The following is a 144,179-nucleotide window of genomic DNA, read 5'->3' as shown; positions in this document are numbered from 1 at the left end:
CTGTGTTGTGTAGTATTGTATGTTTTTTCTGTCCTCTATGTTTTCTATAAACTAGTACTTGAGTTGAAACACTTCAACAGACTCAATATAAAGTATATTGGCAAATTATATTATCAATGGTATAGTCTAATGGCATCAAAGGGCCTCCTTTTATGAATTGCTAGACGGTTTTGATGACTGTTTCTTGGCTCCATGTATTTAGTTCTTTGAAGTTACAAAATGGTGAATTTTTAAAAATATTTTCTACATTTCTTAATTATTGTCTCTCTAGGCATGCATGCATATGTATATTTGTATGCCACAGCACACATGTGGAGGTCAAGAGTCCATTCTTCCATCCTACCATGTGGGTCTTAGGGATGGAACTCAGGCCACTAGACCTGGTAGCAAGCACCTTTACCCCCTCCCACTGGGCCAGCTTGCCAGCCCCGCAAAAGTGATAGCCTAATGCTAGGAACCCACTTTCATCTGTCAGCTGGAATACTGTTAGGGAAAGCACATTCTAAAAAGGCTCCCTCTAGTGAGCTATTGGTACCCCAAGGCATTTAAGATAGCAAGATGAATGCTATTTTCCCTTAACAGTTTTCAGAATAATACATTGGTTCCTTACAATACTACAAGGGGAACCATTGTGGGCTCCAAATAGTATTTTTCATTAGACAAACTAAGGATACTGAATAATGTCTATGTCCTGGTCTATAACAGGAAATGTATAGGATGAGTCTTCGTTGTCATAACTGGAAACAAGGAAACTATAAGTATTGGGAGAATAGCATATGCAGTGTTCAAGAACCAACTTCCAAAGTTTGCACAGGCCAGATACAGGGTAATTCAAACATCAAGTAGAAAGAGGATGAGAACAAGGAATTGAGGCTAGAGAGAATGCTCAGGAGTTAAGAACACTTTTTGCTCTTCCAGAGGACCCATATTCAGTTCCCAGTACCCATGTTGGTTGATTCACAACCGCATGTAACTCCAGCTCCAGGAGATCCAGCACCCTCTTCTGGCCTCTGAAGGAACCTGCACTCATATGCACATGCCCACATAGAGAAACACATACAGATATAATTTTAAAAAGTAAATTAAAATATTTTTAAAAGAAGAATTAAGCTGAAATGCAGCTTACTCATTTGAATTTACAGATTCATGTTGACACCAAACAAAAGCTGATTTATAAATCTAAGTCTAATCATCTAGATGTCTTAGCCTCAATATAATCAGATTCATTAATATTTTCCCTTAAGTTTGTGCTTCATTATGTTTGGTTCAAGAAATCCCTCCTTACCCCTATATCATAAAAATAGTCTCCTAAATTTTTTAATTGCCTTTCATATTCAAATCTGACTTCACACTATTTTTCGATATCATGTAAGATATGGTTTGGTGTTTAATTGAAGTCTCAGAAGGAAAGATTAAAGAAAGTCAAAGAAGACATTTTATAAAAACTGTAGCTAGGATTTTTATGGAATTAAAGTATAAATAAAAAGGACTCTATGTTCAGATACATGCAAAACAGCTGACAAGAAACTTAAAATCAGTAAAAAGAAGAAATGAGGATGTTCACACAGATGAATAACCAAATGGCATTTTTTTTTAACTGTTGTTTATTTGGGAGCAGGGGGCATGCACATGCCATGGTGCATGTGTGGAGATGAGAAGACACTTGCAGAAGTTGGCTCTCTCCTTCGACACTGTGCATTCCAGGGACCAAATCCATGTTGTCTAAGCACCTCTTAGCAGCTTAGTTATCTCACTGGCCCTATGTTTTTCAATATCAAGAATAAAAGCCAGACAATTTTACTGCTCCCAAATACACAGAGAGAAAAAAGTCTCAATTAAAAACCTGTACCACTCTCTCCCTGGAACTCTGCTGTACCCTGATGGTCACTCTGGCCAGGGAATCAGATTAGTGTCTTCCTCAGCCATCATCAGAGAAGCTTCCTCCTGCAGTAGATGGGAACAAAAAGAGAGACCCACAACCGGACGATGTGCACAGAGCAAGAGAACTTGAAATACTCAGTCCTAAATGTGATGGCTCCATCAAATCCCTCCCCTCAGGGCTCAGAGAATCCTGCGGAAGAGGAGGCAGCAAGAATGTAAAAGCCACGACTGGAGAGATGGCTTGGAGGTTAATAGCACAGGCGGCCCTTCCAGAGGATCCGGGTTCAATTCCCAGTACCCACATGGCAGCTCACAACTGCCTGACTCCCGAGTAATGGAATCTGATGCCTTCTTCTGGACCCTTTGGGCACCAGGCATGAATGTGGTGCACAGACATACATGCAGGCAAGAATGTAAACGCCAGAAGAGGTGGAGGACACCAAGGAAACAAGGCATTTCAAAAACAGCCAGACTGAAATACGTATGTACTCATAAAGACTGTGGCAATATGTGCAGCAGCGCCTGCACAGGTCTGCGGCAGATGGGGTCCCAGCACTGAGAGGGGACATGGACACAAGTCCCAATTCCTAACCTAGAAGCTATCTCTAATCGACAACCACTCACAAATGAAAACTTAGTTTTCTCCAACAGAGTTGTGGTGGTTTGAAAGAAACCACCTTAGGCCTTAGGGAGTGGCACTATTAGGAGGTGTGGCCTTGCTGGAGTAGGTGTGGCCTTGTTGGAGGAAGTGTGTCACTGGAGGTGACTTTGAGGTTTCAGATGCTCAAGCCAGGTCCAGTGCCTCTCTCTTCCTGCTGCCTGCAGATCCAGATGCAGAACTCTCAGCTACGTCTCCAGCACCATGTCTGCCTACATGCTGCCATGCTTCCTGCCATGATGATAATGGGCTGAACCTCTGAACTGTAACAAACCTCAATTGAATGTTTTCCTTTATAAGAGTTGCTATGGTCATGGTGTCTCTTCACAGCCATAAAACCTAAGACAAGGGTTTCACTGGGTGTACAAACCACTCTTAATGATAGACCTCATGCCCATCAGTAAATAGCCAGCCCAAAACAAATTCAATGGCATTTTTTTCATGCCCAGCAGTAAATGGCCAGCCCAAAATGAATTCAATGGCATTTTGGGAGGTTCTTTGTTTCATAATGCTTTGTCTGAGCATTGCTTTTATTTTTATTTTATTTTATTCCTTTACAAGTCTGTTGCATATATATTATGGTTTCCCAGCACTGGATTATTATGGGACTTCTGTGTGTGTGAACGGTTGTGTCTGCATCCGTGTATGTTTCTTATACCCTCCCCTCCCCCACTTGGCTCTTTCTCTTCTGCTTGTTTGCTTCACTCTATTCTGGTTTGTTTCTTTTTATTTATTTTATCTTATTATTTCACTATTGTTTTTTAGGTGCCTATTTGCATTCTAATGAGAGAGAAAAATAAGGGTGTGGATTTGGGTGGGTAGGGAGCTGGGGCGGGGAAATCATAATCAGCATATATTGTATGAAAAAATCTATTTTCAATTAAAAAAACTGTGTACCCTTGAAGATTATATTTTATGAATGAGAATGCAGGGCTGGGAGTGTGGTTCACTGGCAGGGCACTTGCCTAGCATGCCCAGGGCCCTAGATTTGATTCCCAGCGCTGGAAAACAAATAGTGAGATACCTCACGAACAATAAAAATGATTCCAAAATGACTGAGATTCGAAAGAAATGGTGAGGAAATGAAGTGGAAACGGTGTCTGAAGTTGCCCTCTGCTTGGGCAGTAAGGACAGCAGCACCGGATGTCCGATGTTAGGAACAGAAAGGACAAGAACTAAGACATTTGACAACTGCAAGTAAGTCAGAGCAAAGAGGTAAGATCCAGCCTGAGGCATTCTTGCTTCATTCAAACAGGGAGTAAAATACTGTCACTTACAGTAACTTTTTTTGCTCAGTTAAATATGTATAATAAAAATCCTTTAATAACCAGTAGGAGCACATGATATAAATTCCAAACCAACAGAAGGGAAAAATGGTGGGCAAAGAGACATATACTGAAATATACATATATTGATAAAACATAATTAAATTGAGGGCCTAGCTATTAGTGATATGGCTATTTGAATTTCTTTGGAGACAGTTTCCCATGTATCCCAGGATAGCTGAAGATAGGCTTGATTTTCTGACCTTCCTGCCTCCACCTCTCCTGTGAGTACAGGTGTGTACCACCATGTCTTATGTGGTGCTGGGGATCCAACCCAAGGTCTTGGGTGTGGCAGGCAAGCACACTACTGCCTGAGTTATATGCCCAGCTCTGGTCACTTAGCTTTTTATAAGAGTGCCAAGATGATTCCATGGGAAGGAGCTGGTTTTTAACAAACAATGCCGAAACAACCAGATAACTGCATGTCAAAAAAAATGTTCCATTTCAGCCGGGTGGTGGTGGCACACGCCTTTAATCCCAGAACTCAGGAGGCAGAGCCAGGCGGATCTCTGTGAGTTCGAGGCCAGCCTGGGCTACCAAGTGAGTTCCAGGAAAAGGCGCAAAGCTACACAGAGAAACCCTGTCTCGAAAAACCAAACAAACAAAAAAATGTCCCATTTCTTCTGATGTGCACAAAAATTAACTTTAAACAAAAGCTGAAGCTACAAATTACCTAGAAGAAAATATAGAATTAAATCTTTGTGACTTTGGGCTATACACAAGCAAAAGTAACCATGAGAAATGCAGACAAACTAAACATGAGCATATAAAAAAACTAATGCTTGCAGGGCGATCATGAAAAAAGTGAATGTAGGAGCTGGAGAGATAGTCAGCAGCTGGAGCATGGGCTGCTCCTCCAGAGGCCTGGGTTCAATTCCCGGCACCCACATGGCAGCTCACAGCTGTATTTCCAGGGGATCTGACACTCTCACAAGGGCATGAATGCAGACAAAACACCAATGCACATAAAATAAAATTAAATTTTAAAAAGTGAATGTAACCTACAAAATGGGAAGGAAGATTTCTCAATCATATATCATAAGTGACATATCTAGACTCTGTTAAGTATTACTACAACTCAATAAAATAACAGAAAACTCAGTCTCCTATAAACCTAAAACTGTTCATTTATTTGAAAAAGACAAAACTAATTTTAAAAAGAACAAATGTCTGAATGGATACCTTTCCAAACAAGACATACATATGGCCAGTTAGCACCGAAAAGATGGTTAGTAGCATCACCCGTTAAAGATACACAAACCCAAACCACAATGAGGAGCCAGGCAGAAAGTGCCTCCTATAATCCCAGTTTGGGTGAAGCTGAGGCTAGTACAGGAGGCTAGCCTGGACTATACTGGGAGGCCCTGTCTAAAGACGAGAGAGAGGGGGGGGAGAGGGAGAGAGGGAGAGAAACACAGAATAAAACAGCCATACTCACTAGGACAGTTTTGTGGTTTTTTTTTTAAGTCTTTGTTGGAGAAACATAATTGGTGGAAACGTAAAATGGTGTATTCACTTTGGAGAAGTTGGACAGTTCCTCAAATGTAAACATTGGCTTGTTCTACATGATCCAGAAATTCCACTACAAGGTCTCTCCAAGCAATTCAAACATGTCTGTACAAATGTTCACAACAGTACACTCAGAATAGCTCAAACCAATAAAATTGTCCTTCCTGATATAAAATTTTAACTCATAACAAAAATGCAGTACTGATATATGGCACAAGGTAGAAGGATTTTGAAAACATTATGCCAAGCAAAAGAAACCAAGTCACAAAAGACTGGATGTAGCTGGGCATGAGGGAGCAAATGTCTTTAATTCCAGTCCTCAGGAAACAGAGGCAAGCAAATTTCTGTGAGTTCAAGGCCAGCCTTATCTATATAGCAAGTTCCAGGCCAGCCATGACTACAATGTGGTGATTTTGTGTCCCCCAATATATTGTGTACACTAATAAACTTACCTGAGGTCAGAGAACAGAACAACCACTAGATAGACATAGAGGCCAGAAAATGGTGGCACACACACCTTCAATCCTAGCATTCTGGAGGCAGAGATCCATCCAGATCTCTGTGAGTTCAAAGCCACACTGGAAATAGCCAGGCATGGTGACACACACCTTTAATCCGAGGAAGTGATGGCAGGAAGCAGAAAGGTATATAAGGCATAAGGACCAGGAACTAAAGTCTGGTTTTAGGCTTTTAGGCTTTCAGCAGCAGTTCAGCTGAGATCCATTCCAATGAGGACTCAGAGGCCTCCAGTTTGAGAAAACAAGATCAGCTGAGGAATTGGCAAAGCGAGGTTGGCTGTGGCTTGTTCTGTTTCTCTGGTCTTCCAGCGTTCACCCCAGTACCTGGATCCAGGTTTGTTTTTATTAATACGATCTTTTAAGATTCATCTTACACATAGTTAGACCTGTTTCAAAATAAAACAAGGACTGAATAGTATATGACCTTATTTATATTCAATGCCAGTTCAAAGACAGGCAAATCTATAGAGAGACAGAAAATAGATCCCCTAGAACTGTTGAAGTTAGGAAGGGATGAGACTGCTCATTGATAGGAATTTCCTCTAGGGTTGTAAAAATACTTTATTTATGTTGATGGCGACACTGAACTCAGCTCTAGCCTCCCTCCGCTCCTTGGCTGTTGTGATTGCGATTTTATGGCTGGGGGGTTATTAGCTGTGAAGGCAACCGGTCACCTTGCACCCACAACCAGGAACAAAGAGCAAAGAACACGTGCTGGTATTCACCTGGCTTTCTTCTTTTCCTTTCTGCTTTTCTCATCTTTAAACAGCCCATGACCTAGCCCAGGGAATGGTGCCACCCACAGTGGCCCAGTCTTCCCTCTCCAATGAAGGGAATCAAGACAACCTTCCGTAACATACCCAGAGGACCACCTCGCGGGTGATTCTAGATTCTGTCAAGGTGACAATTAACACTAACCTTGCTAGTTATGAAGGAGGGTGTCTATCCTCCATGACCTTCAAGCCATGTAATTAGCTACCGAGCATGGTTAACGTATTGGGAAATCCTTACTTGTGCTTGCTTCATAAGTGAATTGCATATCCAGCAAAGCTGCTAGAAATAAAGAAAACAAAAAGGAAGATGTTGTTTCTGCTTGTCTGCCATGCCCGCTGAGGCTCGTTTTCAGTGAGTGGAGATGCACTGCTAGCTGATTTACAGACTCTAACCAACATACCCTTACTAGGAACAGGGTCTTGTCTTCCCAGATCTAGTTTGAAACATCCCAGAAGAATGTCTCCAGCTAGCCCTACTGAAGACTTGCCTTCATCCTTCAAGCCAGTCACAGAGGCAAAAAGCATAAAGGATTATGATCTATCAAGTTTTGGGCAGGTGAGGTAGGCCAGGCTGTTACCAGAAGTCAAACAGAGAACAAAGGATTGAAGGAAGAAAAAGAGAAGGGAGAGAAGAAAGAGGAGAAAGAAAGAAAAGAAACTATCAAGCTGGGGTGTACAGTTTACCACAGTCCCACTTCAAATAACTTATTTATAAACCACAGTCAAGAACCTTAATCAGAAGCCAGGTGGTGGTGGTGGTGCACACTTAATCCCAGCACTCCAGGAGGCAGAGGCAGGCAGTGCTCTGAATTCAAGGCCAGCCTGGTCTACAGAGTGAGTTCCAGGACAGCCAGGGCTGCACAGAGAAACCCTGTCTCAGAAAAATAAAGAACAACAACAAAAAAAAAAAACCTTAAAAATGTTGTATCTGGTCAATGGAGACATCCAGTTCATGGATCAACCTGCAGACGGCCATCTTTACTTGAGTCTGGCTAGCTACCTATTGAAGGGCTCTTAACAGGCCCAAGCATTGCAGACAGGTTTTGTTGCCCTTTCCCTCTCTTCCCCACTTCCCCTCTCCCGAGAGCTAGCCCCAAAGTTTATTCCCTTATTTAGCCACTGACCCATTCCTGAGACAAAACACCAAGGTCCAGCAATCAAAATTCATTATTTGGCTAACATGTGCAATCAGGATTTACCAACTCACCGTAACACAGATGCCCCCTTTTTCTCCTTAAAAACTCACTCTTTGCAAACAAACAAACAAACAAACAAAGCAACAACAATAAAAAATAAAACCACCTGCTTGCTGCTGTTGCTGCTAGCTGTCTGCTTCTGCCCCATCAAGAGGTAGCCCCCACCCCAACCCCTGCTTGCCCCTCCAGGGTAAGTGGATCTCCTCTGTGCTGAGAATGTGGTGTCTGGGTATGTCCTGCACTGACTCCAGGGGGCTGCCCCTCCCTACACATATTATGCAAGCCTTTGTCTAAAGATCTATTCTAGTTGGATATTACACAGTACAAAAGGTTACATAATTGAATGATTTTTGTCTAACTTTATGATGACATTTATGTGATTGCTTTTTGGCAATGACCAAGGCCAGAGTCCCTCTGACAAATTAATTTCCTTTAATACCACCCTTAATCATTTTCCTCAGAGGCTCATGTGCTTTAGAATTTACTAGTATTAATTCCCCTCAATAAAAAAAAAAAAAATTCTTTTTTTTTCTTTCTTAGCTTCACATCTATTGTGCTTCCTTAAAGTCAATTTTATCAACAGAACTTCCGAAATTGCCAAAGTACAAGGATGAATGTCAGAATGCCAAGGGTTTTCAGATGAATTCTGACAAGACAGAAAAGGTCAAAGCAGATTTCTTCAACATGTTTAAATGTGGTCCTGATTATGAAGATTTTTACAAGGAGTATTTAGGTTATTTCTTAAAATGACTGTGGTAGTCCACTCTACTTGATGGATTAAATTCTGCTTGGAATGTTCTCTCTAGTGCTCCCGCCTCCTGCCTGGTTTCCGGTTAGCCCCTCCTCATGCTGGTTTAGGTCATCTCTTCAAGTCTTTCCATGCAGGACATTGCCCCTTCAGACATCTCTGGACTTAGAGTTTGCCTCTAGGGTAGTACACAGTGCAGTGTGCTGTACATACCCGCTATCCCATGTACCTCTTCCTCTGAATGATAAAACCAAGTGTCTGGGAGCAAAGTCTGAACGCCAGCTGGACCGCCCCGCCGAACAGTGACTGCTGACAATAAGTGGTAAGTGTTCGTTAGCAAACATGGCTTGAGGAACATCATTCAAAACAAATGTTTTACATTCCAAAAAAAGTTCCATGGTCATGGAAAGCCCAAGAAAGTGTACCAATAAATGGTTATAAAGGAGTTTGAGAAGGCATGCCACCCATCCAATGTAGAATCCTGGACCAAAACATGAAAAATAAATAAAAGCTCAATGGGACAATTTACTTGAGTCAACTAGGTCAAATAATAATATTGTACAAATGTTAATTTTTTTTGGCTGCATCAGATGTTAACATTTAGGGATTTGGGAGGACAGAAGAGAAATTTTTTATCTTCATAGTTTTTAATCAACCTAAACTTGTTCCAACATGGAAAGCTATTTTCTTTTAAACAGAATCTGTTGACTTAATATAAAAAGGAGGGAAGTGATGGAGAGAGACAGAGAAGACGGCAAGAAGGGATGAAAGCTAGAAGCTAGTTGGCTTTGGGAAGTTGAACTAGACTAATAGACTTGAGAACTTTTATAAACATGGTATCTGAAGGGCCATGATGTAACCTCATTCTCAGCACCTAATGGGAGAAGTCTGCTCGCCGCCACCACCTCAGGTAACCCTCTGCTGCTTACTCTTGAGTTCTGTTCCATGTGCTTTCAAATTGTTTGATTCTGTTTAGCAAGTACTTGCCAAGTGCTTACTGTGTGCCAGGAACTAGGGTGAACACTAGATGGATGCAAAGGTAGAAAGATTTGATCCTTGTCTGGGGTGAGGAGCAGGGCACGGTCCAAAGGGGAGACTGAAGGAAAAGAAATCAAAAAGTGTCCACACAGTGAGAAGCATGAGCTCTAGACTCTAGATCCAAGTAAAGAAACAACGTGGAAAAGTGGGTGCTTTTCTTGGGTGACAGATGCCTCGCAAAAGGGATGACGTGCAAGCTGAATTTTGAAGATCAGTAAAAAAAAATTTTAGGTAGAGAAGTTGGAAAGAAACTTCCAGGCACAGCGAGTATAAAACCTCAGTCATGGGAAACAGTAGAGTTTATTCAGCAGAACTAAAAAGAGAAGTAGACATAAGAAAAATAACCCTTCTTTTTCAGTAGCTTTATTGGGATATACTACACCCATCATAGAGTCGACCTACTCAAAGTCTATCCTCCAGTGGTTTCTTGGATATTCATGGGGTTGTGCAAGCATCATTACTACCTATTTCAAAACATGTTCCTGGGGCTGCAGAGATGGCTGAGAGGTCAAGAACACGTGTTGCTCTTCTTTCTAGAGAACCCCGGTTCAGTTCCCAGCACCCACATGGGAGTTAACAATCATCTATAACTCCAGTTCCAGAGCATCTGATGCCCTCTTCTGGCCTCCATGCACACCAAGCATGCAAGTGGTGCACAGACATACATGCAGGCAAAGCACCCACACATATAAAACAAAACAAATAAACCTTTTTAAAAAAAATAATTTTCTGAGGCTGGAGAAATGGCTCAGCAGTTTGGAGCAGGTAATACTCATCCAGAGGACCTATGTTCAGTTCCCAGCACCCATGTAATCTGCTCATAACCATCTGTAACTCCAGCTCCAGTCATATTAAATTATGGCCCATCTTAATCTAGTATGACCTTATTTTGACTTGATTATGTCTGCAAAAATCCCTATTTCCAAATAAGGTCATTGTCATGAACACAGAGGACTTCAACATATATACTAGAGAGACACAAATGAACTCATAACAAGAAGTAATTTTCACTTTTCTATAGTAACATTTAGAACATTTTTTTTTTTGATGAAATATAACATCTAGTTTCTGCTACCTATATTTTGATTGCTGTTTTGTGTTTATAATTTAAATTAATTTTGAGCTGATACATAGTATCCTGGTTTTTATTCTCAACCTGAAGCAACCCAGAATCACCTGCTTCAACTGGCCTTTGGAATTATCCAGAATAGATTGTCTTGATTGATGGCTGATGTGGGAGGGCCCAGCCCACTGTGGGCAGCACCATCCCTAGATAGATGGGCCCAAGCTGTATAAGAAAGCTAACTGATGGAGATACCACAAGCTTGAGGCATAGAACATGGAGAACTCAAGCTGGTATCAGCCTAAGATCTTCATCCCTCTGGCTAACTGCAGTAGTGCTAAACGGGTCTATGCATGCTTCCAGGGGAGAAAAATAATTATCAGTCTTACCCAGCTGTGAACCCTGAGAGCTACAATAATAACTGCTCTAATAAGACATGCCCACTGGTAGGATAGAGGCACAAATGTTATGGGAGTAACCAACCACCTTCTTCTTGGATTTAAGACCATTCCACAAAACAGAACTCATGCTTGACCCCATTAATAGGGACAAGACCCTTCCTTTCCTGTATGTGTTAAATCATCTGCAGATGAATTGTAGTATCTAACACAGGATGAGTGCTATGTAAATAATTCTTACACTGTATTGTTTGGGGGAAACAAGGACAAAGGGTCTGTACATGTTCAGCAGAGGTGAATTTGGTTTCTAATGAGTTTTCATCCACGGTGAATCCTCTGTGTAGACTCTACAGATACAGACAGCCAACTAAGATTAACAACTGTTCCAAGGGAACGCTTCTCTAACTTAGAGTGGGATGGAAATAGTCTGTGAACTGCATGCTACCCCAACTGGCAAGTCCATGACAAGAGAACCCGGAGTACAGCACTCTCCAGTCCTTTCCTAAGCATGGAACTCCTGCACGATGGTCCCCAACTTTTCAGTACGTTGTCTTCCAAGCTCTTCGCCCATTTCCAAACCACGTGTTCTGCTTTGGAGTCGTAGTTTATGAAAGAGATTACATAATACTGCTTGAATCCATAGGCTGGTCTCCCAAATCCCATTTTAGTAGAGCCACAAATCCAAACTTGAGATAAAAAGGAATGAAAAAAATTAAGATACATCATTTTTACTAATAAAAATCTAATTACTTAAGGTTTATTTTTAAATTAACTACAAACCTTGCTCTTCACAAAAAGTATTTATACATACAAGTTGGGGAGATGGTCAGTGGAGACATCTGTGGAAATTCTAAAGGAAACGTCCAGTCACTTTCAAGGGATTCAGAGGCTAACAAAGACTCTTGGCTGATTCTCTCTATATCCTTTCTAAATCCATTTTTAAATATAATTGTTCTCAAGCAGCCAAGAGAGGGTACTTTTAAAAAATGATTTTAAGTTATAATTTATTTTTTGGCTTTATGCAGGCATTCCAGCAAGGGCACTCTTTCTAGGATCTGGAGTGTATAGTGTGTTAGACCTCCAGTCCTCCTAATCCCACCTAACCAGGTCTAAATCCACCCATTGCTAAGGAAACGGTCTGTCTCCTGGCTTTCCCATTCTCCCGACTCCTGCAGCAATGTCGTTCCAGCACTATCTGTCCACTTTTTAAAAATTATTTCCTTTTCAAATCTTATAATTCAACGCTTTCTTTCTTTTAAACAGTGGGGTGTGTTTATTGTATGCTTTGCTTTTGTTTATTTATTTTAGTATGTGCAAAGGGCCAGGCATGGTTGGAGCAGACCTTTAATCTCAGCACTCAGAAGGCAGAAGCAAATGGATCTCTGTGAATCTGAGCCCAGCCTGGTCTACAGAGTGAGTTCCAGCATAGCCTAGGCTACACAGTGAGAGAGTCTCAAGAAAAAAAATATTAAGATGCACTAAGAATTTTTAAGCCTAAAAACTGAATGTTTTGATGTCAAAATAGACCAAAGATCTCATATGCCAATGTTGATGATGAGATAGATAAAATAATATGTATCCTTTGATTTAGAATCAATGTAATTGATTTATAATAGAACTGGAATTCTGTAGCAGAAATCTGACCCTGTGTCTTAACTGTATTTTAAAAGTAAACTTAGCCGGAGAGTGGTGGTGCAAGCCTTTAATCTCAGCACTTAGGAGGCAGAGCCAGGTGGATCTCTGTGAGTTCGAGGCCAGCCTGGTCTACAGAGCGAGACCCAAGACAGGCACCAAAACTACACAAAGAAACCCTGTCTTGAGAAAAAAAAAAAAAAAGCAAACTCAGACTTCCAGGTTCCAGTCTAGAATTCAAGGGGCTTAAGTGTTGCACATCTGTAGCAATGAATATGAATGTGCTGAGTGATATTGCATTTTTTTTGGATAAGCAAATGAGAAGAAATTCCATATCATATGTTCTCAGTAAAATGTAAGTTAAAACAACGAGGTAACCATTACACACCTGACCCAAATCCAGACCACAGCAAATGCCAAATCCTAGTGAGGTTACAGGCCACACTAGTGAGGTTGTGGGCAACACACTCTCCCCGTTGCTGGCAGGGTTGTGAAAAGCCACCACCATTTAGAATGACAGTTTTACAAAACTAAACCACCCAGCAACTGTGTCCCTTGGTATTCACCCAAAACAGATAGAAAATCGTGTCCATGCAAATCCCGGTATAGGCATGTTGAGCACCTTCATTCATTATTGCTAAGGCTTGGAACAACCAAGTCATTTAAGAGATGAATGAATATATAAGCCGTAATGCATTCTGATACAACCAAATAACCAAATGGCAGAATATTATTTATCACTAAAAAGAAATGTCAAGCCATGAAAAGATGTAGAAGAGGATGGGTGGTGGTGGCACACGCCTTTAGTCCCAACACTCAGGAGGCAGAAGCAGGTGGATCTCTTTGAGTTCGAGGCCAGCCTGGTCTACAGAACAAGTTCCAGGGCAGCCAAGGCTACACAGAGAAACCCTGTCTTGGGCAGGGTAGGGGCGGGGGAGGGCAGGGAGCAGGGAAGACAGGGAAGAAATGAAATGTGTGCTAACAAATGAAAGCCACCCCAAAATCTACCTGCTACGACCCAATCATACAGCACTGTGGGAAAGGCACAGTCCTGGAGACAGTAGGCTCCTGGTTGCAGGAGATTAGAAAGGAGAACTGACTGGATGAAGCAAGAGAGGATCTGTGAAACTATTCTGCATGAGACAGTCAGGGTGAATATATGTTACTATACATTTGTCTAAACTCATAGGGCCGTGACAGCAGACGTATAGAATGTAAACTGTGGGCTTTGGATGGTAAGGATTTGTCAGTGTAGGGCCATCAATTGTGACAAATGTGCCACAGCACTGGGGAACGCTCACAGCACTCATGGGGGTGAGGGCATGTATGAGAAAACGCTGCACCTTCTCTTGGTACAGAGAACCTAGAGCTGACCTAAACATTTAAATCTATTCAAAACATATAAACCAATTTTGCATAAGAGCACAAACTAGAGAAGGTTTTCAGGTACTGATCATAAACGAGCAGGGGAGAAAAATCTAGAACAGAACCAGAGTCAAAACCTAAGTTTTTTTTAAAAAAAAAAAAAAAAGACAAAACAAAGAGCTAACAGCATCTTCAAAGGAGAAATGCGGCCGCTCAAGCCTCAGCTTTCCAGCATTACATGTGTGCAGGCCTTGAGAGTGCCTTCCAGCTCGCTGAAGAGGGAGTGCTTCTCCACAGGCCAAATTATGGCGCTGAGGCAGTTTGGGGGAGAGATATAATCAACCATTTGTTGATTATTTATTCTTTAATCATGTCCTCAAGCACCTACAGATGTAAGGAGGCATGTGGCCTCGGACTGGAGCTGTTTGCAAACAGCAGGATTGCCTGGCCCAAGAACTGGCACTCGCTGTGTGATGGAAGCCGTGCCTTCCAAACCGTGTTTGGTTAGCACCTATGCCCTGCTGAAGCTGGCAGAGCACGTCCTCTGTGGGCATGCTGCCAGCCTAACAGATGGGCCTGAATGCAACCCTGCCAGAGAATCAGTGTGTGCCATGAGTTCACAACTGCGGTTAGATTCGTTTCCAAGGATGTTGCATCCACTTAGGCTGCCTAGCAAAAAATGGGCAACTTCCGTGTCTTCAAATGGCATTAATAAATATGAAAATCATTCTTCATGGTGGTGGTTCTTAGAATGTGGCTGCCTGGAACAGCAGCAGCAGCAGCATCAAGGAAATTGGTAGAAATGTGAATTCTTGGGCTCTACCCTAACTTAATTAACCAGATACTCTGGAAGAGACCCAGCCATGTGTGGTATATGGAGCCCACCAGGTAACTCTGATGCAGCTGGAATGTGAGCCACTGCTCCAAGCACTAAGGTTCCCAGTGCACAAAATACTAATGTGTGGCTGGAAAGATGGCTCAGTAGTTAAGAACACTTGCTGCTCTTGCAGAAGACTGGAGTTTGGTTCCCAGTGCCCACATTATGCAGCTCACAACTGCTTATAACTCCAGTTCCAAGGGAGCTGAAGCCTCCTTCTAGATGCCATGGGCACTCACATACATGCGTACACACACATACATAAAATAAAATACAGTTTTATAAAGAAAAGAAAAGAAAAGCATTTACCTAATGTTGCCAAATGTCCTGAAATACACAAGATGGCTTTCATCAAAGTGACGGTCCCACCATAGTGAGAGCTGGTATCTCTCTCTAATGATGGAAAGTTGCATCTTTTCAGGTTACTGCACACCAGTGTGTGTGTGTGTGTGTGTGTGTGTGTGTGTGTGTGTGTGTGTGTGTGTTGTGTGTTGTATGTGCACATGTGTGATCATATGTGTGTGTGCATATGCACATGTGTACATGTAGAGGCCAGAGGACAGCCTCAAATGTCATTCCTCGGAAGCCATCTACATTATTTTTTGAGACAGAGTCTCTCATTGGCCTGGAGCTCACCAAGTAGACAGTCTGATTGGCCAGCAAGCCCTTGTCTCCAGTCCCTTGAGTTAGGATTATAAGCACATGCCCCTGGATCCAGCTTTTTATGTGTGTCCTGGGGAATTAAACTCAGGTCTTGGAATCGAACTGAGCTATCTCCCCAGCTCCCCACCCCCACCCCAGCTATATTTACTTAGTTAGAATGGTCTGAAAAGTGGAATTGCTCAGTGATGCCATGGAACTTCCCCCCAAACCAACAGCTAGACACTGCCTCACTGCCTGTTCCTCCCACCCCATCCACGCAGCTGGTGTCCTACCCAAGCATGGCTATGCTTCAGGTACTGCCTCTCTGTCCTTTGATTAGCCATGTCTGGGACAAACACTGGCTTCTGCCTTAGCAATTTAGCCAGTGCAGCCTTTTTATAACAGTTCCAGCTTATTCAATAGTCCATGCTGGCTGAATGTAAGGATGTTTCCCTCAAACTCTGTTAAGCCATCTAGTCCTGGCCCGGCTATTTTCTCAGAATCTGGACTATGTTGATTCCACCACGTGCTATCTGGGATCCTGCTTTGACCTAAACCAAACTTATCACTCCCTGGGCATCACCAACATAGCCACTGCTCAGAAAAACTAACAGCAGCATTTTCAGCTCATCCTAATTTGAGTTTTGTGATTTGGTTCAGAGCCTTTGGCCACTGGTTAGGTCAATCCCCTGGATTTTTGTCCCATAAAGCTTCAGTTTACTGTCATATCTTTTGTCTTAGTTAGGGTTTCTATTGCTGTGATAAAACAGCATGATCAAGCACACTGTGAGGAGGAAAGGGCTTATTTCACCTCACAGCCAGGGCAGGAACTCAGGGAAGGAATCTGCAGGCAGGAACGAGAGCAGGAGCCATGGAGGTGTGCTGGAGGTCAGAGGACGGCTTCGTGGAGTCAGTTCTCTATATCCGTCTTTTCATGGATCCTGGAGAGTGAACTCGGGTTGCCAGGTTTGCAGCAAGTGTCTATCCACGGGGTCCATCCCACTGGCCCTGGTGTCGCATCCTCACACATCTGCTACCGAAGGCCCCGGAGAACCTCTGTCAAGTCATAAGTCGTCTGTGACATGTCAAAGGCCGCTATATCACTCTCTTAGCAAATTACTTTGCTCATAAGAAGAAAGATACTGGCCGGGCGGTGGTGGCACACACCTTTAATCTCAGCACTCAGGAGGCAGAGGCAGGTGGATCTCTGAGTTCGAGGCCAGCCTGGTCTACAAAGTGAGTTCCAGGACAGCAAGGACTAAACAGAGAAACCCTGTCTTTAAAAAAAAAAAAAAAAAAAAAAAAAAAAAAAAAAAAAAAACACCACCACCCCCAAAAAAGAGAAAAGATATTCACTGTAGTTTCTCCAAGTCATTTCTTTCTAGGACTTGGGGTGAAAACTGGGGTCTCAGGGTAGTCAGAGAGTAGGGTCCAGAGCAAAACCAGAAACGGACCCTGAGGGGTGAGAGCTGGATCTTCTGCAAAGTGCTCATCTGGAACCCAGCTCAGCCTCTTCCACGGCCCCTCTTCACCCGTCCTGTTGGCATCCCCCTAAAACTAGATCCCTCTTTCTCATCTGCTCTCTTCTCACCGCTGTCTTAATTAGCATCTTACTTTCTTCAAAATGTGGCTTCCTCATAACCTGGCTTTGCTCTTGGCGTCTCGCCAATATACAGCCTGTTTATATGTCCTTCCATATTAATCCCTACTACTACTCACCACGGATTCTATTTCCCAAACCATAGTCTCATGAATGAGCAGATCATTGGTCCAACTTGTTCCTCTTTTAATAGTCCTTTGAGTCATGCTACCTCATCAGCTGCACTCTGGTCTATATGTTGGTGGCCCCTACTCCAGTTAGTCATATGAAAGGCAGATTTACATGGCACCAAAAATGGTTATCATCAAATGCCTCTTCAGTCGGGGCAGTGTGCAACGACATTCATTCTACATACCTTCTCACTTTATGCTCTAGAATAAGAGCCCCTTCCTAGGCATAGTCACAGAAACTACATCTGAGCTGGGAGCATCTTAGGTATCAGTTCATCCCAGCAGAACTTCAACTATTGGTGGAGCTGAACACCGAATGACTGACCAGCAGATGACAGCTGCAGCCATAGCTCCAAGAAGCCTCCCTTGCTCTGGTGCCCAGCCGTCTACAGCCTTAGTGGAGAACCAATACGGTGAGATTTCAATGCTGAAGCAACTTAAAACACCTAGCTTGGAGGCTGGCGCTACAGTAGTCAGGACAGTGCTTTCCCAGCCGAGCTCAATCACTCTCTCTCCATTCTCCTCATAAGGCTCTCAGTGCCATCCCTGGAACCACAGAGACTGTGCGTGGTGGTGTAAGCTGTTATCCCAGCATGCACTCATCTGAGATTACATGGCTAGATTGAGGCCAACCTGGGCTACATAAAACCTTATCTCAAAAAAAAAATGTTAGTAACATTATATAACATATATAAGCCATATGATATTATATAATGGCATATATATATTTAGCTTGACATTTCTTATTCTTGCTGGTAAATTATTATGTTCTTAATTTTGGCATAACATAAATTTTAAAAATATTGCACAAATATATCTTTTTATCGGCAAATTATTTTTAGTCTTTGGTCTTAAAGCCTAACATTATATATAGCACATTTGGCCTGTAACAAATGCACTAATTATTAATGTTTTAAGCAGCACATAATAGTTTATGTGTGGGTAACAAAGTATAATACTCCCTGGACTTGAAGAGAAAGGAAGTTGTTCTTAGAGACATCAGATCTGGCTATCTGAGTCTTCTAGAACAGACTGAGCTTGTCAGCTGGCTGCATTCCAGTTCTGCAGGGCTGGATGCTTCTAGGCAAGAGAACAGACAGAAAAGCTGCATTGTGGGTGCCCCCAAGTGGGTACTCTCTGAGGTGCACACTGCAGAATCTCTGGCCAGTTCCACTAGCATAAACTCATGTGTGTAAAGTGCTTTCTTAGACAAGGGAAAAGCTGAACATGTATGTGTTTTTTAGCATACATCTCTCACTGTCCTATAATAAAAACTGAACCAATATTTAATATAATATTCCAGGTTATCACAGATCATTTATTTCCTATAAAATATCTTAAAGGAAGGTTTACAAGTTATGTCTTATGAAAACATGGAATAGAATAATGATAGACTTTAGTACCAGATAAAACATGACTTTGAAAATAACTTACTATGTGAACTTGAGCAACCACTTAACTTCCATAATCCACAGTTGCCTCATTTTTAAAATGATATTAGGAGTGCCTGAAAATAAATTCACCTCATAAGATTATATGTGATATAAGACAACACATATAATAGGACAGAGCCCAGCACATTATAAGTGCTTAAGAAATACCATTAGTATTTTATTAATACTAATGTTATTAACAATATTATTATACTTAACATACACGGTAATAAAATATATGAATTGAGATGTATCTATATACTGATGTTATAGGAGCTCCTACATACCTTTTTAATAAACTCCTTTATTATTTTAATCATCCAAAGGCAATTTCTATTGTTTACAACAAAGAATTGAACAATTAATATGATGATCGTAGTGAAAAAGGGTGAAGTTGAATTATATTCTTCAAAATGGTAAATAGCATGAGAGATTATAAAAAGGAGGAAAAAAAAGTCAGTGGTAGTACACACCTTTAATCCCAGCACTAGGGAGGCAGAGGCAAGTGGATCTCTGTGAGTTCAAGGCCAACCTAATCTACAGAGTGAGTTCCAGGACAGCCAGGTCTACACATGAAATCCTGTCTCAGAAAAAAAAAATAAGAAAAGGTGAAGAAATGTTACAAATTACAATAGAATAAAGAGATACCACAGCTAAACATAATTTTGTACTAGACCTTGCATTAGAGGTGAATAATTCCATAAAGGGTTTGGCTAAGATAACTGAAATATGGATTGTAGAGTAGATAAAAGTAATGTAATATTTCTTGAATTTGACACAATACTCTGATTACATGAGAGAATCTTCTGGTTCTTAGGAAACATATGCAGAAATATCAATAGGCCCAATGCTTACTTTCATATGGATTTGAAAGTAAGCATTGATTTGAAAAATAATAAGAGACTCTTCTTATAGTTACAATAAAAAAGTCTATACATGCCAGTAAGTAGTCTAGAGGCAGAAGCAGAATAATCACCACAAGTTGAGACCAGCCTGATCTACAAGGTGTGTGTGTGTATGTTTGTGTGTGTGTGTGTGTGTGTGTGTGAGAGAGAGAGAGAGAGAGAGAGAGATACAGAGAGAGACAGAGAGAGAGAGAAAGACAGAGACAGAGACATGTTGTGGAATAATTTTTTGTACACTGTGAAGATGTGTCATTCAGATTGGTTTAATAAAAAGGTGAACAGCCAATAGCTAGGCAGGATTTTGGGGCAGAGAGGACACTGGGAAGAAAAAGGGTGGAGTTACAAGGAGACATGGAGGAAGCATGACATGTAGAAGATGAGGTAAAAAGCTACAAGACAGGGCCTGGAGAGATGGCTCAGAGGTTAAGAGCACCAACTGCTCTTCCAGAGGTCCTGAGTTCAATTCCCAGCACCCACATGGTGGCTTACAACCATCTGAAATGAGATCTGGCACCCTCTCCTATATACATAATAAATAAATAAATAAATCTTTAAAAAAAAAAAAAAGCTACAAGCCAAATGGCAGCAAGTAAATTCATAGAAAATAGGTTTTTTTTTTTTTAATTCTAAGAGCTAGTTAGAAACAAGCTTAAGCTATGGGCTGAGCTTTCATAATTAATAAGAAGTATCACCGGGTGGTGGTGGCGCATGCCTTTAGTCAGCACTCAGGAGGCAGAGGAAGGCGGGTCTCTGTGAGTTTGAGGCCAGCCTGGTCTACAAGTGAGTTCCAAGACAGCTAGGGCTGTTGTACAAAGAAACCCTGTCTCAAAAAACCAAAAGAGAAAAAAGAAGAAGAAGTCTCCATGTGGTTATTTGGGAGCTGACAGAAGGGACAAAGAAAGACTCACTACATATGGTGTCCAATAGCCAGGCATATATTTCCACATAAGACCTGAGAAAGCTTTAAAGAAAGGTTCCAATCACACAAAACGGAGCAAATGTGTCTCCCTAGGCCCACAGTCTCTCATGCAGGCCACAGTACAGAGACATCTCCCAGCCGCAGCTGAGCTTGAGGCCTGAACTGCCAGTTCACCATGAGCTAAGCTGCAAGGTGGCTTAAGATTTGGTCTTGAAAAAACAACAACAAAAAGATTTTGCTTATGCAGACAGAAAAGGTTACAGATACACAGTAAAGCAGGTTCAGACAGAAAAAAACTCCAAACAGGTTACAAGTGTGTTTAACAATGTACATAGGCTTAAGGGGGGAGAAAGGACAGACAGTCATAAAAAATAAATAAGTAAACAGTTTTAAAATAATAAAGTCTTTAAAGAAAGAGTAGAGCAATAACTAAAAAAAAAAAAAAAAAAGAAGCCACGCAGAGGTGGAAGTACACAGGGAGTTCGGATCCTGTATGTTATTGTGTTGCCTTTAAATTTTTTGATTGCTGATGAACAAACAATAGCTGCTGAGAGACACTGGATTATGAAAAATGCTAAATTAAACCAAACTATATATTTTTAAATGCTAATGAAAAGGGAACAATAGGCTGCTAAGAAACATTTGATTCTAAAAGCTGCTAGACTAAGCCAACCTATATATTTTGAAAATATCTTGACTTCAAAATGGAAGCCAAAAGGTATGTTGCTTTAGGGGAAAGGTTATGCTTTTATTTCCAAGGAAATGAGAGGCTGTAGATTCATTCCAGGTTGATATGCATCAGGCTTGATTAGGGAAGACCTCCTGAAAATCTTGGCTACAGACTTAAAAAATGAACCTAGAAAAACTACAAAACATGCTCAAACATAAAACAAAAAATCATCTTTGGCTAACTTGTGTACAACACACAGTCTATACTTGTATTAATACAGACTATAACCAAAGGCTGAGGGGCCCCCAACTGGATCAGGTCCTCTGAATAGGTGAGACAGTTGATTGGCTTGATCTTTTTGGGAGTCATTTAGGCAGTGGTACCAGGTCCTGGGCTCGTTGCATGAGTTAGCTGTTTGAAACCTGGGACTTATGCAGGGACGCTTGGCTCAATCTGGGAGGAGGGGACTGGACCTGCCTGGACTGAGTCTATCAGGTCGATCTCAGTCCTCCGGGAGGCTTGCTCTGGAGGAGGTGGAATGGGGAGTGGGCTGGGGGAAGGGGAGGGAGCAGAAGGGGGAAACAAGGGAATCTGTGGCTGTTATGTAGAACTGAATAGTATTGTAAAATAAAATAAAATAATAAAAAATAAAAATAAATACAGACATACATGTTACCTATAAAGTTTATGTATTTTCAGAGCAAGGGTATCAGACACGAAGAAAAATGATGGCCCAGGTGATCCAGCATCCAGAACAGCTTCAAGGCTGCTGGCTGAGATGGTCCAGCCTCACAAAATACTCCAGCCAAGACATAATTATCCTGATTTTTTTAAGGTTTCCCCCAAAGATGCCAATGCCCCAAGACAACAGGAAGCAGTCTAGAAAAAAATAACACCCACATTCCCAAAAGATAGGTTATGGATGTTTGATATCATTTAAGAGACATTGGTTACATTGGTAATGGTCAGAAGAAAAGCTGAACAGAGGAGATTAGATTCAGGGATCCCATTCTGAAAAGAAAAAGGGGGAACATAGAAACAATAGGATAAAAAGGTAGATTATTGAATCTTCTTTTAAACTAAAACAGCAACTACTAGTCTTAAAATTTTTACATTGGTATGGATTTTTGTATATTGATATAAATTTAAGGTTATTTTTATTATACTGCATATATGTTTCCACTCTTGTTTACGATATTTTTGAATATTGATACTAATTTAAGGGGGTTTTGTTATACTGTATATATGTTTCTACTCCTATTTAAGATATTTTATATGTTGATACAAATTTAAGGTTATTTTTGTTAGAACATACTGTACCTACATTTCTATTCTTGTTTAAGGTATTGTACATATGCAGCTTATTTAACAATGTAATGTAAAATTCTAGTCCTTGAAAGTTATTATTACAAACTATTTAGGATAATAAAGAAATGCAGGTTAGTAGTTAGTCACCTATTACAACCAAACTTGTAGTCATGTTAGATATGTTTTCAAGGTCAAACAGAGATATATTTTAGATAGACAGGTGGTCTTCAAAAATTTCAGAAATCTACATAATATGGCATTTAAGATGTTTTAATAACATAATGCTTTTCATGATAATGAGACACATCTGCTCCTGGCAGCACCAATCTACTTCAGAGAAGATGATGGTCATCAAAGAATTTCCATATGGAGTTTGTTTCCTTTAAGCAAAAGCCAGGCATTTGGGCAAAGAAACTGCCCTTGCCTCAATTGCTGACAGTATGTTGTCCAAACTGGACCAGCAGGATGCAAAAAAACTAAAAACAAAAACAAAAACAAAAACAAAAAAACCAGCTGCCCAACTTTGCCAAAACAAGGTAGGACAGTCCTTCAAAATTCAAAATTTCCTGCTTCTCAAAAATGTTTGTCAGCTGTTCTAGGCCTGTAGGCCAAAGTTGGATCCCCCAGAGTTACAGAAGAACTTTGGATGACTGTCCAGGCAGCCAGCTATTTCTGTCATCTCTTAATTTTGGAAGTCACTTGCTCTGCACTTTCTGTTTACTCAGGTAATATTATTTTCCTTCTCAGGTCTTTGATGGAGTTGAAGACTAGATAGTTACAGTTACAGTTCTCCCTAATCATGATAGGAAGTAAATTAGGTACAAAACTCTGGACTCTTCAGGAGAGGGCAGCTGGTAGAATATTTTCTCTATTTTGCCAAATATAAATGGACTGGATATTGTAACTGTAATTCTTATGTGATAACTGTTTTTGTTGTATTGTAGTTTTAGTATGTTAAAGTTAAAACCTTCCTTTTTAGACAAAAAGGAAGAAATTACATGGAATAAACCTTCTGTACACTGTGAAGTCATGTTGCTCTCGTTATTAATAAAAAGCTAATTGGCCAATGGCTAGGCAGGATTTTGGGGGCAGAGAGAATGCTGGAGAGAAAAAGGGTGGAGATGCCAGGAGATGCAGAGTGAGCAGGATGGGAAATACGTACATGAAGGAAATGAGCCTCAGGACAGCACATAGATTAATAAAAATGGGCTAATTTAAGTTGTAAGAGTTAGTAACAAGTCTAAGCTATCGATCGAGCATTTATTAATTAATATTAAGTCTCCTTGTGGCTATCTGGGGAGTGGCTGGCAGGACAGAACAGTCTGCCAACAGATCTGATGTCCAATTAGAGAGCTGTTATTACTGCCAAGATATGCCTATCACTACTGCAGCCTGAAGGTTAGTTTGCCATGCTGGTCATTGTTGTGGTTCATAGGTGCCATAGCTGGGTAGGACTGTTGGTTACTTCCCTTCTTTGGAAGCTGGCATGGTGCCTTCTGGTACCATGGAAGTTAGTCCTCAGGAAGGAGGCCTTCAGGTCACTTCCACGTCAGGGGCCTGCTGGGCCCTGTGTCTGAAGTGCATGGTATATTCAGCAGTAAGGACTAACCTTCCACCTCTGCAGGCACCCGAAGACAATGACAAAAGGCTGTAATGTTTTGGGAGTCTCTTGGACAACCCTGACCAACAACTCAAAAGAGGCCGTCTCAAGACAAATGTCCCATGTTCTCTCTATTCTGAGACTCCTGGCTCAAAATCTTTTTATGAGTATAGATCCCAGAGCAATTGCAGAAACCTGGAAAGTAAAAGGAGACCATTGCTGGGGTGGAGGGGGGTGGGGCAACAGAGACGGGAAGAGCAGGGTACAAGTGATCTGAATGGACAAACCAAGTTCTAATTAGGAAAACAGAGAGACAAATACAGAAGAAGAGAGGAGGGTAAAATAACAATAAAAATGTCTGAAAAGCCATAAGGAATCATACTATAACTAACTACCAAAAAATTAACACAGGTAAGTCTTGTGTGAATATATAGATGGATGGACGGACAGAATTTAAATGAATTTTTCCCATTTGGGCTGGCAATGCTACCACCAAGAGCCAAAGACAATCAACAGGAACCTCAACATCAGGCATGAGTTACATATAATTTTTAAAAGATTACTTTTTTTAAAAAAAAAAAAAAAGAAGTTGGTCAGATATCAAAGCATGTGCCAACGAGGCCGGGAGTCAGTCTTTTGGCAGGCTAAAGATCCAAATTAAATAAAAATGCTGAGGCAAGAGATCTCTAGAAGGAATTAGAAAATCTCAGGGGTAAGGCTGTTTGTCTAGATAACCTGGCAAGAGCAAAGAGAGACGTGAGGGCGTCTGGTCTGGTTTGAACCTTTCTCTGCGGTCACCCACACACACACCCGAGTTCTGGTGATTTGGGTTTTTACCCTCTCTCTGCATTTTGGCAGCGTGTGTTCAGATCGTATCCACACGAGGTAACTGAAGACACTGCGTTCTCTGGGAATTTAACCCAAGCAAAGCAGACACAGTTACAAGGTTCCTCTCAAAACCCAAAGTGCCCTGACTAAGCCTGGTCTCACCGCCCCCTTGGAGTTCACGTCATCACTTGTCTACCACGGTGGCTCATAGCTGGGGCACTGTACAAATGTAAGGCCCATAACGAATGGCCCATCTCACATGACGGCGGGTAACTCCACAGCCTGAACTCCAAATCAAGGCCCCACCCCCACCCCTTGATTTGTGCTTTCATAGTAATATTAATGGACCATACATGGGATCAGACAAGAGCTTAATATCTTTTTTCGTTTCAAAATGCTGCCGTAACAAATTGTCCCACTTGGTGACTTACAACAGCACACATTTGCTAGCTCGGTTTTGGAGTTCAGAGGTCTGACAGGGATCTCAGCACACTAAACTCCATGTGTTGGGAGCACTATGCTTCTAAAGACTGTACAGAAAATCTATCCTGAGCCCTTTCTAGATCCTGGAAACTACCCACAATTCTTGGCTAGTGGCCACTTCCTAATTTTCCTTGTAACGATTAGTGGAGTCTTCCTCATGCTGTGTCCCTCTAACTCTACGTCCATCCCCACATCCCAACTCCCCTCTGCATTGCTTATAAAGACTCTTGTGATTGCCGGGCGGTGGTGGCGCACGCCTTTAATCCCAGCACTCGGGAGGCAGAGCCAGGCGGATCTCTGTGAGTTCGAGGCCAGCCTGGGCTACCAAGTGAGTTCCAAGAAAGGCGCAAAGCTACACAGAAAAACCCTGTCTCGAAAAAACCAAAAAAAAAAAAAAAAAAAAGACTCTTGTGATTACACTGTGCTAATCCAGATACAAGAGCATTTCCTCATCTCAGTGTCTGTAACTTATTCTCCTCTGTGAGGACCCTTTAATCGTGTGAGTTAACACAGTCACAGGCTCTGAGGATTGGGACATAAACATATTATGGAGGAGGGAGAACTGAAGGGACATTCTACTTACCAAAAGGACCCTCCATGCCAGCTGTGGTGTCTCTTCCTGTAATCCCAGTGTAGGGGAGATGGAGGCAAGAGATTCGGGAGTTCAAAGTCAACCTTGACTACACAGTGAGTTCTAGGCCAGCATCAACAATATGAGATTATGTCTTTACAAAAGACCTTCCAAAAATTGATCTAAAGAAGTTGTAGAGGAAAAAAAAAAGCCAGGGGTGGTCGAACACGCCTTTAATCCCAGCAGGCAGGAGGCAGAGGCAGGTGGGTCTTTGTGAGTTTGTGACCAGCCTGGTCTACAGATCAAGTTCCAAGACAGCCAATGAGAGGACCAAGCAGATGCCATAACAGACTACTCAGTCTTCTCTCAGAGATCAGGCCTCAATTTCAGTTTCCTGAGACTGAGCAAGCAGTTTCTAAGAGGGCCATGAACAAAAGACAATTAATCACTGATGTCTCTGTCAGCAGGGAGAGGAAGATAGGATACATCAAGCCTGGGCCCTGAGCCAGCCCCCAAAGTCAGTTCATGCTAGGCCAACCAGCCTCTACATCAGCTCAAGGACAAAGCCTAGGACTTGTTCAGGCCTGCCCCAAAATTAATTAACTGTAGCCCTGACAAACCCCCAACTAACCCTAGCCAATTACAAGTTACGAACATGATCACCACTTGCATAAACCAATTTTGAGTCTGTTCCTATATACTCTGTAGACCCCAAGACCCTCCCCTTGCTTTATCCCCTATAAAACCCTTCCCATGGCTACTCAGGGTCTCCCCTGCTCTGCTGCTGCATCAGATGGATGGAGAGGCCCAAGATAACTCAAAATAAAAAAGACTCTGCTTTTGCATCTGATTTGGTCTCTTGGTGGTCTTTGGGGGTCAGGACTTTGGGTACAACAGCCAGGACTATTATATAGATAAACCTTGTCTCAGGGGAAAAAAAGGCAATAAATCCCTTTATCTACCCTAGGGCTACATCCTCATACTGTTGATGTTGGCAATGGTGGTGGAAAAGGTGAAGAAAGGTAAGGAAAGCATGGTATGCCTCTGCGTGAATAAAATGGGAAAGGACTTAAGTAATTTAATTGGTCATTTAATTTAGGGGTTGGAGAGATGGCTCACCAATTAAGAGCTGCTCTTGTAGAGGACTGACTTCTGTTCCCAGCACCACATAGCAGCTTACAACAATCTGTAACTCCAGGGGATATGGTGCCCTCTTCTGGCCTCCTCAAGCACCAGGCATATATGCGAGGAAAAACACTCATACATGTAAAATAAAAAACAAATAAATCTTAAAAAAAAACATTTAAATTAAATTAAAACAAGTCTAAAACAGCAGTTTTCAACCTGTGGGTCTCAACCCCTTTGGGATTCAAATGAACCTTTCATAGGGGTCACCCAAGACCATCCTGCATGTCAGCTATTTACATTATGAGTCATAACAGTAGTAAAATTACAGTTATAAAGTAGCAATGAGAATTTTATGGTTGAGGGTCACCACAACATGGGGAACTATATTAAAAGGTGAAAGCATTAGAAAAGTTGAGAACCACTGGTCTAAAATATAAACATTGTCAGATTTTTTTTTTAATGACTTGAAGAAATTTTGTTATTGGAGTTGTTTAGGGGGCAGGGTAGAGGGAGTTGTTTTGGTTTAGTTTGGTTCTTTTTTGGGGGGGCGGGGGAGACAGAGTTCCATTATGTTGCCTAGGATGGCTTCAAAATGATGTACTCAATTGAGGCTCCCGTCTCCATCTCTCAACAGCTGAGACTATAGATGCACAACACTGTACACTGTTCTGAAGTTTCACTGATCCTTTCAGGATACACTCCCACTGGGATATGTCTGTGTTCCTTTGCTGACATGAGTTCTGGTCGATGAAGTTGAAAAGACTCCCTTAAATGGGCAAGAAAGACAGAATCTGGCCAAAGAACAATGGGGAACAACTGATAGAATTTGCAATTATGTAACATGTGGTCACCATACCCACACACAGACACATGAACACCAGCCATTCTCTTGAAATGACTGATTTGCTATGTAAGCAAAAAGAGGACAAAAAGTGTTTTTCCCAAATTATAATGTCCTCACCCAGACCTTCTCAAATCAAAGTCTTTAGTTATGTAAACACTTGGCTTGCTGTATTTATTGATCGTAAGGGTTCATCTGACAGTTTTCTACTTCAAGCTTTTTTCTTTTTTTTCAAACATTTGAAATGTGCATGTGAGGTAGAGTCCTTGCCTAGGCTTGATCTCCAGTACTGGTAAAAGTTAAAAATCTTGATCTTGCCTATTTCAAATCAAGGAAGCAATTTAGGCAAAGCTCTAATGTAACATAATAAATGAATCCAATTTATTATGAATAATAATAAATAATAATTGAATAAGTGATGATTCCACTTACAGATCCTATTTTACAGAATATATTTTCTTAATGCTTTGTTTCTGAAAAATATACTTTGAAATTATATATGCATAACTACTTTGAGCTCAGTTACCTGACTTGAAGATGTGCCATAAGAAACAAAGGTAATTATCAAAGTGCTCAGATTAGAAAGTCTTAAAGAGATGAGATGGGCAGTGTAAAGTTTGATATTATCTATAGAATGGATAACTTTATTTAAATTAGTAATGGGAAAAGGGGCCAGGAAAAATATGGTTACTTGGGCACCCACATTCACATGCTGCGCACGCGCACACGCGCACACACACACACACACACACACACACACACACACACAATTAAAAAACATTTTAAACTAAAAAAAAAAAAGAACGCTCTCAGATATTTTGATTGTTATAAAAATTTTCATCTCATGGGGCTGGAGACATGGCCCAGTGGTTAGAGCACTGACTGTTCTTCCAGAGAAACCGGGTTCCATTCCTAACACCACATGGCAGCTCACAACTGTCTGTAACTCCAAGATTTGACACCCTCACACAGACATACATGCAGGCAAAGCACCAATGCAAATAAAACAAACAAATAAATTATTAAAAAGTTTTTCATCTCTGAAGCATATGTTAAATATTCAAGTCTTCTAAAAAAATAGATAGTTTTGATTTCTTGAGGGAGAATGGGGACTTACAATAACAGTTGATTTTTCAAAACAAAACAAACCCACTGAAATTCATGTAAAACCTCCCTGTATAGAAAATAATTCTAGCCAACACAGAGATAAGAAGCCATATGTACAGACACATGATATTTTCCAACAAGGGTAGCCTATCCCTACATATATTAAGAGTTTGAATGTAAGTTGAAGAATATTAAATAGGGCTACTGCCTAAAGTATATCCAAGTGCATCACCAAGACCTGAAATTTAGGATTCATTTAGTCATGTTAACCTTTTTTTCATTAATGCAAGCACAATAAAGTATTATGTTATTGATCACTGTGAATTATTAAAATATCCCTAATGTACTGGTTTTTACATTTTTAAGTAATCCATTTTTACTATAACATATCAAATAACAGATAGATGGAAACAAAAGATTAACAATTTCTGTATTCTTTCTCAACTTTATTGTTCAATACTCTACAGACTGCCCAAATTAATTAACTGATTAGTAAGCCAAGCATTTTCTAAACTGTGGATACAGCAATAAGCACAACAAAATCTCTGTCCTTGGGGACAAATATTCTGTGAGAACCAAAAGAGTAAGCAATAAATAAAAAATGAAGAAAGGGGGGTGCTGGAGAGATGACTCAGGCTTAGAGTACTTCCAGCTCTTCTAGAAGACCAGAATCTGGTTCCCAGCACATGTCAAGTGGCTCATATAACTCCAGCTCCAGGGGATCCAATACCCTCCTATGGCCTCCATGGGCACCCTCACACATATGGCATTACAAGCATACACACAGACACATTAATAAAAATAAAAAAAATAGGAAGCTGGAGTGATGGCTCAGTGGTTAAGCAAGTGCATTTCTTGTTCTTGCAGAAGACCCAAGTTTGGTTCCAGGTACCTACATGATGGCTCACTACCATCTGTAACTCCAATTCCAGGGAATCTGATATTCTTCTCTGACCTCCTTTGCTACCAGGCATACAACACACACATATATCTAGGCAAAACATTTATACATATAAAAGAAAAGTAAGTATTTTAAAAATAAATAAAAATAACTTTTTTTAAAGATGAAAAGACAGCCAGGTAATAATGGCACAGACCTTTAATCCCAGCACTCAGGAGGCAGAGGCAGCCAGATCTCTGAATTCAAGGCCAGCCTGGTCTACAGAGTGAGTTCCACGACAGCAGGGCTACATAGAGAGACCCTGTCTCGAGAAAAAAAAAAAAAGACAGATAAATAAGGGATCCAGGAAGTCCTAGGAGGAAACATTTGAGCAAAGACATGAATAAAGTGGGAAAAAGAGCTAAGCAGAAGAAAGGTATTCTAAACATAAGAAACAACAACAAAAATTCAGAAGCCAGTATGTAAGAAGCAAAGTGAACAAGGAGCCATCTTCTTATCCCTTTATTAAAACTCTGCATTTACCCTGTGTAGTTGGAACTACCCACTAGATACAGTTAAATTCATTCATTCTACTTATTTTAGATTTCTAGGGATTTTCAAAGCATTAACTTTTGAAAGTGATTTCCATGGTTCCAAATTCAAGAATTCAGAGCAGTATTTGAAAAGTCTTTTTTCTGGAGCTGGACATAGTAAGTTCCAAGATAGCCAGAGCTATGCAGAGAAACTCCATCTCAACAACAAAGTTCGGTTTCTGTTCTTGTTTCCTCCAACCTACTATTTCCTTCATAGATAACTATGAATCTCCTAGCAGTTCATTGTAATCCTTGGCTACACAGTAAGTTCAAGGCCAGGATACATGAGGCCTTGTCAAGAAGGGAGGGAGGGATGAAAAGAAAGAAGAGAGAGAATGAGGAGGAGGGGGACAGACAGAGGAAGAAAGGGAGGGAGAGAGGAAAGAAGGAAAGAGGAGAGAAAGTGAGAGTGGGTGTGTAAGAGAGTGTGCACACTGGTAAGAAAGTGGAGAGACTGGAAACCTTGTAATTTACTGTAGAAATATAAAATGGTACAGCCACTGTGAAAAACAGTGTATCACTTTTAAGTACAATTATTATATGATCCAGCAGTATTTTGTGGTATTTGTCCAAAGGAACTCAAGGTGGAGACTCAAATGGGTAGTCATACATCTGTGATCACAGCAGCATTATTCACAAAGGCCAAGAGGTAGAAGCAACCCAAATGTCTGCCCCCAAGGAATGGTTAAACAAGTGTGATACATACATGCATATATACATGGATATTATCCAGCCCTACAAAAGAAGACCATTTTTACACATGTCCCAACCTGGATGAACTATAAAGACATCTGCTATGGGAAAGAAATCGGTTATTAACCAGGTGCTGTGGTGCACACTTGTGATCCCAGCACTCTCAAGGCTGAGGCAGGAGGATACAAAGTTCTACGCCAGTATGAACAATATAACTAGATCCAGTCTCAAAAGCACAAAACATGAACTTAAAAAAAAAAGGGTATGCTGTGAGATGGCTCAGTGAGTCAAGCTGCTTGCTCACCTGTTGGTGTTTTTTTTCTCTTTTATTTGAGGGGCCCGCCAAATAAAATTTCCAAATAAATTCACACACGGAGGCTTATTATTACTTATGAATGCACAGCCTTAGCTTGGCTTAGTTTCTAGCCAGTTTTTCTTAATTTATCTCATCTACCTTTTGCCTCTTGGCTTTTCCCATTCTCTTACTTCTGTATATCTTACTCTTACTTTTATTTACTCTTTTGTCTTTTTCTTTTTTCTTTTTCTTTTCTTTTCTTTCTTTCTTTCTGGTTTTTTTTATTTTTATTTTTATTTTTATTTTTTGAGACAGGATTTCTCTGTGTAGCTTTGAGCCTTACCTAGAACTCAGGAACTCACTCTGTAGCCCAGGCTGGCCTCGAACTCACAGAGATCTGCCTGCCTCCCGAGTGCTGGGATTAAAGGTGTGCGCCACCACTGCCCGGCTATTACTTTTATTTACTCTTACTTTCATTAAAAGAAACAGCAGCTAGTTACAAAAAGACAAATAGTGTATGACTTGTATGAAGGACCTAAAGTAGTCAAGTTCACAAAAACAGAAAGAATGGTGATTGTCTGAGGCTGGAGAGAGGGCCACGGGAAACACCATGACTTAACCGTTATTCAGACAGAGGAAATTTATTTTTATATTTAGGAATATATCATATACATACTTGAATTTGAAAAAGGGAGTATGTAGGAGCGTTCGGAGGAAGGAAATGGGAAAGGAAAACTATGTAATTATAATCTCAAAAATTTTTTTTTAAATCTGTAACAGCCATTTATCTGAGACATTCATCTGATTTGTTCAGTTACCAAAAATAGGTGCCGAATGGATTTTAAAGAATATTCAGACACTTTTTAGTCCAAAATTATGGTACATTATAATCTCTTAATTCTTCCAATTGTAAAGGTGGAAGAAAGCCAAGCGCAGTGGCAAATGCCTTTAATCCCAGCACTTGGAAGGCAGAGTCAGGAGATCTCAGTGAGTTGGAGGCCAGCCTGGGCTACATAATTGCAAAGCACTGGAATGCTTATTTGGTAATCCCAGTCCTTCCAATCAGGCCTTCTTTCTAAAGAAGGATTAACTGTCTTTAAACATCCTTTTCTGGGTCCTTTTAAAGAAATAATCTCGCTGGATGGACCTGGTGGCGCAGACCTGTGATCCCAGCTAATTGGAAGGCTGAAACAGGATCACAGGTTCGAGGCCTGCCTGGGCAACACCCCCTGTCTGTAATAAAAGTGAAAAGAGGGTTGGCTCGTAGCTCTGTGGTCGAACCCCTGTCTGGCACGTTCAAGGTGCAAGGCTCGGTCCGCAGTGGCGGAAAAAAGATGAAACATTATCTTCACCCCTAGTGACACTAACAACGCCGGGGGGGGGGGGGGGGGAGGGTCGTCTTCGGCGAGCCCTCTTTTCATTTCCCTGCCCGCCAGCCGGCGACCCGAGCGCCTGTCACTGTCTTCCGCTACCGGTTACCAATAAAGTTATTACAAAGTGACCTTGAGCGGCTTTCCCCCGCCTTCTCCATCCGGGTGCTGCGGCGGGGATAAGAGCCGTAGCGCGCCTGCGCGCCCAGCCCCACTGCTTCGACCTCTGCCGCCGCTGTCGTCCCCGCCGCCGCCGCCGCCGCCTCGGGAGGTAAGCGGAGGTAAGCGGAGGGCGCAGGGCCGGGGCGGAGCGGGCCGCTGGGCCCCATCCACCGGGCTTGCACCTCCCGGGCACGCGGCCACGACGACGGCCTGCGCGGGGGCCCTCGGGGCCCGGGGTGGGAAGGGCAGGCCCCTGGGGGACGCTTGACCTTAAGCCGCGTTTTTTCACTCCGCAGAGAGGAAGCGGGAGAGGAGCCCACGTCGCCTGTCACCCACATCCACGCCGCCGCCGGGAGGAAAGATGTTCGCCTGCGCCAAGCTCGCCCGCACCCCCGCTCTGGTGCGTAACCCAGGCCTCGGCCCGGCGGACACGCCGAGGGACCGGATCTCCTTCACCCTTGCCCCGATGTCCTCCCCTCCCTCCCTCCCAACCCTGGGGCCCCGCAGACCAGCCCCCGCCATGCGTCCCCCGAGGCCCGCCAGGCCTGCCCGGCCTAGGTCACTGCCTCCTTCCTGCTGGAGCGCGCCCCTCCCCCACCTCCGGGGCCCTGGGGAGTTGGGGTCGACGCGAAGGTCGGGGTACTGGGAGTTCGGAGGGTGCCGCCGAGGCCTAGTTGCCTCTGCAGCGCTCGCCATGCGTGTCTGTCTGTAGGTCAAACTTGGCCGCTGCAGAGGGAGGGACTTTGCTTCCCTGTGTGGGCGGAGGAAGGTGGTGGTGGGGAGCCCTGACGCTTTCTTTTGGGAGACTTTTAAGTGAAAGCCAGAATCTATAAAGGATTTGTCCTAGGGAATCAGGTCCTGGTTCTGAAGGGATTTTTTCCGTGACCTTAGTGTCCGTGGACAGACACTCAAGGGCAGAGAGGCTAGAATGCAAGATGTCCTTATAGTGAGAGCATGTCACCGATTGTTAAGCTGCCATCGAACTGCTTAAACTCTAGTAAATTTCTGATTAATGGGCATTTAGGAATATTTTGGAAATAGTGGGAGCTCTATTAACTGCTGAACTATTTTAAATGACAGCATTCAGAGTGACACTCCTAATATTGTTGGCCCACATAAATTGACTTGACTTACAGCGTTACACTTACTGAAACTTCATTTTTTAACTAATTGTTCTTAGGATTTTAATTCACAAATAGATTAGGTGGCAGGTTTTACAATTCATTAGCATGAAGTCTTGTTGGGTTGGCTTTGTGTATTCAAAAGAACCAAACAGCCAAGATAATTGTGCAGATAAATAAAAAGCTCTGCTCGTTTTCCCTTCTGCTTTCTCCTTTAGAATTTATGGTTGCAAGAAGACTCATCTGTATTTATACTTGAATTTTTTCCTTTCCTTCCACTAATAGATCCGAGCTGGATCCAGAGTTGCATATAGACCAATTTCTGCATCAGTGTTATCTCGGCCCGAGACTAGGACTGGAGAGGTAAGTACTGATAATAGAAATTTACAAGTTTATTAGAGTGGAGGGTGAATATAATGAATGAACGGCTCCAGGGTAGTCTCTTTCCACCTCTATTAAACAATATGTAGAATGTGAGCCACTGAGAGGAACTCTGGTGGCCAAGACAGCCTCCTGAATTAGCAAATAGATATTTTAGTCTGCATTTATATTTAAGTCTGGAGTTTTGAGTTATCTGTATTTAAGATTAAAATAGTCATGACTATCAAAAAGAGCCTGCTCTGTTGAAAAATATACTCATATATTCTGTTTTATAATTGTTAACAACCTAGAAGGTGTAGATTGTTAATTATATTATACAAGATAAGCATTATTCCAAGTTCTTGGTTTTCTTTTTCATTGTGCCATGCAATTATTCATTCACACCAAGCTACAATATAAAGAACTTATCGTTTTGGCAGTACAGTAGTTAATAGATGTGATTACTGATTGACCTTTGCCTTATTTCCTGTTCCCAGGGTTCTACGGTATTTAATGGGACCCAGAATGGTATGTGTCAGCTGATCCGAAGGGAGTTTCAGACCAGTGTCATCAGCAGAGACATTGACACTGCTGCCAAGTTCATTGGTGCGGGTGCTGCAACAGTAGGAGTTGCTGGGTCTGGTGCTGGTATTGGAACAGTCTTTGGCAGCCTTATCATTGGTTATGCCAGGTAATCACTTCTGCCCCGGAATACGTTAAAGAAACCATGGCAAGCTGGAATTGGAAATAGGAAAGTAGTGGAATAATAGTAACTCCTTTGAGGTGCCTGTTGTGTGTCTTGCATTATATTTTGTGACGTGTGCAGTAGTCACTTAAAGAGGTGAGAAGGTTGGGGCACAAGCCTGTAACCAACCAGCCAGGAGAGGCAAAGGGATCACAAGTTTGAGGCCAGCCTCAAGAATCCAGGACCCCTGACAATGGGTGTAAACTAAGCACTTATATTTGCATGCAAAGATGGCTCCCTAACTTTATGCCACATGATCAGGGGTGGGTTATAAAAAAAAAAAAAAAAAGATTTTGAGAGACAGAAGCAAAGTAGTGAAGGGCAATAGCACCTCCATAGAACTTTGTAGTTTTGGAAAATCCTCATACTGGTTATCTGATTCTTCATCATTTACCAAATGCTGATGTTAATATTTAAAAGTGACAGTCACCTGTGTTGTGTTGTGTCTCTTCTAGAAACCCTTCACTGAAGCAGCAGCTCTTCTCATACGCTATCCTGGGATTTGCCTTGTCTGAAGCTATGGGTCTCTTTTGTTTGATGGTTGCTTTCTTGATCTTGTTTGCCATGTAACAGAAATTACTGCCTGAAATGTTGGCATTCATAGTAATTACGGATGTAATTCTGTGTATCTGACTGTGACTCCAAAAACTGTAGTGCTGGTGTCATGGAAATGTACGTTATTTCCAAAGTCATTTCATTAAAGATGAAAACTTTAATTTTTGCTGTGATTTATCTGATTTTGGGTCATCATAAAGATGATACATTGAGGCAGATGGTTGTCCAGGTCAGAGGAAGGTAAAGCAGTTGCCCTGGTTTTGAAAAGTGCTGCATGTGATTTTTATGGGAATTCTCTTATGTAGTGTTCTGCAGAATGTAATTTATGGGGTTTTTGTTTCTTAATGTAAAGGAGAAATATTTTAGTTCTTTGAGCTTCTTTGAAATATGATTAATACCACATCTATATAGTTTTTGTGTTTTTAAAGGTAACCATGAATTAGAAGACTTAGAAACAGAATCACCTTCTAAGTGGGTCTGGCCACCAATGGCCTTCCATTGCTATATCTAAAAAGAAGTCATGTCAGCTTGGAAGCTGTTACTGGGAGGGAATGTGACTTGTTTTTTCCCAACGCCCCACATTGAGCAGTTCTGTGTCCACAGTAAATAACTACGTGTCTTCTGAGAAGGGACCCAATCATACTGGCAGCTCGTTTCTTATTTAAACAAGCTCTTTTAAAAAGTAGTCCCAAAGGAGCAAGGGTCTACCCTGGTACTGCGTGTTGCTTCTTTCTCAGACTTTTCCTAGGGAAAGGAAGAAAGTGGTGTCACCATGGAAAGACTGATCTTGGCCCAGCAGATAAACTACTGTTGGACTGACATCCAGGTTTCTGGGTTGGGTAGAAGATAGTGGAATATGGGTGAAAGGGACAAACCAGAGTGATACATAGGTAATGAACCCCACTGCTTTGTATGCTAACTAAACAAAACATTTTTAAAATAAGTTTTAGGATTTTTTTAAGATGTGGAGAATTAGGACAAATGGGCTCTTTCACTTTAGTGCCCTCTGCCTCGGCTGGTTCCAGCTGAGAAAAGGAATCCTGAAGCACAATGGGAAGCTTTCCCTCAGCATCACAGAGGTGCTCATTTAAATTAACCAGTAATCTCTGGCCCTGAGACCTAGCAGTCTGCACTGGGAAATAGTTTTCTTGGGTAGCTTTGTACATACTGTTGGAGAACCACTATTGAGACATAGCCTAGCTTATAAAAACAACAGACAAATCCCAAAGAGCAGGAGTGAGATTGCTCTTCATTCATTATTCATCCGGCCTATCACATACAACATTTTTAGGAAAACTATTTTTCAATCACTAAAAGGATGAAGGCAGCACTGTAGATAATACCAGCAATCCCTGGCGGGTGGGAGGCTGAGGCAGATTACCACAGGAACTGATAAACATTGAAAAAAATGCTAAGTGAGCCAGATGGTGATGTTCTTCTTTAATTCCAGCACTCAGGAGGCAGAGGCAGGCAGATCTCTGAGTTTGAGGCCAGCCTGGGCTACAGAGCCAGTTACAGGACAGCCAGGGCTACACACACAGAAATCCTGTCTTGAAAAGTGCCCCCCAAAAAGAAAAATGCTAAATGAAGCAAGCCAGACACAGAAGACCACAAGTATATGATTATGGTTTTATAAAATAGGTAAGTTTGTAGAGACTAAGCTAATTAGAAGTTACTGGGAACTTGGGACAAGGGAAGGTAGGTGACTGCCTAATGGTTGTAGAGGTTTGTTTGGTTTTTTTTTTTTTTTTTTTTTTTTTTTTTTTTTTTGGTTTTTTTTTCGAAACAGGGTTTCTCTGTGCAGTTTTGCGCCGTTCCTGGAACTCGCTTTGGAGACCAGGCTGGCCTCGAACTCAGAGATCCACCTGGCTCTGCCTCCCGAGTGCTGGGATTAAAGGCGTGTGCCACCACCGCCCGGCTGGTTGTAGAGTTTTATTTTGGGTAATGGAAATGTTCTGGCACCAAATGGTTGAACAAGACTATAAATGTACTAAGTCATCAAACTGTACCCTTTTTAATGGTTGACATGGTAAATTTAATGTATTTTACAATTAAGTTCCTTTACTATGTAACAAAATAGTAAAGTAACAAAATGTTTAAATCATAGGGAAATACTTAGAAGAATTAATCTGTTCCAAGTTCAATTTAAATAAAGTCAGTCTTGGGCAAGACTTATCATCCATGGTGGATGGTCAAAGAAGTATGGAAACATTGATGCTTGAAGAAGAATTGCCTCTGCTGGGGGAATCCCAAGAATAAAAGATCCCTGTACATGAGTGCACAGCTTCAGTTTACTGAGCAAAAGGAGTTCTTTACAAATGGACTTAGAACTATAGGCTGTTTTACCTAGATGGGAAAAATATTACATCAAATACTGGAGAAATATTTATTGTGTACTATTTTGCTGTTTTTTGAGACAAAGTCTCACTAGGTAACCCAAAGCTCCTGCCTCAGCTTCCCAAGTGCTGTGGTTACAGGTGTGTGCCACCACTGCAGTTAGCCCTTCTGTGGTCCTGGAGGTTGAACATTCATGCCAGGCAAGCATTTGAAAAAGCTACATCCTTAACTGTGCACCACTTTTGTAACAAGTACCGCCTCTCTTAGTTTGAGTTTTGAAACAAATACTGAAGGGAAATACTTTTTAATAACTTAATTTCAGGATGGAGGCTAATAGAGGTGTTACTTTCATACCAACCAAACATGAAATGAAGCATTTTCTCTATTGAGAATACTAGGTTTACTTGAAAATTCCCAACAGGCAAGAGTACCCCAGAGCACTAGAATACCAGTTCAACTCAGAATGTTGTTCCTTGGTGTATTGCAGATTTTTAATCTTGCTTTTTATTTGGTATTGTGTAATGTATATTTCTATAATAGAGACATTTGGGGAGGAGAGTGATTTTCAGAACTGGGAACCAAACCTGGTGTATGTTAGGCAGGCACTCCACTGAGTTGCACCATTGCCTTGAAATACAGTTTTTTAATGTGTTGCTGATTAACTCAATATTAATTTGAGTATTAAATTAACTATGAACTAATAGGAAACTTGTGTAGCAGTAAACTCTAGATATGTATTTGATTAAAATTAAAACAGGTGAATCTCATGTAAGTAGCATCAGAGGTGAGATGTTTAGAAGGAATAGAAATCATTTTCTAATGAAGAGATCACTTGAAAAACACTGCTTGTCTACATCTGATGCTAAACCTTGAATACTATGAGAACAGTCCAGAAGAAGAAAGCATATCTTCTAGTGAACAGCATAAGGGAGGACAAAACAGCCAAACACTGATGAAATAAAAAAATTTCCTGGAAACAGTGTAAGCTAGAGCTAAAAGGTAGGCTGGGACCAAATTATGTAAACTGCAGGCATGTGAGTTTTTATCATGTGATCACAAACAGCCATTCAAAATTTGGAGCTATGTTTTAGAGTTGTTGAAGAGACCAGTGTGGAATGGCTTGAAGTCAGTAGCAATGATTACTAGTGGATTCCTAGTGGTAAATGGGATGCTGTGTGACAAGACTTTTCCAGGAGAGACGTAACAAATCTACACCCCAGATCGGGAGCCCACTACAGACCAAGGTATGGGTACCACCAAAACAGACCAAGGTATGATACCACCAAAACACACAAACAGATATGGATACCACAAAACAGACCCACCAAAACAGACCAAGTATGGGTACCACCAAAACAGTATGATACCACCAAAACAGACCAAGGAATGGATACCACCAAAACAGACCAAGGTATGATACCACCAAAACAGACCACCAAAACAGACCAAGGTATGGGTACCACCAAAACAGACCAAGGTATGATACCACCAAAACAGGCCACCACCATACCACCAAAACAGACCAAGGTATGATACCACCAAAACAGACCAAGGTATGGGTACCACCAAAACAGACCAAGGTATGGGTACCACCAAAACAGACCAAGGTACTATGATACCACCAAAACAGACCAAGGTATGGTAGGTATAATACCAGACCCTGTACACCAAACAGACCAAGCCACCATCCACCAAATCCATCCTATGATACTACCACCAAAACTCCAATTTGGTAAATGAGTTTTATTGGGACTACTTAGAGGAATATGGGTCACTTACAGTAGCAGAAATGACTCAGACAGCCGCATCACCAAAGCCACCCCAGCACCTGTGACAGCTCACAAAACTGGGAACCTGGTGCACACTGCAGAGTTTCGACTTGTTTACCTTCCTGTTTAAGGAGCTCCCCTTCAGGATGGATGTTTCAATCTCCGAGGAAACTGTTACACAACAGAGGGCTTACTTACTCTAGGATGGTGGTCGTGATAATTTTAAAGAATCTTCAAAGGACTCAGGAGATGGCTTAGTGGTTGAGAGCATTTATTACAACAGTGAACTGTTGTAGAGGACCAGGGTTCTACTCCCATCCCTATGTGAATCCATGGAGGTTCACAAGCATCTATAACTCCAGTTCCAGGGGGATTTGAAGACCTCTTCTGACTTTCGCAGATACAAGGGACACATGCAGTGCACATACACACATAGGCAAAAAAAAATTCATACATCTAAGGTCTTTTTTTTTTAATTTTTAAGATTCTTAAAAAATTCCAAAATAGCACTAGGACTTGGCCTAGCTCTCTGGAGCCAGTCAAGGAAGGTGAGGATGTCCATTCCCCATCTACTCAGTGCTACTCCTTATGAGAGAGCCTTCACGTGTACACTGCCATCACTCAGAACAAGCTACAAATAAACATCAACTAATTTCCCAAATTGCATAGCCGTTGTTTAGCAGTGGTACCAGGATCTAAACTCATACCTTCCTTGATTTCAGAGCCCATGCTTTAATTTGCAATGTGACTATTTTAGGGATGCTAAAAAAATTTGATTTGGGGAAATAAAGAATTTTGATTTTTGTATAATTTTAAATGAGATAGAATCTTACAAGTGAACTTGGTCTTGTACAGAGAATGATTTACAGTGTGGCTAAAAGCTGTGAATAGAACTTCAGAGCAGAGCACAGGGTCTGAGTAATGGTTCAGTTAAGAATGCATTTCTCTTGCAGAGGACCCAAGTTCAATTCCCAGTACCTGCAAGAGGCTGCACACAACCTTCCTCGATAACCCAAAGCACTCGAGAGGATCCAAGTGTCTTCTGAGTACTCATATGAACTGCAGCTCACATTACTAAACCCACACTCGAGATCCAGTGTCTTCTGGTCTCGATACGAACTGCGCTCACATGTACAAACACACACACACACACAATTTCTTTCTTTTTAGGACAGGGTCTCGTTATGTAGCTCCTGGCAGGCCTGGACCTCACTGTGTAGACCAGGCTGGCCACGAACTCACAGAGAACCAGCTGCCTTCACCTCCTAAGTGCTGGGATTAAGGCATGCCGCCACTACTACACCTGGTATAGTTTTTTTTGTTGTTGTTGTTTTTTAATGTGCAGAGCAGCAGAACCTACCCCAGACAGGTAAGAAATTTGTAGCAAACCTAATTACCCTAGTTTTGTGAATTGCAACAGTGTTGGAATTACCCTAGTTTTGTGAATTGCAACAGTGTTGGAATTACCCTAGTTTTGTGAATTGCAACAGTGTTGGGAGTCGTGTTAATCGATATCAAGAGCAGAGAAGGTGGTCACTGGCAAAAGAAATGACAAAAACTCAAAGAAGTAGACAGAAAATGAGTACACTCATTATTTAACAAAAGGACCTGGCCGGGCAGTGGTGGTGCACACCTTTAATCCCAGTGCTCAGGAGGCGGAGGCAGGTGGATCTCTGAGTTCAAGGCCAGCCTGGTCTATAAAGTGAGTTCTAGGACAGCCAGGGCTACATAGAGAAACCCTGTCTCAATAAACAAAAGCCAGAATGACCTGTAAACCGAACAAGTGAAAATGTGGGGGACAAATCGCAATAGCTCAAAAGCCCACGGCCTCAGCAAGACTGAACCATTTTAGCAAGAGCTACAAGCTGGCCAAGGACTTTAAAAGAGTTTCAGATCTTAAGAGTTGACAGATGTGAGGAATGATCAAAAGTTGTGATTACAGGCTATGCGGATAGTTGAGTGGACAGAATGCTTGCTGTGTCAGCGTGAGGACCTGTCCTAGTCCACTGTCCACTGCTGTGATAAAAACCAGGACCAAAAGCAACTCGAGAGGAAAGGGTTTATTTCAGCTTACAAGTGTGGTCCATCATAAATATACTGAGTATTTTAATCACACTTCAGGGTAGACCCAGTGCCCAAGCCAACACAACAATAACTCAGTGGTGTTTTCATACACTATTTGTCTCATACTGCTTTTGGGGGCATTTTTAACTTTATTCATCTTTGACTTAATAGGTTTCCATTTTTGTGTGGACTTTTTGGTGTGTGTTTGTTTCTTGTTTTGTTTGTTTGTTTGTTTGTTAAAGAAAGGGTATGTAGTTGAGTGGATGGGGATGTAGGGAGAATCCAAGACTTCTGGCAGGAATCTGGATACAGGAACTGAAGCAGAGGCAGTGGGAGAATGATGCTTACTGGCTTGCTCTTCACAGCGTGGCCAGCTTGTTTTTTGATATTGCCCACGGCTGATATAACCACAGTGAGACAGACCCTCCCACATCAACCTATCAACAAGAAAATGCCCTACAGACATGCTCTCAGGCCAATCTGAGGGAGGCAATGCCTTAACTGACATTCTGTCTTCCTAGATGACTCTAGCATGTGTAAAGTTGACACAAACACATAAACACACCAAAAACAAAAACAAAAACAAAACAAAACCAAAGAAATTAAAAAACTAACCAAACAAACAACAAACAAAAAAACCTAACCAGCACAGAATTCAGACCTCAAGCATCCACAGAAAAAGCCTGGCATGGTCGACAGGAAGTGGGGGCACAGACACAGGAAGATGCCCAGGGCTTCCTGGTTACCCAGTCTAGCTATAACAGTTAACTCCCAAGTTCACTGAGAGATGCTGTCTCAAAAAAGAATGAGATGGAGAATGATAGAAAAAAACACCTGACACCAACCTCTGAACACACACACACACACACACACACACACACACACACACACACACTAGTGAGTGCACACAGAAGAGGTGCATAGACTAGGCATACATCACACACAGACACACACAAAAAAAGTACCTCCAAAATCTGTAGTCAGGTTGTTGAGTGGCTAAATTAGGGGGTTTTTTTGTTGTTGGTTGTGGTTTTTTTTTTTTTGGTTTTCCAAGACAGGGTTTCTCTGTGTAGTTTTGCACCTTTCCTGGAACTCACTCTGTAGACCAGGCTGGCCTCGAACTCACAGAGATCCGCCTGCCTCTGCCTCCCAAGTGCTGGGATTAAAGGCGTGCGCCACCACCACCACCACGCCGCCACCACCACCACCACCACCCTAAATTAGGTTATAAATACATGCCATTGAAGTTAATTTTAAGGAATGATCATAAACATATAGGAAATAACACTTGAGAAGGAACTCGTGCTTTTGCTGAGTTTTACATGTTGTTAAATATGATTTGGTTTAGGTCTTAGATTGTTTGATAGAGGAAACAATGTTGTTATGATATTAGCATTTACAAGCCTTTAAAAATGTGATTTCTATAACAAATTATAAATGACATTGATCTCTGACATAATGAGCACATCAGCTTAGTAATATATTATTATTCTACTGATTATACTATGGTATTAAGACCAACCACATGGCCCTCTGCCTAATGAAACATGGTGGTTGGATTAATCTTTGCCAACAGCAACATTATGCTCTGGCTTTCTTTGATGTAGAAATAGTTATAAAAGCCCTAACTTGCCTGAGTATGGGATCTTTAAAATATATCATTTTCATGAACTTTTAAAGAGCCAACAGCATGAATATATGTGTACTCTTGTCTCACCCAGCTCTCCCCATGTCCCAGGCTTACCATGATAGCCCTTCTGCTGATGTGTTTTTCATAATATACTAGAGTTTGCTAGCTAAGGTGAGATGCAGGAATGAGGAGCACCAACATTCCTATAACCAGAGGCTTTTCTCTGTCCCACTCTGTCCCATAGCTGCTTGAAATCGATCATTCAGAGGCTCAATATTACTTATAAATGCTTGGCTGATGGCTCAGGCTTATAACTAGCTAGTTCTTACATTTAAATGAACCCATTTCTATTAATCTAAGTATTACCACGTGGCTGTGGTGTTACCAGTCTACTGGCATGTTGTTCCTTGGGTCGCTGGCATCTCCCAGACTCCACCCTTCTTCTCCTGTATCTCTGCTTGGATTTCCTGTCTGGCTCTATCCTGCCTTGCCATAGGACAAAGCAGCTTTATTTATCTACCAATGAGCGCAACACATAATCACAGTGTACAAAAAGACATCCCACAGCACACCCTCCAACTGCTTGCTAGAAATGCCAGTTCTCAAACCTCACTCCAGAGCAGCTGAATCAGAATTGCATTTAAACAAGGAACACAGAGGAGTTTTAGACATGTTCAGCTTCAAGTAGCACTATACTGCAGTATTGCAATCCATCCCATGCCAGGACTCAGACCACAGCTTTCAACACTGTTAGCTCATTAGTGAAGATTTTTTTCTCCCTGCATTGAAATTATTCCTAACTCAGTTGATGCTCAGAGTGTAGTCTGATCTGATGACATCTGGGGCTCAAAGGCCTTTTAGAAAATCCAATCCATGAGTTATGTCCCTTTTCACCTACCCTGTGAGACCAAGTTTTCATTACATACTTCAAAATACATCACAACTGACATCATAAAAGCAGATATAAGAATCCCACTGACTCTTATTAAGCATGACATAATAACTTTCAAACATGAAAATGTACCAGGTGTGGTGACCCATGGGCAGGCCGAACTCTATGAGTTCTAGGACAATTTGGTCTACTACAGAGTTCTAGGCCAGCCTTGAATATATAGTGAAACCATTTCAAACAAACAAGATGGAGAAGTGGGGGTGGGGTGGGGGGAAAGAAAGAAAAAAAAATTCATTTTTGTTTCTGGAAAATATAGGCTTTTTCAGAACTGTTATTTATGTTGTGTATTATTAGAGGTTCAAAAACCCCCAAACCAGAAACCCAGAGAACCACTGATTTAATGTCAGTGAGAAAGAGATTCTGCTATTTCACTTTCAACTTTATAAACACTTCACTCAGAACTCTGTAGAGAGAGCTCCATAAGGCTGGCTGGGTCTCTTACAGGCTGGACAACTCACTTTTGTAAATTTTGTAACTCTATCTTTTCTTGTCACAGTCTTTCAACTATCAATCTGTTTATACTCCCTAAAACTTGGTCCTGCTGCCTGGCAGGAATTTATATCTTTTTTCCAACCGAATGTCATAAATGATGTATCTTCTCTGAGATACTTAGTAACTTACTTTTTTTTCCTCTCCAGAAGGTTTCAATATTGAAGAGAAGAACTGGCCTAAGATCAAGAGGGACCCATAACCTAAAGGCTCTTGGTTATTCTTCCTGTTAGCATGAGGTAGCATTCTGCTGTTATTGGCAGAGACTCCCAAGGGAACCTATGGGTCCTTGGCAACAGCTGATTTTCAATGGTAACATTTAGTCAGCACTTTCTAGTCATGGTGATTCCATTTCTTACATTTAAGTCACAAGAATTGCTTCCTCCAACAGCTACACAAGGTTGGCTGGGTCTCTTGGCTTCTGGACAACTCAATATTATTCCCTCAAGTCTTGTATTTAGCAAAGAATTGGCAGATTTCCCCATCTCTCAAGATATACCTAAAGATCTGCTACTCTCAAGCTTTCTGAAATTGTATAAAAATAGCATTTGTAACATTGCATGTTTTCACATCTCTCCTCTATTTGCACCAGAGAAAACAGTAACTCCATAACTCCATTTAAGTTACTGGGAAAAAGAATCTTACTTAAAATGGGTCTGGTGGTACATGCCTTTAATTCCAACACTTGGGAGGCAGAGACAGCAAGATCTCTAAGTTTGCGGCTAGCCTGGTCTACATAGTGAGTTCCAGAACAGCCAGTACTGTTTTTTGACCTTGTCTCAAAAACACAAAACAAAACAACAGAACTTATTTAGCATACTCCACACCAGAGTCTTATTAAGGAAGTTTCAGCCAGGAGCAGTGTCTGGAATGTTCGTGCTTGACAAGTACCGATGCATTACAAGTAAAGACCTAGAGCATTTGGTTGACAGTTGACCTAACAGGTTGCGTCCAGGGTAAGAAGGCCCCTGGGACGAACAGTGTATTAGTCAAGGGATCTAGATGGCTCAGATGGGCCTTAGATTAGCAGACAGACTTGTTGGGGAACCAAAAACGAAGGGTAAGTAATGGAATTGTTCCCTCTAACAGCTACACAAAGCTGGCTGGGTCTCTTAGTTCTTGGACAACTCATTATTCTTCCTCAGTATTTAAACTTTCCAGAGACAAAAGATCTAAGTTACTAAGTATCTCAGATGAGATACATTATGTCATTCAGGAGAACAAAATAAACATACTTGCCAGGAAGCAGGGCCAAATTTTAGAGAGAAACTATGCTGGAAATAGTTCCATATGCTTTTTTTTTTTTTTTTGGATTTTCGAGACAGGGTTTCTCTGTGTAGCTTTGCGCCTTTCCTGGAACTCGCTTTGGAGACCAGGCTGGCCTCGAACTCACAGAGATCCGCCTGCCTCTGCCTCCTGAGTGCTGGGATTAAAGGCGTGCACCACCACCGCCCGGCTAGTTCCATATGCTTTTATTGATAACTACAACATGATGGCAATCCCTCCATCTAGCAAGTCAGATTGGAGATAAGAGGAAACACTGGTTTTCAGGGAGGGAAACGAAGCCCGGAAAATCCATTTTCTCCTGAGCTCATCTCATAAGCCAACTGGTACAATTTGAAGATGAAGCATAACCTTTGAATTTCCTCCACGTTGTCACACAGCACTAGTTACCATTCTTTTAAGAAACCAAGTATTTGGTTTCACTTGGACAACTGTGTTCTTAAAATGTTCTGAATAGAAACTGCCATGGTGAGGGCACGTGCCAAGAGGTGATTAAAAAAAAACATTTCAGCAATGTGCAGGAAACCCCTGGGCTGCCAGAGGATGGGAAAGGAACCTGCCGTGATATGGAAGAGAGGCATGCTGTCTTTGCGTCATTGGACATCGGCCTAGCAGTCATGCTCCACTTTCTCTACACCTTTTACACGTGACCCCACTGGCAAAGTCCACGCTAATCCACTCCACGAGGATGTATGTTGATACCATGAAAATATGGAAACTTTTTCCATGGGCTTGAAGCTAGTCATGTAAGACAGACACAAGAGCCCCTGGAGTACTGTCTTTTGCATTTTGCTAGACACACAAAAGGTGTTTCATCAGTTAAATACCCCCTCCCAAGTATGTACATACACACATCTTTTAACAGACTTTTAATAAGCAATAACAGACTAATGGATTAAAATAGCCCTACCACAAGGCCAAAATACCACATCCCCTGACATTTGGAAAGTTTCTGAGCATTAAAGACAATTCTTGTAGCGTTTAGTATGTGAGCACTTTCATGATAGAAGTGAGTTTTTTTTTTCCAGACAATCTCTTCTTGTACCTAAGGGATTCTTGTTTTGCTCAGCAGCCATGCCTGTTTTCTTAAAAACATCATTGTTGGTTATGTACTTAGGGACAAGTATAAATTGATATCTGGAATTTTCATTAGAGAACATGCTCCTAAGGCATTTACATAAAAGGATACAAAGACATTTCAAGCAGATAGTGCCTACATATCAAGACACCAAATAAGAAAAAATGTAAAAAACACATGAAATAAAGTGAAATGCAAATGTTCAGACTGACAGCATTCCACATCAAATTCTTAATTTTTAATTTTTTATTTACCTGTGTGTGTGTGTGTGTGTGTGTGTGTGTGTGTGTGTGTGTGTGCAGGATCTCTCAAAGACCAGAAAGGAGTGTCAGATCTCCTGAAGCTGAAGTTACTAACTACAGTTCTTTGTGAGTCACCTGACAAGCTGGGAGCTTGTGTTCATGGTCTTCATGATACAGCAGCAATGGCTCTTAACCATAGAACCATTTCTCCAGCCTTTGTGCCAGGTTCTTAAAGGAGACTCACTCTCCTTAGAGATAAATGAGGCAGAGACATTTATGCAACAATAAAAACATGAAAATAAGGGGCCCAAAGGAAATTTTCTACATTTGTAAGCCAAAGATTGCAGAGAACTGTGTGGTAGCTGGGAATACTCAGGAATGAGAATCCAAATGGGAAAATGGGGAAACACAACATCTTATTAGTCTGGAGATCGTAGGAGTTGCAGATGGATGGGATCAGAACTGAAAATAGTAATTACGCTCAGTTAGCTTGTTCCATTTGTAGAAAAGCTAGAGTAAAAGGGTTGCTAATAGATCAAGAGGTAAAGGGAGCTTTTTTGTTTATTATTAGCCAATATACTTAAGTAAGAACTACATCGTTTGCACTGGATTTGTCTCTTACTTAGATTTGCTTTGTTTTTTTTTTTTTCTCACCTTAGGCATCTTTAAAAAATTAGCTAAAACTGGGCATGGTGGCACATGTCTTTAATCCTAGCACTCAGGAGACAGAGGCAGGTGGATCTCTGTGAATCTGAAGCCAGCCTAGTCTACAGAGCAAGTTTCAGGACAGCCCAGGCTACACAGAGAAACCCTGTCTTAAAAAAAAAAAAAGGAAAAAAAAAGCTAACATTGAAATTTCAAAAACAAAACAAAAATCACATTCCTTGCTTATATAAAAGAATCTGAAAAGATTTTCTTTAAAATACCATACTCCTCTAGTACAGTGTATAGATAATTAACTACTTGAAAGCAGAGAATTTAATACCAAAACTACTGACACTTGAGATGTATCAATCTGGAGACAAGAATTTAAATTTTTTAATATACATGGTGGAAAAGCAATTTAAAAACTCAATTCTAATTGACTTAAATTCTTTTGAAATGCTTTAACATTTTAGGGTTCTCCCCCACCCCCACATTACATATTTTATCAGATTGAGGAAAGCACCATTTTAGTGAAAGTTTCCTAGATCTAGCTAGCAATTTATGATCTGGCAGTCCTACACTTTTGTCTATCATCATTTCAACCAGTAATCCGAGCAAGTGAGATTTCGCTGATATAATTAGTGTTAAAATATACTAACATTACTGCAGTGTTACTAACATTTCTGGATGGTACTTTCATTTCAACTCAAGAACCAACACTGTTAATAATTTGATTTCTTTCAGGTTTCTTGAGTAATTAAAATAGTTTTAAAGGAAGATTGAGTTGGCTCACATACATGTATACAGGCCAGAAATCTATTAAAAGGTCCAGTGACATTACAATTTCACTTTCATGCTGGGCATCATTATTCGACTGCAGGTTCATTAACCCTCAAACACTATTCCGACAAACTTACAACAATTTTAGTTCTATTTGGTGTGGAGAAACTGAGTGTATTTTATGTAAATACTTAAATTGTACTCATAAATCTAGATTAAAATAAGCATTTAATAAATGGAAAAGCGTGACACCAAAAAAAAAAAGCTTGCTTTTAAAATAATTAATGCAAAACTTCTCAGGACTCTTAATCACATTTTTCAATTTATGCATATTTGCTGGACAACCAACATCTCTAAAACTAGCATCGAAATCTTCAGTTTATACAAAGAATAATAAAGCAACATTAGGAATAATTATTTTTGCACCTTATTTTGTTTTTAGGTGTGTACCTGGACAAGCTCTAGAGATGTAAAGGTCTGTCTCTTTCGTCCTCGTTAAACTATTCAAATAATCTTTCTTCGTGCCTTCAGTTTGAAGGACTTATTACTTTATGTGTATGAGTGTTTGCTTGAATGAACCCATATGCACCACATGTTCACCTAGGCCAGTAGAGGTTGTCAGATCCTGGTGTTTGTGAGTAGCCCTGCAGATGCTGGCAAACTGAACCTGGGTCCTCTGCATGAGCAACAAGAGCTCCTAAACCACCGCACCCCTCTCTCCAGGTTTTCACCCCCCGTTTTTTAGAAGCTACCTCCAAACATTAACAGGCACTACAATTTACAAAGCAAAAGAAAAATATTGTGGGAAGAGTGCCACTTCAATGCTCTGCTCTCACTGGTGTCTTTCAATCCTCTTTAAAACGTTAGTATCAAATTCATAAGCTTCAAAATATTGAAGCGATCCTACTGAAATTAATCATTTTTACCTGTAACCAAGTAAAGGAAATGTAATAAAAGAGAATACACCATAACTTCCAACGGCATTTCTTCAGGAAAAAGATCGTTGCATTGTTTTAAAATATGGTGACATGGTAGTATTTCCTTTTGATTATTCCTTAGAACATATTCATATGTAATAGACAATGTACTTGATGCAGGGTGGGGGTCAAGAATCAGCTCCAGTTCTAGCTTAGTAAAATCTGAACAAAGACCTGAGAAATGGCTTCTCTTTTCTGCGCCGGGCTGACTTATTTTGCTTCTGTCCGCACATGGGGGTCGGGGTAAGGACTGTCAAACCTCGACTCTCCCAAACCTTAGGCGCAGTTCCCCAGCTCCGGCTTCCGGGTAACCGGAGGGTGGTCCAGGAGCCAATCTCTCTTCTTGCTCCCACATCCCTAACGAGGCCGGAAACGGACACGTCGGAGACGTCCAGTGCTCGGGGCTGGGCTCCTTCAGCCTCTCCCTAGACCTCACCTTTCTTCTCTCTCACCGCCCACGCCCTCCCTGCTCCCTCCACTGGCACCTGCGCGCGCGCCCCAGGTCCCGTGCCCGCCTCCCGCTGGCTGCCAATCACAGCGTTCCGCAGTTCCCTGGTTACCGAAACAACGGTCCTTGGGCTTTGGTCACGCCCCTCGTAACCTTCGCTTCCCGCCTTTCGTGCTCCTTGTCCAATCAATAGCGTCCGAGTGTGCTTTGGTTCCCGCCTCCTCGTCCCCGCCCTCCCGAAGACCCGCCCTTTTTCTTAAGCACGACGGCGTCACCTGACCTGCCCCCTGGCTAGAAAGCAGGAAGGGGCGTGTGCGTGAAGGGGCGGGGCGGGGCGCGAGAAGAAAGCGGCGGGGATGCCGGGAGCGGGGCGGGGAATAGGCTTGTCAGTCGGGTCTCGCGAGAGAGGACGGAAGCCTGTGGGAGCCCGTGGCCTTTAAAGTGCGATCCAGCCCTTTCCTCCGGGGCCGGTTTGTAAACACGGCTGGGCTCCGGGCTCCCGGGCGGTTGAAAGGACCATGAATTAGCGACCTGGAAAGGTGAGTCGGGGTGAAAAGGGCCGCAGTCTTGCAGGCTGTTAGGGATGCGGAGGAAGAAGGCGCTAACATGGCGACGTCTCTGCCGCTAGTCCCCACCCCCCGCCTCCCACCCCCCTGGCGCCCCTGCTGTGGACCCCAGCCCTCCGGGCCGCCGTGGCCGCGCCGCCGCCTCTGGCCTGGCGGACCGACCGGACCGTTAGGTAACGCGGATGCAGCGCCGGCCCCTCCCTCGCGCGCTTTCCCAAGCCTGAGCGAAAAGGCATAACGGCTCCTCTCAGACCCCTCCCTCCGGTTTACCATCCTCTTGTGTGGTCACTTGAGCGGTCCCCGGGGCGCTCTTCGGATCCGCCCAGCCGACGGGGAGACCCCCGCCTCAAGTCCTTGATCGGGCCGCAAGAGGGCCCACGCTGGGCTCCCCACCCAGGACTCAGGCAGTCGAGGACCGTGGCGTTTGGGTTGGTGCGGTGGAGAAGGATGGGAACGCGTGGCTAAAAAAATCTAGCGGGGGGTCCCGGGCTTCGGTGGAACGTGATGGAGCCAATGGTATGGAGAACCTGGGAGCTGGAGGTCTCGGCCTTTTCTGTCCTTTCTGCCACCCTCACACTCCCGCCACCCCCCACTTTTTCCAGGTGGGGCGGGGCTGAGGTGTGGGTGCATTGATTCTGCTATTTCCCCCATTTTTTTTTTTTTTTAACCTCGATGGGTGTTGTGCAGAGCTTCTGTAGGGAAATAATCTGTTCCTTTTATCAATACCCTAGGGACAAGGGAGAGAGAATAGTGTGTTTGGGGGGTTTTGTGTATGTGTGTCCGTCTGTCTGTCTGCCTGTGCCTGTCTCTATGTGTTTCTACCTAGTGCTGGTTCATTGAGCCAGACCTAGGAGGAGCTGGGGACTGTTTTTATGCGTCTAGGTAATATACAATTGTCTCTTCTTAGTGGGGAGTCTTAAAACTGAGGAGGTCGAGTCAATATAATGGAGTAAAAGGGATTATTCATAATAGACCCTTAGGCCTGTTGACTGATACCTAGATTCCTTGTTGAAGTCAGTTTCTTAGGGATTATACATTATGGAGATATTCACACCTCGTGCATGTAAAGCTATATTTGAAATCAGACCAAACACTGACTGTTCTCTGAGCCCTCTTTTTCCTATTTGAAGAAATTCTTAGCCCCTGGAATTGCCATTGTCAGTAACAGCCATTTCAGGAATACTTTGGAGTCAAATGGCCTTGGTCTATTGCACCAAAATTGGAAAGTAAGACTTTATAAAAGCCTGAAATAGAGACACAGTAGGAATCTTGTATTTAAATTTGCTAAACCTACTTGAAGAATCCTCTGCAATAAACTTTTCCCAAACGTACAGGAATATTTTGTAGAGTATGGTAGAAATGTATCCTGTATAAGTCAAGAAAACAAATTCATGGATCCCCCCCCCCAACATACACTTTACTTTTCGAGACAGGGTTTCTCTGTGTGTAGCCTTGGTTATCCTGGAACTCCCTCTGTAGACCAGGCTGGCCTGTAACTCAGAGAGATCCGCCTGCCTGCCTCTGGAATGCTGGGATTAAAGGTGTGCGCCTCCACAGCCCGGCCAGTTTGTGGATCTTCAGTTGAGTTATAATTAAGCTTCTATATCTTAAAAATAATTTTTAAAAATCTTTCAAATTCACAGTGTGTATGCTGCTCTCCTAAGCTGTTTTTCAGTCTCACTTTTAACTTGTCATTAAGTTTTGAAAAACTGTTTAAAATGTAATATTGTGCTCATTTAGAACTTAATTCTTTGGTATCTTTGTCGGGGAGAAGGGGGGGGGTGCAGTTAGCCCTTGGCTGTTCTGGAACTCACTTTGTAGACCAGAACTCTGAAGTCTTCCTGCCTCTGCCTCCCAAATGCTGAGATTAAATTTATGAGCAACCACACCCGGCAGTTCTTTGGTATCTATAATTTCTAGAGAGACCTTTCAGGGGCCTTGTCTTTTATTTTTGATATAAGGTACTAAAACTTCCTATAGGTTACCTGGAAACCCCTTTAACATTACTAGGCTCTTTATTTTGTAGTTGGAGCACTATATTATCAAATGTGTTACCTAGAAATTTCTACATTTATTTTTTATTTGGAAAAGCACTGTTAAACTAAGATAGTGGTAGAACTGGTTATCATGTCAGCTCTTTAACAAATAATTGGAGGGGTGCTTTGATGGGTATTTAAAATTTTAAAGCTGTATTGTTTTGAAATTAGATCATCAATTAAATATCTCATGACTAACATTAAATCAAGACATCTAGTTTTTTTTTCCCCCACTTTAAAAATATCTTGAAGACTTGAGTTCTTATTATTTATCTGTACTCTCCTAATCAATTATCTGGCTAAATCTGGTAAACAGCTCTACCATACATGCTGTTTCCACTCATTTTTGCCTTTGGGCTCTTTCTTCCTATATGATATGTGTGTCTGGGAACTGGTATTACTTTCTTTTGTTACTCTTGTTGAAATGCCCTTAGAAAGGTAATTAAGTCTTTCATATTTAAAACAATTTTTTTACTGGAACTCTCCTTGATTAGAATTCAATGAAAGTAATTGAATAATTCAACTGACCCCTATGAAAATTAGTACAGATAGTACTTGTACTACTCCTTGTATTAACTTGTAGCCTAGAAAAACCACCTACCATTGTTATATAGTCAATAGTTTAACATTTTTGTGTTTATCTTATATTCACAACTATTTCTTCATACTAAAAATTTGCCTGAGATGCTATATGTTCTGTGTATTTTTTAAAGTTTTACTTATTTTTATTCTGTGTTTTGCTTGCATATATGTATGTGCACCATTTGTGTGCAGTGCTCTTAGAGGACATCTGAAGTCCTGCCTCTCTGAAATTAGAGTTACAGATTGTCGTGAGCCATCATGTGGGTGCTGGGAACCTGTCCCAGGTCCTTGGCAATAACAGCAGGTACTCCCAACTGCCCAGCCACCTCTCAGCCCTTGTTTGCTTTTCTCCCCTTGCTAGGAACGCTCTTTGCTGTTGAGCTGTACATCCCCAGCCCCTCTGTATGTAGTGTGTGTGTCTGTCGGCCTGTCTGCCTTCCTGTCGGTGTGGGTGATGACATGTATGGAGGTCAAAGGACAACTTTGAGGAATAAGTGTTCTCTTTCCACCTCCTGGGTTCTGAGGATGGAGCCCCGTCATCAGACTTGATGGCAAGTACTTGATCCACTGAACCATCTCATTAGCCCTATATGGAACTCTAATGTTGAAGCAGTAGTGATCATCGTCGTTATTTCTGTCTGTGGGGGAAAATCCTAGAAAAACACTTCCTTTGTTCTGTTTCTCAAAGGTAAAATAAGGTATCATTTCATAGAAAATGGAGGGATGTCATGAGACTTTAAGACCATGGTAATTGTAAATTTGTGTTTTGTATTACATAACTGAAATACACAAATTATAAATATTTGTGTGATGTATATGTCTTCTCATTGACTTTTATTGACAAACCTAAAACTGGTATATTTTCAATTTAAGATAGATTCTACGATGCTTGCTTTGTTCTTTTTGGTAATCATTGTAAAGGGTTTTAAATTCTCATTTTATTTATTATTGGGTATATGTATAATGTGTTTATATTGGTGCGTACATGCCATGACTTGGGTGTGGCAATCAGAACAACTCTATGGAGGCAGTTCTTTCTTTCCACATTAGATGAGTTAGAGGTGTTGAACGCAGGTTATCAGGTTTGTACAGCAAGAGCTTTGCTGGCTGAACCAACTCACTCCCCTAAAATAATTATTATTTCTATTTCTTGTCTTCCTCCTCCTGCTCCTTTTGGGGATGGGGCAAAAGGGTTGTGAATATATTTTGGGGGTATAGGCGACTTACTGAGATCTGAAGCACAACCCTAATTAGTCTTAACAATAAAAACACATAGTCATATATTGAGGGTAAAAGCTGAAAGATCAGAGAAGCAGAGCAGCCAGCCACCAGAGATTTTTTTCCTCTATGAAATCTCAGACTGTATGGGGCAGGATCCTGTCTCTGTGAATCCTCAGTCTGAATGGTAGTGGGGGCCCAGATCTTGTCTCCACCTGCATTATATTTCTGTTTCCACCTCCCAAGTGCTGGGATCAATGGTGTGAGCCACCACAGCCTGGCTCTGTTTCTCTTTTAGACTGGTTCAATCTCATGTAGCATAAGGTGGCCTTAAACTCCTGATCTTCCTGCTTCCTCCTTCCAAGTACTGGGTTTAAAGGAGTGTGCCACCACTGCCTGGCCTCTGTGGTTAACTAGTTGCTAGCTCTACCCTCTGATCTCCAGGCAAGCTTCATTTGTCAGAACACAAACAAAATATCATACAACACAGGTCCATATCTTAACCAGTATTTCTCAACCGGTCCCCCATTCATATCCAAGAAATAAAAAACTGCAATATAGTAGTGAATGACTTGTTACTGTGAGATCCTTGACAAGGTCCTTAGAGAAACAGAATATTTGTACTTGGCAAATGGATAGACAGACTTGACTTATTTTAGTAGTATATGGTTAACTTCACCTGTACCATTTACTTTTTTTTTTTTTTTAATTGGAGACAGTTTCTCTGTGTAGCCCTGGTTGTCCTGGAACTCACTCTGTAGACCAGGCTGGCCTCAGACTCAGATCTGCCTGCCTCGGCCTCCTGAGTGCTGGGATTTAAGGTGTGGGTCACCTTCAATGTTTAAGTATGTTCTCTAAAATGTTTTCATTTTTGTAATTGGTTCTAAACTTTTGCATCCCAGTTTTCTACCTTTACCCATTTAGTTTTATCTTTCCTAACACTGTAGTTTTCTATTACATAGATTTTCTGATGTTTGATGATTATGTACAGTTAACATGTCACTTAAGCCACTTATAAATTTCTTGATATTAAATGCCTGAATGGAAAAAAAATGCTCTTTATTTTTTTTTATTTATTTGAGATAGGATGTCACTCTGTAGTCCAGGCTGACCTGGAACTCATGATGGCCTCAGACTCATGACAGTCCTTCTGTATCAGCCTCCCAAGTCCTGGGATTACAGGCATCAGCCACCTTGCCCAGCCAATCTATCTGTCTGTCTGTCTGTCTATCTATATATCTATCGATTTTTTTTTTTTTAATGTTTTCTCAGGACAGGGTTTCTCTGTGTAGTCATGGCTGTCCTGTAATTGCTCTGTAGACCAGGCTTACCTTGAACTCAGAGATCTGCCTGCCTCTGCCTCTTGAGTGCTGGGATTAAAGGTGTGCACCACCACTACCTGGAAGTCCATCTAAATTTTAATAAGTTTGTTTATTTAATTTTGAAGACAGAGTCTCACTGTGTAGCACTAACTATCCTGGAACTTGCTGTTTAAACTGGGCTGGATTCTGACTCAGAGAAATCTGCGTGCCTCTGCCTCATGGGTGTTGCTGAAGGTGGCTATGCTCTTCTGCTTTTTTTTTTCTTCCCTGATTTTAACATTGAATTAATGAGCATATTTTTCTGTTGTATAGTATAAACTTTGCAGTATTTGATACCTTTTTCTTCCTTTCAGTTGGTTCCATAAGATAATAAACTCTGGAATTACTTATCAGAGGATATAAGTATTTGTGGAGTTGCAAAGACTTTTGCTTTTTCCCAGAAAAGAGTTAAGTAGGCTCACACTGGCATTTTAGTGTGAATGTACTAGCTTTGCCATCATTTTGCTAACTTGGTGGTTATAATTGATAATTATGATGTGGTTACTTGATTGGGAGTTATTAATGGAAATAAGTTGTATTGTTTAGTCGTTTCAAAGTCATATAGTTGACCATAATTTTATAGTTACTGAACAATGCCTTATGTACTGGAACAAGTATCTGTATACAAATATCTATTTCATATTTTCTGCCACTTCCTTGTTTGTTTCTCTTAAAGTTTACTGAAACTTATGACAGCCTAATAACATCAGTGCTTAGATTTTGTGCACTTTTCACATTGATTAGCTTTAATTTATGAGCTACTTTCTGAATTATTATTTCAAGGAATTACTTAATTTTCCATATATTCTTCTGCACAGTGAATATAGTTTTAGAGTGGTTATTAGGTCCCAAATTGTCATGAATCTATTTGTGAGCCATGATTTGCTTAGGCAGATTATTTATTTTCTATAAGGAGAACAACCCTTATCCTTGTAAGCATTTGAAGAGTATCAGCACTCTATCAGGGACTTTCGAGTACTCAATGAATGGTAAAGTGATTACTGTTGAAGTTCATTCAGAAATTCTCATCTCCTACAGTCCTTTCAGGCATGCTTATGATATGACATGCAGAAAATACAATAGGCATTTCTTTGGTAGCTTTAGCAACAAATTTGGATTTTTCTTAGGAATTTATAATTTGTGGTAGAAATTACTACCTTAGAATTTCCATAAGCCTATTTCAGAGAACTTCATTTTGTTCCATATGCACCCTTTTCCCTATGTCAGACTTTCCTTTTCATGTAGTAGTGTAGCATATACATATTTTGAGATTGTAAAAATTGATGCTATAATTTTCACTAATCCCACCATCAACATTCTAATGAGACCTTTTGTATCATTTTCTGATGAAATTAAAATATCACAGTATACCAGGTGGTGGTGGCATGCCTTTAATCCCAGGACTCAGGCAGCAGAGGTAGATGGCTCTCTGAATTCTAGACCAGCCTGGTCTACCTAGTGAGTTCCTGGATAGCCAGAGCTACACAAAGAAGCTCTGTCTTGAAAAAAAAAAAAAAAAAACAAAAAAACAAAACCCAAAACCAATCAACAAACAAACAAAAGACACAGTTCTAATTATTTGTTCTTTTTAAGTTTTTACCAAGAATTCAGCTAACATAGTTATACCATCAATTCTCAGTTACCATGTTGCAAGTTGCTGGTGTCTTTGTGCCATTTGTCAGGTGTGTTTTAATGGTGAAATACAGATATTGGGCTGGGGATTTTCCTTTCACTTTCTTAAACTTCAACATACTCTGAGAAGAAGAGAAAGAAGTAAACTTACTGTTATTGTAATAGGAATTATATGTAACCTGTATTTTTCCTCTTTGTAATGAAAAGTTATTAGTGAGTTCTCACTGCTGATGATGACTGACTAAGTGTAATTTTTAAAAATGTGTGTGTGGTGTACCTGCACATCCATGAGGGTGTGTGCGTGTCTGTATGGTTGTACATTCACATGTGTGCGCATGTGTGGAGGCCTGGCATAATTTCGAGTGTTTGCCTGAATTAGTCTCTACCTTATTTTCTAAAGTTTTTATTTGTTGTTGTTATGTGTATGTGCTTGTGCATGTGCATGATGTGTATTTGTGGGCATACATGGGTGTAGAGATTGGAGGACAATTCTGTGGAATCAGTTCTCTCTCTCCATCTTTGCATGGGTTCCAAGGTTCACACTAAGGTCGACATGCTTGGACAGCGAATACCTTTATCCATTTAGTTATCTACATTCGTTTTGGAATGGAGTCTCACTATGAATGGAGCTCATGCATTCAGCAAGGCTAGCTGGCGAATGGATTCTAGAGACCCACCTGACTCCTCTGTCCCAGCACTGTGGTTACAAATTCACACCTCTCTCCTTGGCCCAGCTTGTATGTGGGAACTAGGGATCAAACTCAGGTCCTCATACTTGTGTGTCAAGTGCTATGCTGATAGCCATTTCTCCAGCTCATAAGTAATTTTAATTTTCTTTTTTTGGTGTGTTTACACGTATGTGGTATATGTTTGTGTGCATGGGTACATACCAGGATACTTCCTTCAACCTTTTCTCTACCTTGTTTTTTGATGCAAGGTCTCTTTCTGATACTTCCTTCAACCTTTTCTCTACCTTGTTTTTTGATGCAAGGTCTCTTTCTGAACTTGAAGTTCACTCTTTTGACTAGAATGATTATTTAGTGAGCTCCCAGGATCCGCTTGTCTCTGGTGCTAGGGTCATGATGAGTGCTGCCATCTTGGCTTTTTACAGGAGTACTGAGGATCCGAACTCAGGTCCGCATGCTTGCACAGCGAATACTTTACCACTGAGCCATCTTCCCAGCTCCCAAATCATACTTCTTCAAGTGTGAATTTCTAGTTCTCATACATAAAGGTCAAGGTTTAATCTCTGGCACTGCATAAACCAGACATTGTAGCACAGGTATGTGATCTCAGTAGTGGGAAAACAGAGGCAAGAAGAGCCGAAGTTTAAGCTTATTCTTGGCTATATACCAGCCTAGGTCATGAGATTTTACCTTCAAGACAAAAAGCAGCCTTAGCTGGTCTACAGCTCATTAGAGAGAGCCTTTCCTCTGCCTCCCAAGTGCTGAGACAAAAGGTGTATGCTACCACTCCTGGCCCCTAAGCATTTTATGTTAAAAAACGAAAATTTTAGTGAAGAGAAGGCAACAAGTATATTTTATTCATACGTTTTGAGCAAAAGTAATATTGTAAACATTATATCATATAACTTACTCTGTTACCAAATCTAAAACCATGTTTTTAGTAAAACTTAATCTACTTTGTATATTTGTCACTTTTAGTCTGTGAGTTCTGAGAAACATCAGCTTGCCTACTTAACCTAGGCATCAGTGGTCTGGGAATAATTGAAAATAAAATTTAACTTTAAAAGTAAATTAATTTGCCAGGTCGTAGTGGTGCAAGCCTTTAATCTCAGCAATTGGGAGGCAGAGGCCAGCCTGGTACAAAGAGCAAGTTCTAGGATAGCCAGAGCTACACAGAGAAACTCTGTTTTGTAAAACAAAACCAAACAAAGCCCAAAAGAGTAAGCTGCTAGCTTTGCCTTCATAGAGATCTGCCTTTCTCTGCCTCCTGATTGTTGGGATTAAAGGCATTGTGTCCAGTATTACTTTTTTTTTTTTAATTAAAGAATATTTTTGTGGTATTGAACTGATTTTACTATTTACATATTCATTTATTGTGTGCTTTATGCATCTCATCATCTTTGAGATCAAAGCTTCAGTATGCTATTGATAATGATATGCCTGGAAAACATGTTGTATGCTATGAGTAGAGAAAAAATTAAAAACTACTGCTTCCCTCGCTGAGGTTGGGAATACATTTCTCAGTTTTGAAGAGTTTCATTTCCCTCCATTGATGAGCTAAGCATTCCATAATCAGTATACACAAGGATGATATCAAATCCACAGACTAAAGATCAGTTTTAACTCTCAGGAGATTTTGGCATTAAATGTGTAGTGTTCAGTCTCTAGGCACAAACATAAAGTATGCTTTAGTATTAAGTATGATTTAGTATTTAATATTAAGTATTTAGTATTGGTATAAAGTATGATTTAGTATTAAGCATTAGGAAAATACATTTAAAGTCAAAGTAAAATGCAGTATAACTTACATAAACTTAATACTGTTTGAGTTCATGCTCTAGTCTGTATTTTACACATTATTTTCTTAATTCTTTTTGGTATCCATCAAGTACATGTGAAAGATTGTACTGAAATCATAGTATATATAAGAACTCAGATACTTTATGTTTTCAGACTCATGGATTTAGGTTTGTTATGAACATATTGCTGTTTCCATAGTACTAATGTCATCTTGTACTTTGTAGTACTTGTGAAGTTATAAGGATATTGTGCCACAGAAAACTCCCTGCCTCTATATGGTTCTGCTGTCCTTGAATGACCTTGTGTTAGAACACAAGTCCATGCTCCTGGTACCCTAACATTTTTGTTCACTATAAAGGTTTTCCATTACTGACTTACAAGTTACCATACACTTAGCATCTTAAGACAATAAAAATTATTTTTGTACGTCAGGAAGTCTAGGTTGGCTCATCTGGGTCCTCTGGGATTCCCCCCACTTTAACTAAATCATAAAAATATGAAAAGTCTGTTTAGTAATAAAAGTGATGCTTCAATATATGTATAGATTATGTAGTGTTTTAAAATAGGTTAAAAGTTTCTTCTCAGTCATCTCTCATTTCTGTATGGTGAAACATTCAAAATCTAGCTTTTATAGAGCAATAGTACATATTTGTTAATCTGTAAGAGCATCTTGCTTCTATCCACATGTGACTTAGAACCCAGCGATCAGCCTTTCTTCACCTTCCTACTGTTTTCAGGCTGATAATCACCATTGCATTCACTCTCTGTTTTTTCTGTGTGTGTGTGAGGGAGAGGGAGGGAGAGAGAGTGTTAGTTTTATAGCATGTGTGTTTTGTTGTTTATACGTGGATAAGAGAATGTAGTGCTTGTCTTGCTTTGTTGGCTTATTTCACATAACATAAATGTAAGAATCTATAATTCTATTCATATTGTTACAAGTGACCAGATAGCATTGTATGCTTGGGGCCCTAAAGCCAAAACCAATGTGTTGACACTGTTATGTGCAGTTTGGAGACTCTGGGGAAGAATCCACTTGCAAAATCACTCAAGTTGTTGGCTGTACAATTGTAGAACAGCTCTCCCTCTTCCCTTCTCTGCTCTTAGCTTGAGGAGGCTGAAATGCTTCCCTTGTGGCCATCTCTGGCAGTGGCAGATCAGTTCCTCTATTTTTTAACCCATCTGACTTTCTTTTCTGGCTAAATCTTTTACTCCAGATGGGAAAAGGTCTCTGTTCTAGAGCTTACCATGATGGATACAGGGTATTCTGGTTTTGGTATCTGTAATCTCTGTATACCTGCAGAGTTCCCTTTTCTTTTACTATAACCTAGTCGTGAGTTCCAGGGATTAGAGCATAGACATTTTTTTAAATACATATATTTTTCATTGTGAAAGCTAGTCTGTTTTATTTTTTTAATTTTATGTGTGTTTTGTCTGCATGCATGTCGGTGTGAGGATGTTGAATCCCCTGGAGTTGGAGTTAAAGACAGTTGTGAGCTGCCATGTGGTGCTGGAATTGAACTGGGGTCTTGAAGAGCAGCCAGTGCTTTTAACTGCTCAGTCATCTTTTCACCTCCTTTGAGCATGGACATTTTTGAGGGACCATTCTATTACAAATTGACTCCTTAAAATTTCTTATTGTAAGTTTAAATCACTGAAAAATATAATTCTGTGTTTTTTAGATATGGTCAGCACTCTTAAAAGTATCTAATAACATACTTAATACTATTACTGGTTTTAAAATCAAGCTAAGCTTCGTAGTCGGATTTTTCATTGTTCCTTTTCACTAAACTCTTGTTTCCTTTTCATTCCTTCAACATAATTTGTTTGGATCCAGTATATCTTAGTGTTTAAGAATACTTTATTGGTCATTTTCTACTTCGTAATAACTATAAACCTAACTTCTCAATTTTCATATTTATTTCTTCTTTTCTTCATTCTCGTGGAACTCCCTCTCAGGACAGTGTGTTTTCAGATAGTATTTCAAAAATGAAAGAAGTAGTCATTAAGTGAAAATTGTTTTTATTATCAACTACAGAGCATGTGGAGAATTCAGAACATTATTGAACACAGGACAAGATACAGTTGATGAAACCAAGATACAATTGATAAAACCATGCTTTGAGTTTAGCAGAAATACAGTATAGGAAAAGATTAATTATACCTTTATTAATGAATGCTTTGTGATGGTCTTATTTAAAATTATCCATATTTTAAACTGCAAAGCCAGAGCAGTGTGTCCAAATAAGATTTAGGATAAGTGAGGAGTACAGGGGCATTTCTGTTTTTGAAAGCATGAAAATGAGGACTTGGGGGAAAAAGACAAGTTGAAGACTTAGAAACCAAGTATCATTTGGGAGGCTTTCATGGGACATCATTAATAAACAACCCTTAAGGTTGTAACTTTGTAAATTTGCCCATGCCTGCTTACATACAGTCTTACTACATACCACCAGGACTTCTCTTGGACATATAAGACTCTTGAGTTTGTGACCAAGAAAAGATTGGTTCCTCTTTAACACGGATGCCTATCCCCCAGGCTCTGTGTTGTTAGTGTTTGGCTCTCTATTAGAGTGTTTACTGTTTGCAGTCCTGGTACCTTTGTGTGGAGACACTGCCTCTTGCCCACAGGTTAATTATGTCCAAATATACAGAAAGTGGGTAGGGTGATAGATACTGGTGAAGGAGAGAGTCCTTACATCTGTGCCTTCAGAGGTTCAACAAGTGTTACTTTTAGTGCTTACCAAAGTCTAGATGATTATGGGTAAGTCAAGCTGGTAGGACAGGTATGTATGGCTGGTTAGTTTAACCTTGTTGCCTTTTGATTGAAGGGATGATAATTGCCTTGCTGTGTTTCAAGATGCTAGTTCCAGATCTTTGTGAACAGCTGCTGAAATAAGAATATAAACATCTGTGTGCAGATAGGCAAACCTAAAGGCACGCTTGTAAAAGTGAATATTCTCTGAAAAAAACAAAATAGTTTGCAGGAGCCTATCTCTGCCTGAAATATGTGAGCATTGTTTCATTGTCATCACACAGAGAGCAATATGCAAGGCCAGTCTGCAGGTGGTAAGGAAGAAGGGACGATCATGAATACCAGAACGGCAATGTAAGAGCACAGAAGAAAAAAAAAAATGAACTGTACTTGGGGAGAGTAAACTCATACAGGTCATCCACAAAACTGTCCATTGATTTGCTGTCCCATAGCCGAGGTTTGCATTTGTATTGCTAAATAATCTTCTTTGAGTCCTTTCTTCATAAGGAACAGTTTGTATTTAAAACAGATATATATATATATATATATATATATATATATATATATATATATATATATATATATATTTTTTTTTTTTTTTTTGGCCAGCTTTGAAATAAGACATTTCCTGGTTTCTGATTTTCCCTTTAAGATATTAAACATATTAAGCAACCTTCATGAAACCTAAAGGAAACTGTTGCCCTTCTTTCTAGTAGTCTGCAATAGCAAAATCTCCCAAATTCTTACATGGGGGGCTCATTCCCAATGTACTGGTACAGGAGTATCTGTTTCCTTTTGAACATCATGCTTTGGAAATCAGCATAGTTGGTTTCTTTCCCTAACATAGTTGATAGCTGAACCATCCACCAAGTTCTTAGCCTCTCTCACCGTGTTCAGTACTTACATAACAGATCTATGTAATCATTTGTAAGTTTTGTATATTGCCTGTAAGAGCTGACCCTCAGCCCTGCTGTGCTGCTACACACCTTTAATCCCAGTATTTTGAGGCAGAGGTAGGCAGAGCTCTGAATTTGAGGACAGCCTAGTCTACATAGTGAGTTCCAGGACAGCCAGGGCTCACAGAGAAAACCCTGTCTAGAAAAACCAGAGAGAGAGAATGAGTTTATTCTCCTGTATTACAATGATTTAGATTTTTCTTTGCTCTTACATTGCCATTCTGATATTCATTATTGTCCCTCCTCCTCCTTCTCCTCCTCCTCCTCCTCCTTGTATCACCTACAGATTGGCCTTGCATGTTGAGAGAAATGTTTATGAATGTTGGCCGTTCTCTGCCAGGGGCAAGACCTTTTTTTTTTTTTTTTTTTTAAGATTTATTATTTATTATGTATACAGCACTCTGTCTGCATGTATGCCTGCACACCAGAAGAGGATACCAGATGATTGTGAGCTACCATGTGGTTGCTAGGAATTGAACTCAGGACCTCTGGAAGAACAACCAGTGCTCTTAACTGCTGAGCAATCTCTCCAGCCCAGTGGCAAGACCTTTTTATGAGATACCTAACCATCTTACATTTTAGAAAGAAATGAGTAGGATGGCAGCTAATTATCTAACAACATGCATACACTTTTCCCTCATTGGTAGATATTTCAATTTTTAACCAGGTAGATGATGGCCTAATAATGGGGGCTCATTCCCAAGGTAATGGTACAGGAGCAAGCATCTATTTCCTTATGAACATCATGCTTTGGAAGTTAGTTCCTTTTCCTAACATAGTTGATAGCTAACCATCCAACAACTTCTTGCCCATCTCACCGTGTTCAGTACGGACATAACAGATCTGTGTAATCATTTGTAAGTTTTGTGGGTTGTCTATAAAAGTTTACTCTAAGCCAGGCAGCTTCCCTGACATTTTGGCCAATTGTGACTAAGTTCTTCTCCATAGAATGTGAGTAGAAATTTCCTCTGGGGTTTCTGATACGTTTGCATAACAGAAAGTCATTATTTACTTCTCTTTCCTTTGTGGTCTGCTCTGCAGCTGTGATGGCTAGAGCTTCAGCAGTTGTTAGAAACCTTGAAGGGAAAGGACTTGAGGATATCAGGGCAGTAAATGGTCCTGAGTACTTTATGATCATGGTTCTGGGATGCCCATGTTTATGATAATTAAACTTCTGAACAATGCAAGATTGCACTTAACCGATAAATCTTATTCTAGAATGCATGCCTGAAACACCAAGCTATTTCCATGTAAGATATACATAAACTAGGGTCCATAGATTTTGTTGTGTAGCAACAACGTAAGAAAAATACTAATTTTCATTCTGAACATCATGATGCTTGAATTCAGCTCTGACATTTCATCTATTACTTTACCTTCAGGTATATGCAACTAAAAATCATCTATTTTCTTTCTTTCACTATGGTTTTATTGCCTTATCACCATCCTTAAAATTGTTTTATATCTAGTAGCTAGAACTGTGTTGGCAATTGGAAACCTGTATGGTGAACATCTTTCTGAAACATTTGAGATTTTGGAAGAAACTTTATAATTTTATATAATAAGATAAATAGTAGGCAAAATTTAAATATAAAATGTATGTTAAACAGTGTATTCTCTTCTGCTTCTCTCCTTTTCTCTAGAGATATTAAATGGCAACTTGGGAAGTGCTGCTTGCTTAGCAAGAGCTTAAGGATTCCTGTCAACAGAGTAAAGCTCATGGCCTACCAGCTACAAAGGTAACAGAATTTGAGCTTCTTCCTCATCCTGCATGTGTGTGTACATGTGTACACATGCATATTCATATCATGAGTGCATGTGCATGTCAAGTGTCTTCCCATTTGTTTCCACCCTAGTTTTTGAGACAAGTTCTTTCTCTGAACCTGGAACTCACTGATTGAGCTAGACTGACTGAATTGGCCAGCAAGCCCCAGGGTTTCTCCTATCTCCACCTTTTCAGTGCTAGCCTTTTTTCTTCTTCTTTCTTCCGAGTTCTGGAGATCTCTTCAGGTTTGTGCAGAAAGCACTTCACCAACTGGGCCATCTTCCTGCTCCAAAGGAAAGTTTTGAATGTAAACTTCTTTTCATATTATAACGGTTGGTCTCTAAAACATTAATGAAAATAACAGCTGTTTCTGTTCAGCAGGCCTTAAACACTAGTATCCTATATTGATAGTATTCAGTGTAGAGGATGGGGGAGGAGATCTGCAGGGTTAGCAAATTTAGAAATGGCCTTTTGGAAATCGGGTGTGTATTAGCATATGAGAACACACTGAAGACTTTAATTCTTTAATTATTTCTTAATCCAAAAGTTCTTAAACTTAGCTTTTTAGCAGAGTCAAAAACTTAAAGTCTGCCGGACGGTGGTGGCACGTGCCTTTAATCCCAGCGCTAGGGAGGCAGAGGCAGGCGGATCTTTGTGAGATCAAGACCAGCCTGGTCTACAGAGCGAGATCCAGGAAAGGCGCAAAGCTACACAGAGAAACCCTGTCTCGAAACCCCTTGCCCCCCAAAAAAGTCCTAATTCACCTAAAAAACTTTAATTGTAGTAACAGAAGTTAATCTATGAAGTGTTTTGTGGGTTACAGAATCATTTGAGGCAAAAAGTTTACCTATTTTGTGGCTGTGTAAATTTATTTGCTTGTGGAAGTTTATTGCCATGATTGTTGCCAGCCAACCCAGAATCATCAAGTTGAAGTTACATAGTTTGTCCCTCACACCTTTTTGAATATGTACATGCCAACAGGGATGTCAGAGATACGAAGTATGGTGATTTTTGTGTGCAAACTATTTCCTGTTTATGTAGTTCCTAAAAATATTAAGATCAATCCACGTGAGTCTATTAAACAGAATTGATTAAGATACAAATTGAGGAAGTACACTCACGAATACAGAATAGAGTAGACAGTTGAAGTCGTCCTCTGATCTGACCAGGAGCAAATCCACCTCTCAGGCAGGAGCGGGGAGAAGAGGCATGTGACCTTTGTCCCTTCCCTTATAAGAGGTCACATACAATGGCAGGAAGCACCACCTCCTTCGAGCCCTGTAGCCCAAGATCATGGGCAGAGCAAATACCACTACATTTCCTCTTTTTGTCTAAATAAGAAAGTCCTAAACTTAATGCAAACTATATACACTAAGAATGGTTATCAAGTATTGTCCAGAAAAACAAAGGGTAATAACATAAATAAAAATGGAACTACAACCAACAAAAATAACATCAAATAAGAAAGATATACTAAATGTCCAGAAATGTCCAGAACATAGGTAAATGCCAAATTACTGAGATTACTCCAATAGCTGACCTATCTTGAAGATTATAACTCTAATAATATGTTCTAAATTCTTGCAAGAATAGACAGAGACAGCTGGCTGTCTGTACAGTCATCTAAAGTTTCTCAGCATCCTTGGGGTATCCAATTTGGCTACAGTCCTAGAATATCTGACAGACCATTTTCAGAAGCAGGAATTTTGAAAGACCATCTTACCATGTCTTGGCAGAGTTCATTAGTCGCTTTTCCTGTGTCCTGCTCCTCTGTAAAGGACAGCATTCGTACTGTCCGCAGTTGAGGCAAGGGCAGTTCTTTGCCCAGGAGGCCATTTTGTGCCAAGAAGACGACAAACTTCTAAATGGAAATGTCTTAGAAGCCCAATATTCTCTCGGGATCAGATTGGTGTTGCCAGGAGCAATCGTGCCTCATGTCAACAGAATTCTAAGTTATCAAAACATTTAAATGTCATAATCTCTAGGTCTGTGAAGTGTTTGAAGATTACCTGTCCATCTTTTTTATGTTTCTGTAAATCTGGACAACCTAACTAACAAAACTATAGAAATGACAAGCATGGGTGACTATAAATCTGTAAGTCTTCTCTACCTAAATAACCTAAGGACTAAGGCCTCACATTAACAAGGTAAACAGTCTGTAAGCAGATGTACCATGTAAGGACAATGACCTCAAAATTGTGACAGTACAAAATATCTTAAACAGAGGTAGAAATGTATAGTGCAGTATGCAATATAGCAACAATATCCTTAATATGTATCAATATACAAAGTATCCTAAACAGAGGTAGAACATACATATAGTATGATAAATATAATATTACATTTGTATCAATATACAAAATATTTCACACAGGAGTAGGAATATGTGTATAATACAACAAATATAGTTTTGTATTTGTATCAATATACAAATTATCTTAAATAGGAATATAAGAATAGTTTACATTTGTGTCAAATATATAAGAATCCATATCAGTGCAAATTATCTACGACTGATAGTTTCCTAAATCAGTTTACTGGTAGATACAATAATCCACCTTAATATACTATACCTATCCATTCCCCTTTTTCTTTACTAAAGGAGAATATTGAGTCTAAATTTTATTGTTCCACCCCCAACCCTATAGCTATACATCCATAACCCTGAGAAAAAAATGAAACCTTTGGGAAAGGAGCGTCATTTTCTTAGAACTGCTTCCTGCTGTTTAGGGGACAACCATATCTCTGTGGGGTCATATAAGAAAGCTTAGTTAGGTCTCAGTAGGGCTAGCCATAGAGTTTGCAACCAGTCTCAGAGTAATGGATAAGATTGTCTGAGATTCTGGCCAGAAGTGTAGTATGATAAGTCCATCTGATCTTAGAACTGTCCTGAAGAGTTTTCAGTCCAAAGCTGATCATTGAGTAATGCTCTTAGGTGTAATGTCATCATTCTGGACCGAGTAGAGTCATTGTTCTGGGTCCCCATCTTCCTTTTGGAGACTTCAGAGATTGCTATTGGGAAGACTTATTTTCACTGTGCAAGACTTGAACATTATTAATATCAAAATGGAAAGTTTGGATTTAAAGATGACATAACATGTAAAAAAGGATTCCAAGAAATCAAGAATAAGCATGGAGAGAAATAGAATCTTGATAACAGTGGTCCTTAGATTATTCGTTTTCTTCTATCTCACACCAGTTGGCTCTTTGGATATGAGACAGAATCTCTTAAATTTTTTTTTTCTTTTAATAACATGCTTGGGTTTAGAGAAGGAGAGAGCCACATTCCAACTGCAGCCAGCTTGATTTATAATTGAATCAGGACCACAATTATTCTAGAGTTAAGGAGATAATTGATGTTAGGCAGTGAGATTATTACCCTGTAGAGTATATTGGTACCAATAGGCCCTTCCTTTATGCAGTAGATGTCTAGGTGTCCAAGGCCTTATGATTTCTTGAAGATGGGTATTTCTGTTATCTTATAAAGACAAAAAAGAGATCCCTGCCCTGATCCTTGTTTGTTGAGTTTTCCTTACAACTTGTAGAGTTGTCACATAGGTGGATGAGCTATTACTTCTCATCAAGGGTTTTCTCCTGTTCAAAGTGAATTTTTATTAATTTTGTTGATATCCATAGCTTTTCTTCTGCAGGGGAAAAAAAAAAAAAACCCCTTCCCCAACATAGGACGTATCCTGATTTCTATTCTGAAGTCAACACATCTTTGAAGTAAACCAGTAGGTTTAGCTCGGGAGTCTTTTCTGTTGTCCAATGTCTCTGCAGCTGTTGTTCCTTTCTCATCAGCACTGAGAAAATTCAAAGTTAATAAAGCATTATGTAATCTATTTCTAGGAGTCATTGTTACCTGTTTCTGTTTATTTAGCATATTCTTTAAAGTTCGATTGGATCTTTCTATGACTGCTTGGCCTGTTGGATTGTGTGGTATACCTGTAACATGCATTATATTGTAATAAGCAAAATCTGTCTCATTTTATTTGATTCATATGCTAGAGCATTGTCAGTTTTAATTTGTACAGGTATTCCCATGATGGCCATAGCTTCCAATAGGTGTATAATCACAGAGTCAGCCTTTTCAGAACTCATAGGTGTTGCCCATTGAAATCCTGAATAGGTGTCAATGCTATGGTGTACATATTTTAATCTTCTAAATTCTCCAAAATGAAACACATCCATCTGCCAAATTTTCTTTGTATATCTTTAGAATTACTTCCTTCAGGTAATGGAGTTTGGTTATAGAAGGAATAAGTAGGACTTTTTTTTTTTTTAAATAATTTCCTTGGCTTGTTGCCAAGTGCTGGAAAAGTCCTTTTTCAAACCTTTGCTATTTACATAGTATTTCTTATGAAATTCTGAGGCTTCTAGCACATTACCTATTAATAACTGATCAATCTCCTCATTACCTTGTGCTAGAGGACCTGGCAGACCCATATGGGATCTGATGTGTGTTACATATATAGGATGTTCCCTATTTCTGATGATTTCCTGTAATTGTATAAATACTGAGGTTAATTCTGTGTTGTGTATAAGTTCAGCAGTTTCAATATGTAAAACAACTCTCTCTGCATATTGAGAGTCAATAACTATATTGAGAGGGTCTGTGAAGTCTATTATACCATAAGAATAGCATATAGTTCTGCCTTTTGTACAGAATTGTCGGGGCTTTGAACCACTTTACTTAAGTCTCCTGATTTATAACCTGCCTTTCCTGATTTATTTGCAAAAGTATAGAATGTGGAGACTCCAGAGATTGGTTTTTGCCATACAGTGTGAGGAAGGACCCATTCAGTTCTCTTTATGAATTCTATTCTCTTGCTTTTGGCGTAACAGTTGTTAATATCTCCCAAAAAGTTACTGCAGGCTCTTTGCTAAAGAGGAAATTTTCCTCATTAGTTAAAAGTACCACAATTTCTGCTGGGTTCATTCCTGTCAACTGACGAAGTCTTAATTTTCCTTTTAGAATCAATTCAGAAATATTTTCTACGTAAGTCTTTAACTTCTTACTTGGCTGCTAGAAATACCATTCCAATGTAATATCTTCTCTCTCTGCACCAGAATCCCTGTGGGAGAGTGTCTGGAGGAAAGGATGACCAGAAAACAGTTAAGTTCTGGATTCACACAATCCACACGTGCCTCTTGTATTTTCTTTTCTACTAAAGCCAATTCCTTCTCAGCTTCAGCTGATAATTCTCTTGGACTATTTAAGTCCTTGTCCCCTTTTAGGATATTGGCCAAATTTACTAGTCCATCTTTAGGTATTCCAATGATGGTCTGTAAGTTGGAAATGCTTTTTAACAATGTTTGAAAATCATTAAGATTATGCAGTCGATCTCTCCTGAGTTGTACCTTTTGGGGTCTAATTTTTTTGTAGCTCTATCTTATATCCTAAGTAATTAATAGAATCTCGTCTTTGTATTTTTTTTTTCAGGAGCAATTTGTAATTCCCAGGCGAGGCAAAACTTTCTTTACTTCTTCAAACATATTTTCTAAGGTACCTAACTTTGGATCAGCTAACAAAATATCATCCATATAATGGTAGATTATAGATTGTGGAAATTTTGCATGAATTATTTCCAGCGGTTCTTGCACAAAATATCAGTACAGGGTAGGGCTAGTTAGCATTCCCTATAGGGGACCTTCTATTGATATCTCTTGACCAGATGGGAATTATTTTAAGTAGTTACTGTGAAGGTAAATTTTTCTCTATCCTTTTCTTGTAGTAAGTAGTATGGGGGGAAAAACAGTTTTAAGTCAATAACTATAATAGGCCATTCTTTGAGTAACAGAGAGGGCAAGGGTATCTCATTCTGTAAGGAGCCCATAGATGGAATTGCTTTATTTATGGCTCTCAAATCTGTCAGCATTCTCCATTTACCAGATTTCTTTTTAATAACAAATACAGGAGAATTCCAAGAGCGGTAGATGTAGCACAAATCTTAAAAAGTTCTTATTAATAAGATCAAACCTGAGCCAGGTATTGGGGTGTATGCTGGAAGATCAGAGAGACAGAATAGGCCACAGCTTCCTCACCTCGCCAATTCCTCAACTGATCCTGTTTCCTCAGATTGGAAGCCTCTCAGTCCTCATCCCAAATGAATCTCAGCTGAACTGTGCTGCTTCAAAGCCTGAAAACTTAAGCAGCCAAATGCTTCTAGTTTCTGGTCTTCACACCTTATATACCTTTCTGCCTTCTACCACCACTCCCTGGGATTAAAGCCTCACTTTCTGGGATTAAAGGCATGAGTCACCACGCTCGGCTGTATCCTTGAACACATGGATTTCTGCCTCTGGAATGCTAGGATTAAAGGCGTGTGCCTCCACTGCCTATCCTCTGTGTTCAATATTGTGGCTATCCTGTCTCTGACCCCAGATAAGTTTATTAGTGTACATAATATTTTGGGGAACACAATACTACCACAGGTAGATTCTTCAGTGTGTTGAGCATTTAATTGCTCCTGAACCGGCTGTTCTAAAGCTCATAGTTTCTCTTGTGTCATAGGCCATTGTCCAACCCAGACAGGTTTATCCGTTAGCCATTTTAAAGACATGGTCGTTGGTACTTCTGAGAGTTCAACGGCAGTTATGCTCTGTTTATGTACAGCCTGAATGGTTGGTGATAGTATCTTACCATATTATTCCCAGAAACATGAATTGGTCTATATTCCACTCCTGAGATTGGAGGAATTTTAATCTGGTGTCCCATTGCTGTAACAGATCTCAGCCTCAAAGATTCGCTGCTACATTTGCCACAAATGGGCTCCAGCCTTCCTCTCTGTCCTTTTGGCCCTTTACATTCAGCCCATCTCGAACTTTGTTTTACCTGAGATACAGTTCCAATCCATAGAAATTGGACACTTACCTCTTGAAGAGGCCAGTTTGGATGCCATGATTTTAGTGTAATTATAGTCACATCCACACCTGTCTACACTAATCTTTCAAGGACAATGTTATTAATTCACACTTTAAGCTTTGGTCTTTGTTCATTTATGGAAGTCTGCCAAAATATTCCTTTTATGGTGTATTCTGGCTTTTTTGATCCATCTATCAAAGTTGTTCTGTCATCCAGTGCAATATTGTTCTTTACATTAGGCACTGGATTATTCAGTTGTCCTGAGAAGGAATTTCCTCTGCAGTGATTGGAAATGTTTGGACCACATTCACAAAATTTGCCTTCACAGTAACTACTTAAAATAATTCCCACCTGGTCAAGAGATATCAATGGAAGGTCCCCTATAGGGAATGCTAAATAACCCTACCCTGTGCCAATATTTTGTGCAAAAACCGCTGGAAATAATTCATGCAAAATTTCCACAATCTATAATCTACCATTATATGGATGATATCTTGTTAGCGGTTCAATTTGGGGGCCTCTGGCCCCCTGAGGCATTTCCCACTGGCAAAGGGTTGCCTTATATATATCTTGTTGATCTGCATTCATTGGTCCAATGATGGCCTTTGCCATACCTTCCACATAATCCAGAAGGTTGTTGTCTCCTGTTTGGGTTATTTCTAGAAGAAGCATTGCTGTATACAATTTCTTCTTATATGACCTGGTATACCACAGTTAAAACATTTGTTACCTTGATACCTCCTTCCACTTTTAGAAATCGCCTCTCCTATCCAAGCCTCATTACCATAGTTAAGAGACTCAACACCATTTGTATGTTGAATCCATTCTTCTAAAGGTGCTGACCTGGACTTTAAAGGTGTGAGTATTCTTTTTCATTCTGTATTAGCATTATCAGTCAAAGATAGAGTTAATACTTGTCTTAATTGTGGGTCTGATATTGTGTTGTTTACAGCCATTGTCAGACTTTGTAAAAAAAAAATCAGTAAATGATTCTTTTGACTCTTTAAAATCTTCAAATATAGCTCAGTTGGTTTCCATGGTTCTGGAATTTTTTCCCAAGCATTTAAAGCTGCTCTATGGCATAGGAATAATGTATGCTCATCATGGTAGTTTGTACATTTAAATCAGCGAAATGGTCCTCACCAAGAAATTAATCTTTGGAGATCTTAAAACTTTTGATTTTTACCTTGCTATTCAAGGACCTTCCGCCTCTTCTCTTAACCAGCTTTTCCATTGTAACTGCTGGCCATATTCTAACACAGCTGAGATTAATTAATTCCAGTCATCTGGTATAATTCTATTTCTATGAGACCATGTATTTAATGTCTATTTTACATATGTTGAATGTATTCCATAGGTGACTACCACTTCCTTAATATCATTTAAATCTCCCATATGAGTAGGTTACCAATATAGTTTATATATTCTTCAGGCTGTGTATAATCTGCTGGCTTCTCACAGATGGTGACAGGATAAGCCATTTTATTTTTATTTATTTTTTTAAAGATTTATTTATTCATTATGGATAAAGCGTGTATGACTGCAGGCCAGGAGAGGGCACCAGATCTCATTACAGATGGCATGTGGTTGCTGGGAACTGAACTCAGGACCTCTGGAAGAGCAGTCAGTGCTCTTAACCTCTGAGCCATCTCTCTAGCCCAAGATAAGCCATTTTATAAGAGCCACCTGGTGATGTTATTACTTGTATGGCTCTGCCCTTCTGTTTATTAGTTCCTTTATTATCCTTACTGAGAGACTCCTCCAGAGCTTGAAGTCAATTAACTACTGCCTGTTGCAGTGTTTGAACCCCCTCTGTTGTAAAGGATTCTAGAGATTTCATGGAATCATACAGTTTTTTATATTCACCAGAAACATGATTCCACAGACTTTATTCTGTCAATTAGCAATGATGGTCTTTCCTCCGTAGAAATTATCTGAATGGCATTAAGATTGCTCTGAAGAGTTAATGTTTTATCCATTCATATTTATAATCAGTAGAATTGAATCTAGTTGTTCAGTTATTATTAACAGACTGAAGTTCTTGTGGTAAATTAGCAGATTACAAAGAAAAAATCTATTTAAGTCCTGTATCAGTCCCATTAATGTCTCACTTTTGCTGTTATTATTAAGCCAATTTTTCATTGATATGAGATGAATCACTATGCTTATTGCTAGTATGGTGAACATTGTATATGTCCCAGGAAGGTCATATATGTCCTGTAATATTTCATTCATAATACAAACAGAAAGGTTTTTAAATCTCTGAATAGTGAAATTGTCTGCCAATTTTTGAGAAATATTCAAAATTTGTAAAGAAAATTTTTATTAATTTATTAATCAGTTTAAAGTGTAAAATTATTAAGTAATTTACCTCAGATAAAATCCTTGAAAGATTGTCCTGTAGCCCAAGATCATGGGTGGAACAAATACCACTACATAAAGATGGAAGGAAAATAGCAATTTAAATAAAGGCAGTCCAGTTTGTAAACTGTGAACTAATGATAGGCATTGTCTGATATATGATGATGCATAAATTGATATATGTGTTTTTTCTTGAGTCTTGAGGTTCAGTTCAAATCAGAGAAATTGCATGAATGGACAGTTTCTATAATTTTGACCCTCTAAATTTGGGAGAAACTAAAATGTACATTTATTTTAAAAGTAAACCAGCTAGGTGGTGGTGGTGGTGGTGGTGGTGGTGGTGGTGGTGGTGGTGGTGGTGCAGCACACCTTTAATTCCAGCACTCAGGAGGTAAAGGCAAACGGATCTCTGTGAGGTCCAGGACAGCCAGGACCACACAGATAAACCCTGTCTGTAAAAACAAAACAAAAAACTGTAACCATTTTAAAGCATGTATGAAGAAGAAAGAGATAACAGTAATTTTTTTTACACACTTACTTGCATTTTGAGCTACTTGATGTGCAAATTAATAATCTGATTAAAAGTATTCTCCATTAAATTTATTCCCTGAGGACAAGGGACTATGTCTGAATCATTGTCCTCTAGAGTCTAGCATAGTTAAAACACTTGTAGCCTATGAAATAGTGTTTACTGACTACATACTGAAGCAAATAAGATCTGAATTTCAGGATAGAGGGAGAGTAGATGAGGGAGATCATAGTGATTAGTGTCAACTGAAAAGGGGATGAATGGGAGTGAGCCATAAGGTTGTTCTAGGATAAGGAAGGGAGCTATTAAAACCCCACATAACTAGGGACAGACTAAGAGATAGTGTAGACTGGGGTGGAAGGCAGGCATCAGGCTGTAGGGCTCTGAAAACAATGTTAAAGATTTAAAGCTGTATGTGCTCTAAGAGGATTTTCTTCATAACTGGTCCTCTTTCCTTTCATTTTGGCTATTACTACTGAGTTCAGGTTATCATTCATTCTTGAATTTAGCAGAATCCTGTTCTCTTTCTTTCTTTTTTTAGTGTTACCTTCTTTTAGATACATTCTACATTTTTATTAGTGATTTTGCCAAATTAAAAAATTTGAATTTAGTGTTAAAGAGAAGGCTTAGTGCTTAAGAACACTTACTGTTCTTCTAGAGCATTAGAGTTGGATCCCTAGCACCTCCTATCATCTGGCTCACAACCACTTGTAACTCCAGCTTTAAGAGGATCCACTGCCTCTGATCTCTGGGGACACTTGCCCTCCCATGCCACACATAGATACATGTACTTCATTCAAAATCATAAAAATTACTAGTTTTTTTAATTTAAGCAAGGTGTTGTGGTACACTCCTGTAGTCCCAGCACTTGGAAAGCAGGAGGATCAAGCATTCCAAGATAGCTACATGGGACCCTGTCTTCAAAGAAAAAGAAAAAGAAGTGAATCAGTCCTTATGGTGTGTGTCTTTAATCTCAGAACTCAGGAGGCACAGGCAAGCAGGTCTCTGGAGTTCACGCCCAACCTGTTATATGTAGTAAGTTCCAGACCAGCCAGGGCTGCATAAATGAGACTCTACCTCAAAAAAATGAGAGAGAGAGAGAGAGAGAGAGAGAGAGAGAGAGAGAGAGAGAGAGAGAGAGAGAGAGAGAGATATGAGTTTTTTTAATAGCAAGGTTGACTAAATTTTCTATTTATTTATTTATTTATTTATTTATTTATTTTTTATTTTTTTTTTTTCAGATAGAATTTCTCTGTGGCTGTCCTGGAACTCAGTCTGGAGACCAGGCTGGCCTCGAACTCAGAGATCAGCTTGCTTCTGCCTCATGAGTGCTGGAATTAAAAGTGTGTGCCACCATTGCCCAACTCTAAATTTAAACACTTTACATGCGTTCTGTAGACTCAAACTCCAGTCTTGTTTGTACAGCAAGTGGTTTGCCTTCTCAGGAATCTGTTTTATTGTGGCTCAATCCGTTATCTCCTGTGTGTGAAAATCATAGCCAACTAGCTTGTCTTGTCCTTTGAGAGGGCTCAATTCAGGCGTCATTTCTTTTGGTAGTCTGCCCAGGCCCCCTCCAGAGTTTATTACTTTGGGAACAGAAACATCATCAGATAAATTAAGTTTAAAATAAATTTTAAAAGACTACTAAATCAAGAACACATGGTCAGAAATCCAAGTAATAAGTAAAAACCTATGGCTATGAGTATAACTCAGTTCTAGAGCATGTGCCTAACATGTATACATCCTTTGTTTTATTCCTTATCAACTCATAGGCACATACACACATACACACACCTTAATCATCTATATTCAAGAGAGAGAATTTGAACTCACGTTTTAAATAAATAGGTCATATCCACATGGTTTGATACAGTATAGCTGTTGAAAATGGTATCTCAGCTAGGCCTGTAATTCATTCCAGGATGTGGAAGGCAAAAGTGGAGAATTGTTCAAAGTTCGAGGCTAGCATGGTCTACAAAGCAAGTTTCAGGCCAGCCAGAGGTATATAGTGAGATACTGTCTCAAAAATAAAGTATCAGTTAATATTTAGTGGCATTACTATTGAGTACTATAACAAAATTTAGATAATTGTCTTTTAAAGCTATAAAACTTCATGTGATTTTTGAAGTTATATATGTCCATATATTGACAAGATAGAAATATGTAACAGCAGTTGTCTCTGAATGGTGATACTCTAGGTGTCTCCTGACACACCCCACACACACACACCCCCCACACACCCCCGCCCTTTTTTGTATGCACTAGTGAGAATAAATTTAAATTTTCTCACTAAGTTCAACAGGTGCGATTTAGTATGTATTTTTAGAAGGAACATGTAATCTTCCGAATCCCAAGTAAGACATGAACTTTAAGTGTTTGTTTTGCTGTTTTTGAATGATATAATATTGGCATATGAAGGATACCTAATTCTGAATTTTTTTTTTAAATTCTCAAAGGAGTTTATGTTATTTAGGTTTTCACAGTCTGGTAAGGTACTTTAATTTTAGCTTAGATTTATGGGTATTTAGCTTTAATCAAGTCTTAGACTGTTGTCCAGGTTGACCTAGAACTCACTGTATAGCCCAAGTTGACTTCACACTCAAGACATTCTTCCTGCATAATACACAGTAGCCAGCTCTATAACCAATTTCTACATCACTCAAATACAAATAAAGTGATTTTGGTCATGTTTTACATATAGACTAACTTAGAAATTTATCAGTGGAAAAATTAATGAGTGCTTAATATGGAGTTATTACCCAGTATTTATAAAAATCTTTTCACTTGAAATTATATTGCTATATATTTTCAGTAGCTATGAATTTATATAAAATACTCGTAACTTATTGCGGGTCTGGAGCATTAGAGTCTCTGTAACAAAAATTAGGAATCAGAAGCCTGGGACAAATCACTTTATCATCAGAGCCATCTCTACTACTTCTTGCTCTTGTTTTAAAGAAAAAAAAACACATGCCGGGCGGTGGTGGCGCACGTCTTTAATCCCAGCACTTGGGAGGCAGAGGCAGGCGGATCTCTGTGAGTTCGAGGCCAGCCTGGACTACAAAGTGAGTTCCAGGAAAGGCGCAAAGCTACACAGAGAAACCCGTCTCGAAAAACAAAAAAAAAAAAAAAAAAAAAAAAAAAAAAAAAAAAACTAAAAAAAAAAAAAGAAAGAAAAAAAACAGTGACTTCCATTTGAGTGCTTATGGTAAACAAATTATTTTGCTTTTTTTTTATTTTTCTCTCAAAAGTATATTATAGATAGCTCTTTTAAAAGCACACAGTGATTGAGTTAAAGCTTATGCTCTGAAAATAGTGTATTCCTTCTTAGATGTAGGATCTGTAGGACTAATGTCTTCCCACCTCACATAACAGCACTTGCTTAACATTAAAGGTCCTTCAACTTGGTTCTCTGATACTTGCTGTGGTTAATCCCTGACCTACACCACATTTTTACTGGGCATTTGTGTCTTCATTGGTACTGAAGCACTGAAATGCAACTACTTCGAGTTTTTAGGAATGGGAAGGCCATAATTCTTCATGATTTTTGAACTTCAAGTCATGCATTTCACAAGCCATTTATAAGCTCCCTTGGCAGCTTCTGTTATATAAAGATATTTTCAAACTTGCTGTGAAAACATGGTGAACCCTGATTGAAAGGTTTGAGATTTAGTTAGATTATCAAGAGATAACACTTAGAATCTCTTAGAGGAATTGTTAGCATTTGTGTCTGTAGATGCTTGAACTGTTAGTATTTATAGCTATCTCCATTGGGTATTACATAATTGTGGTAAGAGAATGGGTATCTGTGTCAGTTGGCTAGGAAAGTGGCTGTGTAGGTAAGGTACTTGTTTTGAAGGAAAACAGTGACACTGGAGATACCAAGGGTCAACTCCTTAAGAAGGTTCTTTTAACTATCAATTTGTATGTATGTATGTGTGTGTGTGTATATATATAGTTAATATTTACATGTTTTTGTTTCTGAGTGATGTTGTTGCCTTAGGTAGCTAACTCACAGATAGCTACCTTGCCCTGTTTGAGCTTACAGTTTGTTGGTAGTTACAGAAGCATGATGAGATGGTCTTTGGATTATCCTAGTGTTCTCTTCATAGGCAGCATTGTACAGTTAGATGTGAGTAGAGAAATGATCTATTTGACCTGGGGTACAGAAGACAGTGCCTTCTTCCCACCTCCTAAACTAGGACAGCCTTTGCTCCAGGACTCAATGCTGTAGTAGCCAGTTGTACATTTCTGTGTGGGAATTATCTACTTTTTTTGAGCAAGACATTGAGCACACATAAACAAGCAAAATTATGAAAAGTATAATTTCCCCCAAACACCACTAATTTTATTTGGGATAAGAATATTGTTTACTGTCTTTAACACATGATGGGGGGAGGAAGAGTTGGGATAGGAAGATGGCCCAATCAGGTACAAGCAAGAGCACACTTCTCTAACCCTGGCATAGGGGGTGGGATGGGAACAGAGGGGTGGATCCCTGAAGTTCATGGCCAGCCAGTCTAGCCCAGTGAATGAGTTTCACACTCAGTTCCAAGTTCAGCAACAGAACCTATTTTTAAAAAATAAGGTGAAAGACAAGTAAAGTGTACCTCTGTCGACATTCGTGTGTATCTGCATGCACATGTTACATACACATAAACAAGTACACAGTACACATACCATGTACACAAGCACCAAAATGCTTACAAAGAATTGGCAGATGTTTTTAAAGTGGTCCATTTACCTTGTTAGTTTCAATATGATTTCCATATATACATATCTATTTAATTTGCTTATATTTAAGCTAACATTAAGTATACAAAGTTATGGAAGAGGAAACTTTATATTCATTTATAAATATAAAAGAGGATCATTTATATTCAGGAACAAATAAATTTTGATAATTTTCTAAGTAGAAATTTTGAAGAATTCTGCGTGCATGCATGCGTGCGTGTGTGTTAAGTAAGTTTTGTTTTGTAACAAGGTATCCCTGTGTAACCCAGGCTGGCTATGATCCTCCTTCCTAGCCTCCCAGTGGGGATTTTAGGCATATACCACCAAGCCTGGTTTAGGTCTGGTTTTTCTTTTCAGACTTCAAATGTAAGAAAAAAAAAAAAATGCTGTTTTAATGGCTGCTGGCCAACCATGCCCTAAGGACTAAATTAAATACTTCTTTCTTTCTTTACCCTTTCATGGAGCTTGATGGATTAATACCTCTAATTAATGCATTTATGTAAATTTGCATATTTCAGAAGTAATGTATTGTTATAAATATTCTTGATTTTTGCTGAAATAGTGTTGAGAGTGATCGAGTACTTTCATTTTCAAAATCAATGTATTGCAAGAAGTGCTTCAGTGCTATTTTTAACAGTGTGAAACCATTTTGTTTTCAGTATCTTTGCCATGAAACAGAGGACATGATAAACTGTTTAACTTAATGAAATTCAAGTTACATGTGAATTCTGCCAGGTAAGTGCATACAATAGTTAATATTTTGAGCCATGTTTCATATTATAAGTTATAAAACTTATTTTTCATAAGTTTTATCTACTAGGTGCATATTTCAATGCATTTTCACTAAATCTGAAGCATCTTGTTTGTATGTTTTTCAGTTGGTACTCATTTCTGAATTATTGAGTTAAGAGCATTAAGATAACTGTTGTAGTAGCACAGGTCTATAATCTCATTACAGAGACAGGACCCACCCCAAGATTAAGGATCAAGGCCTGTGCTACGGTAGTGACACCCTATCTGAAACAAAGCAAACCAATGAAAAAGATTATCCAAATGTGTGTTTTATGGTTTTAATGTCCTGAAATGAGTTCTTGCTGATCTGTTAGGAAAGTGTTGAAATATCAAATAACAGTTACAGAATGTCATATACTCAAGTCCTCTTGGTTCAGTTTACCAGGTACTAGGATCATGTGGTCATACCAGTGCCCTGCTTTTAAAAAGCAAGCTATAAGTTGTTAAAAGGGTTAATTTTAGTCTTTAAGTGGAAATTCTGCAGAAGGAAAGTAATTTTGACCCAGAAATGTCTTTTTATAGTTATATTTGAATCAGGATCAAGATTGTTGGGTAGTATATCTATTAGATGTTCATTTAAGCTTAAACAGTTCCTCTCTCTGCTCTTCCTCTTTCCCCATGAATTTTACTTGTTGAAGACTGGATTATTGTCTTAATAAATGTTAACATGTATTGGCTTAGGCTGATTGATTGCTTGCTAGATAGAGATTATTTCATATGTTCTGTGGGGTTTTTTTTGTTGTTGTTTTTTTGTACTTGGGATAAAGAAGTTTTACTAGATTCAGCTCTGACACCACTTCTTTATCCTCTGCAATTATTTTATTTTAATTCTGATGTTCAACTGATACGTGTTTTCAGCTTGATCTAAACACTGTAAAGGTGACATCAATTTTCTCTTAATATTGTGGTTGTGTTATTGTTTGGGGCAGGGTCTCACTATGTAGTTCTGGCTAGTTTTCTTTGAATTCTCTGTCTCTCTTCAGTGATTTTTAAATAAATGATTCTTTGATGGTTAGGAACCATCTCAGATTTAGAAGGTTTTTCTGGAACACATGTGTATGGATGAAGGTACTTGTATTTTTTTTTTTTTTTTTTTTTTTTTTTTTGGTTTTTTCGAGACAGGGTTTCTCTGTTCTTTGCGCCTTTCCTGGAGCTCACTTGGTAGCCCAGGCTGGCCTCGAACTCACAGAGATCTGCCTGGCTCTGCCTCCCGAGTGCTGGGATTAAAGGCATGCGCCACCACTGCCCGGCCGGTACTTGTATATTTTTGTCTTATTTCTTAGGTGTACTATTTTGGTTTTGCCTGATATTGAAGTATAAATAGACCAAAATACACTTTGTAGAGTTTTGTTTTGTCAATCTTTTTCTTTCTGAACATTGCTTTTTGGGTTCTTTTAAAGAAACTTTTAGGGTTACAAAGCTGGATCTGCACTGAAAAGTACTTGTTCTTCTGAAGAATCCAGGTTGTGTTCCCAACACCCAGATGGCTGCTCACAGCTATCTGTAACTCCAGGGATCTGATGCTCTCTTTCAGTGTCTACGGGCACCACACACACATTGCACATACATGTAGGCAAGACACTCACAAATGTCAAGTAAAAAAAGAGAGAAACTTGCCTATATCAAAATCATGAAGATCGTTACCATAGTCTAACTCATCTCTTTGACTTGACTTGTGTAATGTGAGATGGCAAAAGGTTGAATCCATGGGTTTTGTTTTTTTCTTGATTTAGCATAGCATTAGACTCTCAAAGGACTTAGAAAAATGAAATCCATATACAACATTTCCTAAATTTATTTGGATGTAGATATTTTCTATAACTACTAATATCCTTGTAGAGTATGCTTTTGGAAACATTTATCTAAAAGATTAATTAACCAGAGTTGTAAAGGGTCTATCCTAAGCTACTAGTTAAATCAAATACTATTGATAGAAAATTTGTAGAACCAAATTTGGATAAAGTCATTTCTTCTCCCACTGAAATTAGTCAAGATTGAAACCTTTGTACAAATCAGGTGATATTATGTGTGGGTCTATTTGTGGGCTCAATTCTTTCCCATTGCTTTGTATTTTACAATTTGACTGATAACCACCCTGTCTTAATTATTGCTGTATTATAGTGGATCTTGATATAATATCTGATTTTTCTAAATTCTATAGCTTGATTATATGTCTTCAGGATTACCTTTGCCCTTTATAAATCTTAAAATCAGAGTTTTTCCTCTCTCCCTTTTTCCCTTCCTCCCTCCCTCCCTCCCTCCTCCCTCCTCCCTCCCTCCCTCCCTCCATCCATCCATCCCTTCCTTTGTCTCCCCCCACCCCACCCCCAAACCTGCTGAGATTTTGGTTGGGACTGACCTTGATCTGAAAGAGATTACTTGGAGCAGAACTACCATCTCATAGGCTCTTACAGTGTATGAACATGATATAGCTTCCATTTATCTAGACCGTCTTAAGTACTTGTGAAAATATAGTTTGTTCTGGGGTTTGATGTTTTTGTGTTCAGATGTGCAGTTTACTTTTTATTTTTATATATTCAATTTAGTATAAAATGGAATTGGGTAAATAGACAACAGGGATATAATGGAGTAAATGAATATAGCCAAAAATTTAAAGTAAGGAAGTAATTAACCTCTTAGGAAAATGTATTAAAGAAAACAAAAAAGCTAGCAATATTATTAATTTAAAAGGATATCACCATGCATCTAATGGACATGGAAAAAGGTGAGAGAATGTTATTAATAGCTAGGTGAATGTATTTGAAAGCATAGATGGGAAATTCCTCAAAAATATTCCTAATATAAGTGTTTTAGATAGTATCTATTTAAAGATACTGAATTTATGAATTAAAACCTCCCCACTAGAAAGCTATCCCCAGGCCCAGATAGCTTCACTGGTGAATTATTTCAAATATACACTTTTTTTCTAAAGATTTATTATTTTATGTGTATGAGTGTTTTATCTGCATGTATGTATGTATATGCATCACATGCATGCCTGATGTGCCTACAGAAGCCAGACAAGGCAATAGATTCCCCTGGACAGGAGTTATAGATGGTTTGAGTTGCCATGTGGGTGCTGGGAATCGAACCTGGGTCCTCTGGGAGAACAGCAATTGCTAACTCTCCGGCTCTAATACAAGCTTTTATATAGATTATTTTAGAAAGTTAAAAAGAATTAACATGTCCCAACTCGAATTATAAAACCATCACAAAACAACACATAATAAGATTATTTCTGATGAACATAAATATAAAACAGAATATTAGCAAATAAAATCAGGAGATGTATATCTCCAAAATACGATTTCTCCAAACATTCTAGTTGGCTTATCAACTGAGAATCATTCAGTGTGATTGACTACATTAAAAAAATAAAAAAATTGAAGGAGTGAATAGGAGGAATTGGAGGGGAAGTAGGGAGGGGGTGATGTAAATATAGTATTTGGTTTGAATTCTCAAAAAAAATCAAATTAAAAATAAACATAATGGTCAGGCGTGGTGTCACACACCTTTAATCTCAGTACTTGGGAGGGAGGCAGATTTCTTGAGTTCTAGGCCAGCCTGGTCTACATAGTGTCTTCCCCCACCCCCAAAAAAAGGAAAGAAAAAATCATATACTTAAATAATCTGTTAGCATCAGGTACTTAACTAGCTGTCCTAGTCTACATGAAACTTTGTTTCAAAAACAAGACAAATAAAACTCCTAGAATAGTAGATACTGAGGGAAACTTGATTCTAACAATGTGTATCTTAAAATTCTGCCGCATCTGCTTCTTTCTGAGAGTGATGTATTTTTTTTTTTAATAGATTGTATTGTCAATTCCTATAAAGTTGTTCAAGGACCTGTATGGGTCCTAAATGTTCTTTCTAGAGTCTGCAGTAAAAGTCATTGACATATTAATACTAATTTGTTAATGGTCTTTTTTTTTTTTTTTTTTTTTTTTTTTCTTTCTTCAAAAATATACAAGTAGGAGTTTCTCCATAAGCTGCCTGAGTATGAATCACAACAAGCTGAACATGAGAAGTAAATAGGAGAATCCAGCCATCTTACTCTGTTGAGCCAGACATTAGATTTGTAAAAAACAAAACAAAATCACCTTTTTGCCTTACTGTATCTCTCTAGTCCTGCTTTGTAAAAATTTTAAGAAGCTGTAAAAGGATGTGTTTTTGAGATAAATTATAAATATACAGAAATGTTCTAAACCTAGTTGTAAAAAAACCAGTACTCACAGATTGACTAGGCCAAGCAGTTGACATGGTGCAGTAAGATGACTTGCCTCTGTTTCTTGATGGCTAAATCTCCAGATGGGAGGTTTGAATGGTTTCTTCTATCATGATGTTAGGATGCTGACCTAGAGTGAGCTTGAGCAATAGCGTTTGAAGAACAAGCAAGTTCTAGATGACTAAGGCAGAGAGTGTAGGACTTGTGACCTAGCCTTTTGTCATTTCTGTGACACTGTTAGATGAAGTAGTTATAAACCCACCTAGATTCAAGGGAAGAAACATAAACTCTTGATATGAGGAGAGCTGCAAAGAATTTGCAGTCATATTTTATCAACTGTTGCAAGAAGATGTTTGATGAACTAAAATCCTGTTGTATAATTGAATTATTCACTCTGTAAACCATAATTATGAAAATAGTACTTGTTTGGTCTGTCAGCATTTTATCCTGTAACCTTTTTATTACTACAGAGAAAGTCTTTTCAGGACTAGGGGGAAATCATTTAATGACGGTTGCTTTATGACCCTCATTTCATGCTCCCTTTGGGATTTATATATCATAAACAGGTTACATATATGCTTTAGGATTTGTTTTGTGGGGCACTGTAGTAAAAGGTACAGATTGGGAAAAAATGAATATTTATTGTTTGTTAAGACCCTTTTATGTACCAAATCCTTCTAAGAAAATATATTTATCTTACTGTAAAGACATACACACACACACACACACACACACATGTGTCTTTGGAAGGGGTAAAACATACAAAATAATCTGTAGACCATCAATATTTGCTCTCAATTTTTGATCTGCCTTCTAAGTATGTTTTTTCTTTCTTTATTCCCCCCACACACACACACAAAGACAGGATTTCTCTGTGTAGCTCTGGCTGGCCTGGAACTAGCTCTGTAGACAGGCTGGCCTCAATCTCAGAGATACACCTATCTCTGCTTCTTGCATGCTGGGGTTAAATGCCAGCACCAACACACCTGGCAAGATATTTTTTCTTAGCTTAATTTTCTTGTATTTTGAATATAATATGGTCTTAATTTTTGCTGCTGCTGCTTCTCTGAGCTTCCAGAGTCTGTGGTGGTGTATCCTGATAAAAAAAAAATCCAGCTGTTATTAACTAAAACATATCTTGTTTGTTTGTTTGTTTGTTTAATGAAACAAGTTCTCCAAGTTCTCACTCGTAGTCTGCGCAGACCTAAACTCAGTAGGTAGCCCAGGCAAGCCTTGACGATATGGCAAGGAGAACCCTGCCCTAGCCTCCCAGGTGCTAAGATTGCAGATGGGAGCCACCATGCCTGGCCTTTGCTACTTATTCCCCACAGTCCTTGCATGTCCTATGCTTGGTTGGGAATTTTCTTTAGATTTCAGTTCTGAATGCTGTATTGGCCTGTCCTCAGTCAAGCTCACTGGTTCCTTCCTTAGTCTCTAGATGCGCCTACTAAGGGCATTCATTCTTCATTTGTTTTAAAATTTTACCTCAGTTTGTAGCCCTTTTCTCAGTAATAACCATGTCTTCTTGCATGTTGTCTATTTTTCCACTGGAGTTTTTCTAATATTAGCCATTGTTCTTAGCTTTGTTTTTCAGACCAAGCCTTACTATGTAGCCCAGGCTGGCATTGAATCTCTGAATGATCCTCCTACCTTCTGCCCATCCCTCTGCCTAGCACTGAGGTTATGGTTATGTGCCAACATACCAGGTTGTTTTGTACGGTGAACACTAGTCAGTAGGGGTGAAGCACACCCCTTTCTTGTTAGACACCAGCTTGACTTCTCCATGTTTGATGACATGTGTAAATGTTGTCTGCAGCAATAGGATCTTACCATCAGGTTATAGAGGGCAGCCAATAGCTGTGTAAATAGCCTGTGATGTTGAGGGGTTTCCATGGGGCTCCTTTGGGCAATGACTAAACAAGATGTAACCCTTTCCTGGCATTGGAAATTTTACTTAGTGGCATACGATGTCTAGATTGGTTACTGTCTCTCCTATTATTTGGTGACTCCATTTAGATTCCTTTCATGTATGTATTTTAGGACACTTCCGCATTAATGTTTCCATATAGTTTTTCAAATGGCCTTTAGTATTAGCTGTACCTCCCCATATTTCCTACCGTTCTCTCCCACCCTCCCTACCTAATCATCTTATTTTAGTTTCCCCTTTGTCTTTTCATAACAATGTATTCTATTTCCCCTTCCTTGGAAAGACCACCTCCCTTTACTAGGTACCTACCCTCTGTGGTTATTTAGATTATAGCACACATTTTGAAAGCTTAATTTGAAAGCTGGATTTTGAGGTAGATTGATTCCTAGCTTCTTCCTGAGGAACTACCACACTGATTTTCATAGTGGCTTTCCAAGTTTGCATTTCCACCAGCAATATAGGAGTGTTCCCCCTTACCCCACATCTTCATCAGCATGAGCTGTCATTTGTTTTATTGGTCGTAGCCATTCTGGCTAGGGTAAGATGAAATCTAAAAGAGTGTTGAACATTTCTTTAAGTGTTTTTCAGTCATTCGTGTTTCATCGTCTGAGACTCTCTGCTTAGTTCTGTACCCAGTTTTTACTTGGATTGTTTTCTTGGTGTTCAGTTTTTTTAGTTCTTTATATATTTTAGATACTTATCCATACATATTAGCCCTGTATCAGATATATAATTGATAAAGATCTTTTCCCATTCTGTAGGCTGTTGCTTTGTTCAAATGAGGTGTCTTTTTCATCTTCATGAGGTTAATAAACATTATTAATTGTTGGTCTTAGTGCCTGTGTCCTATTCAGAAAGTCCTTTCCAGTGCCAGTAAGTTCAAGCCTATTCTCCACTTTTCTATCAGATTCAGGATACCTGGTCTTGTGTGGAGGTCCTTGATCCATTTGGAGTCGAGTTAGTTTTATGCAGATAGCTATGGATCTATTTTCAGTCTTCTACATGCAGCCATCCAGTTTGACCAGCACCATTTATTGGAGATACTATCTTTGCTTCAATGTGTATTTTTGGCTTTTTTTTTTCTTTTGTCAAAAATCAGGTGTGTTCATAGGTGTGTGGATTTATGTCTGGGTCTTCAGTTCCATTAGTCAACCTGTCTGTTTTATGTCAGTACCATGCTGTTTGTCTGTTTGTTTGTTTTTTTCAATAGCTCTTTAATACAACTTGAAATCTGACATTGTGATACTTCTAGCACTTTTATTATTCAGGATTTATTTAGCTATCCTGGGTCTTTTATGTTTCCATAGGATTTGAAGATTTTTTTTTCAGCTTCTGTGAAGAATTGTGTTGGAATTTTTATGGGGATTGTACTGAATCTGTAGATTGCTTTTGGTAGGAAGCCATTATTACAATATTAATCCCACCAGTCTGTGACATGAGAGATCTTTCCATCATTTAGTATCTTCAGTTTCTTTTAAGTTTTTATTATACAGGTCTTTCACTTACTTGGTTAGAATTATCCCAAGATACTTCATTTTATTTTTTGAGGCTGTTTTTCAAGGTACTGTTTACCTCATTTCTTTCTCAGTCTGTCATTTGTATATAAGAAAGCTACTAATTTTTGTTTTAATTTTGTTTATTGCTATTTTGCTGAAAGTATTTTTCAGCTATAAGTTTTCCTCGTGGGAGTTTTTAGAGTTTTAAATACACAATTACATAGTCTGCAAATAAAGATAATTTGACTTCTTTTCCTATTTGTATTCCCCTTGATCTCTCATTGCTCTAGCTTAGAATTAAGTACCATATTGAATAGGTGTGGAGAGAGTGGGCATCCTTGTCTTGTTCCTGAGTTTATTGGATATGCTTTATGTTTTCAGCTGTTTAGGTTTATATTGACTATGGGCTTTCTCTAAATTGCCTTTATTATGTTGTATCTCTAGTCTCTCCAGGACTTTCATTATGAAGTGGTATTGGAGTTTGTCAAAGGCCTTTTCTGCATTTAATGAGATGATCATGTGGTTTTTATCTTTCAGTGTGTCTATATAGTCCATTATGTTTATCAGTGTAATATGTTGAAACATCTCTGCATCTCTGGGATGGAACCAACTTGATCATGGTAGATAATATTTTTGATGTGTTCTTGGATTTGGTTTGCAAGTACTTTTATTGAAAAACTTTGCATCTACATTCCTAATGGATATGGGTGTGTAGTTTTCTTTTTTTTGTGCTATATTTGTGTGGTTTTGGTATTGGTGTAACAGTTGCCTTACAAAAAGAATTAGGAAATGTTCTTTTAGTTTCTGTTTTGTGGAATAATTTGAGGAATGTTGACATTACATCTTTGAAGATCTGGCAAAATTCTTTGTGAATCCATCTGGCCCTGGACTTTTTTTGTTTTAGTTTTTTGCTTGTTGGTTTGTTTTGGTTATTAGACTTCAGTTGTTGCTTCTATTTCACTAGGGGTAATGGGTTTGTTTAAATTGCTATTTTAATCATGGTTTAACTTTGGCAGGTCATATACATCAAGAAATTCATCCATTTCTTTTAGGTTTTCCAGATTGGTGGACTGCAGATTTTTTTAAGTATGTACTTAGGATGCTCTGAATTTCCTGGGTGTCTGTTGTGATGTCCCCTTTTCATCTGTAATTTTATTAATTTGTATATTCCCTCTGTGTCTTTTAGTTAATTTGACTACAGATGGACTTTCACTGTATGCAAATGTTATACCATTATATATTAAGGACTTGAACATTTTCAGTTTTCTGTCTGCAAGAGGTCCTGGAAAATACCCTCACACCATGTTATCTTAGCTCTTCTGCTGGGAGAAGAGGTGCCTAGAGGTCAAAATGTAGTTTTCTTTTATATCATATTTCCCTTTGAGAGTTTGACCTAGTACTTTGCACACATGAAAAAGTAACATTAGGAAGGGAATTAAGAGTTTGTTTATAATTTTTTGATGTTTTAGAAGGACATCCAGTCCAAAACATATTTCAGCCAATAAATAAAAAAATACTTGACAAGAATTTCAGTATGGAGGTAGATATCTTGCTTCATGACTTCTGCAGTCTGACCCTTGGAAGGCTGCCTAGTGTGTGGAATTTGTTCTTTTTGAATGACTTTTACACTGTTGTGCAGAAAAGAACCGAATGGCAATGTTCTAACCCCTTTCTGTAGCATAGGTTTTGCATGTTGCATGTTTCCACTCTCACAGTAAAGGTAGAAGATTGTCAAGCTGTTCTGTGGCCAGTGCAGCTAAGACTCTGAAGATTGAAGGGTACTCCAAAACCTGTGTGGCAAACCAGGGGGACCCCTGCACTTGCAAACAAAGCACCTCTCCTTTTTTTATTAAAGCAAGCAAAGCATGAGGTGATGTTTACAGTTGCTTAAGCAAAAACAAGTACAGCGAGAGAATACACCTGGTGATATGACCTGTCTTTGGTCATGCCAGGGCATTTCCTTCACTTCCATGCTTTCAAGTCCATTCACTTACCATAGTTTATGCAATTCTTTCTAGAAAGACACCCTGTGGGAAGAATAATCTGCACTCTGCCCCATACAAGTTCACAGTAAGTTAACAGCTTTCTTACCTGGGCTCCCACAGAAGACAGGGTTAAAAATGTTGCATTTAAATAGAAAAGTTAGCAAGTTTGGTGGAAATCAGATCTTGAGATTTATATTTGAAATTCTTCTGTATTCACAAACATCCCCCAAACACCTGACTCTCTGTGCTTTGTTACAGGTAATACAAGGACCTGTGGAATATGAGTGATGACAAACCCTTTCTATGCACTGCCCCTGGGTGTGGCCAGGTAATACATCCAGCAGTTACATTGATCTTGTATGCTTCTTTTCATTAAATCATTTCTAGAATATATTGTTATTAAGGCTTTACTATAGTGATTTTATAAGGTTAGAATTAGGCTAAAAAGAAAACAAAAACATTTAAAAATTCTTTCTTTAATAATCAATCCTAGTTCTAGAAGAGGCAGTGTGGTCCAGTAGAAGTAGTTCATCTTACAGTAAAGGTCAGAACCATAGACAGAAACCCCAGACTTAAAAGAATACTATTTGATTTATAGTCATTGAAAATCATTGCTAAATGACCTCATTGGAAATGAAAAATATATTGCTGTATTTAGAAATTGTTTCACTTATTTGAACTTTTATAAAACTAGCTGATACCTACCTCAGACAGTATCACTAATCTATTAATGTTCTGAATTCTAACATCTTTAATTCAAAGCATGTTTGGAAGCATTTTGAGATAATATTTTAATTTTTAATAGGACATTAAATTATTAATTACTTTACCATTATCCTAATCTTTTAACTACAGATACTAAAGAAGAATCGATATTTAATATGTAGTAAACTTAGAGTATTTACATACAGAGTTAAATCATAGACATTAAAGTACTTGATTGGTTTTTATTTATTTTTAGTTGATACTTTAAGTTGAAATGTAATAGACAAACAATAAACTTCATGATAGTTCACAGTTTGATGCTTTGTCTTTTTTTTCATACAATTATTGATTTTGTTGATGTGTGCATGTTGTGTATGTTTGTGGACATTTGCTGTGGGCACAAACATGCCACATATGGCATGTGGAAGTCAGAGAACAGCTTGTAGGCGTCATTTCCCTCCTTTCCTACCTGGTGGGTTTGTGGGGATCAAACTCGGATCCTTGGGTTGGAAGTAAACCCATTTACCTGCAAAGGGGTACCACCTTACTAGTGTTATGATTTGTCATATGGAAATATGTTCAGAGAACTGTTAACCACAGTCATGATAGTAAACAGACTCATCATCCCCAAATTTCCTTGTACCCATTTCTGTCAACTACTGATCTGCCTTCTATTGTTGCAAACTTGATTGTCCTCTCCAGACTGTGTACAAGCAGATTCATGGAGTATGTACACTCTTCTGGATTCTTTCATAACAAAATATGAGTTTTCAATTGTCTGTCTACTTTCTATAACTATTAACTAATACTGCAGATTAGATACTTGGCAATTTATGAAGAAAATAGTTGGTCACATAACAGGGACGCTAAGATTTGATTGTACCCCCAGAAATTCATGTATTGGAAACTTAACCTCTGAAGTTGTATGTTAATGTACTTGGAGGTGGGACCTTTGTGAAGTGTTTAAGATCATACTACTTTAGACCTCCCAACCTCTAGAGCAGTTAGCTAAATAAGCCTCTTTTCTTTATTTGGATAATTTGTATTCCAAAGTTTATCTAGCAGCTGTCTTATTTCCAAATTTAGTTCCCAAAGGTAAAATGAGTGAAATTTGCATGCAAGTCTTATGTGTACAAATGCTGTGGTTTCTGTTGGATTACCAACCAGAAGTGTAATGATGGAATCATGTGATAGAACCTTGCTTATCATTTTAGGAAATTACAGATTGCTTTCTAAAACATATGGGCCACTTTATGTTCCCATCAGTAATTTATTAGATGTCTAATTATGCCATATTCTTGTTAACATTTGGTATTTTCATTCTTTTAAATTTGACTCATCTTGTGCATAGATTAGTGTCTCATTGTGCTGTCTCATTTCTTTGATGACTGTTGAAAAGATAGCCACATTTCTAATATGTATTTATCAGCCATTTGTATATCTTTATTGTTCTGTGAAGTTGTTTTACCAACTCTTTTTTTTTTAATCTGTTTTTAAAAATTGAGTTGTCTGAGGGTTGGCAATACAGCTCAGTGGTCGACCATTTACCTAGCGTGAAGTTCATTTAGTCCCTAGTAAGAAAGGGGGGTATAGAGCTGGATTTTATTTTTATAATTATATAATTCTTATGTCTATGGATGCTTAGTCTGCATGTAAGTCTGCACCACATTTATACCTGGTACTTACAGAGGCAAGAAGAGGATGTCAGATCACCCAGCAACTGGAGTTAGAGATGGTTAGTCACCATGTGGATGCTAGGAGCAGAACCTGGATTGTCTGGAAGAGCAGCAAGTGTTATTAATTTCTGAGATATTTCTCTAGCCCCTTATTTTCCTTTTTATTTATCATTATTGTGGGAGGTACATGTGTCATATGCATGTGTGGAAGTTGGACAAGTTAAGACTTGGTTGTCTCTACCTGTATGTGCTTTCTGGGGATGGAATTCAGGTCACCAGGCTTGCACAGCAAATGCAGTTACACACTAAGCTATCTATCTCCCCTGCTCAGATGCTATTTAAGTAGATTGATGTAGAAATGTGTTAATGGTAAGGTGATGATTGGATCAGATTGGACAAGCGGCCAAATGAAGAAAATATGGAAGAAACTGCGTGTTTCTATTGTGGCTGAAGTGTATGATGACCAATGAGGGGCTTGGCAAGAGATCAGAGATGGGAAAAATCTTACCTGTAGAGCTCTGTGGACATGAGATATGTGGGTTTATTCACAGAGCAGTGTGAAGCAAGGAAATTAGAAGATGATATGGTCAAGGTGAAAGATAGACTAGGTTGGTAGAAACAGTGGACACGAGGAGAAGGAGACTTTTAATATCCAATTTAGAGCTATCATTTACCTGCATTTTTATAAATAAGTAAGAGTTAAAAAGTATAATCTTAAAAATTCTTGGAAACTTAAGAGTTTGATTTTAGTTTTCACTGACTAGATTTACACCCTGATAACTCAGACTGACTTTTATTTTTTGGATTTGGTACCAAGTTAAAGAAGAGAGCTGGGTAGTTAATTATTTTATGTATGTGTCCGTGTGTAAGCACCTGTGTGTTCATAGTACACATGTGGAGGTCAGAGGACAACTTGGAGGAGTCAATCTCTCCTTCTGCCAAATGGGTCCACAGTATAGAACTCAAGTTGTCAGGCTTCCCAACAAAGACTTGTTCCTGGTAACTCAGAATGTTCAAGGTTTTATTCCATGGTCAGCTAGCCAAGTTGATTGGGGCCTGTAACAAGGCAATATATCAGGGGAAGGCAGAAGCAAAACTAACTACTCCCATCCCAAGCCAAAGACTGAAGAAGCACCCAGGCCCCTTCAAGGTCACAGCTGAAATGGCTACAGGACCTCTCGAAGGCCCACATATGATGGAGGTTCCACCACTTCCCAATGCTCCCACTCTGGAAAGAAGAAGCCTTTGGATCTTTGAGGGACATTGGAGCTCTAAACCATAACAGCCAATACATTGCTTCTAAAAGCAGCTTTTGGAAAGTAACCAATTTTGCCATGTTGTTCTAGAAATCATTCTTGGAAACTTGGTCTCAAATAAGCCCTAACTTTTTCTGCTTAAAATAGAATGTTTGCTATTATTTTGTGATGTGACCCTTTATAAATATACACTTTTTTTTTTAAATGAAATGTATTACTTTTAATTATGTGTGTGTGGGGGGGGGGGGTTGTTAGTGCAGTGCCTATGAAAGCCAAAAGAGTGCATTGGATTCCCAGGAGCTGGAGTTACAGGCAGTCCAATCCATCCAGCATGCTAAGAACTGAACTCAGGCCCTTCCCAAGAGCATTGAGCACTTTTAGACACTAAGCCATCTCCACCCTCTACCTAGACTTTAGACAGGATCTTACTATATATATAGCCTTGCCTGATCTGGGACACACTAATAGAGACTAGATTGGCCTTCAAACCTTTGCCTCCCAAGTGCTGGGATTAAAGGTATAGGCCGACACACCTAGCACTCATACATGCTATTTTTTTTTTTTTTTTTTAGGTTTTCTATGTTTTGCGCTTTCTGAACTCATTGTAGCCAGGCTGGCCTCGACTCACGAGATCCGCCTGCCTCTGCCTCCCAAGTGCTGGGATTAAGGCGTGCGCCACCACCGCCCGGCCATACATGCTATTTTTAAAGAGTCTTTTTGAAAAGAATTTATGTATTTCTATGTATATGTGTTTGCCTGAGATTATGTGCAACATGTGCATGCTGCAGTCTGTAGAGAACAAAAGAAAGCATCAGATCTCCTGGAACTGGAGTTGTTGGTGGTCTGTTAGTTGCTATGTAAATGTGGACGCCAGTCTAGCTCTTGAAAGAGCAATAAGAAACTCTGTATCGCTGAGCCAACATCCCAGCTCTACATGTGCTGTTTTTTTTTTTTCTTGTTTGTTTGGTTTTTGTTTTGTTTTGTTTTAATAAAAAAAAAAAATCATATTTGAGCTGGGCGGTGGTGGCACACACCTTTAATCCCGGCACTCAGATGAGGCAGGTGGATTTCTGTGAGTTCGAGGCCAGCTTTGTCTACAGTGTGAGTTCCCGGACAGGCTCTAAAACTACACAGAGAAATTCTGTCTTGAAAAACAAAATAAAATAAAAAATAAAAACCAACCAACCAAAAAAAGAAAACTGTCATATTTAAATTTGTTTAAATAGAAGAAAAAGAATCAATAGTTGAACATTAGAATATATGTTTGTATGGTTATCATAAGAAATTATTTTGCTGGCCATGGTGGCGCACACGGTTCTCTGTAAATTTGAGACTAGCCTGGTCTACAAAACAAGTTCCAGGACAGCCAGGGCTGTTGCACAGAGAAACCCTGACTGGAAAACAAAACAAAACAAAAAAGAAATTGTTGAAGAGAATTCCCTAGCATTACATGTATAGTATTTGAAAACTGTTAGGGAGTTTCCCATGTGAGCCACCATGCCTGACTAAACATGGTTTTTAGTTGTTGGCTGTGTTCTCATTACAGAGCTTGTCCTGTCGTCTACTTAGTTTTCTACTATGAATTTTGAAATTAATTTTAGTATTATAACAAGTAGCATTGTGATAAGTATCATTTTACATATTGGCTGAAGCTCTCGAACTAGAATTACCAGCTCATTGTATATATAAACAGTCATAGTGGCTGAAGCATGAAGACCAAAAGTTCAAGACCACCATAAGACATTGTCTTTAAAAAACAAAGGCTGAAATGAAGCTAGTGGTAAAATACTTGCCTAGAATGCACAAGTCCCTGGGTCAGATTCCATTCCAAATAAATAAATAAAATGTAAACATAGTTAAATATTGGGCCAAAAAGATAGGTAAAGACATTTGCTTGAAGGTTGATGACCTGAGTTCAGTCCCTAGAATCCACATGGTAGAAGGAGAACCAATCCCTGCAAGTTGTCTTCTGACTTCCACACATTCACACAATACAAAGAAAGAAAGAAAGAGAGAGAGAAAGAGAGAGAGAGAGAGAGAAAGAAAGAAAGAAAGGCTCTTTTGCTTTAATTAATAGTTTAGTCTCATTAATAATGAACTATTTTCATCATAAACACTCCAATCTTGAGTATTACATATTTTTAGACAATGATTCTATGAGACATTTAACGTTATATACTATCACTGACCAAAACATAGCCCAGTGAATATCAGTTTCATGTGTTAATCTTGCTGAAAGCAGCAGTGACATATTTTTATTAAGTAGTTTTTTATTTTTTATTTTTAAAAAATAGTAGTAGTACTTTTTATTAAGTAGTATTTCTTAGGATGTTAAAGGTACTACTAATTATTTTTATTTTTTGAGATAGAGTCTTACTATGTAGCCCTGGCTGTCCTGGAACTCACTATTCAGGCTTCAAACTCACAGAGATCTCCTGCCTCTAAACCTTAAGTGTTGAGCTTAAAGGTATACCCACCATACCCTGCAATAATTGATGTTAGAAACACCAATTTGGTGATGATAGTGCAAATTATTTTTTTCTCATCACTAAACATGGCATGATCCAAATTTTGTTCTAGCATACTTAATTTAAATTTAGAATTTCCAGTAGATTTTCACATTTTAAAATGTACTTTATTGATAGTATCACCTTAAGAATGGCCTATAAAAATTAGCACAAAGAGTTTATCTGAAAATTCTTAACCACAGTCTTTTTGTAAATGCCTAGGTAATTTTTAGATATTGCACAGACTCCTATTAATTACATTTGTATTTAGGGGATGTGTTGTTAAATTGAATAAATGATGGAAAGTTAGATACTTAGTAAAATATTAATTTACATACTCTTGTTGGTGATATCTTTGCCTTTGGTGTCACTTGCATTGAAAATATTTTGTGGTAAATTATTGTATACCATAAGCTGATTCAGAGGAAGATTAGATAAAATATATACTTAGCCCAGGTGTCAGTGTATAAACAGACATTTTCTGTCCCGACTGCCCGGTCCCAAATAACCAACTCAGAGGCTGAATATGAGTTATAAATGCTTGACCAATAGCTCAGGCTTGTTTCTAGCTAATTCTTACATTTAAATTAACCAATTTCTATTAATCTGTGTATTGCCATGTGGCTCATGGCTTTACCTGTCCTCTAGCATTTCTTACTTCCTGGGCAGCTTGCTGGAGTCTCCCCTGACTCTGCCCTTCTTCATCCCATCATTATCAGTTTGGCTTTCCTGCCTAACTTATCCTGTTTAGCTATTGCTGAGCAGTGTGTTTATTAAACCATCCACAGCCACATATATTCTCACAGTGTAAAGAAATATTCCATAGCATTTCCCCCTTTTTGTCTAAATAAAAAGGAAGGTTTCAACTTTAACATAGTAAGATTATATACAATAAAAACAGTTATCAAGTAAGAATTACAGTTATAATATCAAATTTATTTGTATTTGGCAAAATCAGAGAAAATATTCTATTATATATTTTCTTTGTGACTCTAAAGTTTTACATCTGATTTACCTTTTTATCATAATTAGGAAAACTACAGTTATAACTCTTTAGTCTTCAATTCCATCAAAGACCTCAGAAGGGTGAAAAATATTACCTAATGACAGGAACATCAGGCTGTCTGAACAGTCACCCAAAGTTTTTCTATAACGTTGGGGCATCCAACTTTGGCCTACAGGCCTAGCATATCTGACACTTTCTTATGAAGCAGGGAATTTTGAAGGACTGTCCTACCTTGTCTTGGTAAAGCTTGGCAGTCACCTTTTTTGCATCCTGCTGGTACAGTTTGGACAGTATCTATCAACAATTGAGGCAAGGGCAGTTTTTTTGCCCACATGGCTAGCTTTTGCCATAAAGAAAACAAATTCCATATAGAGTTTCTTCGATGCCCATCATCCTCTTTGGCATAATTGGTGCTGCCAGGGGCACATGTGTCTCACTGTCAAGAAAAGTCTTATGTTACTAAAACATTTTAAATGCCATATTCTGTAGGTCTTTGAAGTGTTTGAAGATTGTCTATTTATCTGAAATATATCTCTATTTGAAATCCTAACTAACATGACTATAAGTTTGCTATTATACATGACTATTAATCTGTATTTCTTAATTATATATTACATTTTTAAATGAGCTGCATAAACATAATACTCTAAACAAGAGTAGAAATATACATACAGTATAACAAAATTAACTTTAAATTTGTATCAATAAACCAAAATCCATACTAATGTTAAATATGTAAAATTAATAGTTGTTTTTTGGACTAAAGTAGATTCAGTAATCTACTCTCTTATCTTATCATTTCTATGTTATCTCCCCCTTTTTTCCTTTAGAAAGAGATCTTTGGATTTAACTTCTTTGTTTAGCTTTTTTTTTTTTTCTGACCATGACCAATCACAACTTGTAACTAACCTCTAAACATGGACAAGCATTAATAATTTATTTTTGGAAATGTGGGCATAATTCTCTAGACTACTTCCTGTTGCATTGAAAATATTTTGTGGGGACACTGGTAATCTTTGGGGGACCCTAAAAAAATTCAGCGTTATGGTCAAGTCCTGACTGGAGTATTTTGTGAGGCTGGATCATCTCAGCCAGCAGCCTTGAAGCTATTTTGGATGCAGAACTCAGAGGAAACTGCAGCAGAGGCACTCTGAAATGTTGGATCATCTGGGCCATCTGTTCCCATTGGAGATTTTTTGGGGAGGGGGTCTTCCTTGATAAAACCTGACTTTTCTTAAGCCTGTCATTTCCTGTAGAAATAAAAGCAAAACCTTCCCAAAGTAACATATCTTTTGACTTAAATTTTGAAGTCAGGATATTTTTAAAATACAGAGGTTGGTTTAATCTAGCAGCTTTCATAATCAAATGTCTTTTAGCAGTTATCATTTGTTCATCAATAGTCAAAAAGTTTAAAGACAACACAGTAACATACAGTATCCTATTTTTCATCTTTACATGGCTTATATTTTTTATTACTCTTCCTTTTTAAGGACTTTATTATTTTAAAACTTTTTTTTTCATCTAAGACTGTATATATTCTTTTTCTTCTCTCTCCCAAGTGTATGCACATTTTTTAAACACACTTTGACCTGTTTAGAGGCTTTTTGTCTGAATCTGTCCTTACTGTGCATCTGTAACCTTTTCTGTCTGAATGAGCAAAAAAAAAAAAAAAAAAAAAAAAAAAAACTGTTGTGTAACTTAGATCATGGTGTGCTGGTGCTGGCTTCTCCCCCTCGGTTCTCTGAGAGCCTAGTTTCATGGCAGAAGAGGTAAGTTTACCGCCAGCTCTGGAGCCATGTTTACCCCCTAAAAAGCCAGCACTGGGTAGCATGCCGCCAGCTGCACATAAACACCATATAACTGTTTGGTAACAGGGCCTCTTAAAAGAGCCTCCCGTTTTTTGCTATTAGCACCGAGCCACAAAGCCATCTCTTAAACGATCCATGCCTCTGCTCACTGCAAGCAAACAGGCCACCAGAGAAAAGGTAGCTACCAAGAAGCCGGCTTGACTCCGTTATGTATGTCTAGAATCCTTTTTTAAGCTTTGTGGGTTAGGTTTTATGTGGAAATTTCGGCCACACATTAGAACACTATATGTAAATAGATGTTTCCTGTCCCAACCACCAACTCAGAGGCTGAATATGATTTATAAATGCTTGGCTGATAGCTCAGGCTTGTTACTAGCTAACTCTTACATTCAATGTATTAACCCATTTCTATTAATCTTTGCATTGCCACGTGGCTCGTGGCTTTACCTGTCCTCTAGCATGTCTTCCTGGGCAGCTCACTGGCATCCCCTCTGACTCCATCCTCCTTCCCATCATTCTCAGTTTGGCTTTCCCACCTAACTTCCTTTCCAGCTACTGGCCTGTCAGCTCTTTATTAACCAATGAGAGTGATACATATTCATAGTGTAGAATAGGATTGTTCCACAGCATCAGTGGAGGTATATGTGTGTTAATCAGTAGCTTCTTGCTATTGAATAGAGTTGCTCTTTTGGTTTTATTGAGACAGGGTTTCTTTGTGTAGTTTTGGTGCCTGTCCTGTATCTTGCTCTATAGACCAGGCTGGCCTTGAATTCACGGAGATCCGCTTGGCTCTGCCTCCTGAGTGCTGGGACTAAAGGCGTGCGCACCACTCCCTGGCTGAGTTCCTCTTCAACTAAGGAAAGAGTTAGCAAAAAGAGCTGTTACCCTGATGACATCAAAACTTATTTCTACCTATTTAACAAAGTTAAATAGTAATAATAATAATATAGCATGAAAATAACTATAAAACCACACAATGGCTGATTCTTAGGAAGTTAATTCTGGTAAGAGATGATTTAGCATATAAAAGCACATGCCATGGAAGCCTGGCAACCTTAGTTCAGTCCTGGAACCCCTATGTAAAGATAGAAAGGAGAGAACCAACAACACAGAGTCCTCTGACCCCCACATAGGTACTGTAGTCTGTGTAACACTTCACCCCATCCCAGTAATAAAATCTGAAAAGACATGGCCAAGCCCTGGAAATTTCTCAGCTATTAGAGCTTACATTAATTTACTATGGACACTACATGTTCACCTTCCTCCAATCTGCCCATTACCCTTTTTCTAACTTTCTAAGGTCCTATCCAAAAAAACTTTTTTTCACTTCCTTTCAACCTTGTTCGTTGAGATATTATGCTCAAGCACTTGTTTTTATTGAGAGAAAGACTTGGATTTTGTATATATCTGTTGTATTGTGCATTGGAGTTGGATTTTGTCTAGAAGAAATTGTATTAATTCAATATGATAATATTGCCAGTAATATTATTATCATTATTCTACAAAGTTTCTTCTTAAAAAACTTGTTGGTTTGTCTAAAAAACAATCCACATAAATTATAAATTTTATCTCATATAATAGTTACTATATTAAGTATTTATTAAAAAAGAACCCATATCCTTCATATATAAACATTTTTTTTCTCATTTTAACCAGATTGATTTTTCACTCTGACTCTCTAAGTTTCTTGTTAAATACACATTTCTCAGATGATTTCCCAAGGTCAGATTCACCTGTATTAGATACCAATTTGAGTGTGTTTTGTCCTTCACATTAAAAAATGTTGCTGTATATGTATATAAATAATACCAACAATCCCTTTGTAACTAATAGTTAATTTGATCTTTGGATCTTGTAGGAGGGTTTATGAATATATAACACTTATGTTTTCATCTAGTCACTCCTTTTTACTTGAGACAGTTTGCTTTCATTTTATCATTATACAGCCGACAGTGTTATTCTGTAGTATTTTGGTTAGTTGGTTAGGTTTTTTTTGTTGTTTTGTGTTATTGTTGCTGCTGCTGAGCAACAGACCTAAGGCCTTGTACATAGCACTTTACCATTAGACTACACCTTCAGCTCCAATTGCTCCTTGATATTTGTGGCCAAACTAATCCAAGCAGAGGACACTAGTGCATAAAAATTCTAGGTTAAAATTCCTGAGTTTTTAACCTCTTAATTTTGATAACTTCATTTATCAAAATTTTTTTAAATGTGCCACTTATACCAAGATGAGTTTACAAGTAAATGCTTTAATGATTCCCTTCTATAGAAAAGTCACGTCGGGAGGTTCTGTGGAACCTATGATGAATCTTACATGCAGATACTTTTAATGTGGAATGTAAAGCATAGCACTGAGAATTTTTTTTTTTTTTTTTTTTCGAGACAGGTTTCTCTGCGTAGCTTTGCGCTTCTGGAGCTCACTTGTACCAGGTAGCTCGAACTCACAGAAATCGCTGGCTCTGCTCCGAGTGCTGGATTAAAGGCGTGCGCCACCACCGCCGCATAGCACTGAGAATTTTAATACAAGGATAAAAAGCAACAGACAGTGTCAATAAGCTCTGCAATGTGTTCATTGTCTTAAGAGCTTTGTTTCTGGTGTGCTTGTCAAAAGAACTACTACTAATTTCTCAGGATTTGGGGAGGGCTCTTAAAAGGATAAAGTAATAAGAAGATAGCCTGAGTGGGAAAGAGTTGGATTGCCCGGTGTCCACAGGTGAATGGATAGTTAATGAATGAGTAAAACAAAGGACAGAAGCAATGGACAATTCTTTCAATATAGAGATAAGACAGGTTCTGAAAAAGTAATAATGATTTCATACAATAGTGGTTAATTTTCTCTTGGTGTTTATAAGTACAGTGATTTTCTTTAATGTAGCTTAGTAGGTTTTTTTCCTGATTTTAAGAATCAACTGTTATTTTAAGGAGTTCCTTTTTTTCAGTTAGCATTTATGTAATGTTTATGGCAGATTGGAGATCATAGGAGGTGCTCAGCTTACTTAGAAGGGTAGACATGAAGATATGTCTATATAATGATAGACCAAATAATGAAATAATAATAATAATGAAATAATTTTATTATATAATAAATAATAGTAATAAAAATAATGAAATAATAAAAAATAATGAAAGTTCAGAGCACAATGGGCACTGATGAAGGGCTTCTAACTTGAAGCTGGAGGGCAGGAGAGAGAACTCAGCAGTTAAGAGTGCTAGTTATTCTTTCAGAGGCCCTGGAGTTTGATTCCCAGCACCCATATCAGGAGACTCATAACTTTGTGGACTCCAGTATCTTCTTGCTTTTACAGACATCTATAGACACATACATACATGAACATGAATAAAAATAAAATAAGCCTTTTTAAAAAATTGAAGTTAGGGGTTTATGTGCAGGACTTAGGATGTTAATAGGTACTAACTAGGTGTCAGATTTCTTAAGTTAGACTAAAATTTCAACATTCCCATTTGTAAAGTGATAGGAAAGAGTGGGGCTTGGTTTAACTTCTGAACCAGGAAATGGGCAAACTAAATGACTGGTTCTTATTTTGGGGAACAGTAGTGCTTGATAAGGAGCTCTTCAAAAGGTTGATTTCCAGACACAGTAGGTGTTTAAACATGAAGGTGCTGTGTTACTGTTGGCATGTGGTACCGACCCGGTAGAAGGTGAGGACAGATGGGATAAATAGCTTTAAAATGCATACATTTTAATATGAGCTATGATGTTAAAAATTACTTTTGTAGATTAAAACAATTTGAAGTAAATTGATGTATCATATTGTGATTGCTGTTTCTTTGCTAAAGAACACAGGAATTCTTTAGAATATAAAGCCAAATCTTTAACTTTTTCCTTTTTGTTTTTAAATTTTCTGTTTCTTTTTCTTTTCTTTTAATTGAGACAAGGTCTTACTATGTAACCCTGGCTGACCTGGAACTCTGTGTAGACCAGGCTAGCCTAAACTGATAACGATCTTCTTCCCTAGTGCTGGGATTAAAGGTGTACACCACCACCTGGCCTCAGATTTATTTTTTAATTTGCACAAGAGTCATATTTAGAATATTCTCAGTTAAAAAGTGGTAAGTAACCTTATATCTAAGTAAAAACAGTATTTTTGTAAAGTCTTTGAACTATGGATTTTGTATTTCTCTGACATAATAAAAGATGAATAATGGTCCATTTTATTAATTTTTTGCCTCACGTTTTATTTTCAATCTTTTAAATGAGTCATATACTATCATTTCTTATTCTTCAGTAGTGGGTTTTTCTGATTATTTGAATCTAGTATGTCTTTGTGTGCTAACAATAGATCAATTATCTTATAATTTATAAGCTGGTATTTCACTGTTAGTGGTGGTTTTACATGTTGTGGAAATTGATATCCTTATCAGTTTTCTTTGATCAAATTGAAAATCTTAACTGTATTTTAAAACTTTTTGCCACAGCGTTTTACCAACGAGGATCATTTGGCTGTCCATAAACATAAACATGAGATGACACTGAAATTTGGTCCAGCACGTAATGACAGTGTCATTGTGGCTGGTTAGTATATGCTTTTATTAATGGCTTATATACTATTTCACCCAGAATGTGCACAATTTTGTGTATTCTCTGTAAATACTATAGCTGATACTCCAATACTAAATGTTGGCAACATGTATTTACCCATTACGTTTCTATATGTTCTTTTGATCATTCATTTCACTTTTATGTGTGCTTTTCAAATAACCACTTGAAGTCAGTTTTATGGAAGTTAGTTAGAACCCTCGGAATATTCGTGCCTTCTACAGAGTGGACATTTACCTGATAATTAACTCATAGATATTTAGTGTTTCTTCTAGCTGTCACACATCTGGTTTTCAAAACTTTCTGAAGATAGTAAATTTTCAAGCACTTCCTGTGGAGCAGAAATATTTAGCAAACTTGGTCATTAATATTTTGTTAAAAATGTTTTAAATGAAATGTTTTATTAATAACACTCTGAAGCTGAGATGTAGATCAGTAGTATAGTGCTCATGCACAAGGCACTGGTTTTAATCCCCAGCACTGCAAAATTAAATAAAATACTCTTCATACAAGAGACCTAAGTTCAGTTAGTGTTTGTATGTGTGTATGTGTGTCAACCCTGTAACCATATGGGATCACCCTGAGCAGATCATTATTTTTCATATGTGAAAAGAGAAACCCAATTCATGCATTAGCTTATCATCACTCTGTCCCATATTAGCTGTTTTTTGATGTTTCATATGTGTCCACATATCTATGTATTTGTATAATACATAATTTCAGTATATTTGTTTCTTTTCTAAATAAATACTAGGATAAGTTCTGTGTCATTTTACATATAATTTAGCTCTTCTTTCTATCTTAACTACAGATATGTATATCATAACTATAACTAGAATCCTTTGTTTTGTGAAGCTCACTTATCCTATCTGTAGTTCTAGCATTAACTTGAATACTGAATAGTATTACTATTTTAAATTATTACTTGGTCTAGAGATCAAACACCATATGCAGTACTTTGGAAAGATAAGATATTGAGCCAATATCAGATGGCTCCTCCTGTGTGTACCTTAATATTTGTAATGAATAAATGAGAGGAAGCAAAAGTTAAGTGATTTGTTAAAAAACAGCTTATTGAGGGGAACTTTCGACATATCCTCAAGTAAAAGGACACAGAACAGTGAAGTGCGCACTTCTTTGGAATATGTAAATAATAAGTAGGATCACAACAAAAATCAAAGGACAATCAGTAAACAAAATTACCAATACCTAGAAAGTGTTTTCTTGGATATGAAAGTCTTTGTTTCCTTGAGATTTACTGTGTTAGACATTCTGTAAACTTTTATCTCAAGAATGTTTTCAATTTGATTTCTAGAAATTACTTTTCTGATTACATTTAGTGCAGTATAAAAATAGAACATATACAGTCATAGCATTTTTACTAACGTTGAGATAAAGAGTTTAACATAAAGTATATATAGAATGCATGATGATCAAGAGCCCTAAGCAATCTGCATGTTAACCAATTGTGCCTGTGATGACGTTTCTCAAGTCTGATGGTACCAGTAATACCAATAAAAGTGATTTCAGCTTGTGCATTTTCCAGACTCTTTCCTCTCTTTACTGGAAGTTGTCTTCATCCCAATTAGCTTAGACAAATTCTTTCAGTTTGAACAATAGTCATATTTATATTTGACTAATTTGGAGGTCTTTGGGGCAAAAAAAAAAAAATAGGGTATAGGTTAAAAATTAAATAGTGGCCGGGCGTTGGTGGCACACGCCTTTAATCCCAGCACTCGGGAGGCAGAGCCAGGCGGATCTCTGTGAGTTCGAGGCCAGCCTGGGCTACCAAGTGAGCTCCAGGAAAGGTGCAAAGCTACACAGAGAAACCCTGTCTCGAAAAACCAAAAAAAAAAAAAAATTAAATAGTGGGTAAGATTATGATATGAGGATCCCTATAGTACTTCTGATATTGTTTACACTAAGGCAAGCCTGCCTTATGTCTAACATGTATGATAAGTGAATTATTTTTGTTAAAGATTTATACACAGTGCATGTAAGGGGTGAAGATAAAATTGTAATACTCCCTATAGAAACTCAGTAATTAACAAATATCTGACCTTCAGCTAAACAGATTTTTATCTCAAAACAATGCTGTAATAGTTAGACTAGATTCTGTGTATGACCTCTAAAATTGCTGCCCTAAAATGCATAAAATGTGGATCAATTTTTAATGTACTACCAACTCTAATGTAGACAAATATCCCTCAAAATTATGACTAAATTGGAAGACTTGTAAATTTTGTTTTTCATTTGTTCTACAGACAGTACATTAATAATCAGTTTGTATATTAACATAACATATCAATGAGTGCATATTCAAGTGTAGTTGAAATAGCGCAGGATGTAAGAAAGTTGAGTTAACGTTCTTATTAAATTACACTAGAACATTTCTTTTGGCATGGACTTTTATATATACTCTCTCACCAGTTTTTTTATAATATGCTTTGCTGCATAGTAGTAATAAGGGTTTTGGTTTTGGGGGGAACTTTAACTTTTTTTTCCTTTCAGTATTGTGATGTAAAATTGTGTATCAAAGTTCATAATACATTATGAACAGCTAGTTCAACCTGCCGAGATAAAACATGCATGTGCTCTCATTAATTTTCTCTAAATTGTATGCATTTAACAATCATAATTTTTGATGATGTAACTAAAAAATTCCTATCACTGTGTTAGATAATAGTAATTTCTCCAGACTATGCTTTATGTCACTCTACTCAGAGTAGTACATTAAGCATAAAAGAACTTTTATTGTTCATGAAGTTGGGGAAATATCTTCATATAAAATAAAGCTAAACCATATTTTGTTTGTTTTAAAGGAAGACATCTCTTCAAAGAGAGAAATAACATGTGACTGAGTCAGTGCAACTAATTTGTTAATTTGCTAGCAACATTTTAGAATCTTAACATGATCTTTTCTATTTGTGTGCTCACTTTTGACATTTATTTCAGATCAGACACCAACACCAACAAGATTCCTAAAAAACTGTGAAGAAGTGGGTTTGTTTAATGAGTTGGCAAGTCCATTTGAGAATGAATTCAAGAAGGCTTCAGAGGATGACATTAAAAAAGTATGTTGTTTAAAAAAAAAGTATGTTGTTAACCATTAGTTTAAAGAAGAATACTTCTAATAGAAAGGAAATGATGGTTTTCACTTCCTGGTTTCTCAGTTGAAACATTTTGATTGGCCACTTTTTAACTTTTTTACAAAATTTTCTTTATTGTTTTTATTAGATGCCTCTAGATTTGTCCCCTCTTGCAACTCCCATCATAAGAAGCAAAATTGAGGAACCTTCTGTTGTAGAAACAACTCACCAGGATAGCCCTTTACCTCACCCTGAGTCTACTACCAGTGATGAAAAGGTTAGAGCTGTGGGAAGACCACCTTTCATGCAATGTAATTGTTGTGCGTGCCTTCATTGTTGATACTTGTGGGTGTGCATGGCATGCGGAGGTCAGAGGACAGCTTGTAGGAAGCCCCAGGGCTCGAGCTCAGTCTTTCAGGCTTGGTGGTAAGCACCTTATCCACCAATTATCTTTATTCTTTATAAAACTTTCAACATTCATTTACATCATTCATGTTGGATTGTATGAGTTATAGATATATAAACCTGTGTGAATACTTAGGGAAAATTCCACCTTCATAATAATTACCTTTATTAAACAATGTAAATTAAAAGAACTGCAACCCATTTAGAAAATCAGGTGCTATTTTAAGATGGAAAATCTGTACACCAGAAACTATTTGAACAGGATATTCAAGAATGAGTAATTATTACTTCACAGTATATATTTAATATCAACAGTGAATCATATTTCCTTAAGTAAATTAGTAACTTGGGCTTTCTGGGCTGTAGTTATGTGTTGAGCTGCATTCTGATGTGTACTTTATCTTTGTTTTTTGTGGAAACACACAGAGTAAGCACACTTACTTAGGAGCACTGTGCCTGTACATAAAGAGACATGTAATAATTCCTCTTTAAATTATTACTATAAAATCATCACAGGAATAGATTTGTACTATGAGAATATAGTGTGGTGTATTGCTGACAGGGATATATCCTAAGAAATGTCTCAGTAAGCAATATCATCCTTCTATCCAAAGCATAGTGTATTTACGCAAATGTAGACTATAGCCTTCTGTGTAATTAGTATGTTACAGCCTGTTATTCCCAGATTATAAGCTGTACTACTTGATACTACTATATTGGCTATGTAGGTAATTATACCATTACTAGTATTTGTATTTAAACAGAAAAGGCACATTTAAAAATGCAGACTAGGGAGATGGCTCAGTGAGTCAAACTTGTTCCCTAAGCCTGACAGCCTGAAGTTTGAGCCCCAGAACCCACATAAGAACCAGATGTAGTAGCTCAAGTACCTGTAATTCCTTTGTGCCCTTAAAGGGAGATGAGAGGCAGAGATGGGAAAATGTCCAGAGACACATAGGCCTGCTGCCCAGCTTACACACTGGCAAAGAAACTGTCTCAAACAAGACAGAAAGGTGAAGACTCACACCCAAAGGTTGTCCTTTGGCCTCTATGTGTGCATGCCTGCATCCCCACACACAACTAAGTAACATACACACATATTCATATATTACAGACATACACACACCAAAAAAGAAACCAGCCAAACCACCAGTTTAAAAATTATAAATGGTATACTATATATAGGGCCCTTACCGCGAGTAGAGCTTACAGATTGGAATTTACACTGCAAGACTTGAGGGAGGGAGTCCCAAGTGAATATGAAGGCCTCGGACATTACTTGATACCACGGTAAATTTGACAAACACTGTATGTAGACTATGCTAAGTGTATCTTCTTAATCCTCTAAAAAGAAATGCACCTGGCTTACTGTAACTTAAGTTCCTCGTTTTTTTTTTTAAACTTTTTGACTAATAACATTTATCTTGAATCACAAACAGATGGTATAGGCACATTATAATACTTTATTTAAATCCTTATTTTATACTACTACTCCCCCAGTACTGAATTGAACTCATACTGGGCAGGTACCCTGCCACTGAGCTACAGACCCAGCCCCAACCTCAGAAATCTTGAAGCTAAGTACATACTCCCTTTCATTAGAGATTTCCCAAAATCATAACTTTTAATGAGTATACTTTATCATTACCTTGATATTTTAATTATCCTCTTCTTTCTAAACATATGGTCACTTCCACATTTATTACAGTTATTATAGATCTTGAGAACAGTTTTTCCCCCCACAGAGCATTCCTTCCTCTTTACATTTACCAGTTTCATTCCTTGTGGCTACTTTATCATCTTCTAGGGGTGCTCCTTCTGCATTCTGTTCCTTTAGGTAGTACATAGTCTGGCTAGGTTGTGTAAAATCAGTGTTGGACCTCCTCCTCTGTTTTAATTTTCTTTTAGGTAATCCCAGATTTATACCAAGCCAGGTACCCCTCCTGATTGTCAAACTTACATCTAGCTCTGTGTTGGCATCTCCTTTGCTATGTCTAGGGAACGTCCTTTTATGTCTGAAACAAAGCCCTAATTCTTTCCTCAATTTTCTCTTCTGAGAGCATTTTCTCCAGCCAGGCGTGGTGGCATATTCTTGTAATTCCTGCACTAGGAAAGTAGTGTCAGTGTTGCAAGTTCAAGGCTAACCTGTGCTACTAAACAAATTTCAACCATTCTGGGCTATGTAGCAAGATCCTGCCTCTCTCTTCTACTCCCCTCCCTGTGCAAGATCACTCCTCCCACCCCACCCCACCCCCCAAAAGAAAGAAAAGTCTGCATTTATCTACTTATTTAAGCCAAACATTTAGGTGTCACCTTCAGTTCTTCGCTTTCTAACGTGACTTTGAAAGCAAGAACAAATCTTAGGAGATTGATTACAGAATCCGCTTTGACTCCTCCCCTCTTCTGGGTTCAGTGTCGTTGTCTTAGCTCTCTTCCCTCAGCTGTGTCCCTGACACCTGCTTCTCTCTCTCCCTACCTCCACTGCTGGCATGGAATCCAGGCCTCAGGCCTTGTGCTCTAGACTTCTGAACAGTACTGGTCCCTTTGTCTTGCAAAACACAGAGTCTCTTTAGGTTGCCCAAGCTGTTCTCATATTAATAGTCCTCCTGCTTCAGCTTCCCAAGTTGCTGGGACTGTGTGTAGGTAGGTGCATGGTACCATGCCAGGCTAAAAGTTGTTTCTAACCTGCTGCTGTATTCATTCTGTTTTCCTTAGTTCTGGGGGAGGGAACTTAAAAGTTCATTGAGTTGTTCTTTGTCTACCTTGTCCTTTAAAGATTGATTTGGTATTTAAGAAAATTTATATTTGTTCCTCTGATTTTGATTGAAAAGCCTCTGATTTTGATTCATCTCTCCATCCATCCTCACTTCCTGCTATTCTTATCAAATAGCCTAAGGATTTTCCACCTAACATTGCTTCCTTCACTATAGCATGTTCTCCTCTTGATTCTTTTCAATATCAGATCAGATTTTTTTTTTGCAAGTTTCTCTTCCCACACTATTACATTACCCAACTCTACCTTATCCTCTGCTAAATCCTTCCACTTATCACATTATTGTTGAACATTTGACTTCTACTGTGTTGAGGAGTTTATTTGACTGGTTTACTCATTTATTATCACTCTGTTCACAAGTTCTTAAGTTTTAAGTTTCAAATGTACTGAAAAGCTGTAGTTAAGAATGTTATCAATTTCTCCTTCCACATATCTTAATAAGACTTTAGGTAGCAGCATAAAGACCGGTTCAAAAGAATATACTAGTTAAGAAGTTCTGGGTAAGGCCCTCATCTCTCTTTTGTAATCTGTAAATCTATGGGGAAATAATTTAAGAATCATCCTGGCTGATTCATAAATTCTATTTTCCTTTAGTTTGGGAAGCTCTCAGCAATAGTTACTAATTTTGTATAATCCACAATACCAACATTACTTGGTCTTTTGATACTATCTGAAACTATAGAAAACATTTTTTAGTAATTTAAAATGTCTTAAAAACTTTTTGTTGTTGTTGTTTTTCAAGACAGGTTTCTCTGTGTAGCTCTCTCTGGCTGTCCTGGAACTTACTATGTAGATCAGGCTGATCTCGAACTCAGAGATAGGACTGCCTCTACCTCCCAAGTGCTGGGATTAAAGGTGTGCACTACCACTACCTGCCATCTTAAAACATTTCTAAACACCAAATTTGTTTAAGTCATAATCCCACCTTGCTGGATCAGTTTCTTGTTTATGCCTTATAATAAGCAAATAGGATAGGGCAACCCCTCTCTGGGTTTTGTTTTTGATTTTTGATAGTGGATTGTGTTTGTATTTCTCACAGAATCATTGCTAAGTAGCCCAGCCTAATTTATTTTAAGATGATAGGAAGACACTTTGAACCAAAAAATGCACGCTTGTTTTTTAAATTTTGAGAATTGCATTTGAACTTTACAACTGCATCTGAGATATTTTAATTAACTGTAGATATTAATTTCTTTGGAGAGTCATTAAATATTATCTAGTGGTTGCTTTCAGAAATGTGTTACATTCTGTTCACTGAGGTACATGAATTAACTTGCATTTTTAAATACCACCCTTTATTTATCTTAAAATTAAATAGGAAGTACCATTGGCACAAACTGCACAGCCCACATCAGCTATCGTTCGTCCAGCATCATTACAGGTTCCCAATGTGCTGCTCACAAGTTCTGACTCAAGTGTAATTATTCAACAAGCAGTACCTTCACCAACCTCAAGTACTGTAATCACCCAGGCACCATCCTCTAACAGGCCAATTGTGTAAGTGCTTCCAGTCAGTCGCTGACTGTGTGGGAGTTGTTAGGGTCTTCTTACTATGGTTTTTCCTAGGATATTTAATTACTTGAGTTACAGTGTGTGTGTGTGTGTGTGTGTGTGTGTGTGTGTGTGCGTGTGCGTGTGCGTGCGCGTGCGCATGAATAAGTGATCTGTCTTGGTTTTTGGAAACTTTTAATATTCTTTTTAAAAATAATATCTAACATTGGAAAATAAATATCTAAATTTTAACTAAAAATAGACTAAGTTTAAGATGGTCTTATTTTTATGCTATTTGACACAAAACAAAAGTTATTCCATTACAAGATGACATTTGTCTCAGTTCTTAAAGTAACTCCCAAGACTTTTTTGATGAGAATTTTTCTCATTTTGCAAATTGGAAATTGATGATTTTCCCCAGGATTTTTTTTTTTTTACATTCCTACATGGATTATGCATTCAAGATGCAATTAAAAATAACTAAGTTTTGAAATTTGCCTTTTGGATGTTAGAAAACTTATTTTTAAGTAATAAGAGGAAAAAGACTGTTATTTTCCAGAGGTGGTTGGTATAGATCTTTACATCTTTCCCTTGTTTTGTTTTTCTTAGTCCTGTACCAGGCCCATTTCCTCTTCTATTACATCTTCCTAATGGACAAACCATGCCCGTTGCTATTCCTGCATCAATTACAAGTTCTAATGTGCATGTTCCAGCTGCAGTTCCAGTAAGTTGGAAAGTTAGACCATTTAAGTCTGTGTCTCAAAACTGGTCTTGGTAAAATAACCAGAAAATATAGTTGAACTGCTTGATTGGCTTACTATATGGAATTTATCAAAATGCTTATTAATGGGTAATATTTATTCATTGATACTTATAATCAATTATACTATCCTAGACAAACATAATTGGATTGAAAGCATTTTTCTGTACCCTATACACACGTTTTCTATATTTTTGGGGTACTATTTCTTGATTCAGCTTTTTTCAGTTAGACAAGATTTATGGAATTAAAATACTTCCAATTTCTTATTTTAAGATATTCATGTTGGAATGCTGTCAAATATCTGTGGTGTTTATAGTTCTTCAAAAAACCACACTTGTCCTTTATGATTACATGAAGTTTACAGAATTCCTTTGATGGCCCGTGTATGTAAAGGTCTAAACATTCTTATCTAGGCCTGGTGGCACATTACTAATCCCAACACTCAATAGGCAGAGATAGGAGGGCCAGAACTTCAGAGCTAGCCTCAGCTAAATAATAAATATGAGGCCATTCTGGGGTACTTTTTTATGAAAAAATCCAAAAGAAGTTTTATGAGGGACACATTAAATGTACAAATTTTAGAAAATGTAATTATCTATTGAGTTGTCTAGTGAACATTTAAAAACATGGGTGGAGATGGTGTGGTTAAGAGCTTGTACTGTTCTTGCAAAGGACCTAAGTTCAGTTCCCAGTATACACTTTGGGTGGCTCACAACTGACTATAGCTCCAGCTCTAGAGGATCCAACTTGGACCTCCATGGGCACCTGCACACAGTGCACATACCCACATACAGATAGATACACATACACAGAAACGAAAAAAATTAAGTCTTTATAACGCACAGTATTTGGAATGATGAAAAATTAGAAATAGTATTTTTCTTATCCTCATATTTCACAAAATAGTTTTATTCATACTTTTCAAATTAGTCTTCAACATTTCACTTTTCATCCTGAAGAGCACTATTAGACATCTAGCAAAGTTGTCCAGAACATATTATTTTCATTTTCCCTAAATTATTTATGATACAGCATGTTTTGAATCTCTCATAGTAATTTCCTGTAAAGAATACTTCATGTCTTAATCACTCATATAATGTTATGTTTTTCTGGGGCCAGTGAGATGGCTCAGTGGATAGACATTTGCTACTGAGTTTGACAACCTGTGTTCCAATCCCCGGGTCCCACCTGGTGGAAGGAGAGAACCAACTCCAGCAAACTGTCCTCTGACCTCCATATGTGTGCCATGGCATGCATGTGGGAACATATATACAAAATAAATAAATGTAAAAACATTTTAAGTTTTATTCTGTTATTTACATGGATACATAGTGTCGATTCATGTGGTATAATCCTTAACTATGTAGCTTTTTGAGATTATTTTTAAAAAGCCTACTTGTGGCAGCATTTTAAAATTTATGGTTTAGATATGCTCCTTACCAATATTAGTGGCATACTAAGTATTAACTCTATTTTAAAAGTCTTTCTTCCTTCCTTTCTTTCTTATTTTGAAGCAGAATTCCACTATGTAGCACTGGCTGGTCTGGAACTCTGTAGACCAAACTGGCCTTGAACTCACAGAAATCACCTGCCTCTGCCAACTGAGTGCTGGGATTTTCTTTTAAGTGATCTAAATATCCAAATTATCATTGATTGAGATAATTCCAAAATATTTTGTCTTCTTTAAATTAAGTAAATGCATTATTTAAAAGACTGAGTGAAGACTCAGATATAAGGTTTGCTTTCTCTTTTTTAAAGATATTTTGAAGCAAGAAATATTCTTGCATTGCATTTGAGATAAAATGGTTATCCTTTTAAATGTGCGTATATTGAAAGCAATCTGCAATGAAAGAAGAGATTAACCCTGTTCATGTAACAACTGCTGAAGTGAAAAGCAGAAATGGCAAAACCTGCCAAGTTGTCAGGGGCCACTAGCCTCTTTGCTATTACACAGTATATTAATTAATGTGTCAAAGTGAATACATTTTATAGAATAGTTATATTTAGTAAATCAAAGTTCATTTTGAAATGATTTTTAATTCTTATTGTCACCCTTTTGATACTCCTTTTAAATACAAAATTAGAATGTAAGAGAATGTACAAAATGTTGCACCAGTCACTTTGAATATTATAAGTTTATGAGAAGGAACTGTTCAAACCAGGCCCACTGACAGGCCTGTGTCATTTAGGAGGCTGAGACAAAAAAATATGCAAGTTCAAAACTAACCTGAACTACAGAGTGAGTTCAAAATCATCCAAAATAACCTTATGAAATCCTGTCTCAAGAAACAAAAGTCAAACAATGGCTAGTGATAGAGCTTTGTAATAGAGTGCTGAGCTCACGTGCACAAGGCCTTGGGCTCAATCCTTGCAGGGTGGGGTAGGAAACCCTGGAAATTAGTGTTTCAGAGAAACTGACAACTTGTGAAAGATAAATCAGTTATATATAGTTCATCAGAGTTCAGTGCAAACATATCAGCTGCAGCTAAAGTTTTGAATTTTCTAAATTCAAAGGCACAAATTATTGTGTTGCAGTAAAACAATGTACATCTTATTTTGTAAATACTGAGTCAAAGTTATTTTCATTATTTGTTAAACAGCTTGTTCGGCCAGTCTCCATGGTGCCTAGTGTTCCAGGAATTCCAGGCCCTTCCTCCCCTCAGCCAGTGCAGTCAGAAGCAAAAATGGTAAGCAAGGGGTTTTTGTTTGTTTTTTGTTTTTGTCTTGAACATTTATTAAGTGTCTCAGCCTCTCCCTCTCCTTCTCGTCTCTCTTTCTCCATTAAGGCCAGCATTTTACAAAGTTGTGGGCTGTATTATATTATGGGAGAACCAGGAATTTTGGAAAAGGAAAGCTTCCATTAGTGTAGTGATTGACTAATGATGCTTCAAATATAAAGGGTGAGCTGGGAACAAAATTCTAGTGTTTGTTACTTTTCCTCTGGTTTGGACTATGGCCTTAAACTCCCCCTGGTGGAAAGTCTGAGTATTACAGCTAAAATTAAGTAGAAACTCTGAAAGCAGTGCTGAAAAGTTAAACATAACTTCTCCAAATAGTATGCAGTTAGGAAACATTTCATGTGATTAAAAGGAAGACATTTTTCTTTTGTGTTTTCAACATTAAAAATTCACATTATTTAAAAAGAGCTATAGATTAGGAATCCGGAGATAAGTTTTTATTTAGTCCTAACTCTGTATTCTCCATCTTTTGGGTCTTTTCCCTCATATAGGCAAGGCAAGCACTCTGCTACTGAGCTACATTTTAACACCCTATTTTTCGTTTTATTTTGCAACAGGGTCTCACTAAGCTGCCCAGACTGGCTTTGACCTCACTTTGTTTCTCTACAGGTTTAGAACTTGGGATCCTCTTGCCTCAGCTTCCTTAGTGCTAGGGTTAGGTTCTGTAATCCTAGGCCCAGCTTGACTTTCATTGTCTGACATTCAGTTTTCTTGTCTGTAAAGTACAAGCATCAAGCTTTCATTCCTGGAGTTTTTCTTAACTCAAATCCCATAAACTGTCTTAACTTTCTTGACAGAGGCATTCAAGTTTCTCATATTTATCAAAATCAGTATATTAGACTCTCTGTGGTCTATTAATGATACAGTGATAATTTTTCTTAATGTCAAATAATATATCTTAGTAAATGATAGATAAGCACTGCTAGATTCTTACTTTATTTGCTTCCATTCTTTATTGGGCAGTATGGTAATACAAATTTGCACATCTAAGAATACAACTTGTTGTAAGGTTTAGATTTTTTTTACTGTTGTATTCATTCAAGTAATCAATCTGAAATTTGCACATGATAACTGTATAGAACTTGTATATCACTTGGATAAAGGATGATTGAGGTTCATAAATGATCTGGTTCCTGATTGTGGGGAGAGAAAGATGCAGATGCCAAGAGAGGCAAACTTCCACATTGTTAGTATAGTCAGGTTAACCCTTCTTCTTTATTTAATGACAGAAACCTTCACTGGGGTGTTAGACATTTTCTATTTAAATATGGTGTGTAAATGGGAAAATAGGTTTAATCTGCCATGTGTGCAGAACATAAAGACTGAGCAGAGTAGGACCGAGAGGAAGGGCCTGTTGAGGTCCATGTGCCTGGATGTACTTTCATCTAATCAGTGTAGCTTTTATCCTACAAAGTGGCTCAAGAGGAACAGACACTGAGGAAATTCATTTAACTCTAAGAACCATAATTTTAGCATCTGTTTGAAGTTAACAGTAAATCTTTGATTAAAAACCTAAAAATAGAAGGGGGGGTCAGAATGATCCACTTAAATTTAACAATTCAATTAAATTTCTTACTAGAATTTGGCTAATGTAGCCATATTTTCATGATTGCTTTTTTTAGTTGGAGTAAATATGCTTTTTCTCAATTTTGATTTAAGTAAAAAATAAAATTACTTTTTAGATTTTGTGTTTGCTCACATGTAAGTGGATATGTGCACCCATGCATGCATATGTGGAAGCCAGAGAGGATGTCCTATGGCCCTTCATCCTCACTTTTTTAGACAGGACCTCTCACTGAATCTAGAGCTCAGTGTTTGAGTTGGAGTGGCCAACCAGCAAGCTCCTGGGATCCACCTGTCTCCGCAGCCTCAGCACTGGAGTCCAGGCACATGCAAGCACTTCGTCCACTCAGCCGTCGCCCTAGAGTCTTCCCCAACTAGCCCTACTTTAATATTTATCTTGGTTGAGATTGTGGGTGTGTATTTGTGGATATGTGCTCATAAATGCAGGTGCCCATGGAGGTCAGAGGCACCAGATGCCCTGGAGCTGGAGTTACAGATGATTGTGAGCCACTTGATGTGGGTGCTGGGAATCAAATTTGGGTCTTTTGTGAATGCAGTACGTGCTCTTAAACTGCTGAGCCACATCCCCAGCCTGTTTTTAATTTTTCAATGGCAGAAATTTTTTATGTATGCAAGATACATAAAAGTGAATAGGATAATATAATAGACTACCATGTACTGATCACCCAGCTTCATTTGTTAGTAATTAATACACTGACATTTAGGTTTTATTTATATCTAACCTCCATTTAATAGTTTCATAGATTTTAATGTAAATTTTATATATCTTGAAATGAGTCACTTTTAATAGCAAAGTTCTGGAACATGTGTACATTTTATGTAATATATGCTGTTATTATCATATAGACCATTAACATATACCCAGAAAGTTTTTCTAATTGGTCATCTCTTATGGTGATCTATTGTGTGTCAACTAAAGTTTGCCTGAGGATCAGAGGACAAAGCTAGCCACTAAATTAAACATAGAGTCCAGGCAGTGGTGCCACATACCTCTAACTGTAGCACTCAGGAGGAGATTGATCTAGTCTAGGAGAGAAAAAGAGCCAGGCAGTGGTGGCACACACCTTTAATCCCAGCACTCGAGATCTCATGCCTTTGCTACCAGTATTTGGGAAGCACACATGCCATTAATCCCAGCACTAGGAAGGAAGTAATATGGCTGGGCAGAGAAAGCTATATAAGGCCTGAGAAGACAGGAACAAGAGCTCTTTTGGCTGAGGACTCAGAGGCCTTCAGTCAGAGCATTTGTGGAAATAGGATCTTGCCTTCCATTTGGCCTCAGGATTCGGTAGTGGTGAGAAGTTTCTCTAGTGGTTTGTTTCTTTGTCTCTCTGATTTTTCAGCATTTACCCCAATATCTGGCTCCAGGTTTTTTATTATAAGATCTATTAGGTATCATGCAACAATCTCTGTTTTGTAGTTTGGCACCACAACTTCTAGTTAAGTATATATAGACTCATACACTATTTTGTGTGCAGCTCAGCATGTGTCTCTGAGATTTATTCATGTTGTTAAATATATCGTAACCTACTTCATTTTATTGCAGAGTGGCATTTCATTATGTGATTGTACCACAATTTTTTTGTCCATTTTCTCAGTGATGGAGCCCTAGTTTCCAGAGTGAGCTATTGTGAGTAAAGCCACCATGTACATTTTGTTGTTTTCTTGTCCTGTAATGTCTCTGCAGTTAGTTATAGAGACTGAATCCAGGACCTCACAAATGCTCAGGGCAGTCACTGCCACTAATCTGCACTCAGTGCCAGCTACTGCACACATTCTTACGTGTCTCTGGGGACATGGTTATTTGTGTTTTCTTGAACAAATACCCTAGTCAGACACACCGTTAACCTTTTGTTTTTTCATGTAACCCAGGCTGACCTCAAACTTACTATGTAGTCAAGGATGACCTTGAATTCCTAACGTTCTGCCTCTACCACCTAAGTGCTAGAATTACAGGTATGTGCTTTATATGAGGCCAGGAATCAAACCCAGAACTCTGTGCATGTAAGGCAAGCACTCTCCCAACTGAGCTACAGCCCATCCATTTTTAAAAGTTTGTCTCTTAATCTACAGCTTGATTTCTTGAGACAAGTTCTCGCCCTGTAACCTCGCCTGGCCTAAAACTCAAGTTGACTCAAACTTGAAGCAGTCTCTCTACCTCGGCCTTCCAAGTGCTGGGATCACCTATCTACCTACCTTCCTTCCTTCCTTGCTTCCTTCTTTCCTCCCCCCCCCCCTTTTCTTTCTTCATTTTTGTTGTTTTTGAGACAGGGTTTCTCTGTGTAACAGTCCTGGCTGTCCCAGAACTTGCTTTGTAGACCAGGCTGGCTGCAAACTCACAGAGATCCACCTGCCTCTGCCTCCCAAGTGTTGGGATTAAAGGTATGCACCACTACCACCCAGCTCACTTTTACTTTTCTTAAAGCTATATTTGTAGTCTTCATTTTTAAAATTTTCTTTTTCCTAATCTTTTAGCTTCTTACAGTAGAAGCCTATGTCATTTATTGAAAAACTTTTAACTTTCTATTACAGGCATTTTATAGCTATAAATTTTCTTGTATTTACCAGTTTTGATATGCTACATTTTCATCATGATGAATCTTTTAATTTCCTGTATGATTTCTTTGGCAGGTGGGTAATTTAGAAATGCATTACATAAATTTTCACATATTTGGGGACCTTTCCACTTATTTGTTTCTTACTGATTTCTGTTTTAATCATGTGAGAACTTGCCATCTCTGATGATCTTCAAGCATTTGATTTACAGCTATTACAGTCCCTTACTATTTATTTAACAAACATTTCATGGGTACTAAGACATTCTCCAAGCAAGATGCACAATAGAGAATTTTCTTGGATACATTTCTAGTGATCATGAGACAGTCTAGAGTTTTACCATCTGGAATGGAATTATTGATTTGTTTTCACAACCAGAACATTAGGGTTGTATCCTACAAATGAGATATTTGGGTTTTGTTTTCTTGTTACATTGATGCCATTCATGATAGCTTTTGTGCACAGAAATTGTAATTCAGGGACAACTTTTAAAAACAATTTACACTGAAACAGTTTACATATATTAAAATTACAGATTTGAAAACAGTTAGCGTCCTATTTAGTAAACTTCTGAGAGTTGAAAAGACTTAACAAATAGTTTTATCATTCCATCTGAAGAAGGTTGCCATTGAGTTCCTGTCCCAGCATACAGGACTATCTTAATTATCAATTAAATGATTTCCTGCATCAGAGGTAGAACACTACATCTGTGCTTTCCAAATGTATGAGTTCCCATTCACATGCCTAGATCTATGTACTGCTTTAAACAGTTGTGACTCTACCGGTCTGAAGCTCCCACTTCAATTTCCCTTTCACTACACTTAGTTGGATTTTGCTTTGTTGTTTTGGTAGTGGTGCTGGTTTTCAGTGATCTGAATATCTTTTTTAAAGATTTGTTTATTTATGTTTTATGGGTAGAAGTGTTTTTTGCCTGCGTGTATGTTGTGTACCACATGTGTGCAGTGCCCAAAGAGGCCAGAAGACGACATGGATCCTCTGTAACTGGAGTTACAGACCATTGTGAGCCTCGATGTGGGTTCTGGGAACTGAATTCTATTCCTCAGGAAGACCAGCCAGTGCTCTTAGCTGCTGAGCCATCTCTCCAGCCCCATGTCTGAACATTTTAAAGCATTTCTGTTTTAGTTATAGATCTCTCAAAAACTTACTTTACTGCATTGGTTTTATTCTGTCCGTATCTGATAACAGGTGCTCTAACTCCCTAATTTCAGATACCCACTGCCTACACTTACATAGTACATGTTTGTGTCTACTACAGATACACAATTTTGATATTTTGTTTTTCTGCTGAAATGTGCAGCTCATGCTTTAAAAACATTTTAAAGAACTTTCAGGTCTTTGGGAAACCAAGAATGTGATACCAAAATAAATAAAAACTCATAAATATCCAATTTTTTTTGGCACTTTTTAACACTATAGAACAGCTTTGTGAATTTCTACAAAATTACACTAGATCTCATGAAATTTAGGCTTAAGGGATCTGTCATTAACCACATAAACCATAGACTATTTACTTACTTTGGTTCCTTTGAGACAGGGTTTCTCTGTGTAGTCCTAGCTGTCCTAGAACTCACTCTGTAGACCAGGCTGGCCTTGAACTCATAGAGCTCTGCCTGCCTCTGCCTCCCGAGTGCTGGGATTGAAGGCGTTCACCACTACCACCCAGCTAGATGATTTATTTTTTATATTACTCCTTTAATAATTAACTTTTTTGAATGTTTATAAGATGTGAATCACCTTGGAGGTCTGTTTCAGGTTTAATAAAGTGAGTTCCTCCAGTGTGACTTCTTTAAGATCTGTGTGACAAACCAAGAAATAACTTTGCACACAGTGGGTAGCCAGTAGTTTTTCTGCAGGGGGTTTCTACTAAAAGCTGACAGAGGGCATCTTGGCAACTGTTCAGAAACCTACATTAACTTAGCTGGGCCCTGCATGGAACCTCATGTTCAGCAGAAATCTTCTGACCTGTCTCTGCATGCTGAGTTAATCAGCAAACACCTAATGAGCCCACACTAAAGAAACAGACCCTCTCCCAACCGACTTCATTTTCATATGTTCTCTAGGGGTGGAAAGACAAGACTTCATGAGGACTGATGATACTGCAAAGACCACAATAATGATAATTAACTTGCTGAATTTAGAAGATTATGCTGTTAATTAGTTGCAAAATAAAGATAAGTACTAGAGCAGCAGATGGTAGGATAACACCCAGGAGAAGGAGGGTTATCACTCTGATGAGCTGCTGCGGCACGTGTGAAATATGGATCTGACTTGTTCATAAATTGCTCCTAGAGCACATTAGCTTTTTCTTTGAACTATGATGGAGTAGTTTATTCCTACCTAGTTCTGACAGCTGTGATAAACATTTATTTTCAGGTGTTGCATAAATATAGAACATAAATAACAATTTTTTTAAGCAAACACCTCTGAAGAATGAGTGTATCAGGTGGGTCAGCACAACAAACTATTCATCCTTTAACTGGCATAATCTGTCTCTAAGAAAAATTCAGTATAGCAGTTGAAATTTATACCATTAAAAATTAACTCTAAATGCAAACATGTTTGTCTGCTTCTTAGAAAATATGTTTTATTCTTTCAAACAGTGGGATGGATACCTTTACCTTAAAATTAAAACTATGCCCTGGCTTTATTGCATATGTTGGAGATCATAGACCTTTATTTAAAGTATTCAACCTTTATTTCTCTAGATACTCAGTTTTTATTTACTTAATATTAAACTTCTCTTTTGAGAGCAATAATGATCTTAGTATGGACTTAACAAATATATGACACTTAATTGATTGCAAATGTACTTAGAATACTTAATACTATGCTAAAACTCTTATTTTTGCAAAGCTCTTGTTTAAAATCCTGAGTTGCCAGTCAACAGTCTCCTTTTTTCTCTATTGTAATTCAGTCTGTGATTTTGAGAAGAAATTTCAAGGTCCAGGGAGTTTCTTCACTTGTAACATGGTGATTGAGTTCTGTATCTCTGACAGTTCCAAAGGTCAATTTGTTTTTTGTTTTTGTTTTTTGGGGTTTTTTTTGTTTGTTTCTTTTGGTTTTTGTTTGTTTGTTTGTTTGTTTTGTTTTGTTTTGGTTTTTGGTTTTTCAGGACAGAGTTTCTCTGTGTAGCCTTCACTGTCCTGGAACTCGCTCTGTACACCAGGTTGGCCTCGAACTCACAGAGATCCACCTGGCTCTGCCTCCCAAGTGCTGGGATTAAAGGCGTGAGCCACAGCTGCCGGCCTAAAGGTCAATTTGTAAAACAAATGTCAATTTATATTTAGATTTGCATTAATTCTTTTATCAAAGGTATTTTAAAATATCGTAAAAATGAATATGAGTAAATTGTAGATATTTTTATATCAGTTGTTTATAAGTTTACTGACTACTTTCATCACCTTGCTAAATCTATTTTTTTTTTTTAGCTTACATATACTTTTGTTGTAATTTTAAAAATTGGCAATTCAGAGCAATGTCAATTAACCCTTAAAATCTCTTTCTTCTAGTTTATACCCAGTGGCACACTTTGTAAGTCAGACCCATTGTAATCAGTGTAACAGCATGGAGCAAACATTAGTGCTCCTCGCTGGATGGGTCCTGAGTACCCTGGGGCAGTCAAGGGAGGGTAATGAGGGAACACTGGTCGTGCTGCAGGTGCTTGGTATGGTAGTAACTTGCCCTAGTAAAGATTATTCAGGAGAGTGATGTTTATGTTCTTCAGGCTCCCCTATGTGTACTTACCGTATTTCATTAATTCTGAGCTAAGCTCTTGACTATAAAACTTTAAATGCTTTTTAATCTATGATGTTTTCTACCTAAGGACTTAAACATGTTTTGCCTTCACAAAATTTACTAAGCTCAACCTCTAAATACGTTATACATTTTTTATCCAGAAATGAAGTCCCAGCACAGATTAGGCATTATTCTTTGTATTTTGATGTCTAACATTCTGATGATGAAAGGCATCAATCTGAGGGTTGGCCACCTCCCCAGACTCTCCTCTCCTGTTCTGTTTAGGTGACCTACAATGCTGTTTTCCAGCTTGTATCTTTCTGCCTTCAGTTCTTGATTCTAGTCAGTTACTGATTTGATTAGTCATCTCATTTGTTATAATCCATCCATTCAACATTATCTGTTATTAGTCTTATTTTTGTGTATTTGTTACTAACATTATTATTTCTAATTGCTTTAAAAAAAAAAAAAAAGAAAGAAAAAGGAACCAGTGAATACATCTGGATTCTGTGGTCTTGCACATCACTTATGTATAGAATGTTGGGACACAGCAATACTTCAGATGATCCCCAAGGACATTTGGAAAGTAAAAATTGTTTAAATTAAACCCTCCCAATTTTTGCCCCTGTGCTGAGAACCTACAGGCTTCTGTAGCTCTTGTGAAGAAATAAGGAAGCCTGCTGATAAGATAGTTCAGTGGATAAAGGCACCTGATACTAAGCCTGACCACCTGAGTTTGATTCCAAGAACCCACCCACTGGAGGGAGAGAACCAATGCCCACAAGTTGTCCTCTGGCCTCCGCCTGTGCTCCGTGTGTGTGCATGTGCATAAACACAGAACATATGTATTTGTTTAATGGAAAAGAAATAAGGAAACAATATTTGAGAAATCCCTTTATGGGTCAGATAGTTTTGCGTGTTATGTTTAATTTTCACTTCAATTCCTACAAGCAAATTATCATTAATTTGCTAAATGAAGACACTGAGACTTGAAGATTAATGATTGTTCAGTTGTAGTTTCAGAAAGTTAAGTCTAAATTTGTGTCTTAGTTGTATAAGGCTTAACGATAAGTGTGCTGACCAATGAAGTTGCTAGAACCTTGCAAATACTGTGCCTTTGCTGTTGATAAAATCAGCCAGAAAAGAGAAATAAACATGCCCATCTGGGTGACGTGGTTTAGCAGTTGGCAGTGTGAATGCTTGTCATTCTCATTTAGTTCCAGTGGTTTTTATTTGAATAATTAAATCATGTAGTCTCTGATGATCTTTTCTGTTCTGTGTTTTAATAATACTAAGGACAATATATACAACAGGGTATCCTGGAAGATTATGTACTTTAAAATTAGGTCTGTTCAGATGTAGTATTTGAACTAGTTTATTTGCTGTATGACCTTGAGTAAAATGATGGTTGGTTATCTAATTTATAAAGTGGGACTAGTCTCCAGTTAAAAACACATTGGGAACTACTGGTCATAAAATAGCACCGATGAACCCCAGGTGTGCTTCACAGAGGCAATAAGCAGATTTAAGTGGTTATGCACTGGGTGCAGCTTTTTGCTGTGATAGTTTGGATAACACAGCCCAGCATCAAAAAGCAGAGTAGTGTTTCTTAGGGGCAGGGATGGAGATGCTGTGGCAAGAGGCAGCAGGGTATTGTGTTGGCAGAGCAAACTGCTGCAGAATACATGCAACTTGAAACTCTGAAAACTGTAATACAATGAGTAAATCACTGCACATAACATACACCTCAGTGAAACTTGTAACTACTGACTTCATTTTAAAATCATATCTCTAATCTAAAAAGATTGACAAAAAAGAGGAACTGCCCACTAATCCACAGCTATAATCATGATCATAGGTGAATTCTGGAGACATTTTTATGTTTCGGTTTTTATGGAATATGGGTCCTCTATATTGAAGAAATTGCTAAAGTTTGGATATTTGTAGAATTTTGTAAATTGTTTTAGTTGGAATAAATGAAAGCAATTCTAGAATTACTTAGGAACCTTTTGCAGAAGCTCTTCTTGAACATCTGTGCTTGGACACTCAGAAAACAGGGAGTAATGATTGCCAGTTGTTACTACCATTCAACATCCCATATTTACATCTAGCAAGTCTGGAAAGCACTCAGTCAACTACAGCATGTCTCTCTCTCTCTCTCTCTCTCTCTCTCTCTCTCTCTCTCTCTCTCTCTCTCTCAGCACTCAGTCAACTACAGCATGACTCTCTCTCTCTCTCTCTCTCTCTCTCTCTCACACACACACACACACACACACACACACACACACACAGATGTACACATCCATAGATAACTCTTTCTTCCAGATACATACCTAAGTCTCTTAAGAAAATGCAGAGGCTCAATGGTAGAATAGTTGCAGAGTATCCACAAGGCCCTGAATTCAGTTTTTTCATTACTGGGAGGGAGGGTGAGATAAAAATGTCTCTGACTCAGCTATTTGGGGCTTAAGGGCTACATCTCAGTTACTAAGAACAGTGTCAGCAATAATGGCTCCAGGTCTCTTAGGTCACTGAAGTCCCTTCATTAATCATGTTTCTACTAATCAGTGAACTATTTGCTAAAACAGGATACAGAAAAGTATACCAGAGCTTATTATCCGGTTGGTAGATAAAATAATTAAATGTAACTAATTATAGAATAAGCTTCATTCGAGTTTCATTCATTCAGTCTATGTGTGTGTATGTATGTATGTATGTGTGTGTTTTCTCAAGCGCGTGGGTGTTTGTGAAACGGTCTCACTATGTAGGTCTGGCTGACCTAGAACTTGATGCATAAAACAGGCTGGCTTGTACTCGGAGATTTAACTGTCTCTGCCTCTCCCCAGTGCTAGGATTAAAGGCATGTACCAAGCCCAGCTGAAGTTGTATCTTTATAAAGAAATGCATCAGTGATGGTTAAGGCAGCATTCTAACCTGGATCTGTCATACTGTCCAAGTTCATGAGGTCTGATTGAGATCCTGGCAAAATATAAAGTAAAACAAATAGATCTTCAGGGCTAGGGAGATGGCTCAGTGGTTAAAAAGCACCTGCTTCTCTTGCAGAGGACCTGGATTGTTTCCATCATCCACATGGTGGCTCCCTGCCACCTGTAACTCTGTTCCAGGGTATCCAGGCTCACAACATAGTGCACCTACATACCTGCAGGCACTCACACATACACATAAGTAAATCTTAAAGGGGGGGAGGAGCAGTCTTTATACTAGGAAGAGGGGTGGGACCATAGATTTAAATCATAAATTCTTCAGTACGGCAGATCCTCATAGTGGCCAGAAAATGCAACATCAGATTACTGAGATGGCCCATCAGGTAAAAGTGCTTTCAACTCTGGAATTCATGGTAGAAGGAGAGAATCTGCTCCCAAAAGGTTGTCCTCTGTGTGTGACATGTGTACACACACAAGTAAGTAAAATACGTTTAAAATGCAGCATCTGGCCACCATCTTAGTAAATACTAAAAACCTGAAAGCAGAGATCAAATAGATCTGTCGAGAAAAGAAGAGAATTAAATCTTAGAATCTGGGCAAAGGTACATAAGGGATGTGGGCATAGGGTGGGAGAGGGTAGGTCAAAACATACAAATAATCAATTAACTTTTTTTTTTTTAAGTTGAACACGGCTGGATACAATATTTTCATGTTTTAGGTCTTCTCAGAGTAAAGAACAAAGTATAAGGTCCTGTAGTTGTGCTAGACAAAGAGAGTTTTCCAAAGTCCTAGTTTGTCATACTGATGTTTAATACAACCCAGTGAAATGAAATAAATGAACACAGTTTTTTAAAAAAGACAAATTTTTTATGTGTTCCTTGATGAACACAATCTTTTTACTTTTTAGTCAAAGTGTATGTTGAGAGTTAGATTTGCATGTAACACAGGTGTTGGTGGGTGGTCTTCGGTCTTTTGGGGGGTCCTGCCACCCAGATCCTGTATAAATCACACACAGAGGGTTATTCTTAATTAAAAATTCCCGGCCTTACCTTGGCTTAGTTTCTAGCCAGCTTTCCATAACCCATCTACCTTTTACCTCTGGGCTTTTTCCGTTCTCTTATTTCCGTATCTTACTCCGTGTATTGCTGTGTGTGTAGCTGGGTAGCTGGCCCCTCATGCCCTCCTCCTCCTGCTTGATCTTACCTCTCCAATCCTTCTTCCCAGATTTCTCCTTATGTGTTTTCTCTGCCTGCCAGCCCCGCCTATCCTTTCTCCTACCTTACTATTGGCCAGTTCTTTATTAGACCAACAGGTGTTTTAGACAGGCACAGTAACACAGCTTCACAGAGTTAAACAAATGCAACATAAGCAAAAGTAACACACTTTAAAATAATATTCTACTATACACAGGAACCATTTTTTAAAATAGTGTTTGCATTTCAGAGATTAAAAGCTGCTTTAACCCAGCAACACCCTCCAGTTACCAACGGTGATACTGTAAAAGGTCATGGCAGTGGATTGGGTAGGACTCAGTCAGAAGAATCTCGTCAGCAGTCCTTACAGCAGCCGGCCACATCCACGACAGAGACTCCGGTATGTGTGGGGGTGTCATTATTCACCACTCTGGTCATCCTTAAAAAGAAAAACACAGTACAGCTTATGTGATTTCTTTATATGTTTATAGTCTCTCAGCATATGAATATAATATAAATATAACCATCTTAATTTGATGTTTGTTTTGTGCTGATAGAGATTGAACCCAGCATTTCAAACATACTAGATAAGCTCCCTTCTAAGCCATATCACCAACTCTAACGCTGTATAAATTTTTAGTATTAGTTATTTGAACAAAAGATTAAGTGGTTATTTTATATCTTAAGGTGTGTAGAGTATGAAATAGTTTGGTGACTTGCCTGCCAAGCTCATATGTTCATAAATAACATATTTTATTTGATCATGGTATTTTAAAATATGCTTAATAATAGGTAAAGTAATTTTTCCAGTTTCTTCTTTGGATCACTTGCTGGTAGTCCGAAGTTCTCTTTCCTTAGCATCATTTTCAAGAGTTTGTTTCCTGTCTCCCCCACTGCTATATTCTGTGGCGCAGTTTGAGATTGTAAGACTATGAGGGTCCCTAACATTGGATGGTCCCTGTGTACGACATAGTGTGAATAATGACTGAAGATTTATATCCTGGGCTAATCAAAGATAACCAAACTGACCATTAATGAAAATCAAGGCCCTGTGTCTTATCCTTACCTGGAAAATAAGTATTATTATAAAAATTATTTTAGAAAAACTGACATATTTAATAAACTTTATTTTAAAATAGAATTGAAAAATGTTGTAAACTTACAATGAGTAGCTTTCAAAGGGTTGAATGGATACAAAATCAGTTAAAAAGAACATTTATAAAGTTTGTCAAAATACAAATGAATTTTTTCTTTTATTGAAAATAAAATTTTTTATATATGTTGATTATGGTTTCCCCTCTCCCCTACTCCTCCCAATTCCTCCCACCTCCCCTCACATTTGGATCCACACCCTTTCTTTCTCTCATTAGAAAACAAACAGGTAGCCTGACCATGGTGGCACACGCCTTTAATCCCAGCAATCAGGAGGCAGAGGCAGGCGGATCTCTGTGAGTTCGAGGCCAGCCTGGTCTACAGAGCGAGATCCAGAACAGGCACCAAAACTACAGAGAAACCCTGTCTCAAAAAAACTAATAAAAAAAAAAAAAGAGAGAGAGAGAAAGAAAGAGAGAAATAGGTGGTTTTGAGACCAACCTGGTCTACAGAGCAAGTTCCAGGATAGAGCTACACAGAGAAACCTTGTCTTGAAGAAACAAAACAAAAGAGGAAGGAAGAAAACAGGCATCTAAGGAATAATAAGATAAATCAAAAACAAATCAGAATAGGACCAAGAAACACATGTAAACACAGAGACACATACAGGAATCCCATAAAAAACCAAAACCGGAAGCCACAATATACACAAAGGAACATAAGGTAAAAATAAAATGAATTCCCTGACTTAACATTATGAGATAATGATCCTCCAAAGATGCCATTGAGTTAGATTGGTTGGCCATTGACTGCTGGGCACTCAGTCTAGTCTTAAGAGTGGTTTGTTTCCCCAGTGAGACTGCCATGGAGAACGTTAATTTTTCATTTGCAAGTGACTATCGATTGAAGATAACTTCTGGTTAGGGATGGGGGTGTATGTCTACTTCTCCTTTCATTTCTAAGACCCCATCTGGTGCAACCCAAGCAAGCCCTGTGCATGCCTATTATCAGGCTGTGGGTCTCTGTGTTTGTTCCCAACTACTGCAGGAGGAAGCTTCTCTGATGATGGCTGAACAAGGCACTGATCTATGGATATAGCAGAATGTCATTAGTCATTTTACTGCTGTGTTTCTTTAGCAAGACAGTCACAAATACACATACTTGAACATCACATTGAGTATTTTGCTATCATATAGCTTAGTTATTATGTAAAAGGAATTCAGCCCCAGGGTGATTTTCATGTTGTTCCAAAGTACTGATGTCATCAAGTTTTAGAGCATAAAGTTAAGCAGCACTCTCCCTTTAATGCCGTGTCTTGTCCGTTTTAATTTACTCACTACACAATAATAATACAAGTTTCTCTCCATGTTGTCACAGGCTTCTCCGGCTCACACAACTCCGCAGACCCAAAATACAAGTGGCCGACGAAGAAGAGCAGCTAATGAAGATCCTGATGAGAAAAGGAGAAAGTTTCTAGAACGAAATAGAGCAGCAGCTTCAAGATGCCGACAGAAAAGGAAAGTCTGGGTTCAGTCCTTAGAGAAGAAAGCAGAAGACTTGAGTTCACTAAATGGCCAGCTGCAGGTATGGGGCACAAATGCACAGTTTACTTGTGCTTATTAGTTAGGAACATAGTTTTTCCATTTCTCGCTAGATGATCCTCCAAAACTTTATTGAGGACATGATGTATACTGCATATATATGGACTCTATAGTAAACCATGGTTTCTAAACCTTTGTGAAAATGACATGAAGTAATACTAAACTTTCAACACTAGCATAGTGAAGAAATTTTATGTGTAACTGTTTGTGTGGTACACAAATACCCTAATTACTTTGCTTGAACTTTATAAAGTTCTCAAAAACTTTAAAAATATTACTGGGTTGTTTTGTTTGTTTGTTTGTTTTTGGTTTATATTAACCATAAAGTAGTTTCAGTGGCAGGTTTTACATTCTTTTAATTACAATTACAATTTTATTTTGTTCCTTTTTTTTTTTTTTTAAGTGAATATAGTGATCATGAAAGGTGCCAGCTTTGGAAACTGAAGGATTCTAATTATTCACAGAACGGGTACAATTTGGCCAGTGGCAGAACAAATGAGTTCCTACTGCCCTGCCGATGTGCCTCATACATTTCTTAGGACCTCATGTACTATACAGATTGTAAGGCTTCGTCCCCATTCAAGTCTTTGGTAAGATTTCCAATACAAGTATCAGGTAGCACCAACGTGTCGATCCTCCCTTCTCCCTCCTTCCCTTCTTTGTCCTTCCTCCTTTCTCTCTGTTTTCATCATTTTGCTTTTGACTTGTGGCTATTCTCCAGTAGTAGCTTTTGAACTACCAATTAACTGGAAAGTAATGGTAATCAGTTGTAGCTTGTTAATACAGGTCAGCAGTACTAGAAATTGAAACCAGAGCCTCACCACTCTGCACCAGTGCCTTCTTTATTACTTAGGAATCTCAGCTTAGACAACTAAATTGCCCAAACTTGCTCCAAACTCAAGACCTTCCTGCCTCAGCTACCAAGTAGCTGGTATTGTGAGCATGTGACTAGATCAATCTTTTGAATTATCCATTTCCAGTTTTCAGTGAATCTTCCTAAATAAACACAACTAATAGGAACAGGGACACTTCCTTCTTCCTTAAATCTATCTGCAAAGTACTATAAATACAATCGTTTAAATGCTTAGAAAACTGTTTTTACCAACCTGAATAGCACTTACCCAAACTTTTTTTTGTTTTTGTTTTTTCAAGACAGGGTTTCTCTGTGTAGTTTTGGTGACTGTCCTGGATCTCATTCCTGTAGACCAGGCTGGCCTCGAACTCACAGAGATCCGCCTGGCTCTGCCTCCTGAGTTCTGGGATTAAAGGCATGTGCCACTGCCACCTGGCCCAAACTAAATTTTATAACAAGATTTCATTACGTGTATATGAGACAGACATCCTTAAAAGCCTTTGTTGCATTTTGCATATTGATTTGGTTATTTTAGAATAAATAATCATTTACAAAACTTATTTTTAACCATCTAATTTTAATAATTTGAAAAACAGATTAATCACGACTTACTAAACAACATAAACTCCAAACATATACTAGGATTTAGTAAATATTATCATCATTATCATGGTAAGTGAATTTTACTCAGAAACTTCCAGTTTTTTAGAATAAAATTAATTTTTTTCTTTTAAATAAAATGAAACATTATATTTCTGATTTATACATAGACCACAAAAATTATTCTTTGCCAAACCTGTTAGAATATTAATTACTGTTGCTTACATTTTCAGATATTCATGTTAATAAAGTGATTTAAGTGTATCTTTTTTTGTTCTTAATAAAACCTTTTAATTTTTTTTTTTTTTTTTACATTTCTCTCTCACCTTTACTCCCCGCAAAACCAAAATACACCCCTCCCCACTGTCCTTCAAATTCATGGCCTCTTTTTTGCAACTAATTATTACTACATATCTATATCTATCTATCTATCTATCTATCTATCTATCTATCTATCTATCTATCTAATACACTATATATAAATATATATCTATATATAACTATAATATTATATATATATATATAGTGTGTGTGTGTGTGTGTGTGTGTGTGTGTGTCCTGTTGAGTCTATCTAATGCTACCTGTATGTGTGTTTTGAGGAGGAGTCTGATACTAGACAAACAATTGGTATGTTCTCCTTAAGAGCACCGACTCTCCACTCCCAACTTTCCTCAGTTGCCTAGAGTTCTTTGTGTAGAGTTGAGGCCTTGGGGCTTTTCTCCATTCAGTTTGGCATGTTCGTTGGTGGTGTTCCTTGTTCAGCTAACATTTAGTCAGTTGTGTTGGTGAGACTTTGTGGGTGAGAGGGGATTAAGAGGGCAAAAGAGATCTGCTCAGAGAAAAGGGAGGGGCTCCTTAGGGAGAGGCAGGAAGGTAAATCCAGAAGAGGTAGGGGTGGGGAAGGAGGATAAAGGGGACTAGCAGTGTACAAGTAGTCTGATACAGGAGGTGGGAAAGGGGGCTCATCAATACAAGAGGACACAGGTGGTAAAATAACAATAGGACATCTGGAAAAGCCACAAGGAACTAAACTGTTTACTATTTCCAGAACATAACCCAAAAAACTATAATACTCTGTATATGAATATATATACATAGTTTTTATGAGCCTTTCTCATCTGGGTGGACAAAACTTCCTCCAAGAGCCAAAGACCATGTAGCAAAATCGCCAGTACCAGACGTGATCTACCCTCTTTTTAGTTGTTGGCCAGGGCTGTCCAGGAGACTCAGAAAACATACAGTCTATTGCTGTTGCCCTTGGTTACCCTCTCCCTACCACCCCCACCTCCACCCACACCCTGGAGGTGGAAGGTAAGTCCCTATTGGTAAGACACCATACACTTCGGAAACAAGGCCCAGAGGCCCCTGAGCTGGAACTAACCTAAATGCTGCTTCCCTGACTAACTTTCATGACACCAGAAGGTGCCATACATGCTTCCAAAAGGAGGGAGGTTGTCAACAGTCTTAACCCAGCTATGACACCTATAAACCATATCAATGATCAGCATAACACAACAACCCTATTGGTGCAGTGGCATGCACCCTCGGTGGTAACTGACACCTCCTGATTGGACTTGAAACCCATTTCACAAGAGGGAGACCATGGCTGGTACTGGGAACCTCGCTTACTCCGCAGTGCTGGTGCAGTCATGTTTGTTGGAGAGGAATCTACAAACACCTATTTTTCTTTTATAGCATATATGTCTGTGTGAGGATGCTGGATCCCCTGGAACTAGAGTACAGACAGTTGTCAGCTGCCATGCAGGTGCTGGGAATTGTCTGGAAAAGCAGCCAGTGCTCTTGACACTGAGCCATCTCTCCAGCCCCCACTGTCTATTCTTAAATACAGTATTCTAAATATATTTTCACCTCTTACTAATTCGGGTTATACTAGCACAAAGTTTGTTCTGTGCTTTAGTACATTGTTGCAGTGTTGTAGGGGTGTGGAAAACTTTGCACACACTCACTTTTCAGATTGCTTGACTTTGGTTCTCATGATTTTGTTTCTGTCATCAGTCACTTAAGAAGTCCTAATAAGACTAATCTGCTGAAGTATTTCACATCCAGCTTTCTGGGTTAAAAGGTGAAGTGGAGGCTGGAGTAACCCAGCACGTAGGCCTAGGGCAGGAGAATTGCTGTGGTTTAGAGGCCAGCCTGGGATGCAGTGATATCCTGTCTAAAAAAGGTGTTGGTGGATTATGTGCCTGCAATTTCATGTCTTCCAGTGTGCTAAATATTCTCATTTGTTAATAGTTTGGGGTTCATGGGTGAAACCCAGATGGTTAGAGTTAATGGAAATCCAGATGAGAAGAAATATTTATAGTGACTTTTTTAATGCTACTAATTTATTAAGTCCATAGTATTTCTAACTCATAAGTGTTGGTAAATGATCACCAATTTCTGCTTTTAATATATGGTGCTGAACCAAAGGAATTAGAATGACTTGTTCAGTTGGAAACTTTGATGTAGAACTTGGAAAATGAATGCATCCTAAACAAAGGCTAAAGTCCTCTGTTGTAAGGAATGAAACAGATCACCATGAACATAACATTTAAATTTAGATTTGTATGTCACAGGCAGCAAATACATTTAACAGTACATCACTTTCATTGGTTCTGGTGCCCAGACGGTGCTCAACAATTAAGTTTAAAGATCCATGATTCTTGAATAAATGTAATTTCTTTGTTTATAAACTTTAAATTTGCTTAATTGCATTTCCAGGATGAACTTTTCATTTTTAAAAAGTGAATGGAACCATTGAAAATCCATCCTAATTATTGACATTTTCAAGTTTTTAAATAATCAAAAGAGCATATAACGTACGTAAAATAAAGAAGACCTGTAGTGCATAAGGGTTCCCATGGCAATGGTAAGCTAGGATGCAGTTATGGTGTTGATATGATTTCAGTTTTTTAAACTAAAAACTTTTGTATAAATGCTAAAACACAAAACTGATGTATATTGATTATGCCAAAAAGATCCAGTTTTCGTACCTTAAGCCTCACTTTCTTTAAATAGTCAAATAAGTTTTATCTCACTGGTAAGGCACATGGGTTGTTTCTTCTCCAGAGCGAAGTCACCCTGCTGAGAAATGAAGTGGCACAGCTGAAACAGCTTCTCCTGGCTCATAAAGATTGCCCTGTAACCGCCATGCAGAAGAAGTCTGGCTACCACGGTGAGTAATGGTCCATCACCTACCGCTGTAGGCCACGGCAGTGACAGGCAGACTGCCAGGGTGAGCAGAGCTCCCAGGAAAAAGTGCAGGCTGTCGTCGTCGTCGTTCTGGTCCTTAGGAGTAAATATCAGGATTTCTGCAAGGTTGTGATAGTCTGGGGTGGGAAGCCCAGTTTCCCTAGGCATTAGTATGGATCAGAAGTTGGCTAGCTAAACAGTCTGAAGTACAGTGTTTCCTGTCAGCGGTCCTTTGTTGTCACAGCTAACACTTACTCTCGAATTGACAGAACCCCATTTAGTAATGATGAGAAGTTTTTAATCCACTGTCTTCATTCAACCACACACTCTCCATTTATAGTGTCATATCTTATTATTCTTTTTTAGAGAGTGTCACCATTGGACAGTGTTTGTGTGGTTGTGAGCTTTTATGTGGCACCATCACATTAGTCATAAAAATGCTAAAACAGAACAGTATTGAAATTATTTTCTTAAAAATTTCCTTCATGCCCCCCACCAATGAGATTCTTCTGTTTCCAGCTTTGTCGAGGTTAATTGTGCTTTTTTCCTTTCTCTAATGTCCTTCTTCTTGACGAGATGCAGTGTTGGAACCAGCTGTTACTCCTGAGTAAATCGCCAATTTTGTCCGTCACATATAAATTATTCGTAACAAATAACAGAGCTGGGGATGCATTAGGCAACATTTATAATACATAACCCACGGCCTTTCGTTTTTATGATTTAGTGATATTTCAGGATATTTGTAAATGTGAAGATTGTTTCAACCATATGTATCCACTTCATTTTAATTTGCCGATGTCAGTAATTCAAAAGAAGGAAACATTTTGTATTGGATGCAAACAGTTCCTCAGGTACTTACAATAAAACTTAATGGCTACCATCTTTATTTGTAGTCAATTGTAAGCAGTTTCATCAAAATGAGCAATATTTTTTAATTTAAAAGATTCAGTAGATGTAGCTACTCTCAATTGCCATATATATTTAGAATACTGATTTTTGTCTGTTTTGAGCATATAAATCTCTGTTATTTGATATCTAGTCATTTTGACAGGCCAGTGAAACACATTGTTGAGTAAATTGGAACCATATAGAACTATGTTTGGGATTTGTATTAACAGTGATTGCTGTAGGGATGAGGCCATTACGGTTCCCATCTGATTTAACAACATAATTTCCCATAGATGCTACTGAGTTCAACATTATGCATACATGATTTTCTTCAACAAGAAAGCCTCCTTGGATTTTGATGGTTTAAAAGGAAATCTATGAATGATTTTGTAAAATTAGGAAATTAACTCTTACATTGTATTTAATTGAAAATAATCTACAGTTTCAATTATTTAATTATTATTGCTCAATAAATGCAAACCAACGTTTTTGGGGGTTCTTTTGTTTTTTGTGGGGAGAGGGTTTCGAGATAGTTTCTCTTATAACCCTGGCTATCCTGGAACTCATGCTATAGACCAGGCTGGCCCTGAACTCACAAAGATCCACCTCCCTCTGCCTCCTGAGTGCTGAGATTAAAGGCGTGTGCCACCACTGCCCAATGCAAACTAATGATTTTTTTTTTTTTAAGATTTATTTATTTATTATGTATACAGTGTTCCGGCACATGCCAGAAGAAGGCACAAAACCTCATTATAGATGGTTGTGAGCCAGCATGTGGTTGCTGGGAATTGAACTCAGGATCTCTGGAAGAGCAGCCATGCTTTTAACCTCTGAGCCATCTCTCCAGTTTACAAACCAATGATTTAATGATTGTTTGACATCATTTTAAGCATACAGAAGTGTTAATGTCTCTATTGTTAAGTAAAATGACTGAAAACCTTCATTCATAAACTCTTAATAATTCATAAACTCTTAGATAATCAGGTTAGTTGAAAATTTAAATTTTCATTTATGTATTTATTTATTTATTAGGGGTGGGGGTTGAGACAGGGTGTCTCTGTGTAGCACTGGCTGTCCTAGAACTCATTCTGTAGACCAGGCTGGTCTCGAACTCAGAGATCCGTCTGCCTCTGCCTCCCGAGTGCTAGAACTAAAGGCATATTCCACCCTGCCTGACTTAAAATTCTATTTTAAATTTGTATATAAATCTGATTTCGGTCAGTAGTCAAGGTAACAAAGATTAGGCAAATAGATGTTGAAGAAATAAATTCCACACTCTGAATATAGCCCATCCAGTCAGTGGTGATGAGCTGCAGTGCCAGCTGAATCTTCTAACTATCTGTGAAAGAAAGCTAGGTGTAATGAAGCTCAACGTTATTACAAATCTTTTAGGTCAGAGTGGCAGTACTAGCAGTCCTAAGGTCTCAGTTGAAACATTGTCTAATGAAATTCAGTACTGAAAGTTCTGTACCACATCCTAAGAAACCCTTCAGTATGGGTAAACTGAGTGATGAGCACCCTAGTTGTTACATAATAGGAAACCTGATTGAAAAAACATCACAATGCACTTTTAATACTTATTTTCATGATCTTATTGGTATGAATTTCTATTCTCTAGATAGAGCATATATAATGTAAAATGTATTATTTTCTGTATAATTATAAATGGAAGCTTCTTGAGCCTAATTGAATATCAATACATTTTATTATTGAATATATGTATGAACATAGGTAGGGAACCTAGGTAAAGAATTGGATTGCCGGGCTTATGTCTGAGCAGGCAAAGCATGTGCTGTACAAATCTAACAACCTGAGTTCTATCCCTGGAACCATATAAAAAAGCCAGATGCTGGTTAAGCATCTGTAGAGAAAGAGACAGGAGACGGTCTTGTGGACGGTCACAAGCCAGCAGGTCTGTAGTACACATAACAAGTGCGAAAGGATGCCCTGTCTTCACAAGTTAGAAGGAGAGAGCCAACTCCCACAAAATGTCCTCTGGCTTCCACACACTGAAACACATCACAGAGCAAGAGGAGTTGAATTTTCAAACATCTGATTTAAGCTAGAAGTGGTTCTCTGAGGGCAGCATATGTGTCTTTCTAGTATCTTTGATTATTCTGGTCTTTTTCTCCCCTCAGCTACTAAAGCTAGACATAAGTACATATGTAATACATTGCAAAGGTATTTTATAACACATTATAATTACCTAATTTATAACTGGTTATTCTTTGTACTGCCTAAAGATGTGCTTTAGCCATTTCTGTGAGTCTCTGGATAAGCACTCCTCTAACTGTTTCATTTTGAGTTATTTCCCTATATTTTTATTTTTTTCTCATATTACCAGTCAGCTTCCCTGTCTTTGAGAGCTGATGTTTTTCTGGAACCTAACATTCAGACGAAGAGTTAGCTTGTTGTTTTGATGGAGAATAATAGTAAAATAACAGCTTTTTAATATTCTCCATTTGAATTGTTATTGGCAGTGTTTTCTTTAAACACGTGATTGTTACATTGGTGGAAGAATAGAATTAGAAGTATGTTACAGCATTCATTGTTGCCTAAAGTATTTTTTTCTGATTCATATATTAAGATTTCTGATTGAGATTTTTTAAAATTGTAGTTTGAGGTCAGATTTGATTCAGGGAAACATTTTTGCACTTACAACACATTATGGAAAAGATAGGATCTCATTTCACTAATATATCTTAAAATCTGCTTTTCAAAAAGACTTGGATTTGATGCTGATGTATAAATTCTATAAGAACTACTATATTTCAGAAAACTCTCAAAATGAGTACTTTTATTTGTGCCCGTTATACTTGTCAATTATTTCTCCCTTTACAAGGTACCTACTGTCCACCCTCTACATAACAAATCATGGGGTAATTGTTCCATAAGGTCCATTGTCAATAGGCATCTGGCCCATCAGTAAGTAGGCTGGTCTACATTCTCAGTCGCTAGACAGCCTTAATACTTTCTAAACACTTAACTAAAACTTATTTTTAATGCCAGGTGAAACAAGTCACATGGAAAAGAAAACATCCAAGTTGGGCATGTCAGCACACACCTGTAATCCCAGCACCTAGAAGGCTGAGGCAAGAGGATTGGCCATGAGGTTAAGGCCATCCTCGGCCACACAGTAAGACCCTGTTTCAAAACCCTAAGAGAGGGAAGGAAAGATGACAATGTGTCTAGTAGGATGGTATTGTCTGTTGTAGAGCAGGAAACAAAACTAAGCTGTATCGTTAGGAATAATATGCCACTGTGATAAGTCAAGAAAAACAAGGAGCAGATTAAATAAATCCAAAGAGGGACTGCATGTGAAAAAGGAAAGAACAGCATCAATGACTAAAGGATGGGACCAACTGTGTATGTCATCATTGTATCTAGAACTTGCAAATTAGAAAATAGCTATCTGTTGAATATCAAAATATTCTACTAGTCTAATAAAATAAAGATGTAAGAGATTGGTTGCTCAGGTCTAAATATTGTAAATTTGTTTCCACAAATACTTAGATGCTCTTTCCTGAATGTTTCTTCAGTTTCAATATCTTAGGTTGTATATGGATATGTATTTGAATCTCAATTCATTTGTATAGCTCTAACAGCTGGCGACATTTAGTCTTTGAATATTACTTATTCTCATGTGTATGCATCATTAGATGTAGGTGTTGTAATCATCCATGACTGCAGTGGATGGAAATTCAGGCACAAAAAAATAAAGTTCTGGTAAATGCAGAGGGAATAATTGAAAATACAATTTTGTATGTAAGATTCATTTTGTTTATTCATGTGGTTATAAATAGTTTTTTTAACCTATTAATAAGGGTAACAGGTAAGCAGATAGACTAGTTTTGTTAAATGTGTTGCTCAGTACATGCTGATTATATCTATGAGCAGCTATATTTCAGCCACTTGCCTTACTTTGTTGTTGTATTAAAGACCAGGTCTTGCTGTGTAGCTAGATGCTGGCCTAGAACTCTGTAGCCCAGGTTGTCCTCAAACTAGCAATCCTTCTGTCTCTGTCTCTGGAGAGTCCTGGGATTACAGATGTATGGAAAAAAGATGCCTCTTTTTGTTATTTTGTTTGTTTATTTCATGATAGGGTCTCATTATATAGCCCAGATTGGCCTTGATCTCAGAGATTGTCTGCTTCTACCTCCTGTGTGCTGGGATTAAATACATGCACCACCTACCTGGCCCTACCTTGTTTTCTTTGACCCTATTTAGCAAGTCTGATGACCCTGTGATACACAGGCGTGCCTTCATTTGGCCTGTTGCAGACACAGTTGCCTACTTTCTGATTGGAGCCACTCTCCAGTTTATTTCAGTTGTGCAGCTTGTCCTGAGTCACCGGTACTGTAAAACCCCTTCCAGCTTTGTGTGGGGACTCGACTCATTAATGCTCTCTTGTTATACTTCTGAGAAAATGAATGATTTTTCTTTTTACTCAGCTGCTGATAAAGATGACAGTTCAGAAGACCTTTCCGTGCCAAGCAGCCCACATACAGAAGCAATTCAGCACAGCTCTGTCAGCACATCCAATGGAGTCAGCTCAACATCAAAGGCAGAAGCTGTGGCTACTTCAGTCCTCACCCAGATGGCGGACCAGAGCACGGAGCCTGCGCTCTCCCAGATGGTCATGGCTCCTTCCTCCCAGCCACAGCCCTCAGGAAGTTGATTAAAGACCCTCAGTGCGGCAGCTTTAGATACTGACTAGTGACTTCAAAGGGAAATCAAGGAAAGACCAGTTTGCATTTATGCGAAATCTGTGGTTGTAATTTTTTTTTTTTTTGTCTTTTTTACTTGAAGTTATATTTGGCTCTAGAGTTGGTGTAGTAACATGATCAGACTGAACAAGTTTTTAGTCTCTGGAAGACTGATTTTGCTTTTTTTATAAGTATTGTTAGATTTATTAATTTTTTTGTGCTCAATGTGTAAATTGTACCATAATTCATTGTGGGTTGTTTGACTTCTGTTTAGTGGTGTTTTAATAAATGGGGGTGTTGACTGAATCACTCTTCCCACCCCCATTTCTTTGCCCACCCCTTCACCCTGAGCTGTGATGGTAGTCTTGTTATCATTTATACCAAAGTTCTGCAGAGTCCCTATTGACTTTGTAATATGAACGTAAGGCACTAGGGAAGAAAAGACAGAAAGTTCCTTTTAATCTGTTTGCCTTTTATTTTGCACATTATGCAAAAGGAAGAATATTAGAAACACTTTTTTTTAAGTGAGTAAAAGTAGTAAAACATTAGTGCTTTGTGCACATTCATAGACTAATCAAAGTCGTTCACCACCCTGCAATGTTTTTAAGATTAAGTAGACAAAAATTTTGGAATCTTGAGCATTTCAAAAAATGACTTGATTTTTTAAGTCTTAAATTCAGTATTTTAAACCTGTGTTCTTGAGGCTGAAAACTATGAAATTATATAATGTATGATACAGGGTTGTCAGATGTCTAGTAATTTTTAAAATTTGCTCTTGTCATTTTGGGGTTTGTTTTGTTTTGGTTTCTATTGTTGAGTGTGGTTTGTTTTGTTTTGTTTTGCAGATTTCAGGTGACAAAGTGAGAAGTTTATGCATAATGAAGTATGGTGTGGTTGCCAGAAAAGCCTAAAATTACGACTTAGAAATTTAAGACTGTTCCCCTCATTGTTGTTCCTGTACTTGCGAGCTAACTTGTACTTACTCTTGTGAAAGCACTGTCATCTTTTAGTAGCCAATTTTGATAATGTTTCTCGTGGAAAAAAATCAGTATCTATCTTTAGAACAATGTAATTATAATGTGGGAATGTGAGTGAGTGAGAGAATGAGTGTGTGTGTCTGGTGTGTGTGTGTGTGTGTGTGTGTGTGTGTGTGTGTGTGTGTGTCTGTGTGTGTGTGTGTGTGTGCATCTTCCAATAGTTTATGCCAGCGATCTTTGCTTGAATGTTTAACGATGCCTTCAGTGTGATGCTGGCAGTAGATGACTGCAGTTTCAGATGCCATTACTGTGCGGGCTTGGAGAACTAACATTCCATGAAGTAGCTTGTTCTGATGAGATGATTGTAGTTCAACTTTGCTCATTACCCAGTCATCTGTGGAATACTGAGTTTTCTAATGTGCCATTATCTATTTTTATTCTGCAGTTATGTTCAAAATACAGTACAATATTTTAAATAGACTAAATTGTTAAACATTAAAAATAAAAAAGTAGTAGATGTGTGTAAGAAAACTTTGTAAAATAGTTGAGTCCTACCCAGTAGCAACTTCTGGCGTTCAAGCAGGATTCCATTCTGTAAATACCTGTAATGTGTTTATAAATTGTGTAGTCTGTTCTGCATCCATACTACACTATCACGTGGTCTCGGTGCCATCTCTTAATGAGACTGACATTTCCAAAGCCTGTATGTATGGAGTACCCTTGAGAGTTCAGGGGAATCCCACCTGCCTAAGTTCCAGACTGGGAAACATGCAAATTATATAAATGACATTTCAGGACTTTTAAGTAAGAGGATAATAGGAATTTTATTACTTGGCTTATTAAAAATGAGAGCATTCTGGTTGTTGATTCTATTTGTGTCTGTTACTTTCAACCTGATCTCATATTAAAAGTAATCAATTTTAATCATGGTTTTGTCATAGTTACGCTAAGGAGTTGATCTCAAAGGCACAAAACATGAATTCTCCAGGCAAACTCTTTTCATTGTAGATGAATAAGGTTGGTTAGAGCCTTCATGTCTCACTCTGCACCCTCAACATTTTTCTTTCATCTTCAGATTTGTGAAAGCTTCGGTTCTTTGGTAACAGATTCTTGCAACTGTAAAGTAGAAGTACATAGATGTGAGAAGTCATGTAACGGTTAACGAACTTAACACAGCTGACAAAGCTCTCATTGTAAATCAGTCTGTACTCGCAAATAAAAATCATTATTAGTTGTATAAACACAAAAAAATTCCATTTTGACTTCCCGATATCACACTACTTCTGTACCTAGCATTTTGAGTCCTTATATTTGCAATGTTACACAAACTGTACTATTTTCTTTTATGTACAGTTTGCATGACTAAACCATCAGAGAATAAATTCTATCTTTAAATTATGTTTATAATTTGCTTGTTTTTATCTGTGTTTCATAAAGTTTTGCCTGCTCTCCCCACCCCACCCCCTTTTTCAGGGCATTTAAATTTCCTGAGAGGAGCCTGCAAGTCTTTCCATTTCTGAAATATGGAATAAAAGCCTCTGGAAGGCTCTTAACCACGGCAGGCATAGCTTCTCTTCTCTGTGCTTACTAATGGCTTCCATGCACGTACACCGAGTGACCTTTCCAACTGATGGGCCTCATCTGGAACACCACCCAAACTTCAGACCTGAGAAAACATCTTCAACCCTGTCCAACACTGATCTCACCTTCCCTCAGTTGCCCTTTTTCACAGTCTCTCAGCTGGTGACTACATAATTCTTCAAACTGCCTAAGCCAGAACAACCTTGTCGTCCTTGAGTCTTCATCCTCACAGCCCATCTTCAACCCAACAGGAAATGCTGTTTGCTCTCCCTTCGAAATAATCCAAGATGCACTTCTCATGACTGACACTGCTTTATCCCTCATCCATGCTCTCATGGCTCTCTCAGATTATTGTTGTCTGTGTCTCTTGACTCCCATCCCTGCTTACGGTAACTCCTCCCTAGTAGAGTAGCCAAGGTGGTGTCTGAGAATCTGTCAGAGTCCCCTATATCCTAGATTGGATCTCCTTTTCACTAGAAGCTTAAGTCCTTAAAACAGCTGGTAGGCCATAGACTACAAGGCCTTGTCATAGCCCATTTCCTCCTCAACCTCTTTTCCTACGAAGTTTTCAGTAAGTAACTACCTTGTGCTCCTAGGTGTCAGTATTCCAAGCATTCTTAAATTTGTCCAATATTCCAAATCTTGCTTCTGGAAGGTACAGGAAATGGTTGGGAAGCGGTAAGTTATGAGGTAAGTGAAAGCTTGGGCCAGTTCTGTAGTCAGCATGTGTGTAGCATTTTAATAACAGTTGTCCAGCTGAACCAGTTGGTAAACATGCAATAAATTTTTGAGCTCATTTGAATAGACCCCCTCTGCCAGTGTGGTGTTACATGACATGCTCTGTGGTGACAAACTGATGTACAGGCATACCTCCTTTTATTGCACGTTAAAGGTACTGCATTTTTACTAATTGAAGGTTATTCCAACCTCATTTGAGCAAATGCCATCACCATT

At 38.6% G+C, this 144,179-nt stretch overlaps 2 protein-coding genes across 6 annotated transcripts; both read left to right on the top strand.

Moving 5' to 3' along the window:
* The first annotated feature begins 33,181 nt into the window (after window positions 1–33,181).
* Atp5mc3 (ATP synthase membrane subunit c locus 3) lies at window positions 33,182–36,121 on the top strand. 2 transcript variants are annotated; one of them, XM_028880623.2, is made up of 5 exons: window positions 33,182–33,288; window positions 33,476–33,579; window positions 34,586–34,663; window positions 35,158–35,351; window positions 35,861–36,121. In XM_028880623.2, the coding sequence occupies exons 2-5, from the start codon at window positions 33,541–33,543 to the stop codon at window positions 35,973–35,975; spliced, it is 426 nt and encodes a 141-aa protein (XP_028736456.1). In that variant the 5' UTR covers window positions 33,182–33,288; window positions 33,476–33,540; the 3' UTR covers window positions 35,976–36,121. The 2 variants fall into 2 exon arrangements, with proteins under 2 accessions (XP_028736456.1, XP_028736455.1); XM_028880622.2 differs by having other exon boundaries at window positions 33,194–33,298.
* Window positions 36,122–51,028: 14,907 nt separating this feature from the next.
* Window positions 51,029–143,048, top strand: Atf2 (activating transcription factor 2). Of its 4 annotated transcripts, XM_028880625.2 has the most exons (14): window positions 51,029–51,194; window positions 65,888–65,983; window positions 81,158–81,233; window positions 90,957–91,008; window positions 91,182–91,251; window positions 104,322–104,418; window positions 107,398–107,516; window positions 107,680–107,808; window positions 112,028–112,206; window positions 112,810–112,924; window positions 115,564–115,650; window positions 127,986–128,135; window positions 130,205–130,411; window positions 134,951–135,064. In XM_028880625.2, exons 5-14 carry the CDS (start codon window positions 91,204–91,206, stop codon window positions 135,062–135,064), a joined length of 1,245 nt encoding a protein of 414 aa, XP_028736458.1. In that variant the 5' UTR covers window positions 51,029–51,194; window positions 65,888–65,983; window positions 81,158–81,233; window positions 90,957–91,008; window positions 91,182–91,203. The 4 variants fall into 4 exon arrangements, with proteins under 4 accessions (XP_028736458.1, XP_028736457.1, XP_028736459.1 ...); XM_028880624.1 differs by lacking the exons at window positions 90,957–91,008; window positions 104,322–104,418 and adding an exon at window positions 140,413–143,048 and having other exon boundaries at window positions 51,030–51,194; window positions 134,951–135,056; XM_028880626.2 differs by lacking the exons at window positions 112,028–112,206; window positions 112,810–112,924 and adding an exon at window positions 140,413–143,048 and having other exon boundaries at window positions 51,030–51,194; window positions 134,951–135,056.
* Window positions 143,049–144,179: the final 1,131 nt, after the last annotated feature.

Source organism: Peromyscus leucopus, chromosome 4, assembly GCF_004664715.2.
Source record: "Peromyscus leucopus breed LL Stock chromosome 4, UCI_PerLeu_2.1, whole genome shotgun sequence".
NCBI lineage: Eukaryota > Metazoa > Chordata > Mammalia > Rodentia > Cricetidae > Peromyscus > Peromyscus leucopus.
The sequence above is the reverse complement of the archived record's forward strand: the minus strand, read 5'-3'. Positions and strand labels throughout refer to the sequence as shown.

What these genes read in the sequence shown, in the direction of transcription:
- Atp5mc3 (XM_028880623.2), top strand. Translation starts at nt 33,541, where the DNA reads ATGTTCGCCTGCGCCAAGCTCGCCCGCACCCCCGCTCTG. An exon ending in CCGAGACTAGGACTGGAGAG is followed by an intron (nt 34,664 to 35,157) that starts GTAAGTACTGAT and finishes TCCTGTTCCCAG; the next exon opens with GGTTCTACGGTATTTAATGG. An exon ending in CTTATCATTGGTTATGCCAG is followed by an intron (nt 35,352 to 35,860) that starts GTAATCACTTCT and finishes TGTCTCTTCTAG; the next exon opens with AAACCCTTCACTGAAGCAGC.
- Atf2 (XM_028880624.1), top strand. Translation starts at nt 91,227, where the DNA reads ATGCACTGCCCCTGGGTGTGGCCAG. An exon ending in CTGCCCCTGGGTGTGGCCAG is followed by an intron (nt 91,252 to 107,397) that starts GTAATACATCCA and finishes CATTTATTTCAG; the next exon opens with ATCAGACACCAACACCAACA. An exon ending in CATCCACGACAGAGACTCCG is followed by an intron (nt 128,136 to 130,204) that starts GTATGTGTGGGG and finishes ATGTTGTCACAG; the next exon opens with GCTTCTCCGGCTCACACAAC.